At 41.3% G+C, this 144,179-nt stretch overlaps 4 protein-coding genes and 2 long non-coding RNA genes across 12 annotated transcripts in view; 4 read left to right on the top strand and 2 right to left on the bottom strand.

Annotated features, from left to right (window-relative positions):
* The window catches only part of FAF1 (Fas associated factor 1), a 176,387-nt gene extending 170,369 nt beyond the window's left edge, over window positions 1–6,018 (bottom strand). The window contains exons 1-2 of one of the 2 annotated variants that reach the window (XM_054072454.1): window positions 5,616–6,018; window positions 3,411–4,837 (exon numbers count right to left, since the gene is read on the bottom strand). In XM_054072454.1, coding sequence (XP_053928429.1) covers window positions 3,411–3,431 — 21 coding nt within the window. In that variant the 5' untranslated portion in view covers window positions 3,432–4,837; window positions 5,616–6,018. Of the gene's footprint in view, window positions 1–1,899; window positions 2,239–3,410; window positions 4,838–5,615 lie in introns of those variants that run through there. The other variant, XM_054072453.1, reaches the window with a different exon arrangement.
* Window positions 6,019–6,392: 374 nt separating this feature from the next.
* Window positions 6,393–12,828, top strand: CDKN2C (cyclin dependent kinase inhibitor 2C). The gene is made up of 3 exons (XM_054073757.1): window positions 6,393–6,902; window positions 7,292–7,432; window positions 10,955–12,828. The coding sequence occupies exons 2-3, from the start codon at window positions 7,304–7,306 to the stop codon at window positions 11,327–11,329; spliced, it is 504 nt and encodes a 167-aa protein (XP_053929732.1). The 5' UTR covers window positions 6,393–6,902; window positions 7,292–7,303; the 3' UTR covers window positions 11,330–12,828.
* Window positions 12,829–14,797: 1,969 nt separating this feature from the next.
* LOC128852912 (uncharacterized) lies at window positions 14,798–32,351 on the top strand. Of its 2 annotated transcripts, XR_008451030.1 has the most exons (4): window positions 14,798–14,936; window positions 15,336–15,391; window positions 30,866–30,964; window positions 32,288–32,351. It is a non-coding gene; the product is annotated as an uncharacterized LOC128852912 (long non-coding RNA). The 2 variants fall into 2 exon arrangements; XR_008451029.1 differs by lacking the exon at window positions 14,798–14,936 and having other exon boundaries at window positions 15,315–15,391.
* A 2,638-nt stretch (window positions 32,352–34,989) lies between these two features.
* Window positions 34,990–48,122, top strand: LOC128852952 (uncharacterized). The gene is made up of 3 exons (XR_008451119.1): window positions 34,990–35,510; window positions 38,048–38,148; window positions 41,162–48,122. It is a non-coding gene; the product is annotated as an uncharacterized LOC128852952 (long non-coding RNA).
* A 5,254-nt stretch (window positions 48,123–53,376) lies between these two features.
* RNF11 (ring finger protein 11) lies at window positions 53,377–86,132 on the top strand. The gene is made up of 3 exons (XM_054073311.1): window positions 53,377–53,779; window positions 84,169–84,338; window positions 84,912–86,132. The coding sequence occupies exons 1-3, from the start codon at window positions 53,657–53,659 to the stop codon at window positions 85,081–85,083; spliced, it is 465 nt and encodes a 154-aa protein (XP_053929286.1). The 5' UTR covers window positions 53,377–53,656; the 3' UTR covers window positions 85,084–86,132.
* Window positions 86,133–93,245: 7,113 nt separating this feature from the next.
* On the bottom strand, window positions 93,246–143,872 carry TTC39A (tetratricopeptide repeat domain 39A). 5 transcript variants are annotated; one of them, XM_054073306.1, is made up of 18 exons: window positions 135,385–135,545; window positions 133,216–133,320; window positions 124,128–124,259; window positions 123,481–123,557; window positions 122,939–123,006; window positions 120,039–120,103; window positions 117,465–117,564; window positions 116,307–116,372; window positions 109,932–110,040; window positions 109,231–109,298; window positions 109,041–109,100; window positions 108,124–108,285; window positions 106,400–106,491; window positions 105,252–105,372; window positions 102,878–102,989; window positions 99,565–99,679; window positions 98,784–98,900; window positions 93,246–95,744 (listed from the first exon to the last, which is right to left on the bottom strand). In XM_054073306.1, the coding sequence occupies exons 1-18, from the start codon at window positions 135,426–135,428 to the stop codon at window positions 95,624–95,626; spliced, it is 1,734 nt and encodes a 577-aa protein (XP_053929281.1). In that variant the 5' UTR covers window positions 135,429–135,545; the 3' UTR covers window positions 93,246–95,623. The 5 variants fall into 5 exon arrangements, with proteins under 5 accessions (XP_053929281.1, XP_053929282.1, XP_053929283.1 ...); XM_054073307.1 differs by lacking the exon at window positions 135,385–135,545 and adding an exon at window positions 133,960–134,165; XM_054073305.1 differs by lacking the exon at window positions 135,385–135,545 and adding an exon at window positions 143,772–143,872 and having other exon boundaries at window positions 93,247–95,744.
* Window positions 143,873–144,179: the final 307 nt, after the last annotated feature.

The following is a 144,179-nucleotide window of genomic DNA, read 5'->3' as shown; positions in this document are numbered from 1 at the left end:
TAATGACTGACATTGTCCTTTACCATTCTGAAGTTTTAAGAGCATAACAGCTGACAATTCAGAGTTTCAGAATCAGGTAGATGCTTGAGATCATTAAAAGTAAAGGAAGAGAAAAAAACAAAGTTTTCTGCTGAAATACAAAAGGAAAAAGCTTGGGTTTTTTAGATAAGCATTGTTATATGATAAAATATTTCCTGGATCCTAGGTTCACACACAAGATGTCATCCCTGATCTACAACTGCTTTCTGCGACTCCACCGCCCATCTGCAAGTTTGCAATCATACTTACTTGTCATCACAGTACCAAACACTGTGGCTATCCTCATACCTGTATTAACTCATTCCAAAACCCAAGCAGAAAAAGACTGCAGAACTGCAAAATAGCAGTGGATACTGATTGAAAGCTATTAAAAAAAATCTTACACTCACCGGCCACTAACTTAATGGTCCTCTGGGATTCCCGAATGTAAGCCTGTTTCAGCTAATAATGAGGGATTCCATAAGAGTCTGTCTCCACTAGTATGAGTGCAGAATTGCAGTCCGGTTTCCTTTTACACATTGTATTGTTACTGGAAGAATTCTTTTATGAAATACCAGCCTCAAAACTGAGACATGACTCCTTACACACACAAAAGCACAGCAAAATAAAGGATCATTATAGAAATATTTGTTGAGTGTTTTAATAAATATGGGTGTAAAGCACTCAGGTACAGAAAGGGCAAACACTTCCCCATTTTCAATTGGGAACTCTGCATGTTACATCACTAAGATATCATATACCTTTGGCAAAAGAGGAATTACATAATGCACACCAGAGCCACCCTACCTGTAATTCTGAAGAAACATTCTTGTTATACACACACAGTGAATGAAGGGATTACTTTTTTCAAACTAAACAAAATTGTTTCACTGCTAACAGCTGACAAATGGCCTTTTAAGAAGTTGAATGCTCAGACAGACTGTTTACAACTCCAAGAATATCCAGGAACCTATCCAGCTAAGAAAAACTGCTGCAAATGGACAAAGCTTAAAAAAAAAGAGTTGAAAATCAAATATTAAAACAATGTATTGGAATATAACTTGATACCCTTCCAAGCTGCTTTCGCCTCTCCCCACTATTTCAAATGTGGGTATCTTCCACTTGTTTGTTCACTTGTTCTTAGAAAAACAATATAAAAACAAGCAATACACTGAACAGATTAACAAGGCTCCTGAACACATCACTTTTATTTAAAGAAAAACTTTATTCTGAGAATAACACTTAAGACTGTCAAGTTAAATTATAACCCTTTTGAAGGGAGGAGGGAAGATAAACAACTTCTAGGGGCATATTCCTCCTTTCTACACCAACACGTTGTTTGGAACAGGGTGGGAAGAGTTTTACCGTCATAACAACAGTCATAGGCTGAGGCAACCATGAAGTTAGAGTTGATGTTACAATGGAAACACCTCTGTGCAGCATTAATCTGTAGAACCAGTGAGTGATTCATTACAAACACTGTGACAAATCATTAGGAGCGATGAGCTTTGTATCCTCCCTGGCATTCGCCTCTTCCAAGGGAGCTGGCTCACAGCTGTCCCAGGGCCTGGGCGGTTGTAGAGGGTTGAAACAAGCAAAGTGGATGAAAAAGCTTTTGTTTTTTTTTTTTGTAACTAAAAAAGCCGAAACTCTCCAAGTTAAAGAAGACATTTTGTTCACGCACCTTGAGAGAAGAGGGCACGCGTTCCCCATTTCTGACAAAAGAAAGAAAGGAAGAAAGAGCGAGCGGAGGCTTTGGGGAGCGGGCTTCACACCCACCGCCCTCGACCTTCCCACAAAGAAGAGGCAGCGCAGCAGCGAAGGGAGAGAGAAAAGCGGCGAGAGGCCAGGGCTGCGCGGCTGCGGCGGCTCGAAATTTACCTGGAAATCGGCCAGTATCATTTCTCGGTCCATGTTGGACGCCATGGCGGCCCCGGCCCGGCTCTGCCCCGCGCACCTGGACCCGCGGCTGCCGGCGAGGACGGGGCAGGGCGTTAGGAGCTCATGGAGGCGCCTCCCGCGGCGGCCCCGGGCGGCCCCACCCGGAGCTGAAGAGCAGGAGGAGGAGAAGGAGGAGGAGGCGCGGGGCCGGGAGCCGGGAGCGGGCCGGGAGCGGGCAGCGCTGCCTCAGCCGCTGGCCCGGGCAGGAGGAGGAGAGAGGGAGGAGGAGGAGGCAGCGCCGCTCCCTCCCTGCCTCCGCAGCGCCTGTCGCACACTTTGCCTGTCATTGAGGTCGCAAAGAGGCGCTTTGCGGCCGCCACGTGACCGCGCCTGTCAAGCGCTCGCCGGGGGGGGGATGGGGGGGGGGAGAGGAAGAGCCTTTCCGCCAGCGCGCGCCGCCCGCGAGCCCCGGCCCCGGCGCGAGAGGAGGGGGGGGAGCAGCCCTCGCGCTCGGCCTTTCCGGGAAGGGGGAGGACACGAGACCGAGCGCCTGTGGAGGGGGGACACGCACACACCGGTCACTGCCGGCTCCGCGGGGCTGCGGCCTAACGGGCCGGCGGGGCCCTCGCTGCACCGGGGAACGGGAGCCGCGATCCAGGGCGGGAGGAGGGGCGAATCGAGGATCGCCGGAGCGCTGGGGAGAAAACGGAGCCTCTGAATGGGGTGAAAGAAGGGGGAACCGGAGCCTCCGGCCGCGGCGAGTTGAGGGAAACCGGGGCGAGTTGGGAGGGAACCGGAGCAAAAGAAGAGGGAACAGGAGCCTCCGGCCCTGGTGAGATAGGGGAGAACCGGAGCCTCCGGCCGCGGCGAGGTAGGGGGAACCGTGGCGAGTTGGGGAAAAATCGAAGCCTCCGGCTGAGACGAATCAAGGGGAACCGGAGCGTCCGGGCGGGGCTTAATGGGGAGAAACCGGAGCCTCTGGCTGGGCCAAGATAAGGGGAACCGGAGCCTCCGGCCGGGGCGAACTGGGAGGAACCGGGGCGAGTTGGAGGGAGCAGCAGCCGCCATACGGCGGGAAGGAGGAGGGGACTCGAGGGCCACCGGAGCCGCGGGCCGGAGGGCGGCTCTGCCTCCTCATGCGGGATCGCGGTGACACCGGTGACAGACGGCGCCTCGGTCCCCAGCGCGGTTCGTGGCTGTTCTGCCAACCCGCCCGTGGCCGTGTGCTCGCCAGGTGACCCAAACCTCCCCAGAGCTGGGGGGGGGGGGAGCTCGAGAAAACGGGGATATTTTTTTCCCCTCTATCTCCGTGCTTCCCTCAGAAGGAGGCAAAGTGCTTTTCACAGGTTTCTGAGCCAACGGACCGTGATCTGCACACAGCGGCCCCCGCTCAAGCTTAGCACTCCAGCACTGTAAGGTGTGATTGCATTATATAGCGCAAATAAATCTTTTTTTTCAAAGTAATAAAAATTAGCTGTATTTCGTGGGTTTTAAGTCTGCCGTTCACCTACCCCCTTAGCATTGGCGTTCATCACAAACGCGCTCAGACACCAATTTCTCCATCAGTCCAACGTGTTTTCCTCTGCTCTTTGTGCGGGTGTCACAGCCGCCTAAGGTCACAGATACATCAAGCACCTTTCTTATTAGTTGATAAAGTTACGTGATGATATCTTTGAATCGAGGTATTTTGCCGATTTTAGGAAACGCAGCTCTTGATTTTTTTCCTCTGCCATTCATGAGGGCTTCTTTTCCCGTCCCCTGCGGCCGGACGGGCATCGGGGAGAGCAGCCGCGGGATCCGGACAGTTAAAACTGTGCCTTCAGGAGAGTGCGTGTTCCCAAGATGAATGTTCTGGGAGTCGTTTAAAGCCAGTTCGCAGTCGCTTCTGGGGAGCACGGACTCCGGGGCGGCTGCGGAGGGAGTCTGGAGGCGCTGGAGTCGTTCAGGGTCCCCAGGCGCGTTGAGGCCGTGCTGAAACGCCACTTAGGATGCGCAGTCAGAGCGTCAGAGAAGCTGGATATTCTATTTTATCGTGTTCCTCCCCTAGTTCATGTTGGCAGGGTTTCCAAGAGGTTTTTATTGCCCGCTGACGTTAGCTTAACAATTCGAGCTCCCCACCACCGACCGGAGGGGTGATAAAATAATTGCCCTCACACCTGCCCTTTCCCCCCCCCCGGTGTGATGTTACAGACAGTTCTGTACTAGGTACGAGACGTGGTGCAATGCCAGGGACAGCCTGTGCTGAATTACAAACAAATCCACCCACACGTTACTAGAGAGTAACTATAATAAAGGCTGAAAAGCGAGTTTTAGCAATTGGATTAAAGCCAATTAATTCCTGGCATGAACTGGAGCTATAGGTATGTTGTCAAGATTAGTTACACGGCGTTCACGTCTACTGCAGTCATATGTTAAATAATGATATCTCTGTTAGATCAGAACAGGAAGGATTCGATCCAGAACATGAAGAAAAGGTGAAGAGCTGCTCGTGCCTCGAGCCGTAGGAAGTTCGCGGTCGAGTCCCTGCGAAATCCTCTCTTCTTCTCCCAGCCCCGCATCCCGAGCTCCTCGAGGTGGCTTTTTCCCTCCGATGAGCCCCAGACACACTGGAAAGCCGGAGGGCCACCCGTGTGCTTTACCGTTTGCAGTGCCCGGCGATCATCTCTCCCTCCAGAAGGTGTTTGGCTGCTGATGTTGGAGCCGGTGGGGGCAACTTTTTCTGGTTTAGGAGTGTCTTCACCAGTCTCGAGAGGAAATGACAGGGATTAGCGAGGTACTTTCCGCAGGTTTCTGCCAGACCCGCACGGTGAGGGAGGTTTGACAGCATGTTCTGGCCAGGCAGCTTCACTTGCAGAAGGCCTGCAGCACCCAGCTACGCTGTCCTTAATTATTTTTGTTGTGTGGCGTGATTAACAGAAGATTAGGGCTTTACTCTGAACTGTAAAAGAAAAAAAAAATAGTGGAGACTGTTGTAAGACCTGCAGGTCTAGTTCTGCCCTAGGTCAGCAACAGGTAAAACGACCAACACCTGTGGATTTTTTGCAATGATTAGACAAACCGAGGCATTCATTTATCACCCGTCTGACTGAATATTCGAAATTTTGCCTATAATTCCTTCCTCATGCAGAAAAGCAACTCTATTTGAATACATGGATGCTATTTATATCCATATATTTCTAGAGTTAACTTTGAGGGAAATTATCATTCATATTTTTGTTTACTAAACGGTTAACACTTTTCCTTCTGGACGAGAATTATCATAATGAGGCCCTTAAAAACGCAGCCTTTTTCCCTTTAGCGGGATGCGAGGGGGCGTCCCGCTGGCAATTCCAGCCGATTCGCTTTCTCCTCTCCCTGAGTGGGTGCTTCATTACTTGTCACCTCTGTGTTTTCGCGGACAAGTGTGGGTGGGGGAATCGAATTGAACTGCGAAGCAAGCAGCCGCAGAAGGGGCCGGGGAGGCAGGTACCGGGGCCGCTCCTGCCCCCGTGGCTGCGGGCGCTCCCGGTGCCGCCGCTGCTGCCCGGGCGGTGGCCGCGGGGCCGGTTGCCCCCGCAGGGCAGGTTCCGTCCCCATCGCACCTCCCCGAGCCGCCTCATAGCGCGTGTTTACATTCAAATTCGCTTTCCTGTGGAGTCCACGCGGAACGCGGGGGAACAGCTCGGCTCTGCCGCCGATAGGCGTGCTTATCGGGGAGTCGTGACACCGCGTCTTACCTCACGGAGAGTTCGCCGTGCCCGAATCCAGACTCCCCGGGGTCCCGGCCCTTAGAGCGGCGTTCGGGCTCCGAGGAGGGCGATGACATCTCCGCGCTGGGCCACCGCCACCTCCTCCCCTCTGGAGGGAAAGCGAAGCCCTCTCGGCCCCTCGGTGGCGGGGCGCGTCCCCCCCTTCACAATGGCACTTTCGAATCAATCGAGCGCACCGAAAGCGCGGAAAGCGAGGAGCGCTGCCGCTCGCCTTCCACCGCTAAGACAACTTGACATTGACCCTCCAGCCTTGACCTTGTCCTTAGGGCTGCGTGGCTGCCACCGGCTCCGTGCCCGCAGCCCCGGGCAGGTGGAGCAGCCGCCAACGGGGGGGAAGCACCGGGCAGCCCCGCGGCTCCCCCGATCCCGCAGCTACAAAAAAACCCCTTTCCCATTTCCCCCCCTTGTTTCTCCCCCTAGGCCTCAGCAGCGCTCCTCCTACGAGCCGCGGTGGCTGTGCCGGGGCGGTGCGCGGTGCGGGGAGCGCCGGGGCCGCGGCGGGGCCGGGGCCGTTCGCCCGCACGGCGGGGCCGGGGCCGGGCGAGGGGCGGGTGTTCGCCGCTACAGGCCTTCCTGCGCTCGAACTCCGCCGCGCCTCCTTAAATCTCTGCCGTTAAAATGTGGGCGGGTGTTTCAACTCAAAAAGCGCTCAAATTTTTTTTCTTTTCAAAAAAAGCTGATGAGGTTAAAAAAAAAAAAAAAAAAAAAGGAGGTGGGGGGGAAGGAAAGGGAAAAAAAAAAAAAGAGAGAGAAACCGGCTTCGTGTCGGTAGGAAACAGAAGTAGCGATTGTTTGCGCTTAAAAAAGGGGGAGCGCAAAGTCGCGGGCGGAGGACCGGCAAGTGCAGCTCGGCTTGGCGGAGCCGCGGGAGGAGGCGAGCGGGGCTGTCACCCGGCAGCGGGGCAGCTCCTCGCCCGGGCGAGAGGCGCGGCTGCCGCCGAGGACAGAGCCCGAGGGACTCGGCAGCGCGTTCACCGCCCTCCCCGCCGCCCTCCTGGATGCTCCGGCCGGGATCGCTGCGCGGAGGCTGCGCGGGGCCGCGGGACGGAGGCTGCTGCGCGGAGCCCGAGCGCCGAGGGAGCCCGAGCGGGCGGGCAGCGGCAGCCCAGCCCGGCCCTCCGCCGCACCGACTGGAGGCGGCGGCGTGGGATGGAACGGGGCATCCCGAGCGGGACTTGGATGCACACTGCTACGGAAGACTGTTCCCCGGAGCTGCTGCGGCTGCTAAAGGCTCAGATCCCGACTGTGAACAGGGTGGGTTGTCTTCTTCTTCCCGAGATCTCAGGTCTGAGTGAGTCTCCGGTGTACGTGTATATATGTTACCGACATATATGATCTATTGCATAGCTGTTAACCTCTTCCTCCCGAAAGCGGCCAAAGTCTTTAATAGGAGTTACTCTATATGTGGAAGCAAAGAAATCTTCTTTCAAGCGGAGCTGCAGTTTTGCTGAAAAATCACGTGTGAGTTAGGGGCGGGCTCTTGGCAAGGAGGTTTTTTACGAGTATTTACTACAAGGTCTACTCCAGAAGATTAACCATCCCAATCCTTCTGTCAGTCTCCGATGCCATGCCTGGTTAAAAAAAAAAAAAATACAAACCAAAAAAACCAAAAAACCAAATCTCATCTTTTTTCCGATCGTCAGTCACCCTAAAGAATGGCCGAGCCTTCTGGGAACGAGCTGGCGACCGCGGCTGCCAAGGGGGACCTAGTGCAACTTACTAATTTGTTGCAAAAGAATGTAAACGTCAATGCACAAAATGGATTTGGGAGGACTGCGCTGCAGGTTGGTATCCAGAGAGGGAGAAAATATTTCATCACTGGTACCTACGTGACCCGGGTTTCCAAAAAAGACAACGTTTGAAACAGGCTGGTGGATGAAATTCGAGTGGTTTTTTCAAACTCGTTGGATGCCATATTTTATAACTTTGGTGGCTCCAAAATGACGTACTTGAAATAAAACTGGTCAAAACCGTGATTTCAGTCGGGGATCACCCTCAATGTCAAACGGGCTACGAGTTTGCTAATATTTTGTAACTTCGTGGGGAGGAGGCAAGGAATGAAAGAGCTGAGATGAAAAGAAATCAGCTTAGGTGAGCAGGATTTCATAGCAGGTCTGTAAACACAAATGTGCTGTTCTCTGAAGCTTTGGATTTATCTCTTTTTTTTTCTCCTTTTTTTTTTCTTTCCCCCTCCCCCCTGCAATATGCTTTTAAAGTGTGGCTTGTCTCGGTTCGGTGGTACTTTTCCTTTATACGCTGTTTGTGAGGAATGACCTTTCTCATTGGGAAGCTGCTCAGAACCCAGGACCTTCGATGTACATTCAGAGTTAGCCCTTCGAGTTAGGGTTCCAGCTCAATCGCTTCCCTTTTCATTCATAATTAAGGCTTAAAATTTTGCTTTTCTATCTTGGCTAGCAGGGCACCGGTTCCAGCTATTTCCTTTCTGATCGTGTAGGGTGCTACGTCCTAATTTTTAAGTGTCTGGCTGCGCAGGCAGGAGTTGGAACTCATCCAACTGCTAACTATTGGGGCTAATGAAAATTTTCCTTTTAATAATATCAGATAATGATGGCAAAAAGGCTAGAATACCTACCTTATAGAGAAAGAAGCGATTTCTAAATCTGGAGGGGAAAAAAATATGTGGTTATTTGTACTTAAGGTGTAAGGAATGAAATGTAGAAGTGGAGCTAGTGGGCTTTTTCATTTCACATATTAGAAAAATCGTTTGTTAACTCCTCTCTCTCCTTCCCCCAAAACCATGGTAATTATTTCTGAAATTGGGTTTTTCAGACAGCATATAGCTTGCGAATGTGCTCGAGATATTTACAGCTTTTTTGGCTTAACACCAAAATATTAGAGCTGGAAAATAAGCACCTCTTTCTAAAAAGCAGGAATGACCCTTTTTGTGACCGTTTTGCTGAAGCTGGAGATCTGTGAGCTCCTCTCTGTCCTGTTAGCACCTAAATAGGGCATCGCAGGGCAGGGCAGGCACTTGCAGCAACTTTTAAGAAAGTGAAAGGTTTTCAATTAAAAAGTTACACAAACTAACTTCTTTAAGAAAGCAGGAAACATTTAGCTCACTGGTTTGTCCTCGATACCAGGGCTGAAAACCGATTTGTCCTACAGTAATGTATTTTCTTTTCTAAGAGCAGCTGACTGTCCGTATCCTGAATTAAGGCATATTTTACACAATGACATAGCATCCAGCTGTATTAAACACGCATCTGTGTCCTAACAATGCTTCTTATCGCTGCCTAATCATAACTGAGTTAATGAACCACAACAAAAATCAAAACAGGAGAATCTGTCTGCTTATTTTCAATATGTATCATCCCGAAATGTGCTGTGGGTGCATGACCACGCTCGAAAGAGCTCTCTGTCAGTGCACTCTGCACAACCGAGATAAACTCTCCATAATCTCTCTCTCTAAGAGAGAGTACTCCTATATTAATACCAATTAATTTATATTTTTCTTCTGCATTTATGTTTAATTAAGCAGCTGCTCATCTTGTCTTGCTCTGTGCTTTTAATTTCTGATGAAGTGTACCTATGCAGGCCTCAAATATATGTCCTGTCCTTGTGCTCTTCGTCAGACTTATTAAATTAATGTTTTCTCCTTCTTTTCTGTCTCCCTCCAATTGAAACTTTGCAAAATAAAGGGCATTTGCTGTACAGTTGTAGCCCATGTCCCAACAGCATCACCTTTTATATGATTTTTCTCCTCCCTGCATCTTTAACCAAAGCCTTCAGTCCCCTAGCCTGAACACAGAAAAATCCCACTGAAACCAAATAGACATTTTGAATTCACAAATAATGTAACATGGGCCCTCTAAAAGGGACTATAATGTCCAGATTTTACTAAAGAAAGAGAGGTGATAATGCTCTTCTTTTCTTTCACATTGCTTCCATCTCCAGTAAGAAGTGAAAGAAGTGGCATAGACGTAGCTGGAAGCCTTGGAGCATAGAAAAATCTCTTTCCCTGTCTTATCTATCTGCACTTTTGCTCTTGTTTGTAGATATAATATACTGGGCTGCTTTACGGCCCAAACACTGCAGTAATTACATTTTTTTATAGCTTGCTTTACTTAAAAAGCCTAATATGGATTTTTCACCAGGGGAGTTTTTCAGCAAATCCCCTGTAGAAACTGTACATTTTGTAAATCTAATGCACTGTGATGCTTATTTAGGCTGATAATTTTTTTAAAACAATATTTTATTTTTGTTTAAAGTGTGTGTATGTTTTTAAGAAAATAAAAAAGGTGGGATTTTTTTTTTCAAATTTGACACTCACAATGAGACTAACTACAAGAACAGAAAAATGTTTGCTATAGGATGGAGATTATACATTATCATGTCCATTTTTTAAAAATCTTTGTGAAAACAAAAAAAGGAGGAATTATGGAGATATCGGTGTAAGCTGTTAAGTCTCAAATAAGAGAGATTTGTGTTCTAATTGTGATAGTTTTATGATGCAATCGAGAAAATTTAAGGAAGGCTTGGGTTTTTTTTTTCCCTGAGAGGAACAGTGAGAAAATTCAATTATTATTGTTGTTGTTGTGTTTAAAAAAGAAGTTTTTAACAACAGCATATAGCCACAGTTTATTTATCATGGAATTATGAAGCCATAATATGATATACTGGTTTTAGAAGAAAACTTCTGGAACTTTGAAACATTCCTCTTAACTTCTCCTTTTTGGGTGACATAATAAAACACAAATATTGGGGAGAAAAATTTCTTCCAGCGTTTATTTTTCTTAGCAGACAGAGCTATGGCACAGCCCAAATATTTGTTTTATGATAATGCACAGACAATGTAAACACCTGAAAGCTTACAGAAACACATCCTACATTTACTGTTGCTGTGGTAAAATATCTGTTCCTCAGAGACCCTAGATTTGATATTTAACGAGATTAAACAGTAATGCAAAGGTGTCTCAATACTTAGGTAAATAAAACCCAACCACGCTTAATTTTCGTGTGTCAAGATAACCCACGTTAAAAAAAAAAAAAAAAAAGAAGTCATTATATCCTCATTCTACACCGCCTGTTTCAGACATTAATCTCCCTGAGACAGAAAGCTATTACCACCGAAATGATAACATCTTTCCCCATTTCGCAAAGTTTAGTAAAAAGAAATACATAAAAATAGACATTCTGATGTCTCATTAGTGGGATAGTGGAGCTCTTCTGTCTGTTTTAAATGAGGATTGAGCTGAGACAAAGCCCAGAGATAAGAATTGAGAATCTAAACCCCGCGCTGAAGCAGACACCCCCCGCGGAATTCAACTCTTCTTTTTCTTTCACAGGTAATGAAACTCGGGAACCCCGAAATTGCCCGGAGGTTGCTAACTAACGGGGCAAACCCCAATCTGAAAGACAGTACTGGCTTCGCTGTAATTCATGATGCAGCCAGAGAGGGTTTTCTGGACACTTTGCAGACTCTGCTGGAGTTTAAAGCTGATGTTAACATTGAGGATAACGAGGGCAACATGCCCTTGCACTTGGCCGCCCGGGAGGGGCACGTGCGGGTGGTGGAATTCCTGCTGGAGTGCGCGGAGTGCAAGGTGGGCCACCAGAACAAGCAGGGGGCCACCGCCTACGACCTGGCCAAGCTCTACAAGAGAGCCGCCGTGGTGAAGCTCTTGGAGGACAGCAGCTTCTTCCCTGCAGTCATGAATTAAATCCAGCTCGGACATGCTTTCCTTTGGACATACAGGCTTTCAGCCTTCTTTTATTTTTTTTTTCTCCTTTTATTTTTTTTTTCCTAATAACATTCGTGGCAACCTTGCTTCTATTATTTTCTCTTTTTTTGGTTTTTTTTTTGAACAGTTTTTAGGTAATGGAAATGTTTTAAATCCACAATCCCTGCAATTTCTTACACCTGCCATTTACAAAGTGCTCACAGACTCTGCCGTGTATATATGTTGGTCGCTCATGCTTAGTTTTCCAGTATCAAGTTTTACAATATATTTTACATCATTCGTATTAAGTCATTAATACAAAAGCTACATATTCACATACTTAATGTTGCTGGACGTTCTTAAGAAAAAGAGATAGCTTTCTGTGATTTCTCCCACCTCTCAACGCATCCCTCCTACCTTCGGTCAGGCTTAAGTGTTTGCAGCTCTGCTTTGCATTAAAACAGCTCACAACTGTCAATTGAAACAGTCACCTACAACTCCTGCTCAGGCAGAGCTGTGAAGTCAAAGGCTGCTTGGCCTGAGGACAGAGGATGGCTCTTAGAGGCTTTGGGAAATAGCTGCATTTTGACACTAACAAGAGCTTATAGAACTAGGTCACTTGCTTTCTAAATGTAGATGACACTTTTCCCCTTTGTATATCTAAACTTTCACCAAGCTGATTTTGAGTTTAGTTGCCAGAAACTGTGTAAGTGGTGGTTTTTTTGTTCGCCAGAGGTTTTAAACAACTCAGTTCAGTAGTTCGTGTTTACTGTACACTGAACAAGACGTTTTTTCCAGTTTCAAAACAAGCAGCAGAGAACCACTGTCAGAGGCAAGAGGACACGAAGGCTGCAATACACCGGGTTTTCTTGGCACTTCATAAGCTGAGTGCAGTTTAGATGCTTTTTAGGAAATGTTTGCTTTCCACCAACTGTTCTGGTTTGCCTGGAAATAAACTATTTTAATGATAGATGCATCTCACAAATCAGGAATATCTGAATACAGTGACATTTAAGAAGCAGCACATTTGATATGAGGGAAGTTATGTTATTGCTTGCACTTAAAACACAATTTAACCATTGAAAGTTTTCCATGGCAGTACAGTTGAGAGTATTCATCAGACTCAAACTCATTTACCTCTCCAGCTACAACAGAGGCTAACGACACCCAGCAGAACATCGAAAAGAGTTTAGTAAGGAACTTTTAATATTTGTACAGGATGTAGTTGTTGATCCGATGGGCAGTTTAAAATTCTTTATTTTGAATAATCTAAATTTTAATTACGGAAAATAGAAGGTCTAAAATCAATGCAAAATGAATAGTACCTAGAATAGCACTTAAAAAGGAGGGGATGTGTGCATTAGCTTAGATTTTAACTCTTAAAAAAATATTTTCGCCCCACAAAACCAGTTACTACTGTTTTCAAGTAAAAAGTAATTTGCTGAAACTGTCTGTCACGTTTACTATATCATCTGTCACACTGCTGTGTTTTCTGATTAAAAACCTCTGTGAAATATGAAGCTTTGCACCCTTTTTTATTATTATTTTGTCCACAAGGGATCTAGAGGTCATTAATCCAAGCAGCACGGCACATAAGATGCGTAATTGGGGAAATAAACCACAAAATACCCGGTGTAAAGAGCACTAAAACCACGTGAAGTATTAAAACTGAGCAACGTAATCCGCAGGTCCCCGAGGTGCAGTGACCCAGACCACTCTATTGCCATCCGTCTCCCTTTCCTCGTGTGCTGGAGGATGCTCCAAGCTTTTTCCTTCTCCACAAGTACTGCCCTGCACTCTTCTTGCAAAGCAGAACTCCGCGCTATCACCGGGATTTCTCCCAGTCGCTGCTACAGCAGAGGAGAACACCGAAAGGTAATATACATCTTTCTCACTCATTTTTCACCTGTGCTACTAAAAAACACTCATCCCAGACCCGTTTCCAGCTCCATTAGCATTTCATTTACGCTAAGCCAAAGTTGAAGTATTGGCTTAAAGAAACAACTACTTTTCCGAGAAAACTGCCCCGCCTTGTCAGAAATAGCGGCTTTTATTGCCTGCCAGAAGTTCACGTCCAGTGTTACATGCCCGTAGCCTCACTGGGTGAGTCACAGGCGATAGTAAGTCTGGTTTAAAGGTAGGTTTTACTTGCTTTTACTGCTGCATTTTCCCTGTAAGCCATTCCTTTCACCAGCAACAATACTATAAACTCAAATCCCTAGTTAGATACTCTGAAAGCGAAAATTACTCCCTGTTGCCTCAGGAAGTTAATAGTTACTAAAAAAAAAGCCTTTGGGAAACCCAGGGAAGAAATCGGCTGGTGGGTTGTGCACCTTACAGGGTCTGCAGGTGACAAACAGCCTCCAGCTGCTGGGGTGATGCTGTGGGGCAGCCTCCCGGCACAAGGTTTGACATTTACTGAGCCAGGGAAAAATAATAGAAAGCCTTATCAACAGGGAACCTTTATACTGAAAAAGGATTCTAATATCGGATGCGGTTCCAGAAATTACTTTTGTGATTTCTTGTTAGCAGTGTGGCAACATAAAAAACTCCAGTTTCGCAGATTCACATATTTGTGAAAATGTCGACAATAATATTTACCCGTAGATAAAAAACTGCAGCGTGTGCCGTGGAACGGAATATTTTTTTTTTTTTGGTGAGCTTTTATTGAGACCTAAACCAACTGAAAATTAAATGTCTCAGACAGGAGCAGAGTTTGTCCTGCAGCAGCGCAGGAATAACACAACATCGAGATGAGATGTATAAATAGAAACAAACGCAGCAAGGACAGAAAAATGTGAAGAAATAGAGTATAAAGTGTAGCTGTACCAGGATTCAGCCTGACCAGGCTGCGGGAGAAAACAACTGTGGGGCAAGAGCCCTCTCCCCTATTTCAGTTTCACGGATAAGCATGGCTGTTACACTTGACCTTTGTTTCTAAATCATCCCCGGAACAACGGCGGGGGCTGTCGAATTCCTTTGGAAAAGGGGCAGATCCTAAAGGGATCCTGCAGGGAACCATCAGGGCTTCATGTGTGGCAGCAGCTCGGTGCGAGGGTGGGAGAGCCGGGGAGGGGGGCGCCGAGCTGGCCGTGCCCTCCCACGGGGGAGCGTCATTCAGGAGGGATTTGGAGGTGAATTCAGCCCAGTCGCCAGTGCAATAAATGAAATACATGTTTAAGTACACAAAAATACTTTCTTTCCAGTCGTCAGTGTGGGGAGAGGAGTGAAATCAACGCTTTATCCCACGGTGGGATAAGAAACGAGCTTCGTAGGAGATGCTTTTGCAAGGTTCACGTGAAGAAAGAGTTAAAAATAATAGAACCCCACCAGTTTTTAGCTTTGAAAAGAAGGAAAAGGGTCTCTTCCACAATCGCACCTGGCACCTCCCCGGGCAGCCAGAAGCAGCCACGCGTTATCACCCGCCTACTGAAGCCATGAAATCCCCTCGAAAAAAAGCGAGGAGAGCTGCTGCTTTATCTGCGAGGGCTGCGATCCCGTGCGTGGCGGGAGGGGGGAAAGGAGAAGAGAGGGAAGAGAAGAAGAAAGACCGATTTCTGCCCCCGGCACAGGCGCTCGAATGGCCGGCGGGCGGAGGCGCCCGGAGGTGCGGCCGGGCGGGGGGGCGCCGGGCTCCGAAACCGTTAGCTTTGGCTGCCGCGGCTCCTCTCCCCTTTCTCTTCCTGTCCAAATATTTTTAAATTTACGCGCCTTAAATAACAGTCTGCTTTTATATCTCGGGTTTCCTCCGCGGGCTCTGCCGCCGCTTGGCCCCGGCTCCCCCCGCCGCCCCGCGCATCCTCCGCCGGGCACCCCGTATCCTCCCGCCGCCTTTCTCCGCCGCTTGCACTGTGCCCCTTTTTTTTTTCTTTTTTTTTTCCTTCTTTTTTATTTTTTTTCCTCCTCCTCCTTTTTATTTTTTTTTTCCTTCTTCTTCTTTTTTTTTTTATCTTCTTCTTCTTTCTTTTTTTCCCACCCCCTTTCTCCCTCCCTTCCTCCCCCGCAGCCGGGACCGGCGGCTCCTCGGCGCATCCCCGGTGCCTCCGCAGCCCCTCAGCCGCAGTGAGTACGGAGCAGGGACCCGCATCTGCCGGGGGGGGGATGGTGGGGACACATCTCTGCGGCTGCTGCTCGGGGCTCCCCCCGGCCCGCATTTCAGAGATGCAGAAGCATCTTCTCCCAGTGCAGCCCACGCAGAAGATAAAAAAAGGCAGGTTTGCCTCCAGGTTTCCTTAAAAAAATGGGAAGCAAGGTGTATCACCCAGCCAGAGCTTCCCATGACCTTTTGCTACATTTGAAAATTGAAGACAAGCGAAGGGGGGGGGGAATAAACATCCACCCTTGTTGGTGTCTGTGTCACAGAGGCCAGGAAATGATCTTCGGATATAAACTCCAGGGCACAATTCTGACAGCCAGCTCCAGCTGTGCCAAGTCTTGCTCTGCACACCCAAATTACAGAGCACCACTCGAAAAAAAATTAACTTCTGCCATGGCACCGAGTGGGAAGATGGCTTCTTGCATTTTGAAGAAGTACAAATCGCAGGGACGTTTCAACAGTGCTAAAGGTTATGGCTTGTCAATTTGTACTTCTGCCCAGAATGTTTGAATTACCTTTCAGCACAGTATCGGTTATAATTAAGCAGAATTCATCTTAAGGAACTAAGAGGATGAGAACTCTCTATGCCGGATACTTCAGAATAACCTTGACCTTTCATTAGTGCTTATCCTAAAAGATAAGTCGTGCAGGGAAAGCAGGGAACTGGGCAAGGCACCTGCGAAAGCATAAATGAAATGTCTCTATTTTTAAACTAGTGCTAAAATGGCCTCTGAATCCTACAAAACAAGGGACACTGAGGGGCTAAAAGACAAAATATAGACCTCGCTGACGAAATTCAGTTGGACACACACAGGACCAGGAGTTAATTTCCTCAGCCCAAGATACAATTTCTGCCGTTAGTCCAATCAGCTCTGCAGCAACTCACACTGCCAAAAAGGGTAAATTCCCTCTGAAAGACACTGAATCAGCCAAAAGTATAATCAGCTTTTCAGGGAAGTACAAGACCACTGAACCATGTTTCCAGTTGCATTTCTTTGTTCCTCTGCAACTGCTTTCTGATATTTGTAGAAGTAATTAGGAGGGCCACTGGTGTTTATGAGTATTCTAAATAAAAATCTTCATTCTGTGTAGGAAGCATGAAACGTTCTGCTTCACAGTGCAGACACTGAAAGGTTAAAGCCACTTCACAGCTCCTGCTGAAAGTTTTCCTTCAGCAGATAGTGCCTATCAAGATGGTCTTTCTCTTCGCCTGTTACACCCTGAAAGCAGGAAACGGGGCAGCATTTATACGGCAACAAAGCCCTCTCCACTGCTCAATATTAAGATTATTATCAACACAATATTTTAATGAAAACTTTCATACAAGGAGCTAATGAACGTTCAAAGGAAAAGATATTCACACAGCACAAATCACAATAAAATGAGTATTCAAAAGCTTTTCAGAGTTCAACCCTAATGAGATACCAGACCTGTCCTGGGCACACACTGCATTTATATGCAGAGGATACTGCAGGCCGGAATAAGGGCTTCTGCAAAGGTTAATTGTAATTTTCTGCTGAGGGAGGTTCACATGTTTAGGCCTCTAAGTTACTAACATCTATTCTGATGGAAACAGGGACATTTGGATACATTTTGTCAAATCAAAAAGAGTGCTTTCTGCCTCAGCTCAGTTACCACCAAGGTGATGTACCCTATTTGAATGGCTGCCCTTCTACACCAGGCATGCCCGGGGGGAGTGTATTGATCGGTCACCAACTTGCTTGTATTTAATGATGCTGGGAAACAGGCAGAGGAGATTTTCAGTCCGTGCTTCTTAGGATACCATCAGGCCTGGAAACTGAGCTGTTAATTGGAAATGCTTTGCACAGAATGGATTTTTTTCAAGTTTTTTTGAAAGGAGAAGTATGCTCTGCTAGAAAAAGCAGCTTTGTATCTGGACATAGTATAGTCCTCGAGGCTGTGACTGAAAGTAGACAAGCAGAGATGTATTTAATCTCTTTAAGAGAATTTCATAGAGAACGTCTATGAAAGAGGATATATTGTTTCATAAGCACTGTAACTTTCAGTAATATCACATCCTTGTACCGACGTATATGCTCTGGATAGTGTGACGTCTGTGGATTTTTCAGATGTTATTTGTTTTAGCTCCTGTAAAATAAGGGCTGCAGACAAAAAGCTGTGCTACATGATGATATATTCACAGTGAACAACAATTTCCTTCCTGTACGAGCATTTTAATTTATAGAAACATATTGTTCTGTGTAAAGAAGGTAGTAGATAATTAACTGTATTCATTTAATCTAATTATAGGCCTCTGAGGCAAAAAGCTGACACTTTTCATTGTGGTATATTCAGAGAAGTTAATTGAAAAAACATTGCAGCCACAAGGCATAACATGCCCATCGTGTATTTGATACTAATGCTTTTCTCAAAAATGGGATGAATCTGATGCTCACTACAGATAAGGATTCCTGTTACTCACTCGAGTAAGGCAAAGTCTGAGAAGCTCGTTATGCAATGCTGCAGTGCTCTGCCATATCTCTGCAATTCCAGAGCTAACCACAGACAACTTAATTTGCCACATAGTGAGATGGTTTTGTAATGTACACAACTATCTATTACGAATTAGGAAAAGATTGAATGCATTTTTAGCTGGGACATAGGTCAGAATTTGAACAGAGTTATTCTTTGAGAAGCGATAGGTCAATGTATCAGCTCTTAGTTCTGTTTAATCTTTAGGAGGAATCAAGCAATAGCAGCAGCCTTACCCCAGGAGTGGTTATTGGGAGTGTAATTTGTGTTTTTAAGCTATTGGCATGACAAACAGATAAATAGCAAATGAACATTTGCAGCACCTAAGTATATAAATAAATGTATGGCAGACCATTTGCAGTGTCAGAGTAATTTTTCCTATCACCTGATACATACCAACAACTTAATCTTCTGAGAGCAGTGCTACTTTCATTCTCAAAAGGAAAGTAAAGCAGCTCAGCTCTGCAAAGCTTGCCTTCCAGCTGACAGAACATAACAAACCAAATGTGCTGCTCGTGGGGAACTATTTGCCATTTATGTTAAAGAAATTCCGGCTTGCAAGCTGAATCATCTTATCGGAGGCAAATATCAGTTTCTCCCGACTTTATCACTGGAAGAGTGTAACTCTGGTGTCTCTGCAGCTCTACCAGTTCCACCGGGCAGGACACTCCCCATTCCCCCTCCAGCTGCTGCACTCCCTGGGTTCTGCTCCAGTGGCCTCTGGCTTTGCTCTGCCCGTGGGCGCGCACAGACCACCCAGGGCACCCATCCCTCTCCACCTCTCTCTTCCCGTGTCTCCAGGTGTTGTTATTTCCAGGTAGTGGGAGAAAAAAAATGCGAAGGCAATGCTGCTCATCCTTGTGATGAAGTGTGGCTAATTTCTGTGGTGATGATGCAAACCCTGGAGATGCCAAACACTCCCAGTCTAAGGCCATGGAGCTGAGCATAGGGCCTTGCTTTGCTCTGCCAGTGAGAGGCATTGCTGGCAGCCCTACCTATAATTTTGTAATTACTTAAAATATTTTCAAATGTATTTTGCAGAAATATTTTTTAGAGTGGTTAAAACATCAGCATATTGCACTTCAGGCACTTCAAATGTTAATAAAGTCAGAGGAAGCCCGAAAAGTAAACAGATAGTGACATGCGGTCACCTTAACTCTGTCTCTCTGGCTCAAGAGATCCAGAATATTTGATGAAGCTGTCTGACAAGAAAAGAAGTGTGGCTATAGATGCTAGCCATACCCGATTTCTATTCTTACACCATTATAGATAAATCACAGTTTGCATTGATGCCTGACTCATAAAATCAGCCTATTCTTAGAGTTTGATCTGCACTTACACTCCTTCTCTCCCTTGATGCTCTTAACTAATCAGCCTTCTGCCTCTCTCCTGCCTTCTTTCTCCTCTGTGTTGTTTTCAGGCAACTCTCAGCTCTTGCTCTGCCACACTTTGTTTATCCATCCCTCCATTCCCTGGCTCCTGCCTTCTTGCACTCTTCACGCTCTGTTTTAACCTCCAAGTTTCCTTTCTTTCATTCACACACACACTCTTATTTTTTCTTAATTATTTCCCTCGGCATCTTATCTTTATCTCCCTTATGCCTATTAACCTCCTTGCCTAATATAACATATCCTTTCCCCACTGACTAGCAGAATCCCATTATGTATACATATATACTCTTTTTTTTGGTTTGTTTTCTTTTTCCCCCTAGTCACAAAGAACCGCTGCCACAACTGATTTCTGGTCCTCACTTTGCCTTAGGAGAAGTCCTAGTGCTGGTCAGTAGTGGTTGTCTCTCTGGCATCTACCACCTGCACCTCCTCCCTCTGCCTCTGGCTCTCTGCTTCCTCCCATGCTCTGCCGGTTACAGGCCTCCTCTCAAACTCTTTTTGTCTTCATGCCTCATCCTCCTTTTCTCACTGCAGCAGCAGCAAGAAGAAAGGGAGAAGATGCACTTGGGAGGGGTACACAGATCTCGTAGGGAGTAATCTCTTAGGAACGCAGGAGGAGAAATGGCAGAGAAGCACTGCCTGGTCCCCACTGCCTCAGGCAAAGAGTGTACTTGGTTCCTCTGCAAGAAACTCCACATGGTGTTTGCATGCCATGCAGCAGCCGGACACAGAACGGGCTCTATCTGTGTAGGCTGATCTTCAGAAAATTTAGCTGCCAAAAGCTGACAATTCTAAACCAATCACGTGCAAACAGAGATTTTATGGAGCCTTAGAACTTTGTGACATGTGGACGTGCATCTGTGAAACCACTAACGGTGCTGCTCGAAAGGTACATGGATGAAACTAGACCAGTGATGGTGTTCCATCTCAAATTCCTCCTGCAGAGAAATGGGGATACCAACACTTCTGAATGAAGCAACTGGATTATTATTTTTTAATATGGGCAAAGTATTTTTTTAACCTTGTCCTTGAAAATTACTACAGTGGTTTAGCAGGCAACTGCCAAAAATTAAACCTGGGGCAGATGCCTAGCTTGGAAAATACCAGCCCAAACAGTTACAAGCAACTGAAAACAAGATGTTTTTATGAAGCACCAGACAAGATTGAGCAGAGCAGCTCCATGACTTTGGCCTAAACGTGGAAGATTTTTAAGTGATCCGTAATGAATTTCTTAATAGCAACTTTGTTGGAATAAGCAGAATTGAGTCATATTTCACATTTTTGGGTGAAGACATTTCCTCCGAACGTAAAGTTTATGATCCAGAGTGCTCTGACTTGATGAGGGAGAGGGAGGTGTGTGCTGGGATGGAGTCTGGGAGCACTGGGACTGAGGGCTGGAAGTTTCTCTGGCAACAAAAACAGCTTGAAAGATCTATAGCAGTACAGAGATAAATGATCCAAAAGTATTCTATGAAGGTAAAACTTCATGGAGACAGCAGAGGGAAGGGAGGGAAAGGAATTGCTTCTGGTGGAAGAACATCAAAGCAACAAAAAGGGAAGTCTGAGGTTCTTAAATACCCTGGCTCTGATCTGCATGTGCTGATGGATTAAACCCAGGTAGTAAAGCAGCTACTTTCCTCCCTGCACCTTTGTTAGTGCAATTATTTACCATCACTGCCCGCAGGGAAAGCATTAACCTAACAGGGGGCCTAAAAGTGCCCCACATCTCCTGTATCTGACTGCTTGCCTTCATACACCAAACCGAAAACTAAGGCAGTTTGGGAGGTGCTATATGTGATGAAACCTCCCTTTATACAACGTATGTCCACCAGGCTGGACAGCTGAGGGACAGTATTACCTGCTTCCGTCACCTGACTTAAATTCTACCCTGCCTCCCTGCTTGGGATTTTGAGAGTATGTTCATGGCAATGTTTGCAGCAATTACCATTGAATGCTATTTCGCATTTAAAATTGTCATTTCATTTCTCTGCTATGGATGGAAGTTAAGAAGGTCATAGAAGTCCTTTCTAATTATACAATGCCTGCTAATTTGCAAGTACTTTATTAATGTACTTAATGTATTAATATTTTTCTTATCTATAAAACTGATGGTTTAAAATTCTTTTAGCAGACAGAATGGATTGGCTGTCACTTGACTGTATGTTTGCCTAAAATGTATGTTCTAGCTTGAAAAGAAATTAATTCAGGAAGTGCTGTGGCCTTTGCTTTGCAGGAAGTCACACAAGGTGAAAATAGTGGTCCCTCTGTCCATTTCATCTCTATTGGTCTCTGTCTAGGATTTTAACATCAGCATAACATAATCAGTGTAAATTTTCTAGAAGTTAAAATATCCTAAAATGTCTTGCATGACCTGTGTTTGAGGCAGTTTGGTTACATTTAAGCAAAATGCTTTATGTTAATGATTTTGGTTATGTAAGTTATGGTCAAAATGATGACACTGCACAGAGAACTATCAAATTAAAACTAATTAAAACAGTCTGTCTTCATAAACACAAAGCTGAAAATTCTTGCTAGGTGCTGTTGCTTGGCATACGAATTCTTTTGCTTTTCTTATAAGTGCATGTGATTAACATGTTTAGATTTCTTTACAGGTTTAATATTAAGCCTGAGTTGGCAGTGCCTAGTTCTGGGACCACTTCAACATTTACCTAACATACTTTACTCTTAATGGTGTTTTATGCTCAGCACCTTCTTCTATTTGATATAGTTTCACCTTTTATTTTAGCAGGAAAAATGAGGTTTAAGGATAGCAAAAAAATTGGCCTGACAACATGATCTAATGAACCACAAAACAGCTTTCGAAGAGAAAAAGTAGCAGGAAGTTCTTTCCTACCAGGTATTAAAAATAGACTGCACCAAGTCCTGGAATGCAACACAGCAGTTATGTAACAATTTTTCAGTGACTTGCATTAGGAAATATTCTCAGTAAATGTGTTCCCCTCCTAACAGCCAGTTTACTTCTCTGAAATCTGGAAGTTCTTCATATGGATGCTTTTAAGAAGTCTAAAATTATAACGTTCATTTGAATAACCTATCAATTAGCAAGCCACATAATAACACCATCTAATCGTACAATTGAAGTATTTGAATTTAATATACCATTTTCATAATGGTACAATATGAAATACAGGGGGGAATCCTGTTCTTTTTTCCCCACAAGTTAGACTTGATTTATTTCTGACAATGTAATAATTTGGGTACATATCTCAAATAATGAGAATACTGTCTGTCTTGAACCACTGAGAAGTCTTTCATATGTTTCAAAAAGATTTACTTTTTATTAAGTGCCTTTTATAAATGGTGGCATCTGTGTAGGGCTGCCTATAGCAAAAGTGTCATACAGAGAGGGCAATTTTACTTTCTTGCCTGCTCAAAACCTCATCTGCCTTTTCTAATTTGTCTATCAAAAGACACAAGCCCTACCACAGTCTTTAGGCTTCCATGCCTCTCCCCCCCACTTATCACTAACGTTATTGATTTCAATTTATGCTTCAAAGACAGCAGAATTCCCTAATGTGAAGGCTCACACATCTCTCTCACCATGTTAGCACCTAACTAACACACAGAGTCATTATTTCCCAGGTTGCCATGTGTCAAGATGTGCCCAGAAGCACAATTATGGACAGTTTTCATCACCCGCTCAAGTCAGTGATGAAAAGTGATAGGAAGCATTTTGGCAGGTGAAATTCTGCCCATATTTTCATTATTACTAATAAATTTTTCCCAGTTTATGTAATGGAGATTAAATACCAGGAGATCTTAAATGGTCAGATATGACCATAGTAAAGCAATATGAGTCTTTTATTTAAGTCCAGTAGAACACCACTCTTAGTGTTGGGTCTGGCTTTCCCAAGATGTCTTTAATATATCTTCAAAGCTAAAAATGCTTTTTGTGCAACAAATGAAACTCCACACTGTTCTTTTTGAGAATACAGAAAAACCTTGTCAAGCAACAATCAGGTAAAACATTTGTTTTAATTTCTCTTTCACTGTTTTGCATAATGACAGAATTTAAAAAATCTCTATTTGACATGTAAAAAACTGTACCACATTAAAAATACTTTATTTTGGAAAGATACATAAATAATAAAAGCAGGAGAACAAATTAGCCTCCTGTAGGGAACTTGTTTATTTGATAAAATATTAATAAACAACTTAATTGTCAATCTGAAAGAAAATGAAACAGGGCATACTGAATCCATGTCAAAAATCTGTATTAGAAGAACAAGCAGAGAAGTGAGCATCAGAATTGAGATAAAAGTAATTTTTAAGATCAAGGTGTCTTTAAGGCCATAAAATGAAAGAAAAACTGATTAAATCATCAACAAATTCATTTGCTTCTAGATGTTGTTATACAAATGTATTTCTGGGAACCCAGTGCCTAAAAAGTAATTTGTGAATAAGTCAATACTTATTTTTCCACACTGATATATATGCAAAGCTTGAGCTATTTATGAGGGAAGGAACACTCTTTCATGCATAGTATTCAGTAGTGCTCCGAATTACAGGAAAACTGTCATCATTCAGCCTGATTAGTTTACATGATATAAAGCAAATATCATTCTGTATTTTTTCTCATATTTCATGACTGTTTCCATATAAGCAAATTCAGACTTTATCCATTTTGAGGAAAGGTGTGTTTTAGAGCAAACAGAGAATTGCAGACCCTTGTTATAGATAACTCTTCAGTAAACTAGGCTTCACTCAGTCATTTGTGAATATCTCTGAGTTTGGTTTGCTACATTCACTTTTCATATGAGATTTGCTGTCACTGTGATATGCAAGATCAACAGTGCAAATGTAGTTGTAAATGAAAGCTGCTATTTTGGCTGAATTTAAAAGCTCAAGTCTTTTCTGTTCCTAAACAAGCATGGGAAACCTGATTTGCATATTCAGAGAAAAATCATTTCCTTCTTTTTCCCAGATTTGCTGTTATTTTGCTTGCTATTTTCCTTTTGTTGTCATACCTCTATTCTCTCCATTGGTGTTGCTGATGTATTTAAATTAACAAGTCCTGTTATTGTATTTTTAAATGGAGCAAGTTTGATATTACCTATGAAAACCAAACTAAAGCTCTGCCACACCACATTTTCATCCACTTTCCATAAAGACAGAGCTTATCTTGTAGAACATATATACACTATATTTTCACACTGGGGAGAAATTCTGAATTTTACAATGTCTGTTGACTATGTACAACAGAAGAACAGAGAACACCATCCGAGCTTAGGACAACTAACAGGATGTCTTTGGAATATTTTTATTTTGTTAGTCTTCTCTTTTGCTGGAGCCAGTATTCCCCTTGAGCTGAAGAGAAATGATGCTGAGACAACTTACTACTGCAAATTAATTGTACGGTCTGTTTTCTAAGCATTTAATTTGGCCACAGCAACCTCTTTAACTCAGGAGAGTTGTCAGAAAGGGACATAAAAGAGAGATCAAGTTCTTTAAAGGTGACCAGTAATTTTAAAGGGGAAAAGGGAAATGGCCGGCATTGTTGCTTTTGGCCAAGCCAAGCCTCTTCTAAACAGGGCAAGGAAAAATCAAGTCATTTAAGCTGCCCAAAATTCATGCTACTTGACATCTTTTGGGAATGTTCACAGAAGAGTAACTCTGGACTGGAGCAGAAGACAAAAGAAGTCAGGCTTCACATTGCGAATGCATCTGAAACATAAAGAAAAAAGCATAAAGAATAAAAATTTTGTACTTTTGAAAACAGATAAATCTGAGATTTCACATGCAAGTTTGGGACAGGAATTGGGATAGATGCACCTACTTAAACCTGAGCCATCTACTCGCACGGCAGCTGCCTCTACCTGCATGAGTACAGTTAAGTCCATTGCAAAAAGGCCAATACACGAAGTCCCTGTTGCTTCCAAGTCAGTGGGAGTGAACGTAACCTTTTACAGTGTGGCTTGTTTTCCCTTTTGTAGCTCTGGCATTCTAGGAAGTATTTATCTATGTATCTATGTGTACACCTTAACTGAGTCCACTCTTGGTACGTGGGCCTCTGGGATTAAGCAATCCTGAATCCTTAACCCATTGCCTCCAACTTGCCCAGCTTGCTGCCTTGGTTCTTGTCTCACGGCTGTTTGGACTTCAGCTTTTCAAAGTCCAGTTTGGTTCAGTCTGTCAACACAGAAATATAATAACCGGAACTTATATTTGGCATAAAATCTCTTTGGGACCAAAAGGTAGAATTTTATAGTTAAATATATCACATTTTTCTGAGAAGACTTAAAGGCAGTGGATAATGGAGACAGATTAGGATTTGGCATTTTATCACACTCTCAAGGAATCTCTCCCTGAATAAACTCTGTTTCACTGGGAATGTTTATTGTTCAGGAGGCAACACTTAAAATTTTCCTTGCCATGAAAGAATTCTGCAGAATTCTACAGAAGGAGGTGGAAATGACTTCCACCTGCCTGATTACTACTTATAATGCTGTTCCTTCTTCCAGGAAGCAGGCAGGTGTAAGTAAATACTTCTAATAGGGAAGTATGCTTTGTGAATAGGACCTAGATGTTTTAGTTATTAGGAGTAGAGGACTAATAGACATGAATATAAATTTGGAATGAATAAAATACTTATCTTGGTGTGTTTTGAAGATAACCAGTTCCCATTTTGTTAGCATGTCCTATTTTCAGAGAACCACCTTCCACAATTTTAGGTTCCAGAGAAATATGATTTCCAGGAGTTCAGGGATTCCTTACTAACATAATCCTAAAGAAATTATGTTTCATTCTGTGTCTAATCTCTTCCTTTCCTGTCTCCCCTTATCACTTTTGAGATGCCAGTCCCATCAATGACATTCACTTTGCAGGTTCAATGTTCCTGCCTGCTTGCTGGCCCTGCAGATGCTGTGGAGGAGGGAATCTCCTTGCAGGACGAGGCACAGACTTATCCTGAATGCTACTCAAAAATCCTAATCTGAATCCAGATATCCACTCACTTATTAAGAGCAAATACAGCAGACAACTAGTGCTGCACTTTCTCTGTTTGTCAAACCTGCTGCTAACAATAAAGAAGATGATGTCATTCCCTGGATGTGACAAAGGACTCATATTATATGCAGTAAAAACAATGAGTCAACAGTTTCTATGCCCTTGAGGTCAAAGCATTCAACAGTTTTGAAAGTAGACTGTTCTTTTTGTGCACAGAGCTTGTAGTTTTATATTTCTACAAAGTGTGTAAAATCAGGATATAATTTACCCCCCCTACTTTTTAGTTTCAAAGAGAAAGTTTCAAATTAAAGGTCGAATTGAAATATAACATAAACTAACTGATAAAAATGTCACCCAAATATGTTAACTATAATAAGAAAAACACTTTTTTTTTGGTCAAAAGAACATTATCTATGCTAAGTTATCATTTGTACTATCTGAGAGGCACTTTGCAATTCCCAGTAACAACTGTAAAAACTGGGGGTGTTAATGCAGCAGCTAAATAACATGAAATGTTTTAGAGATATTTTGTAATGGTCTGAAAGATAAGAAAGACCTTTAACATGGAAATGTGTTTCGAGAGACAATTGAAAGCAAGGAGTCTAACAACCGAAGTTTCCCATTTTTTCTGGAATACATGAGATATTGACTAAATCCTGGCCACCTTTAACCACAGCTGCATCTCGCTCAGGCCAGTGCAAGAAGTGCCTAGTACTGACACAGATCCTTTCTTCTGTAAATCTAAAATCACGATGGAAGATAATTATCCTCCTCATACAGTCTGGGAAACTGAAGCACAGAAAAGTGACAGCTCAAGGTCATTTAAAAGTTAGGAGAGTTTGGAAAAGAACCCAGATTTCTCAATCCCGGTCCAGCACTCTGCCCACTGGGCTTCACTGCCTCGCTGAGTGTCTGCTTGATACAGCTCCTTTTTGAAACGAGATAGAATTTAACTTTTTAAAGTTTTATTTTGTGGAGAAATAGACTTGTCTAATTAGATCGGGCCTCTGACACATGGTAAAGTGCAAGGGAATCCCAGGCCAGCTGCAGTTTCCCTTCCCGTTGTCCTTGCAGACCAAATCACAGACAGGAGAGCAAAATGGATTATACCTAGATGGGCTTCTGTTTAGGAAGAAATACAATTTTGTCTGCATCGATGCCAGCTGACAGTGTTTTGGATTAAAATGAGCCCTTGTGTGGAATAAGTAATATTCAACATCCTGACAATTAATTGGAATGAAACTTAGACTAAATCCCAAGGAATTTCTTCAGTTATGCTGACAAAGTATTAGACAAAGTTTTCCCAGTTTATGCTGACCACTTTATTGTGTCACCTAAAATAACTGCAAATGGGTTCACACAGAACTCGTACAGTGGATCCCAGGCCCAAGTGATTACTTTCCCAAAATAAGGAAGAGTGCACCTGGCAGGTTTGCTGGTCAGCATTCTGACAGCTTCATTAAAGAAGTAAATGCAAGAGGCATGGCTCAGCATCATCTTTAAACTCTGTGTCTTCTAGTGCTTAAGAAACTCTTATGTTTTAAATATGCAAATCAAATATTTAAGCCCTAAATTTATCTTAGATGTTCTAGAATTATGTCATACTGCTCAAACAAGATGAGGAAGCTTCTGAGTTATCCAGCAGCTCTGAGGCTCCGCAATGTTCCTTGCAAGCAACAGAACTCATAGGATTTTAATGCCCAGGACTTGTTAGAGAACTTCAATTGAAACATGGACATTTCCAGTAAAAATTCAGTGACAAGTTGCTCTTACAAACTCAAACAAAATCAGACAGATTTAAGACAAGGCAAAATTAAGAGACTAAAGTAATTTACAGAATTTCCTCTGGATATCTCGAGCTCATTACAAATCGTATGGCAGGCAGAGTCTGGTATTTTAATTTCCATTGTAATTGATCTTCCATAGTTATGATTAAGGAAGGAAACAATGATTTTGATGTTATGTAAAAGAGTGATGAAATGTGTCTCCCGTGGGAAATAGACAGACATTAGAATCTCTTTTTTGAAGTTGTGAGATATTTTTGCAGGCAGTATCTCTTACTGCTTAATGAAATCCAGCATCTGAAAGTACTGCAGAAAGCTTCACACACGCTGGAGCTGTGTTAGGTGTGCTGTTCAACCAAATATTTCCCGTGACCTACACAAATATGTTTAATTATATTAAAGGTAAAGTTATTATTGGTCTATTTAATAAGTAGACTTACAAAGGAAAAAATAAACATAGGGGCTCATATCTTAGTGTGTTCCTGACCTTTGCTTTTAAAGGCCTGATCCCAGCAACAAACTTAGAAAACTTGCATAACATTAAGTACTCAACTACTACTGAAGCTGCTCCTTTGTTAAACAGGATATTACAAGTTCAAACTCGGGACAAAGATCCCTATTCAGGAAAATACTGAAGATCATATTTAGAATTAAACATAACTTCATATTATCTTGTAAGTCAAAGCTGACCTAAGCAGGTGACACTTCCAAAAGAATAGTGTAATGAGCCCCTCCAAAAGCAAAGGTATATTAATATTAACTTAGAGGCATAACATTTTCAAAATTTTGCTAATATGAGATCTGACAAAACTAAAGTTCAGTTCAGTGTTAATTTGACTGTCAGCATAAAAATGTCAGACTAGTAGGATTTATAAGTTCATAAAAACAAATGTATTCTAAATGTGTTAAATACTATAGATAGAAAACAATAAAAAGCTTTCAATGAAATCATAATGCAAAATTAGGCTTTGGGTTATTTTGTATATGTGTTTATTACATCACTATTAGATCCATTAGTAGCTCCTTTATCATGTGTTGCAGTGTCCATTTAGAACCTTACTCATAACTATGATTTCAACAAACCGATTTACAGAGATATTATTGATCTGCATCAGTATTACAAGCTCCAGGCTTATGAACAGCAAAAGTCTCAAATAGCATTGGCTCTACTTCTGATTTTACCCCACAATACAATTGACATCATGCTGCAGGATGGATATAGATATAGCTGTGGCTCAGGGTTTATATTTTTGGATGTATGTGCGCTCACAGCACAGAAGGCCAAAGGTATCCTGGGCTGCATCAAAAGCAGTGTGGCCAGCAGGGCGAGGGAAGTGATTCTGCCGCTCTGTTCCTCTCTTGTGAGACCTCACCTGGAACACTGTGTCCAGGTCTGGAATCCTCAACATAAGAAGGATATGGAGCTGTTGGAACGGGTCCAGAGGAGGGCTACAAAGATGATCGGAGGGCTGGAGCACCTCCCATACGAGGACAGGCTGAGAGAGAGTTGGGCTTGTTCAGCCTGGAGAAGAGAAGGCTCAGAGGAGACCTTATAGCGACCTTCCAGTGCCTGAAGGGGCTACAGGAAAGCGGGAGAGGGACTATTCATAAAGACTTGTGGTGATAGGACGAGGGGGATTGAGTATGAACTGGAGAGGGGCAGATTTAGACTAGACATTAGGAAGAATCTCTTCACTGTGAGAGTGGTGAGACACTGGCATGGGTTGCCCACGGAAGCTGTGGCTGCCCCATCCCTGGAGGTGTTCAAGGCGAGGTTGGATGGGGTCTTGGGCAGCCTGATCCAGTGGGATGTCCCTGCCCGTGGCAGGGGTGTTGGAACTGGATGATCTTTAAGGTCCCTTCCAACCCTAATGATTCTATGATTCTATGTATTAATTCGATTCACAGTTTTGCTGTTAGTTTTCTCATGAATTAATACAGGAAAGATGTTTCATAATATTAAAGAAGTGCACTGTTTAGCCAGGAGGCCTTTTGAGAGAACTTCATAAGCTCTCTTCTACTCTGCAAAGTTAAATCTTTGTCTTATTTTCTTTTCTCTGGTAATTTTCTGTTGGGAGGAACCACAGGGAACCTTTATAACAATTTAAATCTATTTTCCCTTGTGAAACAAAGTACGAAATAGGCATAGCATGCATAATATGTTAACTATGTTTTGTCGGTTAGTGTCATCTGTAGAGAAGAAGCTGGCATACAAAACCTGGTGGGTATTTCCTCCATCTTCTGGACAGATCCATACCCCCTTCAACAGGGAAACCTGGGAGACTTCTGATTTGGTCAGTAATTTTCCTAAGTGCATAGATAGCTCTGAAGCCTACACTGTGAAGAGAAATGGTAAGAGAGTCTCTGGGAGTGGCCTCAGTGTACACCATCTCTGCTGCAGAGCCGAGGATGAACCCACATCCCAGAATCAGCAGTAGGAACAGATGCTTCTTGCAAGTCAAGGTTGGAGCCAATTTGTTCTTGAAATGCAAGATGCGTCTGGGGATGTTGGGTGGAGAACAGGCCTGTTGCTGAATCCCTGTCTTAGACAAACAGGCATGGAAGCACTTAAGGAAAAGGAGTATGGTGGGTAGGTTTTCTCTTAGCTGAAGAATTAGGGCAAGATTTTAAATAGGATTATCTTCTTGTAGAATATATAATCTGTCCTATCACTCCGATGGAATTATTACCCACTCAGAGCATCCTACACACTAGAATGGTATTACTCATTCTCCATGACAGAAACCTAGCACTGCGGTTTTGGTGATACACCGAACATTTATTTTGATCTTTCTTTTGTTTTCAGATGGAAATGTACTGTCTCCTGCTTGATCTTGGATTAGATTCCATACTGAAAAAAACATTTCAAGACTGATGAAGAATAAAAGTTTACATGGATTTATTTGTAAGTGCTGGTTATGGGCCTCCTGTAATGAACCAGGTTTTTTCCTTGAAGTCTTTCTAAGTAATAATTAGGCAATTATCTATTTTCTCTTGCAAATGCTATATTACGTATGAGTTTCTCAATGAGAATAAAATATTACTTTTTAAACGGGAGTGGATGTTATCACTTCAAATGTGCTTATATGTATTTCCTGTGCTTAGATATACCCTAGCAATAACAATACCACAATTACCAGAATGTATAATCTATAATGTAGTCCTGTGTGAATCAACACAGAGCCGAACGAGTTACACACATCCTGCAGGATACCACTGCCATTCTCAATTGTTTCCGGTTAACACTGTGCATCTGCAGTACGATTTCTGAGCCATATTCAGACTGACTCCTAACTTAGAATTCTGGAAGTTACAGATCCTAATATTTAATAGGATCCAAATACAGATTTAAGTATAGACATAGAGCTAAAGCCTGTTTTGTTTGTGCTTGCCTAAGTGGGAAAAAAAGAAAACCAGACTTAGAGGAAAATGAGTTTTAAAAATACTTATGGGATTTCCAGCAAGAATGCAGAATGATTGCACACATGGTAAGGGCAAATGTTCAAGATTTCAATTTGGTTGTTAAATTACAAAAATAACACATACCTGGGTTTTACATACCGTGAAGACTTAAATGTACGATCTCAGATGTTCTGCCATTCCCTTTAGAATAGAGCATCATTTCTTCTCTAGGTAAAATATCTGAAAAATACATGTTTTTCAAAGTAATTTTATAAAGTTGGAGAAAAAGCAAACTCCAAACTAAAACAGAAATATGTGATTTTAACTGCAACACACATTACAGCCATGCACTCAGAACAATTTTACAAGACTACTCTGACCGAATGGTACCGTCATGATTCTGTTAGTCCAAACTAACTGGACTGACTGACTCAGTCGACTAAATCTAGTTGACCTATTCAACTTTGTACTTTTGACTTTGTACTTTTAGTTCGCTCTCTGATTCTGACCTTTTAAAACAGATGTTAAAATCAATATAAGGTTTTAAAATACTGAAAACCACTTCAAAATATAATTAAAAATATAGTCCTTTAAAATAAAAAAAAGAGGTGGCAGTTGTCTTATGTGACAACCATTTAAATTGGACTTGATAAGCCTCTAGCTCTCATTCTGCTTTATAACTAGGGGACAGACCATCTTGCACGGAAATATATAATTTCCACTGAGTCTCTTACAAGCCATCAGAGTTTTAGTATGTTTTAAAATAACAATATAGTAATTTAGAGAAATATATTATGCAACTGTTACTTTCCTCTATCTGATACAGGTCTATAATACAAAAAAGAGAGTCCAGCAGGAAGTGACAATCAACGCAGTGCTTGCTTGAAAGGTATTTTAAATTATCCCTTCTTTTTGCTGCTTTTGGTACAAAATAATGTGATGAATAAATTACTCAAACTTATTCTACCCATTGTAGAAGCTCATAGACAGTATTTATTATGTTAGCATGCACACCTGCGTTGCAGAGGCCATTGAGGAGAGCAGGGCAGGGGTGCAAGAAGCAATCATGGCCACATGATCAAGGGTAGCTGAAGAACTGAACAAACACATGCCACAAGGAATGACCAGGCCCCTCTGCACTTCAGCTCTTCTTGGACATGGGAGTCTGCTACAAAACAGGGCAGCCATTCAGATCCATAGAAAGAACTTTATCCTTTAAGTTTTATCATCTTTTCTGTACTGGGTAGTTAATTCATGTACTCATTTTACATTCCCTGTTACTGCCTCTTCCTTTCTGTCTGTGGTGGCTGCCTTTTTAACCCTGAAGAATCTTAGTATCATAGAATAGATGATATTTGAGTTGGAAGGGACCTTAAAGATCATCTAGTTCCAACCCCCCTGCAATAGGCAGGGACACATCCCACAAGAAAAAAGACTAAATTTTACTTGTATATACTAATATGACAGGGTGATGGGGAGCCCGGCTATCCCTGCTGTAAAAGAAACCCTGAAAATAGTATGAGTGCGTGGTTCGCTAGGGTGAGCGCATGGAAGCTGACTTAGCTGAAGCTGACGATGAACTGTTCTGCTTGTCCAGCTCCAGGCTGACTCTTGCGTTACTGCTGAAGGAATCTAGACATACATCTCTTTGTGTTCGCCAGAAGACACATCCATGAGGCACGTTGTTTGCACTGGTAACCCTGCTAGGACATACACAGCTCTGCTGGTCTTATTCTCTACAGAGCCAGTTCACCATTCTTCATCGCCTTAACCTTGACTTGTCTCTTCATTTCTGTATGTGATTTTGGACTCCGAGGCGTGTAGCTGTTGCTCACACTCAGCAGCCACATCCAGCTCTGGGAGTAGTTTAAAAAAATAAAAGCTTGCAAACCTGCAAGTTCATTAGAAATGCAGATGATATTATGCTTAGAAAATTATTACTAATTACTTAATGATGCAGATTCTTTAGTCAGAAAAAGCAGGTAGAATTATTAAATTTGCCTTATTTATTGCTAACTTCTTAGCTGTGGCACCACCTTGTGGACATTACTACATAGAACGACTGGTGGCAACAAAACCAACTAAACAGAGCAGGCATTTTGGGAAAACAACTGTATTCACACATGATTCGCTAAAGCAAAGTAAAATAACTAAATTAAAAAACTAATTCCTAAAAAAAAATAATGCAATAGAATGTATAATGAATGATGTCATTCATGTACTCAGTTATCTTTGCAGTTTTTACCAACTCTTCTGAGCATCAGCCAAGAAGAGTGGTAGCCTTCAAAACTACTTTTGTTCTTTCTTGATTGATTAAGTCGCAGCATCTGAACTCCAGTTCTGTTGTTGCTGTGTGAACAGCCACGATTTGTGCAATTATCCCAAGCAACAAGGCTTGCAAAATCAGGACCATAATATGGAACACATGGAGAAAACCTTAGGTCCTACTCCATAAATGTAAACTCAGCAGTGAGGTTAGTGTCCAAGCTAAGCCACAAGAAAAATAATCTCTGACAGACATGAACTGGTGGATCTTATAAGTGCTTTCTGAAAAACAAAACAAAACTTTAAATTCCACTCTGTTGGCCATTACATTCCCAGAACAACCCTTCACAGTTGAGATAACAGGGTGTTCCTGTTACGAGTGCTCTTCTGCTATAAAAAAACCAGTAAGGCACAGAGGAGCCAGAATTTTAAACAGAAGACCTCCCAGTTCTGTGCAGCATATACCCATCCCACGTGTGCCATTCTGAGTAAGCTCGGGAAGCCTAAAATTAAACATCAAAATACATTTTCTATTTCTATCCCTTCCAAAAGCAACTGCATACTTGTTATTTACACTAGCATGAAGTGAAGGTGGAGGAGAAGACCAAGACTTGGACCAAGTTCCACCCCTCTTGGATTGTCAATGGACTATGTTGAACTCTGCCTGGGAATCTTGCATGTGTAAAACCTGCTGGGCAAGAACAGCTTCTGTGTCTCTGTCACAGTGTTGGGGCACAGGCCTATCATTCCATGTTTCTTCTTCAAATATGGGCCTCTGCAGCTCAGACATTTCAGGCCCTTTGGCCAATACTGACCCAGTCCCTCCCCAAACCCTCCTTTGTAGTATATGGAAGTTCACCCATTGAAGCATTTCTATTTCTAGTTTAAATTTGACAAATAGGTAACTATTAAAGCAAGGCATGGAAACTCTAAAGCCTTTAGCTGAGAAAACTTGTTTTAAATATCTTTCTTAGTTGATTTTTTTCTTTGTTAGACAATCTCTCACTTAAAATGAAGTTTGCACAATTTTCTTCTCACCTCTTCTGTATTTTTGTGCATTCGCAAACTTCCAACTAATCATTATAGTGATAGAATAACCAGTAAATCAAGTTTTTGCCTCTCAGCCTCAGAGGGTGCTCCATGACATTTCTAGCTGAAATGGAGCGTTACAGCAAACATCAGAGTTAGTTAAATTGAAGTAAATGAATTAATACAGGTACTTAACAAATTTTTATAGGGATGCTTGCCTGACATGTAACTCTTGGAAGAAGTGTTCCAGCATTCGAGACAACAAAACAGTCTGTGAAGAAACCAAGCACAGAACATCTCAGACCAGCTAAAACGATAAACTGAGCACTGCCAGCCAGCGAAGCAAACTCATCTCCAACGGGGGTTGCAGATCTTACCCAGGCACTGTACCATGCTGGGTTTTAGTGATATGTTGCTCATAGGGATTCCACAACCTACATCCTTCTCCGTCCTTACTGTTATGTATCTCTAGCGAAGGAGATAAACAGTCACTGCTGCCACAGACTGCTGGATAGTCTTGCAAGAAGAGGCATGAGGAGCAAGCATTGGCACGGCCTCTGAAGACTCTGTTAGCTGAAAATAATCTGAGCTACAGCTATTGTTATGACAATGAAATTCAGAGTCAAATTTATTCCTGGTTAAATAATAACCTCTTCTTATAAAACTGTTCATTGTTGGAGAAGTTACCAGCTGAAAAATGAAGACTGGAGTGGATTACAGGAATGGAGTTAAAATAGCTAAAGCAAGCCTCTGAGGTATTCCATTCCATAACAATGTCACCCTGAAACAGATTATCAGGAAAGAGCAGAATACACACCCACACAGATTTTTGGAAAGTCAGTTTATTAAAATGTCACGTAATGCAATAAAATATATTGTTCGGTATAAAGTCTGTACTAGAAAACAGTAGAAAACCATCGTTAGCTAACTTTGCTAAGCATACACAGAGATAGTTGGGCCAAAGTAAGTTCAGAATTAATGAAAGTTTGAGCAGAAAATAACAATGTATTTTTTAAAGAAAACACCTCCCTTAATGATAAAGAACTATGTGATGTCTTACCTGTTTGAGTTCTTGGGCCATCTGAAACAGATGAACATAGTGGATGCTGTTACATACAATAACGCTGTTTTCACATTAAGCTTTTTAACTTCCCTGTTTAAGTAGATATTTTGAACCAGTTATCCTTCATCCTGCAACCACTCTTTTTGGAACTGGTGTCTTTCCTTTACAAATAGCAGTATCAAACCTGTTTCATGAAAGAATATAGAGCAAAATGCACTTTTTCCTTTAGTAGCTCATAAAATTAAAATACCTTTTAAAACAGGTATTTTTAGAATTGTTTCTTAGAAACGCAAATTTAATTTATTTTGTTTGTTCTTCAATAAACAAGATTTTGTTTATTATTCTTAATCTCAAAAAATATTAAGCAGTTTATGTGGGTAAAATTGTTTTCATTAAGTATCTTCATACAGTAAACTTTACATTTCTCTTACTTTTTGTGCTCAGTAATTCCCTAGTATAAGTGCACCCTTTAGGAAAAAAAATGGGTCTTCTAAATTCTTAGTGATTATTACAGATTGACTATAAAAATTATTTCCAATTTAACCATTTGTTTCTGGAAAAATAAGGCATATTTTATTCATACTAAGTGCAGAGATTCTCCTTCTCCTTAATCAATGTAATTCGGTTTCCCGTCACAATCAATTGCACTAGTGTAGCCTTATCATTAATAAGGCTTTGGATGGATCTGGATGGAAATTTTCATCCAGAAAATTGCAGCAGCAGTTACTGTAAACCATGAGTGAGTAACACAGAGAAGACTATTCTTATATTGAACTCAGTTTGTAAAAACATCTTATTTCTCTTCTTTTTGAGGTGGTGAAAATTATTTGGTGTTCATCACATTCAGTTGGGTTGGTTTTAGAAAATAAGCTAACAAGCTGTGTGAGAAAAATAACCTTATATTTCCATAATGGTATTTTCTCCAGAGACTTGGAACTCCCTTGAATGTTTTAATTATTTCTTTTCCTGAAAGTCAATGAAGTAGCATGGCACTATATTAAAATAATTCTCTTTGGGTTTCTGCAAGAACTGATTTCTTGCTGAATTAGCGCATCAACTGCAAAACTAATTTCCACAGCATCATTGACCTTATGTCACTTTACGTATTACAGAAACAGCTTCAGAGGGCTACAACTGTTAAAAATTATTCAGTATAAATGCACTTATTAAACTGACACATGCAGGAGACAAGCCCCCAAAATTACGGTGCTAATCTATGTGGCTTAAAGTCAGATTTCTGAAGTTTTAGATGCTATACCCTCCAACAGAGAACTGCAGCGGGCATTGACAGAAAATAGTATGGAACGAACATAAATCTAGTCAGGACTAGAGAAAATCCTGTGAGAGACAGTGAGTGAGAAAGCAGCCAGCATTCCCGGGGTAAGACTATGGGGTTCACAGCTCTCGTGTTGGAGAACAGAGGGGGTTTCTACCACAGCAAAAAGCGGAGAAGGGCACCAAACCCAACACATGAAAGTTTCAGGAGGTCCTTCAACAAGTGAAGAATCTTGAGGTGACATTCAGAAAGTTTGCAGAAAGGGGTGGATAAACCCAGCTGCCTCTAGATCAGATGCAGAACCTATTTGATCCACAGAAAAACAAAGTGCCCAACTCTCTAGCTGTCAAAAGACAAGGTAATAGTATTAATTAATACTTTTTTTCAGTGAACCAAGGTTGCATAAGCCTCTATGCTTATTAGACATTAGATCTAATTTCCTGTATTACTGAGAAATGGGTGACTTGGAGCTATGACAGCCTTGAATAAACAGTAGAAGTAGGAACCACTGCTAGAGCTGTTAATTTAAAGTAACACTCTCCCCACCATAAAAACCATCCCATGCAGGGTCTATTGCGATCAGAAGAGATCTGCTGTAAAAGCATAAAGTCAGGGAAAAGTGGTGGCAGAAGATGGCAACTTATGACTAAATGTATTTGACCTTCATATGTTATTTATGTCTGAAGACTTAATTTTGTGGTTTCAGGATGGGTTCATCTTTAGCAAAATTTGATGTCTTCTAATAATTATCACAGGTGTTAATTATACATTTATGTCTTGGTCTCCTAGAACCAATGTGACTCCATATACTGGTAATAAAGAAACAGGCTCTTTATTGTTTCATTTTCTGGAGTGCAAAATAAAAGAAAATAAAAGGCTTTAGAATCTGTTTATTTCCTAATCCATTGTGCAACACTTCTCTTTTTTTTTTTTTTTTTTTTTTTTTTTTCCAGAGTGATTTCCCTTATTCTTAGAAGCAATTTCAAAAGGAGAATCTGGGAATTTTCAAGACTGCAAGTTATTTCCTTGGCATTTTCATGATGAAGAAACACAGGTAAATCTTTTATCACTAGTCATTATCTCTGCTGCTCCACATAAATTTTGTGTCTATTAAAATATGAAAGCCATTTTTTATTTAATTTTGTTCTTATTCTAAGGGTTACAAACTTCGTTACAAACTAAGTGCCATAGAAGATGCCATGTTATTATATATTTTGATTTTACCTTGCTGAAATTATGATATGTGCAACTCCTTGAGACATTGTATTGCCTATTACTGAAGTAATGTGTCAAAATACATTGCAATTTGTTAATATCACTAGGAAGGAAAGAAAGCAACAAACCAATAAATGAATTCTATATCATAAGCACCAAATATTAATTTCTAGAATAAAGTAAGAGAGTAATAAGATTTTCCACAGGAAGATTAAACTCAAATAGGTGTTCAGATAGAAAGAGGTTGTTACAATCTGTAGACCAGCTGAAATGAAAGATCATTATGGGTATTCAGCATCACTGACAACAAGATCCAAGTCATTTCTATATTTGTATTTTTAAGTCAAATATCACTCTGATGAGACATTCAAAATACTTTGCAGCTCTCATTACGCCTTTTCTGGGCCTCAGCCATCTGGATGGACTCCTAGGGTCACAGCCTTTGCTTTCTTTAGGATTCCTTCATAGTCAAGTTCCAGCTAAAACGCTGACGAGACATAAGCAAACTGCTTCAAATATTCCCAGCATCACTGAGGTTGGAAGGACCTCTGGAGCTCATCCAGTCCAACCCCCAGCTCAAAGCAGAATCAGCTAGAGGTTGCTGCCCCCGGGTTTTGAGTATCTTCAAGAATGCCAACTCCACAACCTCTTTGGTCAACCATATGACAGATGCTCCAGTCTCTCAATCTTCTTCATAGCCGTTTTCTGCATTGCTCCAGTATGTCCATGTCCTTCTTGTTGTGGGGAGCCCAGAACTGGGGACAATACTCCCAACGAAGTTTCGTAAGTGCTAAGTAAAGAATAATAATCATCTCTTCTGACCTCCTGGCAATGCTTTCCTCATGCAGCCAAGGATGGTGCTGGCCCTGTTTTTCAATTTATGTGCTAACAGAGACAACAGAATTTTAAGGACATGATTAGTTTTATCTTTCCAGGGCCTGCTATTTATCAGGGAAATACAAACCATATTATTCTGCCACTACATGGTTTATGCCAGTATCAAGGATTCTATCTACACCCTTGTTACATGCTTTCCCTAAATAACTGGCCCTCTAAAAACAGTTGTTTGGGATCACTATGTACTGCCTTCTAAAAACATCTGTGCATGGATTTCTGAAGGTAACGCTGAAAGCCTCTAGCAGTGCAAATGCAGGTATCTTTGTAGGAATGAAGGCATCTTGGAAAACTGCAGTTCTAAAGAACAAGAATTCTCAATTTCATCATGTTGTTATTGCTGAGATATAAGATAGCAGATTAACTACCATTATGGTTAGCTTGCAGATAACCTTTCATAGCAGCAACATCCAGCTCATAAACTTCCAGTTTCCAAAAGCAGTTGATACTCTTTCAGGAGCCAAAAATCCAGCTCTCTGTCATGTATTCCTGAGAACCTTCCACTTCCTCTGCAGCTGCCACAGTGCAACTGTGGACAATACAGTTATGTATTGAGAACACATAAATTTTCTGTGGAGAAAGGCCCACAGACTTTCCAGTGGGTCCTCAGGAAGCCTAAAGCAATGAGATGTTCTACCAGATTTGTTTGTCTTGGCAAGGAATAGAGCAACCTTGTTCTTGAAAAATCTGCATTTAGTTCCTCATCTATAAACAATCTTCATCAGTTCTTCCATCTGCGGTATATGTCTTTGTTTGGCAAGTGATTTGCAGTGTTTCTTATTAAACATGTCAAATTGTTTCTGTTCTGCCTGAGCTATGATGACTTAAAGGACCAAACTTTCATGTGGCCGAAGGAGTTTTTTCCCCTCTAAATCCAGTGTTACCCTTACTGCCCTGGTTGCTCCATGAGTTTTTTGCATTTCTTGTAGTCTGCGACTGTAGAAAATAGGAAGAATTAGGCAAAGCAAAACTCCTCTTGTTATTAGTGACATACCAGTACATGAGCCAATACATAGTCTAGCTAATGTCCTTTTACCTTCTGGAATAGTTTAAAGCAGCATGCAAAATATGCTTCCAAAAATATACAAAGTAATTTCCATCCTTTTTCCTACAAAGCTATGCCAAAAGCCCCAGGAAAGCCTTTCGACTCTTCAGCTAACATGCTCAAAAGAAAAATGAGACTGGCAAAAAAAAACCCAGTCTAATTAGGACAATGCTAGGATTCAGTTTAACATTATGAAAAGCAAACACCTTTCATACCACTCCCAGTTCTCACATATCCATGCTGAAGGGAGATTAAATTTCAGATGCTAGGAAGCAGAACAGCTCTTCCCAAGCAATACCAGATTGGCCCAGGTGGCCACAACCTGCACGATTTTTCATAGATTGCCTTTTAAAGTGCCTCGTAGCTGCCTCTCAGTCTCAGAGATGCTGAATATCTTTCTCAGCTTTTTCCAATGCAGACCAGATGTTGTACTGTGATAATTCTCTCACGAGCCTTTTCCATTTTGACTCTCCATCAGCTAGAGATCCAAAGAGACATTACTTGAAAAACAGGAATCACAAAAGAGCCAGGAACTTATAAATTAAAACATAAACATTAATTTGTTTTCCAAGATACAGATGTCTTTTGTCAGTTCAAGCCTTGATCTCTCCACAAGTTAAAGACAACAGTTGTTCCGTGGAGGCATGCACTGGAAATTAGCCAATGGGCATTAACTTTTGGTTCTGATTGAACTGGGGAAAATTTGGAACAGAAACACAGAATTAAAAGCTGTGATAGTAATTAATGGCTGATGCCGTTTAAAAATGTTCATGACATTAAAATATCAGAAAAAGTGTCTTACCATAAGGAACTGTAGAATCATTGAACCTCTCGGACAAGGCTCACAAGATTTCATGTTGTCTTTGGTGGTGGCAGGGGTCTTTCCTTCTCCTTACCTTGCTGATCTGTTTAGGTACATGGACCAGGATCTGTCTCCATGGAAGTGGATCATTTGGTGGTGGCTAACGTAAGCAACAGGGGGTTACAGCAATGCAGCACCACCAGAGCTCCAGAGAAAGGGACGGGGCTGGAAGAGGAAGGGACACAAGACAGAGGCAGTACAGGTGCAGAGTAGTGGAACAGGCTGATACCACAAACATGAAAATGTAAGTAACTAACTGCATAATTTAAATAACTGTTCTGGTAAGATACTACAGTAACATCAACATTGTTCTTTAATAGATTCTACAGCATTTTATCCTTGCAGAAGATAATTGCCAACATAGAACATTATCTGGTCGATAAAACATGAACTTTGGGGTGCAAGATTGGCTCAGAGTTTATGAAGAGGTAAAGCAAAAGCTTTCCTCCTTTTGCTTAAAAAGATGAATCCACTAAAAGCATAAGCCACTGAGCTGCAAAAACTTACACTGCTGAAAATCAAATATAAAATACTATGCTAAAATTACCTACCAAAGCTGGAATTCAAATGTCAGTATGGAGACACAGATTTAAGAGAACACTTTCATATATTATGAACACAAGTGCTCAGAGTTCAACTGCATGTATTGAATTTTGTTGCAACACGATGCATCAAGCACTGTTTTCAAATGGGGATTGAAAATCTATCTTCTTTAATGCTAAATCACTTGATATATCATTATTATTACATTACTTATCATTTTTATATCAATAAAAATTTAATATCCAAAGATTTGAAATAGTAGAAAGGTTAGAGACAGCCAAAGAAAACATTTGCAAAAATGTGCATAACAAAGAGATAAGGATGAAGACATGCTTTCTTTTTTAACATGACCTACATGTGCACTAATTTTTCATCTTTAAAAAGCAGCAGTTCACAAGTCACACCTCTTCATTCCCTTTCAAATCAATTTGATACACCTACACAACTCTTTTGCCGGTGAGTTACTGCACGTTTGCACTCAAACTTTGTGTTTCCAGCCCTGCTATATTTTCTTGATAAGATCTATTAGTACAAGAGATTCAAATTACTCTGCAACTTTTAGCAATTAACCCTCTGTTATGATACACTGCAATTGAGCATTTTAACATACATAAAAGCAGGGCAATGTACAACAGATGACTCTACAGTGTCTTGATATCATCAGTTTACTTCCTTCTCATATGGGCTTATACAAGCAACTGTAACTTCTAATAAAATCTACTCTAAAAAGTCTCTCTGAATGCTTGCCTGTGTCTCATGCTCCTCCAGAGACTTTTGCTATTATCAGCACCAGCTTTTTCTAAAGCCTTCTGTTCAGCATCAGAAAATAAACCGTCCCTTACACCACTGGTTGTCCCTTCTTTATACTACAATGTATTCACTCGGTGGAGCAAAGATTCTGAGCAATCATTATTCCCTCTCTGGACATGTCTGGAATAAATTCTTGCTTTCCAGCACTCTTTTATTACAAGCTTTACACACTTATGTTCTTTTCCTAGGTTACAACTTCATCACTACATTTCTCACCATACTAATACCTGTCCGTACTCCTCTTGTTGAATGGTTAATGCTTCCTTATTTAAGCGCAGGGAATTCTAAGTAGCTGTTGTCATAATCCAACTACCCCGAGGGGTTATACGTTGCTAAAGGTTCAGGCTGTCGAGGACAGATCTGGGCTAGAACAACATCCAGATTCCTCCCCAGCTGTCCTACTTCTGCCCAGCTGCTTAAAGCGGCTGTACATATTACGCCAAACCGATGTCTACAGAACAATGTTTAAGAAAAGGAAATACAAAAAAAAGTACACACTGAGCTCCAGTAGGTAAAGAATTAAACCAATCAAACACTGGGATTAGCATCTAAATAAGCACTAAAATTTGCTATTTGAGATCTAATAGCTCTCACTTTATATTCAAATATTTATGGATAAAAGACCTTATGAGGAACAATGATACTACAGATAATACTCATCATTACAATTAAGGCGACTGGCAGTGTCATACGGTCAGGTGTCCCTGCCCAGGCAGAGGTAATTGCTCTGGTCAGACGCTCAACTAGTTCTGTCCTAACATCAGCTTTTATAAGGCTTCTTTACCTCTACTTGATTGCTAACAGCTATGTTCCGAAAACAATTCCCCCAAAAGAATACCACAAACCACAGGCAAAGGGAAACCTTTCAGCGTTTTGCTGAGCAGAGCTCGCTTTGGCAAAATGCTTGTGGTTTTGTGTCAGCAATGTGTGCTGCAGCCCAGTGTCTGCTCTAGAGCTGCTGAGAGAGGGAAGGAGGGGGCATCGGTCACCACGGCTGTTCCCATTTCATACGCTCTTCCCTTGAGGGGTGAACTAGCATCTGCTGTTCCCTTTCTCCTGAGGAAGAAACACCTTCCACAGAAAGGAGCCATAAAGCTCCTTTCATGGCTTCATTTCCCACTAAAAAAGATTTTTATTTTTATTTCACAGGCTGGTTCGAGCAGAATTTGCACTCAGGTAAAAATTGTCATCATGTATATTGCCATGGTCTTAATTTTCCCTTCTTTAATGAGCAGATTGAGGCTAAAATTGAGAATATGCATTTTTCTCAAGGGCTTTGCCCTGGCTCAGGCAATTCCTCAAAGATGCCCTTCGCCAAAAATGTAGAATTCTGTTTCAGAAGAGGCTTTGGATTGCTATGATAAATAAATGGAGTCAGTCAGGCATTCCTAAGCATCCACAGGGACTTCTGTGAATTTTTTGATAATATGCTGGTAATGTGCATTTGTAGTTTTATCTGTTAATTTATTAAGAAAAGTGACTTTTTTAGATTTATTAATGTTACAAGTGAGTTGTGTTTATGAAATTTGCAGGCTATTGAAGGACGAAAATCTAAGTCTTTAGATCCAATACAAAGTAAACATTTATTTTAAACTGAACTGTAAAGTGGCAGATGTACACTCACTTTTACAGGTAATATTAAGTATTAAAACATGTTCTACCTGGTTGTCTTTAAAGTGAAGATTTAATCCAGACTCTTCTTGATAAGTACTAGGAAGTTCTTTCCTAGCTTTGTCATGTCCAGGTCACCAACTGTTGTCTCTTTTTTAATCATTGTGCATAGTTAGGCATCCAACTGCAGGAACTGCAACCTCTGTTCTTGCCCCAACGGGGGGGCTGGCATTCACATACCATGTTCCATTTTACTCGTATTCCATTCCAAGCAAGCCACTCCAATCAAACTTTCCCTGGCTACACTAACTTCCCAGAAAAAAAAAGTGGTTACATTGTCACTTAAAGATGTAGGATGTCTTTCCAAGAGTTGATTGGATTTAAGCACATACCCATCCGCCGCTTAAAATTCACACAGATCTAACTTGCAAATTCAGTGAAGAGTAGTTCTTTTCTACTATTGCCACTCAAAACTCATACTAGGACCATTCTAACACCTTAAAACAAAGATCATGTTCCCATAATTCATTATGTTTGCTTCTCAAAAGGTTATGTTACTCAAGATATTATTCTTTTTGTGTGGAGTATAACAGTCAAATGCCAGCCTAAGAAGTAAAAAATGGAGCTACAGATAGTTTAGCATGGAGACACTTCTGCCAAACGTTCCCTAGATGTCGCTACACTTTCTGGCTACATTAATATAGCCTTTATTACAACATGGAAAACTATCACTTAGTAACCCAATTTCTTCAGAGTGACAAAAGACATTCTAAATATATGTATATATTATTATTCTACATAGTAGAATATATACATTATGTTCTACTAATGTCATACTGAAACTTGAAAATAGTTATCATCACAGGCTTGTTTTCACACTCTTTCTGCCTTCCTAACACCCTTCATTCCAAGCATGTTGGCTCATTGAGACTGGAGTTGCTTGCCCTTTTCCATTACTTTGTGCTTAAACAAAGTAGTTCCTTAAGGGCATCCCCCAAAGTTTCCAGATTCAGTTTTCACACATAATTTGCTATTCTTTCTGTCTTGACAAGTTCTTCAAAGATCATCCTTCTGCTCTTATATGACTTTGCCACTCAAACACTCATTTATACTATACAAGTGTTACAGGAAACTGTTCTGGGAATTCAAGGTAGGATTCAGGATCTTTAGTGTTTAGTTGATTCAGACTTAAAGTAGTTCTGGGGACAACATCCTTGTTTCCATTCCGGTTTATCACTTCTCTGTAACTCACTGTTTCTTACCTGCGCAAAGAGTTTTCAAATAGCATAATGCCGATTTCTACACATGAATGTTTTCCATATTGTCCAGCAATATGAAGATTCTCCACTTTACTTCAAAGACAGTAACAAAATACCTCCAAGTTTTCCAAGTGTTTCAAATCTCATTTGTGCTGAAGTAGTCATTGATTGGTTGTCCACAAGATGGGGCTTCTACAACGGAGATCTGTGTATCCAAATTTAAGATTTTGATGCTAAAGCTATGAATGGCATCACAGCTGACAGGAACACTTTTCTTATGCTTTCAGTTTCTGGCACAGGAATAGCCCTCACAAAAGGAACCCTACTCCCCATTTCTCACATGAAAACAATATTACCTCGGGAAATCAAAACTGCAGAAAGCAACTTTACCTTATTCTTAGCTCTTGTGCTGGTATACAGCTTATGACTCGGAGGCAATAAACACCTTTACAATCATCATGTGTCTTGCAGACTCTGTAAGGTCATCTACTTCTACATGAGCTTTTGTGGAAAATGACGGAGTCCAGAACACCAAGTCGAGTGCATGTTTTTTTGAGACATTTCCTAAGTCAATATGTAGCCTAACATACAAATTTGTAAAGCTGTCTGTAGTTGGAATGTTTCTGTTAAGATGATAACACTTTCAAAAAAAGGAGAAAGCAGCTCCACACAATCTGTAATTTCTATAAACTTCATTGATAGGGGGAGAAGTATGCTGTTACAAAAACTAACTGTAGTCATGCACTTCAAAATAAATGAAACAAAAATTAATTTATTCTTAGACACAAAAATTCTGAAAGATTTTTTTCAAAAAAAATGGAATAGACTTCCAGTACCTTTTGCTGGCTCATTTCAGCTTGTGGGCAGTGTTTGTTCAATCAGTATGTGAGTAGTTCTGCTAAAAAAGGCCTCCCCATTTTTTGTCAGGTAAGTAAGCCTAAACAATCGAGACTTTCATGCCATACAGGAATCTCCACACAACCAAACCCAGTACAGACTATCTGGGACGGTACAACTACTTTCTCATATTTCTTTTCGTAGCACCAGAGAACTGAGGAAGACTTAATTTATAGTAATTCCTGTTTTCTGCATGATGTAGTTGTTTTCTAGAAGTTTTTACAGGAAGCACACTATTCCATCAGACAGCAGAAGTGTTTCTGCATGCAAACGCAAACACTGCTGCCTGCTCTCCGTCCAGGACGAGGTTGCAAACACATGGACTACTCAAAAAGTAAAACTGAATCTTGAGAAGAGGAAACACTTCTGGCCAGATGGTAAAGTTAATTTCCCAAAGACTAACTCGTCCCCAGTGCCAGACGCAGTCATTCACAATCATATAATGTTTTTTATACAAAATCTTCAGTGGTTCCTCCTCACATTCCTCCTGTTCAGTCTCCAGCAACCTGTCTTCTGCAATTCTGCTGGCTCAGGTGTCACAGACCAGAGTTTCAACAGGATGTACAAAATAGTACCTTTCAGAATAATTATCTGGAGAAGCATAAAATAAGAAAATCTGAGGAGCCAGGAAATACTCCAAGAAGGATAGAGAGTGACAGCGCGCTACAAACTGAAGTAAATTATGTTGTATTACCAAACAGAAAGCACAGTAAGTTTGATAAATGCCATTTTTGCGCATACTAAATAATATTCTCAATATTGAAGTTTTAGCAGGACTATTCTGTCCAGGTTTGGATGCCACATTTACTGAAAAAGTGGATCAAAGAAAGAGTTTGCAGGAAAGCAAAATGAGTGGGAGATTTACAAATCATGATACATAAGGAAAGACTGAAACAAAGCAGCATAACAGTCTTCAGGTATCTAAATCATTGCAACAATGCAGACAGGACCTGCAATAAAAAGTTTGACTTGTAGCAATCTTAGATATTGGGGAAAAAAATTCAAATGGTGATAGATTGGCACACAGAACCTACGGATGTCATTCAGTATCCAGAAACAGTTTCAATAGTTTTCTGTCAAGAAATTAAAAAGACATAGGTGATCCTGGACTGGGACAGAGTTCTATGTCAGATGGTCACACTCCATAGGCTCTCATGAATTATTCCATACATCATTTTATCACTTTCATTACAGATGACCTACAGCTACCCACAGGAAGAAAACAGAGATTTTGCTCTACAGGAAAAAGCAGAAATCAGAGAAGTAGGAAGACTTAGGAGACGGTACACAAGAGGTGTTTTAAGTTGTGCAGCAGAAAGCATATTCAACTCAACACAAATAGGAACAAGCATTTTTCCTAGACTTTAGAAAGAAGTTCTTCATGATGAGGGTGGTGAGGCGCTGGCACAGATTGCCCAGGGAATCTGTGGATGCCCCATCCTTGGAGGTGTTCAAGGCCAGGTTGGATGGGCCTTGGGCGGCCTGATCCAGTAGGAGGTGTCCCTGCCCATGGCAGGGTGCTGGAACTGGATGATCTTTAAGGTCCCTTCCAACCCAAACTATTCTACGATTCTATGATTTTGGATACTACCTTACTGTTGCAGTGAACCAAAAGCTTTGTGAGGCACAAAAAGTCTCCAAGATAAAAGTCACATTCAGATGAAACAATATCAAGTTGAACTTCATACTCCTCATTAGCTGAGGTGATTTTGCCTTCTGGACTTGCTACTCCAAATATGTACCTTTTCCCCACATCCTGGGCAGAATATCCCTGAATCCACAGGAGCAGTACCTGATGACCAATACACTGGCCACTGGCAAACTGTGGATAGAGCTCGCTCCTTGCAAACTCAGGAAGAATTTGCACACAGGAACAAGTGAAGAAGGACCAACACGTCCATTAAAACTTAATTTATATTAAGTTTATTAAAATTAAATTAAAATAAAATTTAAAAGATTCATTAACGAGAATTCAGTCTATTAATTATCCACTACTTTTTGAATGCCAGCCCAGGATTCAAGCATCCCAAAGGCTGTCAGGGGGACATGTCAGCAAGTCACACTCCTACTTAAACAGAACAGTTACCCTGCAATAACTGTGATTCCTTAATATTCTGTTGAGAACTACACCACCCACTCTATTCACCCAATCTTTTACCCACTGCCATGTTTTCTTACTGGCATTTTCTAAGGATGTAAGGAAGAGTGAGAAATAAAATAACACAGCAGTAATGTATCTAGTGTAAATCACCTGAGAGAAATTACATAAACCAGTCTGGAACCTTTTGAGGTTACCTGCATACAACCTACTGCAACTAAAACCACCCCTGAAACATTTGACCTAATCCACCTTTCAAAGCCAAAACTCCCAGGAAATGATTTCCAGTGCTAAACCACTGTTGCAGTTTGAAATAATTTCCTAATGTCTACCTTAAATCTCCTACTTCAAGTCCGTCACCTCTTGCCCTAGATCCACCGAACACGAAGAAATATGTATTCATTCTCTCTGCAGAGAAACTTTTTATGTTTTTGAAGACCATTATCACTTTTCCCAGCACTTTCCTTTTCTTTAGACTGAACAACCCAAATTCTTTCAGTCTCTCCTCTTAGATCATGTTTTCTAGGTCTCTGATCATTCTTGAAGCTGAGACTGTGGTGCACTGAGAAAAAGGAAAATTACTCCTACACAAAATTCACCATGAAGACGGGTGACAGGTTGGTTTTTTTTAAAGGTTACTTGTGTATGATGACTGTGCTTTGTGGTTAGGTTTTTGGTTTTTTTTTACTGCCACAATACATGTCCTTCTCCTTTGTGACACACAGCATAGGTGCCCGAGTGCATGGAGTAGGTAGGCATTACACTCCCTAGTTATAAAACATTTTGGATCTGGGGAAAACAGTTATTATGGAAGCCAATTTATTTATGCCAGTACTGGAAAACATATACTTACCAAGATGGTATCCTCAGGATAAATTGATATAAGTGGTGATACCAGGATAATTTAAGTAGAAGTTTAAATAATTTTTAGAAACATGAGCAAAATGCTGCATCACAAAGTGCGTTTCAGGGAAATACATTAGTTCCATAATTGCTTCTAGTGCTGCATTCACTCTCTCTTGGTAAACAATATATAATTGTAATATATACTGAGAAATGTCTATGGTTCAGCTAAAATCAACAAAACTAATCACTTGCATTTTAGAAGATGCTATGTTCTCTACAACCCGATAAATTAACTTGGTCATTCCCATAATCAGATTCATGTATATAATAGAAGAATGTAATTTACTTCCATTCTTCAGACGTATGCAAGGCCATTTGCTCCAGAAAAAAGGTTTTAAAATTGTTATGTGTCTTGTTCACCAACATTACCTGAGCAAACAGCACTATCTCTGAACCTTTGGGTACCATGCAATGGAAAGACTGCACTCAGAAGTTAACTGGGCTTCTGTATATGAATTGAGAAAACAATCTTATCCAGAGGAAAGATAAGACATAATAAGAGACAATAAGTGGTTGGAAAACAAGCCTGATGGAAAAAAAAGGAAGTGAAAAAACTTTTCCATGCTGAGGACATAAAAAGCCTTTCAAAAACCTTTGTTGAGCATGACACATTAAACATACCCAAAATGCTGTCCAACAATAACAAGACTACGGATCATGTAAAATGATGTCACCAAAAGGTCTTTTAGCTATAAATTAGGCAATTTATTATTTCAATTTTGCAGAGAAACTATTATCAAGACAGACTTTACATATCCTCAGTGGTTTTCAGATTTTTAAGTCAAAAAGAAAGGGATTTTTCTGTAAGATAGCTCATCATCTCTGGCTGGCTCATATAAGCCTTAAGAACACAGCACTATGTAACTTGTGTCCCCTCATATGAAAAATCCCCAAAAGAAAACATACACATTAAATTGCTTGCATCCCTTAAAAACATGTTTAATGAATTCCATTTTGTTTTTTCAAATACATTTCACTTAGAAGACGCTAGCTGCCAAAAAATGGTCATAACCAACCTATGTATTACATTGTCATATTGAGATTTACCAGAACATTAAACCTTTACAATGACAAAGTTCAGACTATGCCACTGCCATTCTGAAAACAGATTAAGGCAAATTGTTTAAATGTTTACAGGTAAGAAAAAGCTCAATGAACTTATGTTGCCAGTTCTGTGTTAATACTAGGCTGATACAAATTTTTGTATTTGCATTCATCTTTTCCACCCGTAGTATCCATCCCTAAACCACTACACGGCTCTTTATTCCATCTACAGGATCATTTTAAGGCTCTAGAAAATCCAGTCTGATAATTACTTGTTCCCCAAACTATGTGGGAGAAGCAAAAAACAGAACTGAAGCCATCATTTAAATTGTCCTATGGTTCTGCTAGAACAGAGAAAATCACATTGTCTCAGAAAAAAAGGGACCATAAAAAAACTATTTGTGTGCCTCCAAATCCATATGGAAAAATGATCTCCTACAGCTCTCAAACAACGGCCTGTTTTTGCTTTGTCTATACTCTATTTGGTCCATAGTCACCTCTACCATTCTGCACGTGCAAGGATCACCTCTGTGTCTATTTAAACAAAAGCAGATCCTTCTAAGCAGCCTCTGTACTTAGAAATATTACCTACAGAAAGTAGGTATAGCACAGCCTGTTAGGTCTGTTCAATTTTCTGTAATTGATACTAAGAAACAGTGAAAACAGCTCATGTTTTCTCTAGGAAAAAAAAGACTTCATCAAATGGTTATTGAGCAATAAGGACAACCAACCTCTACCTTGAAAAGCTCTTTAGGTGCTTTCTTATCCCCAAGCTGCAAAAAACGTGGTGGCAGAAGGTGTAGCCTCAAAGCCACATCACAGCAAATATGGGAATATTAAAATGCAACATTTGTGCATTCATAAACACAATAAATTTTTCATTCTGCATCTCCTGGACATCTGTATAAATTTTGAGCTGGTGGTGCAAAGCCATTATTAACCTGATGTAACAGGAGTGAATGGCCTAGAAAAACAAGTGGCTTAAATCATCCCTACTTCGAAGAACCCAGTAATGAGTGGTAATAGCTCTTCCTCTTTCAGAGTTCTCACAGGTGCAGAGTCTGTCATGTTGCAAAGCTGAATGTGAACTGTTGCTTCCTCTTTGGTCTTTGGGAGACCATCACAAAAAGCAGACATCTTCCAGCATTTGATAAGCCTCCATCTTTTAAACAGAGCATCCTGTACCTGCTAATGGGAAAGCTTCAAGTGGCCTCAGCAGTTACTGCTTTTGGAGATCTGACTCCAAGTAAACAAAGGCAACATCTATACTGTGGGACTCCAGAGTATGTCCTAGCTCTGACCAGACTGCATATCAGGTTGAGACCAGGGACCCTTGTTTGCCTGCTGGTTTCCGAAGAAAGGAAATCTTGGCATGCCATCCATTGGGAAGGCACCAAATGCTCCCACAGGAGTACTACTGCTCCACGTTGAACAGGATCTGGACTGCAAGGCACACTGCGGCACATGCCTGGCTGGAGCTCCACAGAGAGAGTAAACCACAAATTGACAGCGGAATAAGGGAATCTGTCTAGTTCCCAGTAATCTTGTTCCCGGTGCTGCCCTGTACAACTGAAAATACCAGTAACAGAGCTGGAGTCTCGCCACCAGGTTCTCACAGGAGACAGCGCTGACATTGCCTCAACCTTGAAATCACGACTGGGTGAGGCAGTGGTTTGCTGGATCCTCTCCAATGATTGCTTGCCTAATTCTCCTATTAAACTAAGTCAACATACTCATAAGCACCCAAATGACCAAGTCATCTACAGCAGTCATTATTATTTACAGCAGCCCATTGCAAAGCCTTACCATCACAAGCAATGCTTAAAATTTGTACACCATTTTTATTCTTGGTTCCTTAGAGAACCCTAAAAATCTGTTTGAACCATATTAATATAGATAATAACGTTTGTATTGCTACAGATTATACACCGGTTTGTTTATCCACTGATAAAACAAAATTCCTACACAGTAATAAAACGGAATCTTCGAGAAAGAACTCACTTGGATAATCAGCAAAAAGTCTGTTCCCAGATTGAGAACCACCAACGGACCTCTCAAATGTTTAAGTAAATGTTATAGAGCCAAACATGTTGCTGTGGACAATTGGTTTGTAGTTTGACCGAAGATGGACGCTCTCGTGCAAACCAAGACTGGCATGGATGAGCAGAGAAGCCCGTGATAAACACTGGCCACATTGCACTGTGGTACAAAGTGTACCTTCCAGCTGCACCAAATTTGTTTCACTTTAAAACATACTGAAACAACACCAAAAAAAGATTAAGTATTTTCCACAGACTGGATCTGAAAGGCAGGGAGGGATCCAGAGGGACTGTCCCAGATGACAAAGCTGGAAAGAACACTGGAGGTGTTCCAGGCCACACATTGGATGGGGCCTTGGGCACCCTGATCTAGTGGGATGTCCCTGCCCATGGCGGGGGGAGGGGGCTGGAACGGGATGGGCTTTAAGGTCCCTTCCAACCTGAACTATCCTATGATTCTATGATTTGAAGGATATTCCTGTAAGTGAACAAAAGCGTGTGTGGTTCCTCCATGTGGGTCATTCTAGCGCAGGGAGAGGGACATTCACTCTCTGGAAATCTCTGTTTATCTGCACGTCTGTCCAAGCGTGAATGAATGTTTTATTAAGAAATAAAAGGAGCTCCATAGATGGTTTATCTCAGCATCTACCAATCCCACAAAAAGCCCGAAGGCGACCTTCAGAAACACAAAAGTGGGAGAAAAATTCTTGTTCCTTGTTTTTTCTCCCCACTCGCGGCTCAGTGCCGGGCCCCACTACCACCAACCGCACCCGCTCCAGCTCCGACCCCCGCCATGCCCGGAACCCAAACAACAACAACAACGCGCGACGGGGGGCGGAGCGCACCGGCGCCCACCATTTTGCGTGCCCGGGGGGGCGGGGGCGGGGTAGATGGGGAGCAGCGCCTCCACCCCACTCTGAGAGGCACTAGCCGCGCGCTCGCAACCTCTTCCCCCACCCTCCCCTCGGCCCACTTCTCTTCGCCCCGCCTGGGGAGGGAGCTCGCCCCGCCGCGGGGCTGTCGGGGGCGTGGCCTGCGCAGGGGGCGTGGCCGCGGCAGAGCCCGGTGCGCGCGGCGCTGGTGACCAGGAAGCAGAAGCGCGCCGGGCAGCCGCGGGGCGGGCGCGCTCTCTGAGCCCCCCTGCCCCACGCCGGCCCCCCTCCCGCCCCGGCTCCAGGGGGTCGGGGCGGCCACGGAGCCGAGCGGGAGTCGGCCGGGCTGCCGCTAAGCCGCTTAGGGCCGGGGCTGGCATGATCGTCCCCGGCTGCGGCGGGGAGGCTGAGGAGCCGGCGGGGCGTCCCTGAGCGGGAGGGGGAGCCGCGCTCCCCAGGGCGGGAAGATGGGGAACTGCCTCAAGTCCCCCACCTCGGATGACATCTCGCTGCTCCACGAATCCCAATCGGACAGAGCCAGCTACGGGGACGGCGCCGAGCCGGATCAGGAGCCGCCGCCGCCATATCAGGTACGGCGGGGGGCGGGGAGCCGGGGTGGAACGGGACGGGGAGCGGGGTCCGGGGATGAAAGGGGCCAAAGAGCGGGGTCCTCTGGAACCGGAGCCCCGAGCGGGCTTCCCGAGACAAAAAGGGGCTGAGGAGCGGGGACACCGGGGAGCGGAGCCCTAACGGGGGCCCCGGGGACAGAAGGGGCCAAGGAGCTGGGGTCCACGGGAGCGGAGCCCCGAGCTCGGAGCCGAGGCACCGAGATAAAAGAGGCTAAGGAGTGGGCGTACCGGGGAGCGGAGCCCTAATGGGAGCCCCGGGTCTGAAGGGGCCAAGGAGCCGGTGCCCCGGGGAGTGGAGCCTCGAGCTCGGAGCGTGGGCACTAGGGACAGAAGGGGCCGAGGAGCGGGGTCCCCTGAGGCCGGAGGTCCGAGCCCTAGCGGGGTCCCCGGGATAAAAGGGGGCAAGAAGCGGGTGCCTTGGGGAGCGGAGGCCCGAACCCCGAGCGACCTCCTCGGAGGAAAAGGGGGCCAAGGTGTGGGTGCCCTGGGCTGAAAGGGGCCAAGGAGCGGGGGTCACCGAGGAGCGGAGCCCGGAGCCCCGGGCGGGGGCCCCGGGAACAGAAAGGTCCAAGAAGCGTGGAGGACCGGGGCCGCTCCCTTTCCGCTCCGGCGTCCCGGGGCGAGGGGACCCGCGTTATCCCCCGTAGTCGCTCGGCCCGGGCAGGAGTCCGGGGCAGGGCCGGTGCCCGGTCCTTTGTTGCCGTCCTGCGGTGACATCACCGTCTGGCGCGGGTGTCGCTGCCCGGGCCTTCCCCGCCCCAGCTGAGCAGCACCGCATCCCCGCTCGCTTCCCAGCTCGGCGGATCCGGTTTCCCTCTCTCGTGTGGGGCGCCAGCAGGGAAGCTTTTCTCATCGTTGGGACCTTTCTGCCTCCGAGAGGATCCGCTCTTGGTGACGAATCAATGAGGGGGGGGAGAAAAAGGCTGGGTGTTCTCTTTTATCACTTTCCTGACGGCGGAGGATAACGTGGCTGTCGAGTGGTGATGGCGTTAATAGGGAAGCCCTGCTCCTGGCCGCGTCTCCAGGGGTGGCGGTGGAAAGGGGAAGCTGAACTTGAGGTTGCACTTGTCTGCGCCTTGTGATGTCTGTTCCCAAATATAGAAATGTGTGTGGCCCTAAACGAGCCGTCTGCGGTGGTTCTGCACTAATTAATAACAATGCCTTTCAAGCGATATAACTGCATGCTTTATTCAGGTTTTAGAAGCGTTTTCCTGTAGGAGGTTTCAGGTAAATCTACAGAAATGGGAATCGGGACACAAATTCTGGAGGGTGACTTGAGAGCTCTTGGTTTTCTAGGATGGGGGTCATTCAGTAGTTGCAGACTTGAACATATAATTAACAAAATTGCAGGAAGTATTTAACCAGGTAGATGTGTAATCTACAAATGCTTTAAGAAGTTCAAGAATTACAGCCCTGATAGGAAGCCTTTTAAGTGTCGAAGAGCAGCCCCATTCGTAGCAGCCATTGCTGGTATGGTGGAGCAGCGCTGGTATGGCTTGGCAGTGTGTAGCTGTGTTCTTTGGGTGCAGAAGCTTAGCATTAGAATAAATTTCCTGATGTAGGGAATTTTTTTCCAACTTCTAAACTATGTCTGCTGAAGTCCAATAAATAGAAAGTGCTTGGTGGCAGATTAAGTTTTTTAAAGGTTGTTTTGTTCTAAATTAAGCCTGAATTGTCCATGTGGTTTAGAGACACATTGTATTTTTGTCAAGCCAACATACCAGATTTGACTGTTCATGCTGTTGCATTTACATCTATCATTCTAGGAAGGCCTGTGGAGGTGCTTTTTTCCACATTGAAAACAACCTGTTAATTCTTGCAAGAGTCTTGAATCAAGTATATGCATTGCGCAGGCTTTCTTGTACGGATTTTGATGTAGATAAGTAGTCTTCATCACTTTATGTTTTCTCGGTGAAGAACTTCTTAATCATAAGTGTGGATGGTTGACTGAGAAGACAGTAGACGGTAAAATAAATGCAGTTACATGAAGTCTGTTACTGAGTAGATGTATTCATAGCAAAACTTCCCTCGCTTGCAAAAAACTGTATAGTATTTGGTGATGTGCTCAGAGGTGCACGTGTGTCTTGGACATCACTGTCCATCCTGAAAGCCCCTCCACTGATCCTGGCAGTTCTCAAAGCTGCACCTTGAGGCTGCATTTTGTGTCTTGTATAGTCAGAATTCAAAGCTACTCTTTCCACGGATTTTGAACTACAGTAGTTTATGATTTAAAAAAAAGAACAAGCCTTACCAGTGATGTCATGCAGCATTTCATGCAGTTTGAGGTCAAAGCAATTTATGATTTTGAATTCTTTTGGATTTAGAAGATGCACAAGACAGATTCTGAAGGTGAAGATTTCTCTATGCTCAGTTATCGCTGTTGTACTAGTGATAGGTCTCACCTTGTCATGTAACTTTCGAGTGGCAGCTTGGATTTGGTGCTACAAATGGGAATGTAGGAGTTTTTTCTGTGTGTGATAATTGTTTCTATCACAGTATCTTAACCAGAATTAGAGGGTGTATGGGAATATATAGACCTGAGGAAGTAAAGCAAGGAGAAGGATAGCATGAGTTTGAAAACTAGTGTGTGGTAATTAGCAGTGGGTGCAGGAAGCTGGGAGATGAACAATTTAAATCTAACTCCTGAAATTTCAGCTGCAAAATGGACCTATTTTAGAAGAGAATAAAATTTGATATGTTTACTTCTCTTAGGTTTGCAGCAATGATGTGTCAGCTTCCTGAATAGATCTTGCAGAGTATGCAAGCTGGGGGAAAGAAGCTTGTTGGGTGAAGATACACCATTGTAGAAAGTGACTTCTGTGTCTCTTGTAACTAACGTCTATTATTTTGACATTTAAAATACTTCTTCGCATTGCAACAGGGTTGTGCCATGGGAATCTTGTTAAGCAGAAATTTTTATTTAGCATCTATTTCTAACTGCAAAGTGCACCCTCAATAATCATTTCAGTACTACATGTGAAGTATCTTTTGTCAATGTGTGCTATTGAACCAGCTGTGAGAAAGTCCAGCTTCCAAAAGTGAGATTGAAAATTGGATTGGCAGTATGGATGCATGGAGTAATGGGGAATATAACTTCCATTCAGAGGCTGTGCATATACTTGTCTCTGTTCTCTGTCTTTGTGGCAGTACGTGCTACAAGCTACAGCAGAAAGCCTTGGAGAGGGGGCATCTTTTCAGACAGGTGTCTGAGTTAATGAGACAGTGGTCCGTTAAAGCATCAGACATTTTCCAGTGCGTTAAGCTCAGCAGCCAGCATGGGAAATAATTAAAACAACCAAAAAAGGAATGTGTTTGTGTGACAGGGGAAAGGAAGTGATTTCAAGAGTGGACCAACACTTTCATAGACAGGCGCTAATTTTGGATGCCTCCATTTTAGAACCCAGAAATTACAACTGTTTTTCTAAGGGCTAAGCACATGCAACTGCATTTTTAAGCAGTGAATCTGTCATTAGGAAAGAGTTAGCTTTGGTTTTGTTTTTTCTCAAGTCCTCAAAACTGAGTATGCTTTCAAATTTGTTTTCCTTCTCTGTGTATGACTTCTTTGCCATCTGTTGGCAATATGCCTTCTGCTGTTTTTCCATACAAGATCACTGTTTTTTCCAGCTTCTCTTACTTCTGGTAGTTCTTCTCAAAGCCTTTATTTTGCAGAACAGATGTGCCTTCTTTCTTAATTCTTGTTTCCCATTTCTCTTCTTAAATAGTTCCTTAATAGCTGCAGGAAATAATTTGCAGGTTTATTAAATGTTGGAATTTTACACAGTGAAGTGCAGAATACATCTTTTCTCTGTAAGTTTCTAGACTGTGGGCAAAATATACTGCAGTCTTCTAAAGAGGAGTTATACCACTTGCTAAATTAGTAAGCTAAAAGCCTGAGAAATAAGCACAAATTCTTGGTATCGGTATTGAACTCATAGAAACATGTTTAATAGGTTGATGTGGCAGATAGACTAATGAAATATTTTTACCTGAAGAGATCCAAAGTGCACTCTGGTACTCGGTACTACCCTGTGTTGTTTTACAGGCCCAGATAAAATGTTTCAGTTGATCTAGTGTGGCTTGTTTTCTTTTTTGTTGTTTTTGTTTTTTTTAATTTATTTGGAGGGATTAATCCTTTTGACCTGGATACTCCTTTGATTAGGCTGTAGGCACAAAATGAGATGACAGATCACAAACATGAGCTTAACCAAGCATTGTGCTCATACAATCTTCCAAAAGCTGTTGGGCAGAGCAGCTTTGGAAAGCACAATTTAGAATATCTCATGGGTTCTCTTAAACTGAGCTAGGTGCAATAGCATCCTTGGGCCTCCTCTGTTAACTGAGCATCAGCTGTACGCATTGTACCCTCATCCCCATCCAGCTCTCTTGTTCTGCTGTGTTCCAGCTGTCCCCAGTTCAGTGAGGTGACACAACTGCTTCTGCTGACAGTGCCCTAGGTCCCTAGTAATTCACTCTCCAGCATCCCCTCTGCTTGAGCCCAGTGCTGTACGTGCAGCCCTGTTGCTTGTCCAAGCTGCTGAAGAAGTCGCTAGTTTGAACAGTCAGAACATTTCCTTGAAATAGTCTGTTGCATTTCTGTGTGAAATTTGCCCCTATTGTGGATGCATGTGTTGGATGTATTTTGCTTTTATTATGGCTCTCATCAAGACATAAGTAATATTACATTGGTGTTCTCATACTGTATTTTCAAAGGCATGGTAATTAATATCATTAAAATGCAAACCAGATTAGTTCTGATGTAGGAGTTGCACTCATTTGTAGAAACATCCATACAAAATTCTCTTGGGCTGCGGATGAGATGATTTTTCGTCTGTGATTGCGAGCATTGTGCAAAAAGGAAGACTACTGTAGTATAATGTGTTATAATTCAATGTGAGTGGTTATACCAACAGTTCTGGTTTTGCACCTGGTTTGTTGGAACAGTATAGCAAGATGCAATGGGACAACATTACTTGTGGAAAGCTGTTCGTGGAAAAAAGCAAATCAACTAGTAAGTTTAATGTAAGAAAAAGGAGTGTTTTTAAAAATTGCCTGTGCAGGTCTTGCCCTATTCTCTGCTTGTCCTCCGCATCTTGGTGATGATGTGAATGAATTACAGTTGCATTTGTGGATATGAACTGAAATACCGCTCCAGTCCGGTGGAAACTTCAAAAGGCTTCAAAAAAGAGTATCTGTTTGTGATGCTGGCTGGTCCCTTCTGGCAGGACTGCCCTTGGTGGGGATCAGCCTCAGTGAGAAGAGAAAGTGACGGAGGAGCTGAAGTGTTTGCTTCAAGGATAAGAAATGGTAGACTAAGCCAGCGATGTTGTGGTTTTACTTCTTTTCAACACTATAGTTGCTTAAGCTGTGAGTTGCATAACTCATCCTTAGATATGAACAAGTGCTCAGTAGTGTTCTGGAATAATATATCTGACTGTGAAAGACCAAGCACTAAGTGATAAAATCACTTCTGATAAACGGTTATCATACAAGTTAGATGGCTGTGTTCAGAAACCCTGTAAGCCCCCCATGCTTATGGTGCAGTTCTGGTAAATTATTAGGCTGTGCAAAGCACAGGGATATATATTTCATTTATCCAGACAGTAATGAAATATATATATATAAAAATATATATTGAATGCTATATTAATAGCAGTCAAGATTGTTTAGTTAGTGAACAATATGTTACGATATTTCTTACTGCTTTCATGTCTGAAGAACATAGATAACTTAAGTTCTGTAGAGAATTGTGTTACTGGTAATTGATGCTAGACAGAAAGTTTCCCAAGTGTGCTGAGTCTGACTTCCTTTCTAGATAACAGTTAGAACAAAACGTGCACCTGTATTTCCTGTTTTTAATGCATACTGGTTGCAGCACAGCCTGATAGGCTGGCTGGTTGGTGCCATCTTCCATTTTGCTAGTCAAAAAATCTTGGGGGCAGGGAGAGAAGAGGGGAAGGAATGCAGACCTGAAAATAAGGGATACTGGATGGCATCACAGAGCTAGGTAACTTTAATCTTGAAAATAATCATTCATAAACTGTTTTCAATGAATTTTTTGATGCATATTGGTGGAATACTGTAATTCTTTGCCTGCTTAAATAGATTTTTAACTCTAAATGGTTATAAATGTGTTAGACGTGGCTAGAGGAGATGGGAAGTATATGCTGATGCTTGAGTTCTCTCTGTTACCATCTTTCTATTGTGAAAATTAGAGTTGGTTTCTTGGCTCATTGTTGTTGATTTGGCAATCGGTAAAGATTTGGCCCTAGCCATTCTGGCTGGAAGATTTTCCAAAAGGAATTTTGAAAAGAAGATATGTTTATAATCACAGTTGATGGTGTAGTGCTTGCTGTTTTACATTGGAGTCTTGCGTTTGGTTCTGGAGTCCTTGACAGAGGAAGGACATGGATCTATGAGTCCAGAGAAGGCCACAAATATGATAGTTGGGCTTGTTTAGCCTGGAGAAGGAGAGGCTCCAGGGAGACCTTATAGCAGCCTTCCAGTGCTTAAAGGAGCCTACAGGAAAGCTGAGGAGGGGCTCTTTATCAGGGAGTGCAGGCATAGGAATGAGCGGTAGTGGTTTTAAGCTGAAAGAGGGAAGATTTAGATGAGATATTGGGAAGAAATCTTTTCCTGTCTGGGTGGTGCGACACTGGCGCAGGTTGCCCAGAGAAGCCTTGGAAGCCCCATCCGTAAAGACGTCCAAGGTTGAATGGGTCTGTGAGCAACCTGATCCAGTGAAAGGTGACCTTGCCAGTGTCGGGGAGGTGGAACTGGATGATCTTTAAGGTCTCTTCCAACCTAATCCATTCTATGATTCTGTGAAATACCTTAAGTTGGATCAAGATGCTGTACAAGGTCCATCCTTGTCTTCCCGCCGTATCCTTGTTCGTCACTTCAACAAGGGGAAGAAACTCTGTTTAATGAGCACGTCTGCAGCCCCTGGTAATGGTTGTAGCCAAACTGATTGCAGAATGTAAGATCAAGAAAGTGAAAATTACACCACTTACTTGAGATGGACGTGTATTTTCCAGTCTTTGTGCTTGTCTTTGTTACAGGACAGTGTAACGTCTGTGTGTCTTCCCATAGACACAGAGAAACGTGTGTATATTTTGAAGAGGTAATGGTCTGTGGGATAGACTGAAGCTAATCAGCCATGACTTGTCTATGAGCTAATGAAGCTGTTCCTAAGAGACCAAAGAATTACAAAATGAGCAGGTTTTTAGGGATGTCATGGCTGAGTTAGAACAAAACCTCTTCGGGGAAAAAGCTGAAAAGTCACAGTTCTTTGACTCTAAAAGCAAAGCAAGCTTCAGTCAATTTAGACTGCAAGAAAAACTTGCCCTTATATTGTGAAGGTCTCAAGTGAAGCTGTCTTGCTTCCTGGAGGTAGGACATGTTTTTTGTAGAGGATGCTGTCTTTCTTGTTCTGCCAGCCTCCTGGGGGACAGCCACAGCAGCGACTTGTCCCAGCAGAGCTAGAGTCACGTGTAGCTTCTTGGTGGATAAAAATGTACTATGGACTTCAACAACAACAAAAACGCAACCCCAAAGCTAATCAAAACAAAACCCACCAAAAAAATTACTCTAGTGGCCCTAGTATAAGTCATAGTCATTCTTAGTTCAGTCCTCTGTTTAGTTTGTAACTTTGAGCAAATCACTTAACTGGTCTGTGCTTTAGTTTCCTCACTGTAAAATGAGGACTAAAAGAGCAATAAACTTTATCTTTAGTGCAGGCATGCTTAGTAATTTAATTCATGTTTGTAAAGTCCATGATAATTTGATTTTAGTAAAATAATATTCGTCTGTTATAAAACAAAACTCTGCAGGAATTTATGACTGCTGTAGAGAGGGAGCTTTATCAGAAGATCTGTAGATAAATCTCCTAAGTCTGTTTTGGAATCTGATAGTTCAGCATTTATTTGGCAGCTCGTATTCCAGATGCTCAATTAGTAGGAAAGAAGGGGCCTTAGGTATAGTAGTAAGAAATCTTGCCTAATCAGGATGATGAATCTTTGTTATATTGGGAATTTGTGCATTCTTTCAGGCAAGCCAACCCAAACATGCAATACTTCCCTCCCCAAAACCTAGGACCACCATGTGTTAAGGAAGCTCTTAAGTTTCCCATGTGTACCACTGGTTCATTTTTGTGATGAACAGCTGTTGCTGACTGTACATCTGGACTTCAGTTTCTGAACCACAGAGAATAAACTAGTTTTATGTTTTGAAGAGATAATGATCTGTGGAATGGACTAAAGCAAATCAACTGTGACTTTCCTGTGAACTAATGAAACAATTTCCAAGAGACCAAACAGTTACAGAGAGCGGTTGTCTTATTTACCGGTCCTCCACAGGAATCTGCCAGCCTCTCTTTTTCTCATCAGTGAAGAAGAAAGTTGGAATGCTGATGGCATAAAAGCTGCTGGGCCATAATCCACATGCAGTGACATGGACAAACAGCAGATATGTGCAGCAACTGGAGGAGGAGATAAAAGAACCGTCTTTCCAACCACAGTTGTGTCAGCCAGATCACAACCAGCTAGTTTATTGCAACAGGCATTTCTGCTGATCCACCAGAATGCTTATGCATGCCCTCTGCTTCACGCACGTGCATGCACGCATACCATCGTATCAAAGGCTGGGCTGATTTTTGAGCGTTCTCATCCTGTCTCTGTTTTTAGCCACTGGTTTAGTTTAGGGATGATGTAGACCTGAGGTGCCTGCGGGAGGACTGAAACTGTGGGAGGAATGAGAGAAACTGTGACTCAGGAAATTCAGATCCTCCCTTAGCCCCAGCATGCAGTGATGAATGAGCAGGCTATTATCCCTGCAATACTGAAACCTGTTTAACCTTGATCATATTTTTTGGACACTAGAGAGACCTCTGTGTGCTCTTGTTTGCCTTTTCCCCATTCAGAGCCATTTGTATTTCTAGAGGCATAGTTCAGAAGCTGTCCTCGTATGTAGTTCAGTGAACTCCAAGGCACAATGCCCATGCAGGGACAACCTTGTTCTCAGTCGAAGACAAATCCCTGCTTGCTGACCAAGCACAGTTTTCCAGAGCTTGGGATTGTAGCTAGCCTATATGCAATTAGAGTTTGGACTGCAACGAGAGGCCCTAGAAGCATCAAGGAAACACCTGGTTTATGAGTAATAAAACTTAATGAAGCAGTGTGAATAGCCAATGGTAAGCTAAATATCATTCAATCAGTGCTATTTTGAGCAAAAGCAAAGAATCTGCTATCCTGCAGCCACAATTAAACCCATTATATTTACCAGATACTGCCAGTTTCTAGTTTTTGTCAAAACTGCTTTTGAAAAGAAAAAGGTGAGACTAGACTATAACCCAGAAATGCATCTACAACATAGCTATATAGACTCAGACACTGGTTCTGCAGAGACGGTAAGGTTTCTCTTTACTCCTCGCCACCATCGCTCTGTATGGCTCTCCCGATAATTTGTATACAGGCTTTAGCCAGAAGGAAATGGTGCGATGTTTATCTGACTTTATTTATTCCCGTAAGATGCATCTTGGTGGTGGTGGATACAAATCTCCTATGACTCAGTGTGTGAATGCTACAGAATTGGATGTGCTCTTGCCCCAGAGCTGCAGGAGACTTATCTAAGAGATCAAAGTGCATCGGATTCCATTATTTCAGTATCTGTGGGACAGTATAATGCATGACTGCACTGGGATGATGACTGTCTGACTTTTATTCATTGTTGTAATGAAACCCAGATACAGAGTTTGTTCTGTTCATGGAATGTTAATCACACCATTTTTATTAATACTGTTGTTGAAATCTGTAATTCAGATATTGTATAATTTTGCAGTATAGATTAAGACTAGTATTTATTTTGCTGGAATAAATTAGTTTTATTTAAAGTTCGGAAAGAGGAGTGGTTGCTGTCAGGTTTTGAGTAAACAGGTGCAAGCACTGCCTGACTAAAGATGTGCTAAACTGGTTTGGTCTATACTGTTGCTTAACAGAAAGCAGTTAACTCCTGTATGCAGTGCGAACTGTATGAAAGGCTCTAAATTCAGATTTAGTTAAAATAACTGAAAATAAGATTTTAACACCCATAGACTTTATTTAATGCTTTGTAATAGTACTTGCTTAATTGCCATTGCCAGTTTCTGATGCTTTGGGATTTCTCTTGGTGGTTTTCTGTTTAGGTATTATGATTTGTATTGAAGCTGCATCTGTTTATCTTCAGTTTAGTTTATGAAATATGACTAAGTCATTGCTCTAGTGTCTGCTTCACAGACTTCTGTAATGTTTTGTCTATACATTTGGAGACCTTGAGGCAGCTGTGGATTGTCCCATGGAGAGTGACTTCGTTGAAAGTGTATTGCCCTTCTTGGAAGGAAACAATGTTACTTTTAAGATTCAAGCAAAAATAATTAAGTTAAATTAACAATTCTCTTCTGGGTTAGTGCTTTTTCACCTCTTAGTTCCTGAGTCTCTGAGGCTCTGAGCTGTTTTTGCAGTGCTTGCAAGAGCTAATAAAATCCTATCTGTAGTCACTAAAGTAAGAACACAGGTCCACACCTACTTTACAGTTTTTAGGGATCTGCAGTTTGGAAGCTACACGAACACTGCCTAGGCAGTGTTACTCTAAGTTGTGTCCTGAGCCAAGAAGACTTCTCTGCCTGCTCCGAAGGAGGCAAACTTCTTTAGCTAATGGCATCTGCGCGATGCTGCAGCGGTTGTGATGGCCAGATCCCCTTGGGCAGCTGGAACGAGTTGGATAATGGCCTTTGGCCCAAACCTGAGCCAGGTGTTCAGTTGCTTTCCCACCCCACCCCACCCTTGACTGGCAGTGGTAGTGTGGTATGTAATCCATCCAAGTGGATTTGCAGGGTATCACGTCTGGAGCTCTACTAGGTTTTATATAATCCTTCCAGCCAGTCATCTGTAAGAACTGAAAGTGAGGTGCATGGAGAGATTTTACATCATGTCTGAATTTAGACAAAACTATCTGGAATTTCTGAGAACTGAAGTTGTGTTTATTTTGCTGTGTTGCTTAACTACTGAAAGTCAGTTTACCATAGGATGCTCATTCCTTTTGTGTATACATAATGGGTTTGTTGGTTTACAGTAGATGGAGCCAGGTATCCAGAGACGCAATGTTTAATGACTAATTAGTTTTGGTTTTAAAAGTTCCTTACAAAAGAAAAAATACTATCCACACAAAATTCTATGCTCCAAGTAGTCTTTGTTTTCCTCTATAAACTGTATTCTTTTTCAGTGAGTAACCTCTCATTTCCTACCTCGCAGAAGAAGCAAGATGACCTAGATCTAGAGCTTCCTGGAGAACACTTCACCCTATATATAGCTTCTCCTGAAGTGTCTTCGTGTAGCTGTCACCTACTCTGAGCTGCTAAACTGAGGAGAAAAGAGCTATAGCTTTAGGCTGAGGTAGGAAAGGAGGATGTTTTTACCCTTCCTCTTTATTCAGGATGTATTAACTACATCTTGCACACGTGCCACTCTCTGGATTCTGGTGTGGTGAAGGCCAGACTTCCAGACTCCCAACTACAACATGCAGAACTTTATGTCTCTGTATTTCCTCAATGTGCTGCGACTGAATAATGACCAATTACCTCCTGGCTAATGAGTGAATTGGATCACGCCTTTGTGTTGGCAGGAATGTAGTGGACTCTGGACATGATATCCTGGCGTCAATGTGTTCTTTGTTCTGGTCAGATCACGCAGATGAAGATTCCTCTAAGCAGCACTGCTGGTGTGGTGGTGTTTTTATTGTAAAGCAAAACCTGGGAAAATGGTAGTAACACCTATGTAACGGATGCTACTAAACAGGCAGTTGGTGTTGAGGGATCAGACAAATGTTTCTACCTCAGCGTTAAAGTCAAAAGACGAAGAGTGTTGTAGGCTGAGAGAAATTTGTCCATACTCTTGTCAGCGTAAGACATTTTTTCAAAAAATAAAGGAGTTTGCCTGAGTCAGTGCATCAGTAACTTGAGCTATTTGGGCTTCCGTAGCCTCTCTGGGGAGAGAAGGGTGCTTCCTGTGTCCCTGAAGAAAATGCCACTGTCTAATGACAGCACATACTCCTTTCCTGGGACCTTCACCGCACCAGGGATGACTGCTAGTGGAACCCATTGGTGCCCCTGTGTTGGGGTGTGGTGTTTACCTCTGGGACGTGGGAAAATAGCATCGGTGTTTGTTTAACTTGATTGGAGGCAGGATTCTGCTCCAGCACTTAGAAATAATGGCTTTGACAGATGCTGCTTGGAAGTCTTGGAGGCTATCTCTGTGTTCAGTGGACCACGAGCTGAAACTGGGCAAAAATGTGGTGTGCCTCATGATCTGTGTTGTGTGTATCCATGTTTCTGGTGCAGGGAGGTCTGCTAGCCATCTGTTGCTTCCAAAAGGATTGCTTTTCTTTTCCTTCCTGTTTTCCTCTTGCAGCCCTTGTGTTGCGCAGTCACTTGGTGTTGGCTTTGGTGCTTATCTGATCCCTCAGTGAGTCAGCTCATACCCTTCAAGTCTCTGAAATGAGTTCTCTTGTTCTTATTTTCCTTCTGTCAGATTAGTGAACCAGCCTGACTTCCTGGTGGAGATTGGATTTATCTGCACTGTTTGCTCTCTGTATACTGCGTTTTACTTTGTAACATCTCTGGAAAGGTCTAGAGATGTCAGGTACTAGATGTGTGCTGTCACCACCAAGTACTACAGGAGCTTTGGCTTCTACATGTTGCAATTAAGAATACACTACGACTTCACTGTGTGCCATAGCATGCACAGAATGAATATATGATATTGATTTGGGCAGTGAGTGTGTTTGAGAATGGTCTGTGCATGAAACGCACTACTCTAAAGGTGCAGTTTCTAACTTTAGTGGGGCAGTGGTTTCAGTTGGTGGGACAAGTCTGATGTAGACAAAGACTTAATTCTTTTTCTTAAATGTGATCATTCATTTTAAAAAAAAACACAAAACCCCAAACCAAACATAAGCACAAACCAACAAGAAAGCCTACAAAACGTAATGAAAGCATATAAATCTGTCTACCAGAACCACTGTTGAAGATGCCTGGATGCTTTTTTTCCTCTGTCTTCTTTTTTTTTTTAAGAAGCTTCATGAGTGTTACCTAACAGCTCATGAGTCTATTCGGTAAGTACAGGAACGGGTGAAGACTTCCACAGCCTATTCCTGTTGTGCAGCAGACTGTGATACCCCTTGGGACACAACTGACTACAGTAACATTATTCATCTGCATTGTGGGGTGCTGCTCTGCCTCTTTCCTCACACAAGCCTTCCAGTTATGAGTCTGTGGATGGCTTCCAAAGTCTGAACATAACTTGGCAAGCTTTGTCACTGCTGTTAGGAGTTGATTACCTTTGTGCGTATGTATGTGAGGACTGCCAGTGTATGTGGCTTTTAATAAAATAACTTCCCTGTGTCTAAAACAGTTAGAATTAAGGCATATAAGTATAGTAGAGCAGAAGTCAGGCTGGCCACCTAAATTTGCCTGTCCTGTGTTTTGTGACTCCTTACTGGAGTTTGGTGTGTCTCAGGAGAGGCTACTCATTTCCATTTAAAGTCAGTCTTACTCAAAGCAAATTGAGGGACAGAATGCTGTTTTAAGAGCTAAACTTGAGAAGCAAATCTTGCTACTTTTCCACCAGTCCACTTATACAGTGTTGCCCACTCTTGTTACTTCTGTGGTAATGCCATGCTCTCACATGGCTCAAACCCTCTTACTCCTTTCCTTTGTTTGTTTTTCTGAATTGAGAACCTGGAGCACTGAACACAAACAGTAAATACCATGTTTACAGCTTTTTTTGGTCTCACCAACTAAGTTGGGTCAGGCTTAATTTTTGGCTTGGAGACCTACAAAAAGCGCCCCGAAGCCACAGGAGATGAGGCTGTCAGGACAGCAAGGGACAACTGTCAATGTCAGGCACTGGTGTGCAAACAGCCCAGCAAATTGTCAGTGCTGTGGGGTGCTGCAAAGCTGTAGAAATAGTTTTCTGAATGAGACTGCTGACTGCCACTAATGTGTCCTTGGTTTATTTCATTAAATATACTAGCCAGATTTCAGATTGAATACAGTAATGCATTTCAGCTGGACAGAATAGAACTATTTTAATTAGGCCAATAGTTATTGCCCTTTGTCTCACAAAGACTTAACTTACTTCTGTCTGATGTGTTGCTTAGGATGCCTTTTTTTTTAAGTACTAGATGCAAAGTGGTTACTGTGTCGCAATAATAAAGTGCATGTGAGTCAACACAGAGGGCAATAATCCCACCCATGCTCATTCACTGGTGACCTTACCTTTTGCTTGCTACAGGCCAAGTCCTCACCAGTGATGCAGCTCCCTGATGCTATTTGAGCAACACAAGTGAGTTTGTAAAGCTATAGGTTTCTGAATGTGCTAAAACTTTCAGATAGCATATCGTCCAGCAGAATAAGCTTTCTAAAGTTTATCAGCCCTGCCTTTGGTCCTGCTTCTACCTGTAGATTATGCTCCAGGAAACAGAGTTTGGCCAAGAAGATTTGTGCTTCTGCCATAGGTGTTTTCCACCAGTGAGTCATCAGAACCCCAGCAGAGATCAAACCAAAGTTGCTAATGGAAAAGTATTTTGTCCAAAAACTTATTTTCTCACTTTTAAAGCTTTTGTTTTGTTAGTGTTCTAATCTTCCAGGTAGGCCCACTCATGACAGTGTCTGCAGGCATTTATAACAGCTTCCACAAAATGAGGCTGAGATTTAATGAGTGTTATCTTCTGTATTTTATTTCAATTAGCTTTGAGTTAAATATGTAGTTGTTACACTGCATCGTGGATTATATTAATTTGGATCACAGCCTTGTTTGGTACAGTGTTGGAAATTGCATATTAACAAGTATGTGATGGGCTGTTTCCTGGTGTCTGTGTGGAAGGGGATTTATCGATAGTTATGCACATGCTCAGTGAAATTATTTTCTGCAAACAACATATGATTTTTACAAGATGCCGGTCAAGCTTTACCCCTGCTGCTTCTACAGGGAGCATTTTTTTATCAGCTGAGAACTTAAGGCTCAAGAAGCTATTTCATAGTTCTAGATTATTTATGGCAAACTTGCACCTGTTATTCTTGTACCAAACAGATCCTTAGTTGTTTTTCTGATGTTTACTCTCCTGATTTATTTAGAGATCAGTCCTATATCCCTTTCAGCCTTTGTTTTTCTAGGCTAAGGCTTCTATTTTTATTTTGTTTGTTAGTGAATACAATATTCAAGCAACTTGGTTTTCCTGATAAAATATATCTTGCCCCTAGTCAGTGAAGCTAAAAGAAAAAAAAAAAAGAAATATTAAAGCAGGGCATATTTTAAGTGGTTGAGGGATCATTGACTTCTCAGCATCTTGCAGTGAATGTTGTAGTGGTGACTGATAGTGGAAGTCATAGACAATATTTACTTAAAATCAGGAGAACATGCTGCCCAGAAGCCCAAGGGGCAAGTGCATTTTCACACGCTGCTGGCCATTCTCCTCTCTCATTAGAGCAAACCATTCCATAACATGCTAAAGACCTCACCAGCAACACTATGTTATATGAAGTGATACAAAAAAATCAGGACCAGGCCTGCAAATTCTGTACAAACCTTCAGTGGGACAAAGAAACTTTCTTTAACCCGATCTGTCAGTCTGCAATTGCTCTATATGGCTTACAGCAGATTTCATTTGACAAGCATTGGACTAATTTTTACCAAAGTTCATGGAGAAAGCTGTGCACAACCCTTTTCTGCCCCCAAGGAAGCATCTAGAGCTGCCTCTCTCCCAAAACAATTGGTTTATTTCTGCTTCTGCTGTCTGCTGCAAAACAACAAATGAAAGAACAAAATTGTTTGCTGCAGCGATTCCTTCTTATGTCTTTACTGCAGTGGAGATCCGCCTATAGGAAAGGAGGTATCCCAAACAAAGACAGGCATTCAGACTCATCTTTTAACCTTGCCTGTTTGGCTTGGAGATTACTCAGCAGTTCTTTTGGTGTCCCCAGGGAAGAGCCTTCCCTGACTTCACTTAACTGCAGTGGTGCGTAAGAGGTAGGGTTTAGTCGTAGGTCCTCGGACTTGGAGAAGCAGCACTAAATGCTGTCTGCTTCCCAGGCTACTCTACTACACCCACTGCATTTGAGGGGGGCCCTTTCAGGGACTGCACAGTGAGCTAAAAAGTCTAGAAAGATAACTAAAAATATTTCTGCAGTGATTGAGTGATGATATTTCTGCCTACGGAGTTAAAATCCTAACAAGAAGCTTCCCATCTTTTCCCTCTTCCATTACACCCTAATTACCCCCAACGTAACAAGGCACATTCTAGACTAAATGGCATAAATGAGACCTAGAAAACTCCCAGGGTTTTCTTGATAGCTGTTTTTCTGTATCTGTCTGTATTTTTTTTCTTTTGACACAATAACATACTGAATACCTCCGGATTGACTGCATCAAAGCTCTGTGTTACTTCATTACGGTGTTTTACGATGGCTGCAGTTTGTGTGTATACACATACAGACAAAACTGGTAAAACTTATTTGGTGGTTGTGTGGGTTGTAGCAGGACATGGTTATTACATCCTAAACATGAATGCAGGAGAATTTGATAAGTAGAAATATTTCTTTGTAAAGCTTGAAAGAGTGTCAGTATCATGATGATGACATTGGGCTTTAATTTCTGACTCTGAGGGATGTAATAAGTAGCACATACCTCACCTAGAGTAGAGTTAATGCTTTGGTGCAGGGCCTGAGCGGTTTCCTTGTGCCCGTGTGTCTAGATTGGTGTATTTGAAAGTCATAGGTAACGTTCCTGGGAAATCAGTGCTTTAAAATGTGCACAGTTTACTTTGTATTTCCATGTGATCTTCACAACTCCAGCCCTAAAACTGCATCCTATCTACCGCTGTATTTGGTGTTCAGGGCTTCTGGGGTACTTTGCACAACATGAAAGATCCCTTATTGTGTATAGATGAGCTAAGGCTGGGGATCTCCAGGCTTCACAGCTGCTCTCATATGGGTCTGTCAGAGTGAAATGGCCCTTTGTCTTTCAACCAGTCAGTCCATATTAGGAAAAACAACCTCTCTGTTTTCATGTCCCTCCTCTCAAACAGTTTTCTGTTTTTCTGATGTTTTGTAGCACCCTGAGCCTTATTTCAGGCAAGTACTTAAGTAGGTGCTCAAGTGCCAGGTCCCTGGTGCTGTGGGGATACTAGTGGGGATGTTTGTAGATTTTGCTATCTGATACTTAGAGTCAGCAGGATGAATCCAGTTTGGAAACCTCAATTTTTCCATCAGAAAGCCAGTTTCAATGTAAACAAAGCTCTTGCCACCTTCTGTGAGAGCAGGTGTAGGCAAGGGAATTGCCTGATGGAATCCATCGGGGCTGAACAAGGTGAGACAGGAGCTGCAGAGGCTGGGACGGACTCTGCGCTCTCTGTCTCCTTTCGTTGCCCTTGCAGAATCTTGGACCTCCTTTAGTTCCCCCCTTCAAGCCACCTACTCTGAAAGCACCAGTGCTCCAGTGCTGAGATGAACAGAAGTATTTTTTGTTTTCAGACCAGTACAGACAGGATCCAAAGAAGCATATTTAAAAAAAAAAAAAACCAGAAAAACCCAATCCAACAAGCATAGACTGAAAAGGCTGATTAGCCAGGTGGTTGCTTATACAGTTAGTGATGCATGTCATACCTTATTCATCTGTGATGAGCTCTTTATGAGGGAGTGCAGTGACAGGATCATGGGTAATGCTTTTAAGCTGAAAGAGGGCAGATTTAGATTAGTTATTGGGAAGAAATTTTTTTTACTGTGGGGGTGGTGAGGCACTGGCCTAGGTTGCCTAGAGAAGTCATGGAAGCCCCATCCCTGAAGGTGTTCAAAGCCAGGTTGGATTAGGCTTTGAGCAGCCTGGTCTGATGGAACCTGATCTAGAAACCTGATCAAGGAGAAGGAAACCCCTGTGGCAGGGGTTTGGGACTAGGTGATCTTTAAGGTCCCTTCCAACCCAAACCATTCTATGATCTGAGAGTCTGTTTGAGGCTTATCCTGCTTGCACCAGCACTGGGTGTGTGTTTCCTACATAGCGGTAAAATGAATGTGTGTCTTCTGGTGGCAGATTAAAGAAATGACCAGACGCTCATTGAATTATCTCTATGTATTTAAAATTTTATAATAAGTAGGAAAAATGCATTCTGGAAATATTTCACTTGTATAACCAACTCCTGAGAGAGCTATTTATGATTTTTCTACCTGTTCTTGGCACAGACCTTTTTTCTGTTAGAAGAGGTTTGACAGTTTCATGAGATCACACTTGGATTTGTGCCCTGTGAGCTAAAAAAATGCAGAGTCACTGTTTGCGAGGACAAGACTTAGCTGGAAAAAATAGCAACATTGCCCTTGTGTTCACTGCTAATACTGTACTGAAAAGTGGAGCTTCGTCAAAACTTAGTGTGCTTTAATATTCATACCATTGTTCTTTGCTTTTACATAGAGTACTGCTTTAAAGAAAAAAAACCCAAAACCAAACCAACAAATTTAGTAATAATTGTTAATGCCTGAGATATTCCTTTAAGATTAATAAATGACTGCTCAGGTGAGCCAATAGGCTGAATCGGTGCCTCTGGCTGTTTACTGCTGCTGCTCATTAACTCAGAGCTGAAATAATTAATCTTACTATCAAATGACGCTAAACAAATTGCTAATCGGATTTTGTGTGTGTTCATTTTCACTGAAGTGGGAGATGACAGTGAGTGTGTGCCTGGAACTGTGTCCACACGATGCAGCACCCCTGGTTGCGCTGAAACTTCTTGTGCACAGCCCAGCAGTTCAGGGTGCTGAACATCAGCACTGCCACTGATTAAGCCTTGCTTCCAGCTTCAGCTTCAAAACGTGAAAGAAATCACAGAAATCCCCCCATTGCTTGCCTGGGATCTGGTAGAAGGGAGGAGCCGTTGACTGAGTGGCTGGTGGGAACACCCTTGCCAAGCCAGCACTCCTGGGACAGCTGCACCCAGAGGCTTGTATTGCGTTTGTGGTGGCGGGTGTATGTGAGCCTTCATCTGTCTGTGGCTTTTTAGCCCACTGATGCAGAAACATGCTTAAAACTAGCTGTGGTTAAGCTGTTGCACAATGTAGCATTGATGATCTCCTTTAACTGGCTGCAGGAAGCCTCCTGTTTGCCTCTGCACAGTCCAGGCTCCGGCTACACTTGCCTAAGCTGAAGCTTCAGCTCACGTATGTGGATCTTGGGGGCATCCACTCTGTTAGAAATTCGGACACTGATAAGAAAATAAAAAGGCTTGTGGGTCTGAGTGTACCTTCAAACGGCCAAGGTGTGGCAGCTGCCTCCTTGAGCAAGCATTCATAATTGAGGATGGCTTTATTGAAAAGGCAATTAAAATATTGCAGATTGAGTACAAAGTTATGATCAAGTGAAGTATATTGCAGATTCCTGATTTTTTTGAAACAAACCCTGCTGTTGTGGCCTGCTTGACTGAGGCAGTCTCTCTGCTTCAGATTTTCTTGCTCTGTGGTTGCGCAGACCCAGCTCATCACCAGCCCCATCTGCTTCTGCAACGCGACGTGGACTGTTAACACTCTTCTCCCCCAAGTAATTTATCCATAGCAGAGCAGTCTGTTTTCTCTACTTTCTCTATGGTTTGACAGAGGTTTGCACTGTGTGATAGTCCTGCTCTGCAGATTCTGTTTGCTGCGAGGACTGATGGAAAATTCTTCATCAGGTTTGTGCTTGGCTTACCTTACTGGGGGAGTTCATTGCTAGCCCACCTTCCTGGGCTAGCATAGCTTGCCTGGGCTGCTCTGGCTCATCTGTCATTATTCACCTGCTCTCTGTTCAAGAGGAAGGTCCCTGTCAAGGTCTGCAGAAGCCCTTTCCTGTGTTGCCTTTTCTGTGTATTTTGGTTGGGTAACAGACTGTGTCTCTATAAAAAGAACTACTATGTCCTCTTTCAAACCTCTTTTTTGGTGCTTGCTTATAGCTGGGTGGCTGCAGAAAAGTATTGTGTCGTGTGTAGGATAGTACATCGGGATAGATGATCTGAGATAGCTGCTGTTGATCTGCCTGTTCGTATTCTTTTTTTTTTGTCTCTTATCTCAGGCATAATTGACACCTCCCAGATGACTGTATGTGCAGGTGATGTTCTTGTTCCAGCTGGGGCTGTTGTGTCTATTTAAGTCCTGTTTTGGGAGCTTTGTGTATGAGGACTTGAATTTGATAGGATAGTTTTGGATGTGTGTTCAAACTTGCTTTAGGCAAGGCTGTTAAATTGCATTCCCAATAGCCCTCTTTGCCCAAGAAGGGTGGTGCTGTGTTGTTGAATGATAACGCCAAGATAACACCATAGGCTAAGCCTATTGGTCACTTGATTTCACTGATCCTTTGATATCCTACTTGCTCTGTAGTTCCAAAATAAATTCCTAGTTCTGCATAGTATTTCCATGCTGTGTGTGCTTACATTATTAGTTCACACTAGGACATTTAAATATACATACACACATCTATTTACAAGCAGAAGTACAGCCTGTAGTTCTCCAGCAGTTCCTCCCCTAATGGACTGCTTATGTCTTCAGCTTACGTGCATTTCTGTGTTTATTCCATGCTGGCCCTTTGTCCCCAGCCTGTCCTTTCGTTTAATTAGGGCTGATTTCTGTAATTTTGCTACATTGTTCAAGAAGTGTACTGGAAAGGTCTGTTTTTTTATTAAATTGCCTTCAAGCTGACCTAAGTCTTGCCAAAAGATACATTTTAGCACTCTTGCTATTTTTTAAGTATTTGGAGTCAAGATTTCACAATTGGCTGAAGTCCTGACAGGGGCACTCCTCCGTTTTCTTCTTGGCTGCCATTTCCCAGCTTTTTTGGTGGCTATAGTGATCGCAGAGTCAATGGTAGTGGCTTGTTTGCTTTTCATGAGGTGAAGAGTCAGTCAGATCAGTGTCCTTGCAGCCAGTGACTAGAGAGAGCCTGGGTATGGGAAGCAGCAGGACCTGTGTTTCAGAGGCAGCACTGTTCTCTCCCAGCTGGAGTCAGCTGCACTCTAATCCCCAAATCCCCTGAAATAGCACAGGGAGGTAAGCAGGGGCTGTGTGTGCTTAGCTCAGCTGTGCTGAGTCTGCGGGCTTAGTAGGCAGTTCAGGGCGTATCGCATGCCATTACTTTTAGTGCCTGCCTGAAGTCACCTGTGTGCCTATTCTCTTCATCGCATGCCTGCTTTTCCACTAATCCATATCAAGCCCTCCATGTAAGGGATTTGCACAACTTGTCTGAATGTTGCAATGCTTTGGGGGTTATAGGATGGTAGGTTTGGGCTAAGTTCATGTCTTGGAGGCAGGAGTGCATGGGAGCTTAAGCATTTTTTGTCTGCTGTACCCTAAAGTGAGTCAAAGGCTCTGAGTGAGTGGTTTGGGTGAATCTGCGTGGGGCAGTGTCTGGGACAAAACACGTGTCAGATCACAGGGCAAGCCTGGCAGGTTATAAGTGAGCTTGTCCACTCCACTGTGTATGGGACCCGGCATAGCTAGAGCCCAGACAGGCTGCAGACTTTACTTATCCAGGATAACCAATACTAGCATTTTTAGCTGTTATCCCTTTGATTTATACTATAAACAAGTTGCACTGATTGATGTTTACCCTTTGCAGGAAGTATATGTGTGTGCAGAGGAGAATGATTCTCCTTCTACGTGGACTGTTAGCATGCTGTCAGCCTTTCCATTGTAGGTCCAGAGAGCTTTCCCTGTCTCTCGTGCTTGAATGCGGCCTTCGAAAAACATCTTAACTGGATTCATTTGTTTGGGATGCGTTTTTTCTTTTTTCTTCCTGCTAGCCAGCAGTTCTGTGGCAGTAGGTGAACGGTAGGCTCACTCTGTACTTTTCAGCAGAGAAGATTGAAAGGACTATTTGTTTTCAGCTTCTTCCACTACAGGACCATTTTCTTCTTCCCAAAGCATCAGGTTCTTATTTGTTAAATCTGCCTGTCATTTCTTCAGCAACCATTTTGTTTGAACCATAAGTGCTGTGTTCATCGTAGCCATAGCACTATAATAACTGTCTGTGCTTGCCAGGCATAAGAAGGGGTTTTTGTGAAAATAATCACTTGGTGTAAGTAGGAGAGAACACGTACCAGTAATGCAGATGTGGTTTGCTTATGGTGTAGGATGATCCGCATACATGTGCTATTCCTCTACCACCAGCTGCAGAAATGACTACTCGCCCTTCTGCCAGATTTCTTCCTTATGCAGCTGATTTTTGTAGTCCTTGGGGTGTGTGTATCTCAGGAGGCTGCATTTTGTCCCTGAGTGTCCTTAATTTAATATTTAGGGGCACCTGCTCTTTCCCAGCTTTGCTCACGGCAGCAAACTGACAGAAAAGCATGAATTTTTGTAAATTGTTTATGGATCTTTTCCTTCTTGATATAAAAATGCCCTATTAAAATAAACATGCTAGGAGCTGTAATAAGAGGGCTTTGTTATCTCTCAGAGGTTGTGGCCTGATGCCGTAAGAGGAGCTGTCAGTGAGGCTCTCTGGTGAGGTGGAGTCAGTTCTCTGGTGAGCAATTCAGTGGTCTGGGATGTATTGGTGTATGTGTTATCCACTTCCCTGAAGCAATTCACACCCTGATGTTTGATGGGATCATTGGAGAGAGGAACAAGGATAGCTAAAACTGACACGAACCTGGTGAACAAGAAGTCAGGACTGTACCCAAGGACATGACCCTTGAGCCAGAGAAACCTGCTCTGCAGCCTGGAAATGTAAAATCTGTCTGGTTGTGTCAGGAGATTGTGCTTCGAGGGATTAATTAATGCTTTTTAATTACTGCTTTCCCCCTACAACTCCTTGCTAATCTTTTGTATTCAGGTTTACACTGATGATTAATCAAATTTCAGAGCAGGGGACTCTACAGAGCAGCAGGTGACTTTCATCTGCCAGGTAAGGCTGGGTTTGCACTGGCCAAGCTGAGAAGGGCACCGTCAGCTATTTGTCTTGGCAGTAGGCAGCCGTTTTTGGTTTTGTGTGACAGGACAGGTAAGAAGCTTGAAAAGAGTTGCTCTCTCTAATAGCCCCTGTCACTGTCTGTAAGAGCAGCAGGCAGGATGTGTGTAGTTCGTACCTCCTGTCTCAGGTGATGTTTTAAGAGCCAGCAGCCACAATTTACTTCAATGTTCCTTATCTTTTCCAACTCTTCAGATACATTTATTTTTCAGTAATTTCAATGGAATAGTTGTGAAAAATGCAAAGGACAACTTTGCAGTTTTAGTGCTAGCTTAAACAAGGCTATGCTGTCACAGCAGAACCATCATTGCTTTCTCTAAAAACTACCTCCCTTTGAAATGATACATGGCACAAGCCAAGTGTTGCTTCTCAGTTGGTATTAGCAAATGGACAGACTCTGTGCAGGTTCTGCAAGTTCCTCTTCTCTGTTGTAGACTGTTTCTTTAGTCTGTTGCTACTGTTGTTTTGGAACAGGATGCCCAGGGAAGTGGTGGAACCAGCATCCCTGGAAGTGTTCAAAAAGCATTCGTGTAGATGTTACACTTCACTGTACCTACTAAACCATGTCCTAGTGTTGGACTGATAGCTGAACTTGATGATCTTGCAGATAATTTCCAGCTTTAATGATTCTATTCTGTGATTAACTACTGACCTTATCTACAATGCCCACTTCCTACAATGCTAGAATTCTTGTTTTCCTTTTAGAGCACCCTGTGTGAAGCTCTCATGAACCTGAACAGATCCCATGTGCAAGGGGGCTTTGCTGGGTTTTGGAGCCTTGTTCTCCTACTCGCCATGGGCCAGTAAGATGTTAGTGGACCCATTTATTTAAATGATAAAACTTTAAAGGAAAAACTGAGATGTGAAACTTCTTGTCTTGTGGGTTTTTTTTTAATCCTTCAGTGCCATCAAACTTACGAAGGAGTATATCCATAGAGGAAAGTAAAAAATATAAAATGGTTTTGTTTAAAATGGTCACAAACAGTAAAAATAAGCTCTCCAGGAAGCCATGGTAGCAGGACAACCCCTTAGTAAATGTTAAAAATGAAATATACATTTATTTACCTTAAAGTTCCAGATAAATCAAGTACACATTCAAAATTTAAATTGTGTGATTAGCTTCCATAAGGAAGAATGTGGGAATCCTGAGAAATACAAGGACTTGGAATCATGTTTTAAAGGTCAGCATATATTTAGTAGAGCAATGCAATGGATCTGTCTTGAGACAGATTATTATTTGTTGGGAGAGAACTACTTGTATCTTAATACTTCTCACGTAAACAAAGGAAATCAGTCTTTGTTTGCCATGCTTGAAAATTTGGTGAAGGATTAGTTACAGTTTTGCTTAATACAGTGTTAATTTAATGTTTTCTGTCTTTTCTGACTATACTTCTGTTAAGTGAACAGGGTCTGCTAGGCAAACCCATGTCTTAGATTCCAGCTTGTGCCAGAATGGCTCCTTTTGTGCTCGTGTGTGCGTGTCTCTGATCTTATTATCTATCCCAGGTGTCTCCTTCAAGTGGGAGAGGTGAGACGTGTGGATTTTTCTTTGAAAAGAACCTTTTAGCCTAAGTGTTCAGTTAGCACAGTTATTTATATTGACTGGCTACCTGGAAGCAGGAATATAAAGGATTGGGGTAACGATTTCATTACATGGTGTTTTACAGCAACTGGTGTTTAGCTTTATAAATGAACTGTTCTCTTCTGTATGGCAGAAAAAGGGTTTTATAGTTGGCAGACTGCTTGTAATATTCTAAGGGTTATTAAAGTAAGCTGTAGTTGTCATCTAATGCACATTATAATGGCGAGTGGTTTTACAGTAATATGTCTTAAGGGAGGATATTATTTCAGTGTGTGTATTCACATACAGATGGAGCCTGAGTTGTTTCACCTGGATAAGAATGGAATTCTCAGAAAAGGCCCCATGTCCATCATCTCAGCGAGTTTCTTATGAGTAATAAAGTATCGAGAAGAGAAAATTTTGTAAAATTCAGTGGGGATTTTGCAAAGAAAAAACAAAACACCAAGATTTTTTTCTTTTCCTCTCACCTCCTGACTTAACATCTATGAACTGAAGTTGTTCTTGTCTCGATTAGTTATTCAGGCTTCCTGCTAAGCATCTCAACTTAGAGGTGAGAAAACTGGCAAACAGCACGGCTGAAAGATTTGTACAGTGATGATGAGCGTTCTAATAGGCAGTGGTGCTGTAAGGCCGTTAGAGCTGCAGGAAGGCTGAGCCGCTTTCCAGACCAGCGTGTGAGGGCTGGGGAGCAGTACAGTGACTGTGGCCCCGATGCAGCTGTGCATGAACCAGTGCAGCTGCTTTCAGACATGTTTCAAGAAAGACATTTGCATATTGAAGGGATTTCAGAAAAGAGCTGTGGGAACGTCTGGGGAAATTCAAATTGAACTGTTCTATTTGCATTAATTAATGAGGCAGCAACCACAAGGAGTGTAAGCGCTATACTTGCTGGTGTTTAAAAAAAATGTGAAAGAGACTGAGGATAAACATAGCTAGGAAGAAGTTTGCCTCTTTAGTTGGAGAGAATTAACAGATATGCTGTTGATTTGGTGTTAAAATGCAAATAAATAGCCCAGGGTGAGACACGCTGAGTGCTTTAGATTAGATGAGGAAGAAAATTTAGAGATGAAAACTGAGCAAAATGGTCAATAGGAAGCTGGTAGCTGTAGAGAGGATCTTGGGGACAACAGTGAAGCTTTAACTGCTGAAACTATTAGATGTGATGAATTAGTGATCTCACCTTTGACCTTCCTGAAAGGATAATTTGTGCATGTTGGTGCAACTATTAAAAACAACCAACAAACAAAAGCCCTGATAGCATACTGATGATATGTGGCGTAGAGGGATCTTAAAATAATCTTTATCCAGGGATTAAGAGTTTCTGATCTACCACTGACCTGTTTTCCGTGTATTTCAAATTCATTGCACTTGCAAAAACAAGATGAAAATGCTGTAAAGCAAGAGAAAAGCAGATTTACAGCAGCATAAATGACCATGGTAAGTTGCATTGATGAGAAAACTTCAAACTAAAAATTGTGCTTGATGAAACTCTTTTTTTTCTAGTACCCGAAGCGTGCTTGGGAATCTGCATGCAGAAACTGTCTGGGCCTTTTAAGCCATGTGTGAAAATGTTTATTTTTGTTAGAAGTGAAAAATGCAGACCTCCAGATGCCCTCCCATGACTTCCCTCCCACCCCCTCCCTCAAAGGAGGAGGAGCAAGAGTGAGATGGAGACACAAACCCTGCTGTAGTCCTTGAGTCTAAATTAATGCTGTTATTTAAGGGCTGAATAAACATTAGGAAGGAATGATTTCTGGACACAGAAAGCCAGGAAAGCTTGTGCTGACAGCACCTCCTTTGTGAACAAGAAAAAAGTTGTGTATCTCCAGGACTGTGGCTATCTGAGATGTTTAGTCACTACTAAATTCATGTGTGTATGTGGGGAAATTGATTAAAGCAAATTAAGTGCCAAAAAGTGATTTTTATTTCATTGCCTGACACCAATATGTGGTTTTGATTATTTGTTTTGGCCTTTTCTAGGTTTTTTTTTTTGCATGGAAGAATAGAGTTAACATGAAATTTCATCTTAGTTTGAAGTGCCTGATGTCTTTATCAAATGATAAATAACACAGATTTTGGCTAGAAGTTCAGTGTTTTGTAATTTCGTCTGCAAAAACATTTTCCATGGTAGATGAGGGAAAATGGAGACACCAGAGCAATAAATTAATGCTTGTCTTTGGAGTAAGATAATAATTACTTGGATAATACAATCTTTCATATACGTATTTACCTATTTATATATTTTTATAGATATTATTATATATGTTTATATTTTTATATATATTTATCTGTTTATATATGTTTATCTGCTTATATATATAATTGTGTTTATATATATTTATCTGTTTGAGGGAGAGGACTGGTTTGAAAAGGTCATTGTTGGTGTACCCTATAATTTGACTTTGCAATGTCTGTGGCAGTTATTCTTCCATTTAACTAGTATGTTTGTGTCCAGTGGGCTGCCAGCTCTCTTTAGTCAGGCTTTTAATAGTAATCAGGAGGTGAGATTAAAGTACCAGCAGGCAGGGTGTTAGGGAACTGCGCTGTATCACGGGTACTGAGCTATTGCCCGTCTTTATTTACAGGAGTACCATTTCTGAATTTCTCACAACAGCTTGGCAGCCTCACCAAGCCTGGTTTTTTTTTTTATATTCACAAGTATGAAAACATCATGGTGAAAGACAGCATGATTTTTCACCCAGAGTTGCTTATCCGACAAGAGATTCTTGTCCAGTATGTGAAATTGTAGAAGCCCACAGCTGGCAACTATAAATTCCTGCCTTAATCGGTTATGTCAGACATGCAGACATGTAGTGCAGGGTGGTGGCTCGGCAGGGAGGGAACTGGAGATGGGGCGCCAAAAGGAGTGTTTCCATGCAGTGGTCAGGAAAGCATTTGTCTTTGGCGTGGGAAGGGGCCCTGGGGTCCATCACATTCTGGTTCTTCAGGTCTCTGCAGGGAAGATGACACCTACAGGAGAAGGGGCGCTGCCGTAATGCAGAAATGGATTCCCCAGGTACATAACCCCTCAGTGGTTGCTCACAGTGTGCGTCTGTAAGGGACTCTGGCAAGGGAAAGTGGGGTCGTTCTTGTTTGGCCTATTACAGGCTTAAAAGCTGTGTTCATTTACAATCCAAAACTTAACTGAAGCAATCATTGGCTGGATAGCATTACTGATTCCTCATTTCAGAGTTGTCCAAACATGATAGTTTTAACTCACAACAGATTACTTAACTGTAGTTTCTTTCCTTTTGCTGTATAACTTCTGCCAAGATGATCAATTTGCTGCTTTTCTGCTGTAGGCATTCACCATCAGTTGTCACTGGTACTTTCAGACAGTTTGAGAGTTTCTTAGGTCTTTTTTTCCTTCTGCTCTTTTTGCCGTTCCTTGTATTTCTGCAATAGCACTTGCAGCTGTGGTTTTGCGAAGGGGAGTTTTACTAAATACAGCAGCCTCTCCTCCTCCTGCCCTTATTAGCACCAGCCTATGCTCTGTGTGTATTAGTTACACTGCTCTTCTTTTTTTCTAAGATGGGAAGGAGGGTGCATTTCTCTCTAAATGCTAAGTGTTCTGTATGTCTTTATGACAAAGAAAGGAGCTATTCTTCTGCTGTTTATTTAGTAATCTGTCTAAAGACATATAGCAAAACCTTGGGGGGAAAAATGTTATTGATAGCTTGTGGTGTTAAAGTTCTTGAAATACAATACCGGGACCAGGCTCTGTCTTTAGCGGACGTGTCCAGTGCAGAGGGTATGCAGCATTTGGGAGGGGGAAAAATGCTTTATTTTGCTGGCACAAAGGTTGCAGAGCCACTTCATCAATATTGTTATATCTGACATGTCATCCCTAGCTTCATCTGGTGCTTTTTCCCTATCCAAATGACTATTAGGGAACACTTCAGATAATTTAAACCATTAAAAGGCAGGTGATCTAGAAGTGATCTGTGATTCTGTGTAATACACTTTAGAGTAGTCAGGAAATTCATCGCACGTATAGAACTATGGGCATTTTGTCTTTTGAACCTTCCTATAATTCCTCTGAGCTCTGCTAGGAAATCAGAAGGGGTAGCTCCTAAGATACCTAAATTAAGAGAAGACTGAATTTACTCTGCAGCTGAATTGCAAGTGGTAGGCACTGTGTTAAAAGAAGAGTTGTCAGGCAGACTTGTATTTTTGATTAGCATTTCTCTTAAGCAAGGACTTGTGTTGCTGGGTACCCTCAGCACCAGCTGGCAAGAGGCTGCAGGCCTCTCTGGCTGCTTTCTCCTGGCCTTCCAGGAGTCCTGTCTGTCTTTCTGCTTGCTGTGCTTCCTAGCAGTGAAAGAATATCAGGTTTTATAAGTACAGTATTACATGTGTTACCCCCCCCATATGGACTTTGCCAAGTGCGGGTGTCAGTTGAACACTGAACACTGTGTTAAACGTTGCCAGAACAAAAGGCAAAGAGAGAAGAGGAGAAGAGAAGGCAGCTGTGTCCCTGCTGCTGGAAATACCTGCAGATGCCCACAGCAGTCCATTCTCCGTAGGGACACACACACTTCAGAAGGTGGTTGCTCTGTCACAGGCAGTGAAAGCCTGTGTCTTCCCCATTATCAGTGATGAGTGAGCAGCAGTCTGGCGATGGGAACTTTGTTGGAGTTGCTGTGTGCTGCATCAGCACTTCCTGCGGTGCAGCCGCTCACACTCCTGCACTCTGCTTGTCTTGCAGCAGTGTCCTCTGAAACATCAATTTTTGCATTTTTCAAACAGATGACTTGATGTTATTGTGTCTCTGGTGCACCAGGGTTATTGTCAGAACGCATCTATAAGTTGAAGGTTTTTTTCTGCTGTTGAAGGACCACCATTAAAAAAGACTCGTAGCAAGGAACTGTCTCCCTACAAACAGTAGAGTTATAGTTATGGGACATTAGTGTCCCAATAATGCTCTTCAAAATCAGCATTTATGTCCTAATAAGTGCTTCTAAAGCAAGTAAAGTAAGTACCATGTTAATGTAAATGGTAGTGAAAATACCTGCTCTAAAGTGCCCCGATGTTCAGAAGCTTCTGAGAACGTGGCGGAGGAAGGGCTGTACAATACCTACACGTTTCCCCTTTTCTGTTTGGAAATACATACTTTAAGCATACAACGGTTGAAGTTCAGCTTGGAAGAACTTGTAAAATCATATCAATGGATGCAAAGAAATGTAAAACTTGGATGATTTGTTTAGGCTATCTGCTTAGCTGTTGTCCAGGTGATATTTTTAAACACACAGGAATTAAATCTACAGTTCTGGATTTTGGGCCAGAGAAGTTCACGTATGTTTTAGTTATTGCAGAACCAACAAAACCTCCCTGTCTAAAGCTCTTAAGCAAAGGCACTGCCTTCATCTTTGCAAATAACTCTTCCTAGTGTAAAAAAAAATCTACTTCTTATTGCAAGTACTGCGGGCTCTTCCTCGGACACTGTGTTGTTCAATTCAGTATCTAAGCAGTTCACCAGGTGCCGTCACGTGGAGTTTGTTGCACATGTTTCACGTATGAACAATCCTTGGGCATAAAAGACTTTTGTAGAGAACAACCATGAACAGCTCCTTGCTCAAGACAGTGGCCTCAATTCTTTATCCCATCCTCAGTGTAGTTATAGCCACAATATTGCAAAGTAGGGGCGGGAGATCACACAAACATTTGTAGGACTAAGAGGAAAAGTTGAGTAGATTGCCTGTTCTGTGCTGCAAAATGACAGGAAAGCTTCTCTGGTTTTTCTAACTGAAATATTTTGGTTTTAGGAGCAGGTCCCTGTTCCTGTTTACCACCCAACTCCTAGCCAGACTAGGCTAGCAACACAGCTGACAGAAGAGGAACAAATCAGAATAGCGCAGAGGATAGGCCTTATTCAGCATCTACCTAAAGGAGTCTATGATCCTGGAAGAGACGGCTCCGAGAAGAAGATCAGAGAGTAAGTCACAGAAACCCACTTGGACAACTGTAGTGGTTGCACTGGTTGCTCTGGAAAACTTGATTCTGTCCTGGTTTTTGCCTTGTTTTCAGGGACTGTAATTTAATGTAGCTTTCTGAAAAAAATGACCACACAGAAGGCTCTTTCCTTCATCCCTCCTTGTTTTCCCCTCACTGGTGAAACTGCCTTCCTGACCCATGTAATTCATTCCCTTATAGGTTTTTTTTTTACGTTTTAGCCTCTTAGTGGGGAAATAATTTATTTCCTCACTTTTATGGCTCTCTCTTACCATTTCTAATTTTGTGCACTCTGCTGAGCTGCCTCTGCCATGCTTCCAAAAGCCTTCCTGCCCTCCCTAACGTTGTAACCATGGGCACAGACTACAAATTAAACACTAAAAAAAATCTGGTGCTTGACAGAGCCAGCACGGACAGAGCTAAGAACACCTCACAGTATCTTCAAGAACTAAAAGTCTGTGGCTCAAACATATCCAGGAGTAGACATCGCACTGCTTTTAATTTCTAGTGTGGTAACACCAGCTTAAGTATTTTTTATTTGTTTTTTTTCCTCCAGATGTGTCATTTGTATGATGGACTTTGTTTATGGGGACCCTATCCGATTTCTGCCGTGCATGCACATTTACCACCTGGACTGTATAGATGACTGGTTGATGAGATCCTTTACTTGTCCATCCTGCATGGAACCAGTGGATGCAGCACTGCTTTCATCATACGAGACTAACTGAGCCAGGGTTTCTCCACTGAACCTTCGAGGAGACCATCCACTTTAATGGGTTTGATCCTTTTGTCATTCAGCCCAAAGAGCCAAGAATTAGGAATTAAGATCATGCACAAAGTATACATTTCCTAATAAATAAATAAACAAATAAAAATATTCCTGAATGGCTGCAAACATTGGGGAAAACATAGTATTTTAGAGACTATAGAAAACGTAGGTTGTTATTTTTAATGTAAAGCCTTGACCCACCATTGTCTTTTAATGTTTGTTCTTACACCCATATATAGGAATTGTGTAAAGTGTTAACAGCAACTGTAAATGTTTAAACTGCGTGTATCCAATTTTATTAGCAGCAAGATAAGAGTATTTTTTTTCCTAAATAAAGTAACCAGTTTTATTCTGATTCTTTTCACAAGTCCTGGCATTTGGGTCAAGGCTTTATTGAAATCTACATTTTATAACACTGGCACAAAGAAATAGTTTTAAGCTTGTTTGCACAGTTCTTTTTCTTTTTTTTTTTTTCCATTGGAGATGGAATTCATTGCCTTAGGTCTTTTTAATAGTGTATTGTTATTGTTGGGCTGGCTCTATGCTTGAAAACCAGTTTATTTATAACCTGTTAAAAGTGCTATATTTTGTTTGCAGTTAGGAATATGCAGACTTCAAAGTGATCTCCTAGCTTGTAAGCAAACTGAGATGCATTATCCCTTTTCTACAAGTCACGTGGAGTATGAAGATAGGAAACAAATCCTACACTGAAATTATGATTTCATGTTTTTTTATAACTTGCTTCAGTTTTGATGAAACAACAGCCTTTAAACTTTGTCACCTTTAACTTGATCGGGTTAAAAGTGGGCCAAATGGACCATAAATAGCTAAACTACCAATATGGAAAATAACAAAAAATTGGAACTAATGTAGTGTTAGCATTGATCACGTATTCTAATTTTCCCTCCCTAGAAATGGTTGTCTTGGATCATAGTAAATGGATACTGCATCTCTCAGTCTTGTAGTTCTTAGGTTATCAGAAGTTAAGAATAAACATACTGTATCTCAGTCTCCTGTATTAAATGTATCTGTTAAGCCCTGCTGGCTGACACTTCAGTCCACCCAACAGGTAGAAAATCGGATAGGAGAAAAATATATTTTGTTCTGCACATAAATGCAAAGTTAATATAAACACAGTTATAGTGGCAGTTGAGGGGGAGCAGGCTACTGCTGCAGCCAGAGCGACACAACTAGCTGATTCCTGTAGCAAACAGCATGTGCTTGCTGAGAGATGGTCTAGCAAAGCGTGGAGCTGTAAAGACCTCTTATCCACTTAGCAGGTTTGTTTTCTTCCCCTGCCCCCCTTACTGTACCTTCGTGCCCTCCTGTGAATTGTCCATCGAACGCATCGCTGATAACATTGAGAAATCCTGGTCTTGCCAAAATGAGATGCAGTCTCTACTTAACCACAACAAATCAGGAAATGTTCTTGATCGTTTGTCATAACTAGTTCTGAGTACTTGATACAACAAAAGCTGTTTGGAGAACCCCCTACTTTGAAGACTTAGTGTATTTACGGGATGGAAGAACTGTGCATATTAAAGGGTTGGTCAGCAAAATGCAGAATTAACATGTTGATATATTTATTATTCCTGCAGCTGACAGCAACCTTGGAGAACTCCAAATAGGAGTTGAAGGAATGGAAAGCAGTGTACAGTTTTAGATTCACTCAAATTGCTACACGTTTATCTGGACACAATTTGTTGCTGAATTCATACATACCTAATTACATGGATCAAAATCTGGGAAGAGAGACCTGAAGTTGTGCAATATCATTGTTCCTTTTCATCATTCCACGTGTGTTCCTTCGTGTCCTCTTTTTGTCTGTTTATTTGGGGGGTTTGGTTTCTTTTTTTTTTTGGTAAAACAATGTCCACATTAAGTATTCATTTCTTTTCTTTATCTTGTTGAAACTGGCAAATGAACAATTTGAAAAAACAGTGCTGTCATGTTGGTATTAGTCTTTATTTATTACAAGGCTTGATAAGAAAGACTTGAAAGAAATATGAAGTGACCAGTTACTGAGCTGAATGCTTTTCTAGTGACTCTGTATAGCTGAACTTTTAACAGGGTTAAAGGAAAAAATGATTTTTATTAAAATATTTGTTAAACAGCAAAAAGGTGTGAAGGGCTCAAACTAGAGCTGATTACACAAAAACATTCCAAAAAGTTCAAATTTTAGCTTAAAGAAAAAAGTGTAAATATAACAAATAAATCAAACGATTTTTCAAGTTTTTAGGTGCAATGCTGGTCTGGGTGATTTCTGAGTCAAAAAAGTAACTGATGTGAATTTAACGCAACTAGCCGAAATTCAGGTTACACACTATAGTTGGGAAACCAGATCTTTATCTCCGTTCCACCATCTGTAAGATGAAGATAATAATACCTCCTATCTCAGAGGAGTCTAATAAATCACTTACACTTCAGACATATTAGGCAGTCCATTCACAGCACAGCTGCTGCAGCTCATGGAGCGGAAAGAGCTGGCTCTTACTCATCTGGACCTGTTCGACCATAGCCCTTCCTAGGCCAGGACTGCATGTTTCCAGGGGGACAGGCCCATAGTAAAATGTCTGCAAAGCAATCTGAAGAAAATTTACTCTCACAGCTCTTGTGTGTAAGCAACCAAGTTTTCAGGTGTGTCAACGGTCACAAAAAAATTCTGGTTTAATGTATTTGGTAGAGACTGTGCAGTATGATGAGAACGTTCAGTGCAACTACACTGTTTGTACTTCAGAACTGTAACTGGCAAAACATCCCTGGCACAGACCCAGAAACAGCTGAGCGGCTCCTCAGGCTCAATCCGCTGCAATTGCAGGGAATAAGGCAAGAGATACTGAGTGTTAAAGTCCACAAGGCCCTCATCATCTCCAGACACCACAGCCTCTCCTAGCAACCTGCTCTGCCACGTAAAGACAAAGAGCTGCCACGGAAATGCTACAAAAACAGAGCAGGTAGGGACCAAGGGCTTTGCCAGCATCCAGGAGGCTTGTGCAGCAGGGAAAGGGCTAGATTATGGGGGCAGATTAGAGTAGGAAATGGATTTTGTCTCATACAACAGAAAAAGAATCCCACAAATCTGAGGCAAGACCAATGCGATGACAAGTAATGGATACCCAGTTTTATAAAGACCTTTATGCTTAAAAATTCTTGCATGCTACTGAAATTACCACTTTAATCATTTTACATCCAGGACTGATGATCCTTATTACTTGTTGCCAGTTCATTATGTAAATCTGGGGGAGAATCATAAAATTCATACATAAAAGTGAAAGCCCAGATGCTGTCTTTGTGAGGAGCTAGCGCTGTAGAAGGGCTTTAACCACACAAGGTTTTTAATGCTCCTGCTGTCTCGCAGCTTCCCAGGACTGAAAGCAATTGGGTGTTTGGATCACAGTGGTAGAAACGTACATTTCTGGGCTAAGGGATTATGAAATACCTGAAGTTGCCACAGTTTCAAGACTTCGACATTTCCTGTCCTTGTGCAATCGTGGTAAAGATGAAAATTCTTCTGAGTCAGACTGGCAGTGAAACAAATAACAAAATGGCTGAAACCAAACACACAAGGCTTCTCAGCAGTTAAATCCTGGATTAAAATGGACTTAGAAACAAAGTGGATGCTGGATGATTACAAATATGGTTTATTACAGACACCGTGTTTTTATTAAAAACATACACACTGGTTGATAACCTATAAAAAACATGAATAAAATCTGTTCAGAAGGACCCCTCATGATTTAATACCCAGAATAAAAACTAGCTGAATGGATTAATTTTTCCTTTCATATATCATTTAACTTTGAAGAACATAATTTACGCTAACCATCCTTTGCAGATTATCTTGCGTTTAAACCTGTTCTAGGATAAGAGGTAGGGGCTCTGGAACTTGTGGTATGAAATGCAAAGTTAGTGTCTTTTTATCGAAAGATCAGTCCAAACACTGCAAAATCATCCTTTTGATTTCAGCAGAAAAAATACCTGTATTTGTATGCTAACAAATTACAATATGTATGTAATTATATACATATTACAGTATGTTAACGTGTTATTACAATACTCACCCTGCACAGACACTTTGTTAAGGAAAAGCTGTAGAGAGGGATCTGATGAAAGTGAATTTGTGAAAATGCCTGTACCTGCTTCTAGCAGCACAAAGGCAAGAGCGGACCAACCATACTACAAAAAAAACCCCAAACTTCTGTCCTCTTAGTTAGAAGAGAATTAAAAATAAATTCAGAACCCTATTCTTTACATCACCAACCCCTACAAAATATTTGTCTTTACTTTAAACGTGGCATTTCAACAACAACTCTGTGCATGAGAGTGTTCAGTTTGCTGCATGTATTACACTCGGGCTGTCCACCCCAAGCATTTTCCATGGACACACAGGCCCCAGGTTTGCTCCCTAGCAGCACTTTTGCCAGGTTTCTCACTGCAGAAAGACAGACAAACTTCTGCCTTTTTAGCACCTTGTCCTACCGTGTCTAATCAAGAATTAGATTAGACTTTAGATCCTGCCTGTCCAATCAAGAGTTCACACTGGGTAGCAGATTGAGGGAGACAGACAATCAATCCCAAAATGTTTTCTGAGCAGGATGGAGCCATCCCAGGCGCTGAGCCATCCCACTGAGGCACAGCTCCGCTATTCCGAAGTAAAAACTCTGATACCCTTGAACTCTCCAGCCTAAAACTGCCTTTAGGTGAGGGCGCCTCACTGAAGGGCTCCTGCCCATTTGTTTGGGGGTTTCTCCTTGTAGAACCCTGTGTACCTCACACTCTGGTTTTAGGATCTCATAGCAAAACATTAGTAAAGACCCTTAACCTCCCTGCATTTTCCTCAGCCATCATCGGAAAAGGTATCAAAGCTTTTTTTTACAAAAATATCTTTTGTATTTCTTTTTGAAATGCTGGATTTATTAATTCAAACTGTTCTGATCACTTTTCAAAAAGCTTTGGCTACAGAGCCTGTTCCTGGTGTGTGTGAGCATACACACACAGACTCCTTGTATATATATATTTGTGTGTGCTTCAACAGACACGTAGCAAAGGCACTAACGCATGAGATTCCTCTTGTTCCTTAGAAATACCAAGAATTACTTGCGTCAGTGATGAGCCCAGCCTGACAGAACAGAAACCTGACCCAGGACCCAGGTATCCACAAGCCGTAGCAATGAAAGCCAGATTTTTCACAATGAGGATAATCAACCATCAGAATAATCTTCCCAGGGAAGTGGCAGATTCCTCAACACTGGACACCTTTAAGATGCAGCTGGACAGGGTGCGGGGACATCTTGTCTAGACCATGCTTTTGCCAAGAAAAATCAGACTAGATGATCCTCGAGGACCCTTCCAACCTGGCATTCTATGATTCTACGATCCAAATCCCAAAACTGTAACACCTTGACGGTTGCTTCTAAAATTTTACATCTGCCCAATGGAGTCTGTGTCACCCTGGCAGTGATGAGGGCACTACTGGGAACTGCACCCCTAGGAGATAACATGGCCTTACCTCTAGAATGACGTCTTACACCTAGAATGATTTACTGCCCTCTGCTAACCACTGGAGATGAAGTTCCTATTCTGCATCACGTGGATAGCAGGAGCACAGGCAGTCTTCAGGCTGCCACCTTCACCTTCTCATGCCACCGCCCTCACCAAAACATCAAGAAAATCACATTCGTAAATGAAACACCAGCTAGAACCACACCTGTGACACCATCAACACCAAGCATGGCCCCTGTGGCTCAAGCATCAGACAAACATCCCGTACAGCTTCAGTGCTAAGGAAGTAGCTCTTTACCTCCATACCCTGTGTGCTGCAGGATTAAAGGAACAGTGAGAGATGAAAACCGTCCTGAATATTCCAGATTCTGTCTCTTTCTCACCGCATTGCTAGCTTGCTTTCCAGCCTCAGAGCTGAAACTGTTGTTACTGTTGTTACAGTACTTGACTCACCGAAGAAAAACATTTTTTTAATGTTCTTTTGCTATTTTTTAATTGAAGCAGCCCATAAAGGGGGGGGGAACATGACTGCTCTGTCCTATACTCTTTCTGTAAAGTATTCAAGGAGAGATAAGGCAAGTAGAATTCAATGCAATGCATAATTCTAAATAAACATTTTTCCTGTGTTCAGCCAGTAATGCAAGTAAGTAGGTCCACACATTTGAAAAAAAACCCCAGGAAATAATGGAACATGGCTCAGTCCTACAAAAGCATTGCTGAATTTGGAGCAAACACCATGCAGAATTACCATAGTGCTATGCAGGTATTTGCCATGCTGCTGTTGATAAATCTTGGGAGTCAGGGATTGACTGGGCATGTTTTAAAGAATGTATTTGTATTTATGTTTTTTTAAACACCGGAAGCAAACCTAGATAATGCCTTTAAAAAATACTTTATGATTACAAATCATTCAATTAAAGTAATTGCCAACACAGGCTTTGCACGTGATCTATCATGAAAAGGTATTTGGAGAACATAATGAGAAAAGGAACAAATTAATTTCTAGTTTCTTCAGGTTTTCCAATCTCGTTCATCAGTGATGTTTCCAACCATTAACCATTTTCCTGTACAACAGTAAACAAAGTGACTCACCTCTTCATCTTCTCCTCTTCCTCCCAGAGGGGGAACCGCGCAGAACACATTGCTTTGGTCATTTCACATACATTCGCTTTGATGCTGTGTTTTTATGCTTGAGAAGGCAAAGATATTAATCTTGCAGGTGGAACTGGAGGCTGAGTGTGTTGTATTTAAACTCTTGGGAGTGCCTTTTGCAATCTGGGACTGACCTCCAGGAAAGCTTTCACACAGACGAGCATTACTTGATGCTTCTGTTGGGCCAGAGGCACACAAGCTGTTAAAGCTATCATCCCATGATCTTTTAGAAGTCCTGGACTCAGGCCATAGATCCACTGAAATACTAAGGCACTCAATAGAGAATTTAATGCCAAAATCAACATGAAATGAGACAAAATGTGTGATACGATCCTGTTCGATGCTGCTACATTTTGTAAAAGGCAAAGTTTCTGAAGAAAAGTTTTGAATGCTGTTATCACTGCAGTATAAACAGCCTGAGGCCAGGCACTGTCAGAACGGGACAGTCTTTAAGCTAGCATCCATGACAGAATGTGTGAATTGTAGATCATGATGGATTTATCAGTACTAAATCAAAGCATGTGCCTATGCTACTGGTTTAGTTGAGCAATCATAACTGGGTGTTGCCAAATAATAGTAGTTACATCACGTTTGTTACTTCATCAAAATCTCTTCTGATCATCAAGAAAACCTGTAATGAGGTTCAGCTTCTGCTCTCCATTCTTCACCCACCAGGTTACATCACGTAGTGTTATTTATAGGAGATAAGTACTGAGGTAGTTACACCTCGTTAGACCGCAGTACAAGTTGCTGGCTTTTCAGCCTGTATTTTCCCTTCAGTTTAGTGAGAGACCATATGCACATGGGTTCCACAGATCGGATCTAATAAGAAAAGTGATGCTCATTTTACTGCTTTTCCCTCCCTGAAAAGGACAGCACAGTGATCGCACATGAGGCACCACAGCAATTGCTGCAGCAGCCAGGAAACGGGGTAGAAATTAATATTCCTCCTCAGCTACTGGCAGGAAACCACTTATGAGTGCTACTAAAAAAATTACATAGAAAAGGAAATACAGTTTGTAAATTTTATGATAAAGGTCCTACCAAGTGCAGAAAACTATCTTCTGCCATAGGAGTTACTAGTTTCCTTTTGATTAATACCGGGCTTTGCTGAGGACTAAGAGCTGATGCCAGCAGTTGTCAGCTAACGCCTCGTACACACAGTGGGATTCTCTAGCATTAGTCAGACAGTTCAGTGTTTGAAAGCAGAAAGAAGTGCTCCTTCTGCAAGTGAGGTGTTTGCTATATCCATCAGAAGCACTAGTTATGTTTCCTGAATCCTAGGCCATGCTGAAAAGCCTAGATTTGTGATTCCACTAGAGTATCTGCTATTTTCTGGTAGGTGAATACACTGAACACTGAAGCTTTTTGAGAACTCACACCAGTTGTGCCTTCCCTGACTCACTGCACCCAGAACTCCACAGCGATGAAGCACAGAACTTCCAGCCCATACTGACACCACTATACAGAAAAGCATCAAAATGAAGTACATTGTTGAACAAAGAATAACAGTGGGCAATTAAAAATGTAACACATTGAAAATATACAGTGATGATGTGCCAGACCATCCATTCATCCTTTAGCAAGCAAGGTGTTCTTTTCCTTTAGTGAGTTCAGAATATTACAGTCCATAAATCTTTGTTCTTGCATCAGAAAGGTGAATATTTCCTGTTGGTTAGGAGCCGAAAAGTCAGACTGAGAGCACAGACTATTAGCTCATGGCTCACTACAAAGTCCTCAGTTGACGGTGTAGATCAGGTCCATGATATGAATGGTGTTAGTGCTCGACCAAAGACGACTATGAAAATCTTAGGGTTTTAATTGCTGCAAAGAATCGAGAAGAATTCAAGAATACTGTGTTGCACAGTATGTCCTTTGTGCAATGTGTCCGAGATCAGGCAAAACTCAGTTGTGGGTGAAATTTCAAAGAGCATTCCAGTGGCCTTGAGAGATGACTCTACAGTCAGAAGGATGGTTCACTTGCTGCAAAGTGCAATTAATGCTAATTTTCATGGTATTGCTTACCCAAAAGATGCTAAGACTGCTAAAATATTTGAAAAGGACACAAGTGGAAGAAGAGGCGTTACATGCATGAAATAGAACAAGAATCTTTTTTATTCTATACAAAGAATGACTGAATTTTTACACTTAAGTTTTGACGTGCAATACGTAAATAGCGTAACTGTTTATACTGAATTTTATCTGAATTGAGAAATTTATCTCAACTGATTTTATTCAAGGAAGTCACTTAAAAAATGCATTCTTCACCTGTAATTTTAACTTGTATAAAGGTTGTCTATTTTCAAGACAATGCAAGTTCTCCATGTTGAGGAACAGGAGGTTCTGTCTCCTTGCGTATTAATTTGCAATTATAAAACAATGTCATTTTCTTAGAGGAGGTAAAAGCAGAGCTATAAGCTGTCAATTTTCTCTTCTGCTCGGAACACTCACGTTAGAAAGAATATTCACTGTGAGGTACATAGACATGAATCTTCCTGACAAACATCTCCATTGGAGAGAAAGGGCTGTCAAGACGACCTCCCATCTCCACATAGAATGGGCCATGGGGAAAAAGCTCTTTGAAAAGAGAGGTAGAAGTGTGCCCCGAAACCCCACAGCCCTACAAACATGGAGCTAGCCTGGAGAACAGTAAATACAAGTCAAATACATGTTATGTCTGACTCCACCAGTTTTGCAGGAAAGCAGCAATTCTATTGCAGACAGCGCTGCAAAGCAGACCTAGCTTATGGCTCTATTCTCAAAGCCCCTCACACAGAAATCCCCCCCAAAAGATCAATAAAGACCAAAAAGATAAAAGGCTCTCCTTTGCACAAAGCAGAGCACTGTGCCAAGGGAGCCTGCTCCTACCCCACCTGCCTAACGCAGGAAAACGCTGCCATTCCATCTCTTTAAACACGGACATCTCAAGTTAGGCAAACCTAAGAACAATCATTTTAAGAAGAAGACTGTCACAGTAACTCCTGGATGGCTGTCCAGCCAGTGCAATATTGCTGATTCTTAGGTGACCTTCAAGGACTTGTGCTTCAAATTTGAACTTCAGATCACATTTGTTCTGCTGAAAAAAACTCTATTTTCTAAAGACCTCCCACTTTTAAACTTGTCAAAGAAGTGATGCAATTTTATACTGTCATTACTTCCCCCTCCAAATCCTCAGTAAATCCGAGTTTGCTGCCACAAGCAGCGAACTTCACATGAAAACCAAATTAAAGAAAAACTCAAAGTTGCATAAGGGAGACTATTTTTTTCACCAGCAAGTTTCTTACAGAAGCAAAAATGTGACTAGAGCAGCTCTCCACGCACAATTAGCAATGCCCAGGATTCACAGCTCCTCCCTGATGCGTTTCTTGTGCACCAAGATTTTCTCACACAATTTCAACTAAGCAGGTACCAGGAAAAAGGAACGCTTCCTTCTCAGCTGCTAGCAGTATGAATTCAAACAAACGTTTATAGCTAACTGAGATTAAATCCATGATTCTTTAGAGTTTTGTTGTTTGGGGTTTTTTTCAGTTGCTCCCCTTTATGTTGTAGCTTGCTTAGTAAACGTTGCAAATACAAGAAAAAGGCACAAATGATTAAAAAATGAATTATGCAGCCTTAAGTATTCAAGAAGCCACTGTTGGAAAAACAGTATTTTTCAGGGTTAGGGTTGGTCTGAGAGGTTTTTTTGCCATGTTATTACACTAGATTAATGTTTTATGCGTCACCTTTAAAATTTTAAACTATTTGGTTTCCCACTGACTTGAAAGAGAAGGAAAATCATACTGAAGTGTCAGTAATTTTCTGCACCAAAGTTTGCAACAAACAGGACATCAAAGAAGAAAAAGTTATGACACTGTCGAGGCTCCAGAGTGCATTCCATTTTCTGGGGCGGATTTGGCTTGGTGCAGGGCAGCTTGAATTCTGAAATGTGTTCTTGTTTCCATGGAATAATTCTTGTAGTTTTGTCTAAAACAAAAGCAGATCCACTCTGATGAATACACATTTTTAAGATTTTCAAGTTATCTTTATCTTATTGCTCTTAGCAAAACAACTGTAGACAGCAAAAAAGTCTTTCTTCACAAGATCCTTTGTTGCCTACTCTAAAATACAAGGCATGTTTTCCTAGCCAAATAATGCAGCTCTTTGTTCTTTACTTGTAGTTCCACTGTCTGGCAATTATCAGAAAAATATAGCTTAATGCAATATTGAATTGAGTCCACTCAATCAAAACATTGAGTCCATATTAAATGCCTATAACATTTAAATGCCTATAACAGTTTACACTCAGAAATTAGTTCCCCCCCCCAAAGTATCACTGACAAATTTGAATACAAATATGTTCAAGCTTTTTAAAAATAATTTTAATAAGATAAGACTCATCTGAATACAGCAGACACATTTCACAGAAGAAGAGAAGAAGGGGGAAAAAAGAGAAAAAGAAAGAGAGAAGCTGTCCTAAACCAGAAGAGGGAAACACCCTCATATCTGTCCTGGGGTTTCCAATGATGTGTCCTGTGTGTAGGAAATAAGGCCAGGCAATTTGCTGCCTCAGAAGCCTGAAAAAAAGCAAGTGGACACACACAAAAGACTCCATATGAGCTTTCGAGGAGCAATTCACCAGCCCAGGAAAAGCCTGTCAGGAATTCCCCACAAACATCTATCAGCTGACTCAACAGTGTCATCTGCCTATAGTCCCCAGTGGCTACATCATGCTGTAGAGACTTACAGAAACATTAAAAGAATCTGTATTTTCATGGAAAAGCTTATGTAAGAAAAAAGAAAATTTGCCCCTAGGGCCGCATCGAAAGAGCAGATCCTACTTAAAAGGAACTAACATGTCAGCTCCTGCAGGATGGATCCAGAATCTAGAGACCAAAGAGGATTAAACCATGCTAATTTTCTTTTAGAAGGTATTTGTCATCTTTACAGAAAAATAACATTAAGTATTAAAGACTCTGTACACCTTAAAAGCATTTCAGTTCAAAATTCGTAATTCAAATCAAGCACAGAAGCATGGTGTGTATCCTACGGCAGCGGCAATCTCTTTGTGAAAACAAGGAATTCCACACCCAGCCTACACCAGCTTATAATTTTAAGTATGCAATACCAAAGAGGCTGACAGAGAAAAGGAGGTGACTGGGTTCTGCTGTGTGCTGATCTGAAATTCTCTGGAGTTTTTATTTTAAATTAAGTAGACTTTGTTATGCAGATGCTGTATTTCTCATCAGGAGAGCGATATTCTTGCTTACAGTCATACGAATAGAAACATTTCCATGCATGACCAAGACAAAACTGTTTATCACCTCATTCCACTCCCCCTCCCAGAGCTGAAACATGCAAGCCAGCAGCAGTATGTGGATTTAGGTCAAGCAAAGCAAGCGTCATGCACAAGCCAAGCGCTCGCCTGCACTCCTGCCAACTGCAAACATAATTCTGCAGTCCTGAAACCCATCACAGACAACACCTCCTCCCTCTAGTGGCTACCAAGACACTCAGCATTTTCAGCTGGAAGCTCATAAACCCTGTGCACTTTAATGTAGTGTGACAGCTACAATTGGCAACCTAAGAACTGTTTTTTATGCCTGAAACAAGGTGGGGGGTTGTGGTGCAGGTCTTTTTTTTTGCGTATCATTACAGTTTCCCTGAGTTCTTTGAGCACAGCAAGTCTGTTTATTAGCTTTCCACACACCGCGTTACAACAACGTTTTATGAGTTGCTGTCTGCTGGTGCTCTTCTTTAAGCCAAACGCTTTCTCTCAAGGGGCTGTGACCTGAGTCACACAGAGCAATCAGGGGAAAGGTGTGATGGCTGAGCAGCAAGTGACAGAAGCACCAGATGGAATGAGCAGCTCTGAATCATTAATTTCTAAATCTCTTCTTTAGAGAGATTTCAACAAAGGAAATGAGGCCAGGAGGAGAGGCGTGCTTTGAGGAATGTGAAACCAATTGAAACACTTTCCATTGCGTTTTGCTAATGCAATTTTAGCTCTTCTTAATATCTTCCAGGAGCCTACAGAGAACCAGGCTCACCAGCAGAGGAGATTAAGAATTGCATATTTTAATATTTGTGTTGACAGGCTTTTGGCACAATCCTCAGCAGGCTGATTCACCACTCTGTCTCGCATAGTGGACTGACTTGGACAAATGCTCAACACAAAAACTCTATCCGATGCCTTTAACACCTGGGGCAGACATCAGTTTTGTAGCTGCTTTCACCTGTGGCAGTAACTGGCACGAGACTCTGCACTCTTTCCAAGAGGCAGACAACTGGATTCATTCAGGATCTGGGCAGAGAGGTGAACTACGCTGTGGCAGAATGCTTGAAGAGGGTAAGGGTTGTTTGGGCTGGATTCCCCTCCTCCCTGGCCCCAAGGAACTTTGCTCAGAAGAGAAGTAAAGGCTCAGATAGAGGGAAAACCAGTATTTTGTTAATTTTGTAATAAAGAATAAACACGATCAAGTCCAATTATTCCTAATAAACCTACTTTGCTAGAAAAGTCAATCACACAAAACAGCAAAAGCAGGTGTTTCAGTTGCCTTTCAGATCCATATGAAACAACACAAAGATATTAAATGCAACCTGAAACATTATGTAAAATGTATTTCATCAAGGAAAGAAAACAGCACTGCTAGCCATCAATTTGAGTAATGTTATTTTAGCCATAGCACAGAGCTTTGATTTAATTTAATGCATCTTTTATGAATAAGTAAATAGACTACAAAGATTATTATTATGGATTATTTCTTATGGAAACCTTTACATTAATATTGACATCTTTAAATTCTTTTTTGCCCTTACCAGAAGGGTGGGTAAGTCACAAGGCAGAACAATCAGATAACCTTTACCACTAGAAAGGTCCAAACCAAAACCAGAGCAGGTGTGCTTCCTCTGAATAAATGTAACCATGAGTTTCCATGGTATTACTGAAATGTTTCTGCTTCCTGCTAACCAGTAAAACACCACACTGACCCATCAGACATTAGCACATGCTTTTCACTTGCTTACTTTGCTCTTTCCAGTAGCTTTACTGCTTCTTCTCTTCTGTTCTGGTCTAGATACAGTATCGCCAGTTCCAGCAAGGCATTTGGTATTAGGTAATGGTCATACTTTATCTTCTTCTCACTGCATTGGAAAAGAGATCTTGAAATGACATATTGTTTCTTTCATTTAACATCTCCAAACACAAATAAACAGCAGATTAGCTAATATCAGAAGGAACAATCTAGCTCTATTATGCTTGCCATGTTGTCTATCCAAAGCTACGTGCAAAATTTGCATGTTATTTCTCAGGTTTGCAAAATACTGACTTTATTATCAGGGAATTATTAGAAAAGATGACAATATTATCAGCTTTATCCATGTGAATTGACAAAATGAGATGCCATTCACTGCACCATGTATAGAAATTCGAAGTATAATCATGCTGCCATCTGTCTCTGCAGACTGCATTTGACTTTCTGGGTACAGTTTAGCTTCTTCATGACTGCTAAGAGGAAGGCAGGGAAAAAGGGAAACGCTATCTCAAAAATTTTATACACATACAGTCTCCAAAAAACGAAAAAAATCTCAGTAGAAAGTACAGATTTGCAATTATTCTTCCATACATGGCTAACAACACTGGCAATTAAAATTGCAGTTCCTTGTTATCAAAGTAACTGAAATAAATACTAAAGGTACTGCAGCCTCCTCCCTTCTACTCACATCATGGCTGCATCTCCTCTTATTTGAAATGAATAGTCACTGAGAAATTCGAGAGCTCTCCTATATGTCAAGTAGGAAAACTTACTTTAAAAAGATGTAACTGAAATGGTCTTCAGCTTCTGAGATCTTGCCCAAATACTTGAGGCATAAACCCTTTAACAGTTTTATCACACACTGGTCATCTGCTAGTAATTCTGTAGCTGCAAGATTAAATAAACAGCACATTTCAGAAAACTCTAGAGCAGCAGAGACTTTGCCACCTGTAGGAAAACTTTCACATGGGTAGATGTGAGCACAATCCATTTACTGGAACATAGGACAGAGGAACTTAATTTAATTCATTTAATGCAGAAACAAACATGCATCAACCTTTTCATAAACTGATCAAACTTCGTCTAAAAATTGTTTGGCTGTTCTTTCCCTCCCTATTCCCACTGAAAGGCTAATCCACAATCTTATTGTTCTGCTACCTAAAGTGCCCACTATGGAAATACTGAGGTCCAATTTACTGTGTCTTAACCTTATGCCTTGATTGCCCTTTAGGATGCATAGCTCTTCTCCTTCCTTGACTTCTAGTCGCATGATCTATTCATAGGCAAGTGTTCTATCAGTTCTTCATCTCTTTGACTAAAGAAAACTATGCCAGACTGCTACCTGCACCGCACATCCCCTCATCTTCTTATCATACCTTCTTTTCACCGCTTTTGAGTTTATAATTCTGACTGAGTGCCTGAAGTCTTACCAGCCTTACTAGTTCAAAGTCATTACTAACAACCACCTTTCTGCACCAGAATATTTTTGCATGATACATTTAAAAAAAAAAAAAATCTGACTTTTTCATAGCCACTCCATATAGGCAGCTTAGTCTTAAACTTTAGAAGCAAAATCTTCAGCTCGCTTGCTCATTTCCAATAATTCATGAAATACTAGCTAATAAGGGCTTCTGCAGAATGCACAATGCTGTGAGTCTTGTGCCATTGTCTGTTTCCACTACTCAAATCCTTACCTGGTTCTTCCTCTATCACTCCAGCTGATAAAACACCAACACATATTGCATGAAACAGCTGCTCCTCTTTGGACTACGCAGTTGGACGCCTTGATCCTACAACTGGAGTCACTTCTACTGCTATTTCCCACAGAGGCACCTACATACACACGTCACCAAAGCTAGGGAAGATGCCCAAAGACTAGGCAGCAAACCAAATTAGAAGGAACAGGGAAGAGGGCAAAAGTTGACATGTTAAGAATATGCACAGTGAGATGACTCAGGGCCACAGAAGAGGTATTTTGTAAGGATAACAAAAAGCAGATCAATTGTCTCTTCTGGACACGTGTCCCAAGAACATGCTCACATGTATGTATTTTCTCTACTTATAACACAACCTACAAACTGCCCTGGGTTGTGTAAGCAAATATTTAGGGACCTATTCTAGAGACAAATGAGCATATCAGATTTGCATTTCTAGATATTAATTCCACTAACAGTCTTCCTTTTACATCTTCTATGGGATAAAGCTTCTAGCAGCACATTCTCAGATTCATAATTTTACAGCGTTAAGATTCTTGCATTATGAATGTAACAGTGAGACAGAGTAAATACAATAGTTTAGCTTCCAACACTGTCAGGAAAGGTCAAGAAAAGCATGACACCTGAAACCAGCAAGTCACTACTTGGAACAGATAACACTTCATATTATTGCCATATATATCCTACTTTTTGATTACACGGCCTCGTTGTTTTTTATAAACATGAATCAGCTTCTACAAATCCCTGCAAAAAGCCAGCCTTAGCCACAATTTATAATCTACAAAAAAAGAGAATAGAGAAATAATTTACTTATTCAAAATAATGTAGCAATATGGGTGACAAAGAAATTGAAAGGGTCAAAAGCCTTCTAAGATGTCACCTTCATTGGAAATATTTTTCTGTCCTCTTTCACAATTAGTTAAAACAGAGAAAGCTTTACCCAGTCTTTCAGACAACTCTTTCTAATCTTGTGTAACAGAATGTGCAAAGGAAGACCAAGGTCCCAGAAAAGGCTGCAATGCAGTGATTTAGTCCATATTCCTTTGTCAACAGGGGCTCGATCCTTTTGCAGGAAGGTAGCATATAATAATAAAATGTTTAGTAAAGGGAAATTTTGTGAGAAAAGCTGTGCAGAGTGGTTGTACTCCCATAGGAGGTGGGAAAGATCAGCAAGAAGTAAACATCAATTGAACTTTCTCATGGCTGGCTAATTAATAGACTGAGAAAATGCACAGAAGACGCGACAGCAGAGCCTGTTCCAGTTCAACGCTGCCCCCTACCCTATGCTCATTCATAGTGCCAAGGAAGCCCATCCCTGGTGTCCCAGCTTTCTATAGAATCATAGAATCACTAGGTTGGGAGGGACCCACTGGGTCATCGAGTCCAACCATTCCTAACACTCCCTAAACCATGCCCCTCAGCACCTTGTCCACCCGTCCCTTAAACACCTCCAGGGAAGGTGAATCAACCACCTCCCTGGGCAGCCTATTCCAGTGTCCAATGACTCTTTCCGTGAAAAATTTTTTTCCTGATGTCCAGCCTGAACCTCCCCTGGCAGAGCTTGAGGCCATTCCCCCTTGTCCTGTCCCCTGTCACTTGGGAGAAGAGCCCAGCTCCCTCCTCTCCACAACCTCCTTTCAGGTAGTTGTAGAGAGCAATAAGGTCTCCCCTCAGCCTCCTCTTCTCCAGGCTAAACAACCCCAGCTCTCTCAGCCGCTCCTCATAAGACTTGTTCTCCAGCCCCCTCACCAGCTTCGTTGCTCTTCTCTGGACACACTCCAGAGCCTCAACATCCTTCTCGTGGTGAGGGGCCCAGAACTGAACACAGTACTCAAAGTCCGGTCTCACCAGTGCCGAGTACAGAGGGAGAATAGCCTCCCTGGACCTGCTGGTCACGCTGTTTCTGATACAAGGCAAGATGTATAGGACATGGTTCACACACCAATATCATTCAGCCCAAGGACACATCATAAATTGACAGCACTTTTAAAACAGAAGACTGACTTGTCTCTTTCTATTTATCCTTCAAAACTGAAATACAGTATCTGAGGATAACAAAGCTTCATGAACCAAGTGATCAAGCCAAGGCATATGCTGATTTTCATCTAGCAAAATAAACAGTCCTTTAAAACACATCATAAACTATTCCCAGTACACATCTGTGGGTGTAAAATAACTTGCAACTATTGTAAAGTATTGCTATACTAAAAAAGGAAAATTATTCCTATCTGCATAAACAGCTTATGGTTTCATTATCTCTGTTTCTCCTACGATCAGATTAACTTGAGTAATGAGTGTCTCTCTTTATTCACAGATAATATCTTTAGCTATTGCACTGTAAAATACCTGCTTAAGCCATATCACTGATTACCTGGACTTCTTGCCAATGCTTCTTCTGCTTCAATTAAAGTCTCTAACATGCCTTCTGTTAAGTTGGGACATTTTCCAATTACAGCATAGCCATTCCAGATATACATCATTTCCTAGGGTCAGTGAGAAATGACAGGATCATTAATTACGGTACTGGATGAATGCAGTTATCAAATACTTCAGTTTATAATCTATAAAATTAGAGTTCCTTAAATAAAAAGTCAATTTGTCAAAACGTATTTTCATTGCAACTGAAAACTTGTCACATGTGTTTTCAGAACAAATTAGCCCTGGAAGACAACTGAAGAGCCATCTACTACACACAATGCAAGGAGGATTGCTTGAACAGAATGCAAACACAATCTCACTTACAGATGAAGGCAAGTATCAATAAAACAGACAGACTGAAAACATTCATGGCACATGGCGAACTGTCCCTTTGATTAAGGTTTCCTCTTGTTTTTCAGTTCTGTCTTAGCCAGGACAGTAATAACTATAAATAATTACAATGTATTGCTTCCATAGAGAAAATATGAAATCTCAGGACAACAAACAAAAAACTCTAACCTTTAAGCCAAGCTTCAAACAAATAAACAGAATTTTAGAGCCAAACTGTAAACCCCTTAAATTCCTCAGGTTTAATCGGTGTTCCTACAGAAAGTAACTTCTTTCTTATTCAACTGTTCTTTGAATAAATTCTATTTAAAAATATTGGTTTAATTCCTATTTGTTATTATGGTTCTCAGAGTACATCACCAGACCAAACGCATTCATTGTGACCAGCAATCACAAAATTAAAGATGGAAATATTGCATAGACTTATGGCTGGTCCTCATGATAAGTTATTTATTCTATTTATTTATACAAGCTAGTCTGTACTTAATAATTTAAAGCTTTTTGATAAATATCTGTACAGAATAACTGAGTTCTGGAACTACAGCACAAAAAGCTGTCAGGCTAGAATAGATGAAAAGGTATGTAATTTCCTCAGTCACTGTTGCTTTCACCATCTGGTCTCTATTTGGAAAATTCATGCTGAACTTACTGTACCTAGTGCAGATTCGCGAACACAGTTTTGACATGGAAGTACACAAACTACATTTACTCTAGGCTAAATCTCTGAGCTAAGACTTGCTTGAGGACTTGCTCCTCTCAGCAAGTCCCTTCACAGTGAAAAGAAAAATCCTAGAGATGCGATGCTGCATCCAGTTCCACCTCCTCAGCGTTCTTTTAACCATTCAGCTGCGGCATCTGCCGCCTCGGAAATGCAACTGCAGCAGAAACAAAGGACGCAGTGCCCGGCCGCTCCAAGGACAGCTCTTAGAACAGAAACCTGTTCTCCTAAAATCCCATTAGAACAGCCCAGCCAAACCCCAGCTGTGTACGTTTCTTACTCTCTACAATCTCTGAAATCTGAAAGGCAAATCAAAGTAACCTAATTATTTCTCTCATTTCAGTCTTATGACTTAATGGAAAGCAGTCCCTAGTGAATACCCACGCTGTGCTGTAACAACTATATTTCTTCAAGAAGCAGTGTCATATTATACCCAGCTGGTGGACTAAGAAATGACTACTGACTGGTGTCTCCAAGAGGCTCTCCTTGTTCAGGCATTTTCTTAAAGAGCATTTACTAATTATTCATCTGTTTCTCAAACACAACAGCTCAACGTGACTGCACCTAGCAAACCTGTGGAGTCAAAATCCTTTTATTCTTTTACATGTTCTTTGCAGACAGATAACCTGGAAGTGCACGTGAGCAAGGCAGTGGGTGCCGTAAGCAGCTGTTCTCACCTGCCCACAGAGAACTGGCCAGAGGTATGGCCTAGGGAGAAAGTCAAGTCTGCCATAGTTTTCTGGAGGGGCAAACGATTTGGCTGTTTCATCCCGGCACCCATGAGTTGCTCCCAAGAGCATCAAACTGCGAATCACAGACATCCAGGGACACATTAAATAGATGCTTACATGCAGTCCCCTTGCACTGTTTCCTTGATTTCTCCCCCCTCAATTGTACCTTGAAGTCTCCTTTTAGCAGTCTCAGTAAATGACACATGAGAGAAGAGACCGAGGGCAAAGTGCCTCAAAAGGGAATCAAAAGAAAGCTGTTAGGAGCATGCTAGTCTATAGCTGGAATAATGAGTTACACATGCAACACGTTTACGTGTCACAAACAACTGGCTTAGTTCCCTGTGGTTGGTGCATGCCCCAGTTTTACAGCATTCCTTGCATTCATTTGGCTTTGCTTTGGGAACATTCCAGTCTCCTGCAGAGGTTCTACCTTAGAAACATGGAAAGATACTATTCTAATTATCTCAGGTTTATTTCCAGAAATCAAAAAAAATTGCAATAAGGGGGTATTGTGTCTATTTTTAACTTACCAAAGGTGGAACAGGCAAAGGAATGGGGTTTGAAGAAAGATAACGTCGAGCTTTCCGAATTGCAAACTTTTCTGTAGGCAGTGATTTCCCTGCAATTTTCAGTTTCAAACTGGGAACAATTCTGAAAGTTTAAAGGAAAATGTAAGGATTTTTTTAATCTGTGAACCTCCTGAGGAAAAAAAAAAAACCATTCAAACTTAAAGGAAAAAATCAAAGAGAACTTAAAAAAGCTGTTACACACTGAGCCATTGCTACCTTCAGGGAAGCTAAGCAATACATATTCACAAAAGCTGCCTTTTATGCAGGGCACGTATGTCTCTAGGCTTCCTCTTTAATCAAGCAGGAGGAAGAGGGACTCTTCCCCACCCAAAGAATAAATTAGATGATGCACCTAACTCAAAAAAGGCCCATCTCTATTAACAGATCGAGAAAGAGGCAAGCTAGCTTCTGCCAGTGCTCCTCCCATTCTCTCAAAGACCAAACCCATTCACTTTGTAACATCCAGTGAAATCTCCGTATAGTGACAGTACATAAAATATTGAAAAATCTGAAAAGTATCAATATATTCTAAACACATAAAACAGGGATATTTAGATTTTACAGAAAACTGTAAAATCAAAAAGTAACGAATTCTCTTTGCCCCAGCAACGCTTAAACATTTTTGAGTTTAAACGTTCCAATCAGGTTAACTCACTGTGTTAATAATGCACATATTCACTTGCACATAAAACTATTTCATATTCCTCTCAGACTCAAAACACAAGAACCAAGTTTGATTGATGTCTCCACTAAGAGGCACACATCTTGCAGCATAATCCACTGAAGGCTTTCATATCTTACATGCCATTTTGATTAAAGGAAACAACTGAAAAAGAATGTGAGTATTACATGCAACAGGATCAACCACTGTATGGCTGACAGACCTAATACTTTATTCCTGAAGTATTTCCAGGCCAGGAGAAATCTGATGTCTGAACTCAGGATCCACTTTAGTCTAAAGGAATGTTTCATTCTGCAATTTCTTACCAGCCAAAAGCTATTTGCACAGATCTGCAGAACCGCACAATGAATAATTTTACCTCTCTTCCCCCAACACTGTGATGTGAAAAGGTAGGAAATTATTGTAACTGGAGGTTAGCAAACTTTACCTAAATAATTCAACTTCGCTGTCTCCAAAAGGACTGCAGTCATCTGGTCCAAACATACTGAGATAAGCAGCTTTCATGTAAATGTAAGTAGCCTGCAAATGCAATCAAAATATCTATACAGAAAAATGAATTTACAGCATCACCATTACTGCTATAAAGCACAACATGGAAACAAAAATGAAGTTGCTGTTTTTGCTCGCAAACACACATAATCTTAGAAAGTTTTAAGCAGGAGATAACTATTTTAGAAAGTGGAATGTAGAAATTGTTTTTACCGTGTATGTCTTTGTTTGCTTAGAATCAGATTATACTTTATGTCCAAGTTCGAAGAACAAATGTCACGCTTGTGTAAAGTGAACTTTTATTTTATTATTTATTTATCTTCGGAATACATGCTAGAAAACTTACAAAAGGTCATGCTCTGAGAAAAAATACTATTCCATAGTTGTCAGGGTTTAGCTATACGTCCAATGACAATTTGGTAGCATATCTAAAATACTAGGCTCTAGAAAACAGTTTTTGAAGGGTTTGAAAAGTACTGATTTCACAGGGATTCCTGCGCAATCATGCATCCAGCAACCAAGGAAAGCAAAGCAGCAGAGGACATTACAACTCTTGTAACAGCAGTGAATAATAGTTGGTGAATTCTTGAGTAGTGCCTTAAGGAGTTTTCTGGAATATTTTAAGCTGTGATTATTTATTTACGCTGGAATCTAACCATACATACACATGACCATCTTTCATTTAGCTCATGTAGTTCGCTATTATCATGTTGCACTGTAGATGAAACATTAACAGGAAGCATCTTCTCTGCCTCTCTAAGGCCCCAGCAATACAGTATAAAAATCTACATGTGGTTTAAAAGGATACAAGTTAATATTAATCCCACAGCATTTCAGGATATTAAAGCTTTTAGCCAGGTGGTGCACCCCTGGCTGTGGGAGTTCGAGGAAGCTGTTCAGACTAACGTGCCTGGCTGAACACCCTGGAATCCCCAGAGGCACAGGCTTTCCCTACTGCAGCTTTCGCCTGAGTGAGAGCACTGGAGAGCTGCTCTCACCTGGCTGCTGGGATCTTACGTTGGTTTTGGTTCCACTTGGCCAGTACGTACCATGTGTAGTAAAAAAACATAGGATACCTCCACCCCCAGTTTGATCACATTAAGAAGGAAAAAAGCAACAAACCTCCAATCAACCACACACACAGCCCAACCAGACTTAATCCCTTCTGAAAGATTTCCCCAGGGCTTGGAGGAAGATGGAGAAAAGAAAGCTACCAGGGTTTTGGATGGAAGAGATTCTCCCTTTCAGATACACAGGGCAAAGCACCTCTTCTAATTACATTTATTATCACGGCTAGCCTCACGTGTCACCAAAAAAGCTTACATCCATAATATAATGAAAGAACTTGGACCATTAATTGCAATGTGTTGATGACACAGCCAGTCAAAACACAGCAGAACAGCTTTAACAAGCTGTTCTTTATCTACAAGTCAAGCCCCAAAGATTCCTGTTTGCCCACAATCTGTTCAGATTTGAATGTTTGCAATTCCCATTGTTCTATAAGAGCCAGAGCAGACCAAGTTTTGTTTTACAACCTTCATCTTCAAAGCCACTAAAGCTTCAAAGCTACAGAAGCTTCAAAGCTACATAAAGCCAACTCGATCTGACTGAAGGTTAATAGATACAACAAGGACTTCTGCCCTGCTGTTCCACTTAACTTACCTTTGACCAAGTATTTTCTTTGCTTAGCAGGTCTGCATAGAAGAAAGCCATCTTCCACTGGCGCTTGTACGTGAAGCACCACATGAGCTCCCAGTAACACATGTGATGAAACTGCTTCCAGTATTGCTGAGCCTCGCAACATTCTTCATATCTATTGACTGCCTGAACACAGAGATTCCAAACACTGCCTTAATCATGTGCAAATGCACATGCACCAGTGCTGTAACAGACACTGGGGCTCCACGATCTGCCTCCATGGTCCCAGTAAATTTCAATTTATTAACAGCCCAGCATTCCCCAAAATCACATCTGTTTGTTTCACAGAAGATCCTTGGCATTGCAGTCATACTGGTGTTAAGCAAGTTTACCCCTGCCACAGAGCTCCCCACTCCTGGAAGTTACATTAAGTCCTGAACACAGGCAAAATGAATGTTTGTGTCTAGGGAAATTAGGAAACTAAAGTCAGAGGACAGATGCTCAGCTGGCATTTATTGTTGCAGCTCCAAAGATTTTGAGGGAGGTGCCACACTGCACACCAGCTGATACTCTGTCTCAGAGTATTTTGGACACCATTCCTCACCTCCCTCATTCTTTCAAGTCTTGTACGACTCTCCACCGAGACTGAAGGGACAGGATTACCACTGGGTGTTATTAAAAACACAGCTTGCTTCAGGATAGGAAAAACAATGACAGAACTGTGTCATTAATCCTGGCACACTAGAATACCACTAGAAATTTAGAAGGGCAGCAAAAAAGCTGGTCAAACAAGCTACTCAAAATAGTTTTCAAAACTCCAGTTAGTAATTTATTAAATATAAATCACATACAGGAAGCATTAGCCAAAAAAGAAACATTGTTCCTGGGGTTCCACTAAAGCTTTTGAGACTTACTTTCCCCAGAGCAAAAGGATTACTTACCGCATCAATATTACCCTTTAGTGTTTCTATCCTGCCTGCAAAAAACAGGAATATGGCTCCCTGTAATAAATAATAATAAAAATACAAGTATACTATAACAGTTTTCAAGCTGACCATTCAGTCTAGGTCTTTGTTATTTGACAAGAAAACAATAAACAATCACACCAAATTAAATTGTGATTTATTTTACCTTTGGATAGCGAGTCAAGTAAGGCTTAAGCAGTCTTTCTGCCTCCTCAACATTTCCTTTTCCTGTCCCTAGAATGGATAAAAATGCAAATGATAAAAATAGTAAGAAAAAAAACCCAGGAATGCAAGGTACCGACTAGCCATCCTCATCTGGCCAACATGTATGTTCTTCTCTCTGATAAGTAAGGCATAAATACAGGTTGGTGTTGCACTAAGCCAGCAAGCAGGAAGACCTGAACAACCATCATGCTTGTTGACTGGAAAACTCACTTATGCACAAACATATTTTGTAGATTGTCTCAGCAAGAGATAAGAGGGAAGCATGCCCCAGCGGGAAGCCATGACCTCCCAAAACAGTCAGGGACGACATATAAACATGAACAAAATATTCAGGAAGTCATGACTAACAGCCATTAATTTAACTTCCCAACTAATGAATCTGACTACTGAAGACTGATTTAAATCTCATAATTTCTTTCACTGTCTCCACTGTCTCCCTTATGTGTTAAGCAAACCTCCATCTTGAAGATTAAGACACTCTCTTCAGTTATGTTCATTATTGTAAAATTATCCACAAATGAGTTATACTTAATCTAGCCATGAACAAACAATTCACCAACAAATAGGTGATGGAATTATCTTTTTCCCCTCAGTGTCCCACAAGAACTAATCAAATCCAAGAGTTATTATAAACAATCTTACCTAACACAAAGGTCATGAAAGTATGATAGCAAAGCAACAGCATGGTACACAGCACCGACCTAAAGCTGTATGATGATGCTCCTTCTTGAAGCTGCAGCAGACCATGCTCCTGTACAAACAGAGGTGAGCAGGACAAAGTATTGGACAAGAACCAAAGCTGCGTTTTGCTAATCTGTTAACTTTCGCACTGTCCCCTACAGATTGCTCACTCACCAAATTCCCCAAATGCACTGACATACGTTGCTTAAACAGCCAGCAGAGATAAAAATACACATATGAAGTTATGGAATGTTTTTTCATGGAGTTACTGCTTAGCCTGGAAAACATACGATGACAGGGCAGCAATTTGGGATGTGTTACATGGTTAACACAAGAGAATGCGAGACAACTTATCACCATCATCCCAGTGCTGCTGAACAGCATTCCAGAAACAAAAAACACAGAGTTTTGAAATGCAAGGCATTGTGCAGTGTATCGATGTTTGCTGTTAGTCACTGCATAAGCAAGCTAAAGATAAAATAAAAAAAATCTGTAGCTAAGCAGGGCAAAAGACGACAGGGCAAAAGGATGCTTTTAAACATGCTAAGAACAAAAGGAGCTTTGCGATGATGTTGGCCCACTGCAATAAGTGGAAAAACATGACGGAAAGAAGAATATTTCTGTTCTCTTTGGGAAAAACTAAAGCAATCAAGTATAATGCTGTACCCGGATTCAGTGACAACATGATGGATAACCAGCTTTAAGGATTCAAGCTCCTGAGGCAACAGCATTTAGCAGCCCATTCTAGGTCTGGTTCCATGATAACAACAGCAAGAACATAAATATGCAAATGTATAAAACATGAGATCTGCCTACTAGTAAATACACATACTAAGGCATCCACCACGTGCTGGGGACAATTCTGTTTAAAAGTTACACTATGACTGCAACGGAAAGTTACTGGAACATGATGTATGTGACTATAAGGACATCCTCTCAAACCAGCTACACTATAAATAGGGACCCTGGGGGATGTCTATTGGAGACACTGCGGAAGGTATCAGAGACAGCACTCACAGCACAACCTCAACACAGATTTTCACCTTTTGTTTGTCCTTGCCAAAACAGTGTTACGTTATCTCACCTTTACCACTTACTTTGTAAACCCTGAGGCCCGTAATAATATTCTATTTTCATCATACATATAGTTTTTCACTTAATGAGTGTGGTTAAGCTTGTTCACGTAAATAGTTATTTGTGTTTTTTAAAAAAACCTCTATTTATTACATTAATTACTGTTACAGGGAAAGGTACCATTAGCACACATATTTGCAGGTTGGTTAGTTCAACATCTAGCCTGGACAAAATAATGAAAATACTCAATTGCATGTCACTTCAGAACAAATCAAAAGATAGTAAAATCACTACTGAAAATCAGTGACTTAAAGGAAATCAAGCAATCAGCAAAACAAAGCCAACTTCATTTTCTGAGAGCTAAAGTTTGATTGATACAGATAAGCAACATAAGTGATATACTCAGCTTCTTTGAAATTGTCCAGATGAAATCCACAAATATTTTGATTTTAAAAAATATAGCACTGTAACGAGGTAGAAGTAAGACAAAACATTCTGTGGAACGAATTTTGGCAGAAAAAAATTTCCAAAGTAGATTTCCAAAGCATACTTTCTTTTTAAGTGAAAAATCTTCAGGCTGGATATTTCACTGAGCCTCCACTGACTTCAGTACTAGTTTGATATCTTCCACATAATATAAAAATACATATAAAAAGAATGCCAATCACATTTGTGAATAACACTAAGAATGATACAGAAACAAATTTTATTAGTCATATAGAATAACTTAATCATTTGTCAAGTTGATGTTCTATGCTTTTTAGTCTCAAAAATGGATTTTAATACAGCCAAATACAAAGTTATCATCTGAATAATGAATGCAACTCATAGCCACCCAACATGGAACTGCATCCTGGAAAGCAGGATTAAGAACATTGCCCATTCATCAGAAGAGGGCTGCGAATCTGGCATACTTGAGCCTAAAGTCTGAAACCGAGTAGTTGCACTGGCATGGGAAGCTCGCCGTGCAAGTTAGTTCACTCTGTGGTATGTCTGCAATCCTATTTTGTCCAGTACAGGTATTAAAGAATGCTTACCCTTCCCTCTGCTACTTGAATACTCCAAACTTTCTATATTAAATTAAGAATATAATGAGCAGACCCAGTCTGAAAAAAAACATCTAGAAGTAGTTGTTATCAGTATTACAATGTCTGTTTGTGGAAAAGGCTGCAACAAAGCTGCTTCTCCTCAAAAAAGTCTGTTGGAAACAGCTTTGGTTATGATGAGATTCCCAGGAAAGGAGGAGGATGCGCACATTGCTGGGAAACATGTTTTAGATACCACACTTGGTCAGCCTCTCTCAGCTCCCTCTGCAGCTGGCAGAGACAACAGTACTCCTCCGAGGAACAATTCGACACAGCAGCCTAGGTCAGGCACTGTGAATCATCTTTCCAAGCACCTATTCTTTCTCCACAGGCAGCCTACGGAGATTAGCCAACAAACCTAATCAGGCGTCATGAGTTGGGCAACACCACCACATAATCCTTACTGGGGATCAAACTGAGGATCTCGGAACCAAATCACAAGCAGCAACTACTTGAGCCTAAGGAGAAACTCTGTAAACAAACTGAACTCACTGGTGCCAGTCCTTAAGTCAGCATACTATATTTGATTGTTATGACACACCTTCCAACCATAAATAACCCATAAATATCTCCCACACCTATGCCACAGGTGATATGAGTAATACAAGAACACCAGGAATGAGCTTCCACACAAAGTCTATTACAGGGTTTACTGCTGCAATATAAAACAGATGTCAGGGCAAAAAGTGTTCATAATTTCTCCAAAATACATGACATTAACACATCTAGGTTTTGTTTTCACACAAAATGTTACTCTGAAGGGTATAAGACATAATGCAGAGCAGGGAGCAATGACACTTCTTGGAGACAAATGTGATGCAATGCGATAACCCTCACCTTTGTGTACAAGCTGCTCATAACATCCCATGACCTCTTAACTTCCAAAACTGTCATTATGTTATACTACATCAGTATCTCATTGATTTGATCCTTGTCCCAAGACATTCAACGCTGTCATTCAGGACTGCCGCCATGAGCAGTGGGGATTCCCACAGCGAATGAAGGACGAACAAGGACAATGCTTAAAAACACTACCAGACAACATTAAGATTGGTTCCTCTGTGTTTCAGCTGTCACTGACTAAAATCCATCTACTCTCCTGAAGTGAAAACTCTTGAATTATATATTCAAATCATTCTTCTAATTAGGGATCTTGACAATGAAAGCAAAGCAAGGTCATTGTTCACATCCCATGACCTGATCACATTACTGCAGGCTTAGCAAGGAGGATGGATACTACTAACAGCATTTACAAAGAACTGACTTGTTAAACTGGTAGACAGGGCATTTGAATGTATTCCATGAAATAATTTTAGATTAACCTTCATTTAAAATTTGCAGAAGAGGCCAAAATGCAATTCAAAAAGACACTTAGTGTGAAACTGGAATTCACTTTATTGCTAATTGACACATCAAAAATATTCTTCAGCTCAGCTGCTTTGAGAAAAATGTCCTCCCACATCAAAAAGTATCATTTGAAAGAAACTGGTTCTCTCTGAAAGTTTCCCTGCCTTTCCCTGCCATCATGCTGTCATCCGCCCTCCTGACAAATTGCACTTAACGTATGACACGTTCATGTCAAAATTTTCTACAGTTTAGCAGCACATTATTTGTAATTGGCTATAAAGTAAGAACAATAGTAAATATTAGCACAAGACCTGGCAGAGGAGTCAGTAAGAAGGGTTCAGTGCTTATACAGGAGAGTGCAAGGACTCTTCGGACGTCACATCAGAAGTTGGTTACCATTAAACACAAGACAGGACATATGCTACACCTAACACCCAGCGAGTGAGGAAGGAATGCCTTCCCAGCACAGCATACCTGATGGCTTCTAAAACCTCTGCCCACAAAAAAAATTCTCACGAAATTGGGCAAAACTACATTGAACCTCAATGATCAAATGCAGGGCGTATGCCCTCGAACACAAATGAACCCGTATTGTGACTAATGATACAGGGGTAAGGAACTGGAACTTGAAGAAGGGCACAACTTGCACATATTCGACCAAAAGGGAAGAAACACAGCCTCAGGTTAGTTTTATACTTTCTTGATTTTATCCCACCTACTATTTTGAGACTCCAGACTCCTGTTAAACTGATCATGTTATCTGTAGTGCCCGCAAATGGCTTAGGAAGTAATGGAGCTTTGGGCATGTTCTCATTTACTATCAGACATGACATATCTGAAAGACAAGAAGAGTCCCTAGGGGCATATCTGCTAGCTTCAAGGCAGATTAGTATTGTGGAAGATATCACAATGCAATTTTATATCCAATTTTAATAAGCACATGACCCATACCAAAAGCAAGCACTGCACTGCAGCTCTCAGGTAAACTGTAAACAGCTCAAGGCACTAACCATGGTCTTTTGCACACTCATGCTCACCCTGAGCATCTAATGGAAAACACTGCAAGATCAAACACAGATGTATTCAAAACCCCTCTTTTCTGGATGGGGTGCAGGACATGACACACAGCTTTTCCTCTCCCTGTCATGGTTTCTTTCACGTTCTAGATTCTTGTCTGTAATGCAGGGGAGAGCTTCCTCTTGCAAGGTTTGGAAAATCAGGGGAAAGGGTTGTAAATGCAACTGCAATTTTGCTTTTGGCTTTAGGCATCTGACTCACTTATGTGAAGTGCACAAAGACTTTTTTAGGATGTTAAAAAAAATGACTATCAATGAACTTTGATCAACATGTTTAAAATATTCCTTTTTTACAGCATGCAGACAGCAGGTTTTTGCTTAAATTAATGGTAATCTAGGTCACGCTTCAGTGAGTTATTAAAAAACTGGAACTGAAGCTGACTCATCAACACAAATATCAGCCCACTCATAGCCATACAAGAAATCCCAGGGCCAAAAGAAAACAACAAATATTCAATTAGGGACAATTTTCATCTGCAGTAATGACTGTTCAGCAAAGTATTCTCAGAACTCCGCTGGTACATGACTTGCTCTTACATTTCTAGGAGAATATTTTGCTTTAGATGCTCTTTGTTTTCGTAACTGACAGGTAGAACTACCTGATTTTTGCCTGTACTGCTTGTGAAAAATCTCCTGGTCAGCTCCTGGAAATTCCCAAGTTCTAATCCATGCTCTGCCAAAAGCTCCTTGCTTTTAAACTAGACATTTTATTTTCATATCCAAGATCCTTCCTGTAAACTAATAAAATGCTGACGATGCTCATCCACCCATCACCTAAGGTTGGAGCTCTGATTAAGGAAATATGTTTTGTAAATAGAAAGCGTTACAAAAGAGTGAAGTTTTAACTTGCTTATACAGCTTTTGTTGCATTTGCAGGACATCAAACATTTACCTTACCTAGCATTTATTAAATAAATGCTTTTGGTTACACAGACTGTATTTTCTTAATCCCAGAACCCAACTTTGAGTGACTCTCATATTCTGACGGTAGAATGAGAAACAAGGGCAGGTACAAGGTATCAAGGTCAAGATATTCCTATCAATTTAGTATTCTATTTTGAAAGAAAAACTAAAATAGCACTTTCTGTGCCTCTGCCCTGCAGAATAACTGAGGTTCATATGAGTTTACTGGTGTTTTTTTACTAAACTTCTGTCCTTAAACTGCACACACAAACAACAGGTCAGACTACTTACTCTCTTGGCAAAAAAGCACTTACTCTTTCAGACAAAGAGAATTTTAGGTGACACACTCAAGTTATCAGTTGCTATTAAAAACACAGAGAAAAAAAAAGTCAGATATTAAATTGAATTTTTTTCCCCAGCTGGATGTCATGCAGGAACCTGTCAGAGACATTCAGATACCATAATGACAGGAACTATTCAGCAAGCTATTAGAGGCTAAGAATACGCTTTTGGCTATGGATTTCTAAGCACAAGCATACATCAAAAGACCAGTAACTAAAAAACTAAATATGTCAACATCATTGTATTAGCCATTGTCTTTGTCAAGTTTCACAACTGTATCACCATGGAACAATGGTATAGCAATCTTTGAAGTGTAATAGCTCAGACAAAAATATAAAGGAAAACTGAGCTGCATGAAAGCATCAGTCCAACAGTGCAGATGTGCCACCAATCAGAGTGTTTCAGAGGGTTACAGCTAATGTGAGGAAGAAGACAGAAACTCCTGCCTCCATTGTTTTAATTTAAGAGTGAGGGCAATGTAGCAATAATAACATTTAGTTCACATTTACCTTGTTTCCAGAAAATCCAACAAACTCCAATAATCTCAGAATCCGTGCAGGAAACATGGACAACGTCTACAGAAAAAAATGCAACAGTTATCCAGTAATAGTCCTTCTGCCTGTCAGCTACCAGCTGCATACTATAAACTTTTCCAAACACAAGAAATAACAACTAAAATTACTAAACCCATCTTTCTATGTCTGACAGTTTCCTGGGTAAATGTATATACCTCCTATATTTTACATACAATTTAGACAGAAATATTTACTTGATACAGACACCCTGTGCCTCCAGGATTCCCTGCACAGAAATACATTTACACAGCTCATGCTTAGTAGCTCTAGTACTTCTTGGAAATTTCATAACTACTGGGTGCATACCTCACAGGATGCATTTGTTCTTTGTACAGTAAACCTACATTTGGGCATGTGCCAGACACAAAAAGTAATACAAGCAAGGGGAAGCACCAGGCACTTTCTGCAGCCCATTATCTGAACAACCACATTCATGATTCCTGGGTCAATGCCTCTCTGACAGAGGAGGAACCATCCTGTACCACCTGACCAGCTGCTTTCTGAGCAGAACACAAGCAACAACAGCCAACAGTGGCCTGAGCAACACCCCAGACTCCATGCACCTTGCCTCACCAACTGCCCTGACACAAAAAGCCTGGTTGCTTCCCAAGTGTCAGTTAAACAGCAGATGGAAGTCAACAAGCACAGGCAACTGCTGCTTCTGCACAAGGCTTCTCCTACCCCTTGCCCAGTGAGCCCCTTCTCATTGAGAATATAATACCTTCCCCTCCAAGGACTTCTGAAGTGTTGGTCACTTGGCTAATGAAGACCATTACTGGATGCTGGGCACTGGCACTTGGCTATATTCTCAAAGAACACACCCTTAGCCCACATCACACAAGACGATTTCTCAGCTGATTATCTCCCCATCAGGACGTGCAAGTGGGTCTGCACACACAAAGCAGCGTTGCCCACATTGTGGGCAACAGTCCATTTCTAAAGTGTATTTCCATCTGCAAGCATCGCTGCACAAACCTAATTTTAACTCTATAATTACTAACACTAATGTCAATGGAACTTCTCAGGTCTTTAAGTTAAGGGCATTTTCAGGGGGTTATAGGACTTCAGCTCAAGAGAACTGTTGGTACATACCAGATTAAATGCTCCAACTCCAAGTTTTACACCTCCCTCAAAATGAAGATGGTTCTCTCCTTTGACATAATGTGGAGACTGTATGAGACTGTCCAGCTCTCTGAAAATTACACAATTCCTTTATATTGTCATTAAATAAAACTATGAATTAGAAAGTAACCAATTACCTTGAACTACATAGTAGTTCAAAAAAGGTCAATTTGTCACCTCACCCAGGTGAACAATATCAACAACATTTTGTTCGGATTTTCAACAAATAAATTCTGCCACATTACCATCGACTCAAAAATATGGAGTACTGAGGATAAATTCCTGTCAAATAGTCACTGCCAATTTACAATCACATCTATGCCTGAAAATGTTTCAAGAATGGCTGTTGGGAGCAACACCAACCTTTACTACTGCAAAAAGATGATGGGACAGTGCAGGAGAGTTAAATTTAAATTAGCAATTTTGTTTGCAGTTTGACTAATCTCTGTAATAGGTATCCCCTTTCTATGCATGTTCATTCAAAAGGACATTTTGTTAAATACAGGAAAAGACACTTGTAAGAAATATTTTTAAATGGGTATTTATATCAGAAACTGCTTTTCACTTATTTTCCTAACTTTCATAGCTCTCAACTCTGTAGCGCACCTTTATTTCCCTGTGCAATCAGCTGGATTTGAACTCTTTTTGTCTGTAAGCTTTATGTGTTTTTTTACACTATTATTTTAGTTTATTTTGTTAATTACTAAGAGAAGAAAAACACTGTTTTAATGGCAGCCACATATTTGTGTGCAGGCTGTCACATTTTTACTCGCCGGTTGCTGCCAACAGATATAGGACAGTTTGTTGTCGTTGCCCTCTTTTCAACGGACATGCATTTAGAGTCATCTTCAACCCACACAAGTACAGACATTCTCATCTCTCTCCCTTTCAGTACATTTCTGGACAATCTGCACTGGATACTGTTTTGTGACTGCTAGACACGTGACATTCTGTGGCTGTTCTGAGTCCAAATTTAAAGTTCTAAAATAAAACAAAGTATGATGTATATTTAGCTTTCAGTTTTCAAAATTATTCGTACAAATCTGTACTAGTGTGAAAGTTTCCTGATACTTCTTATTCACTGTCAATAAACAAATGTTTTATGCTGAATTATTGTTTGATTTCCTTCCATCTTTTTTTACAGTGGATGGTAACCTTTCCTCCCAGAAACAGAGTTTTAAAAACTGTGTCTTTGCAACATTTACTCCTCCAGTCTCTTCAGGGTTACTGTTGTTGTGGATTATCAGGCAGTCTTGCTGATGATGGGGAAAGAAAAGATGGCCTTTTATATCAAAATCTGTGTTGTAAAAAACATTGATCGACCAAAGCAAATAAAATTTCTTTTCCATATTTCATTGTTTTCTCTGTAACCTTTTGTACTATACTCTCACCAGAAATGCAAACAATTCTTTCTTCCAACAGCAAGGTTACCATGAAAAAATCATTACTGCCAATCTCGCACACAAACTTTCCCTTTGTTAGAATACATGTCTCAGTAATATGCACATTGTTATTAGCATTATTTTGAAGACCACCTAAGATCTACTAGATTTATAGCATTTTGTTCTTATAGATACTAGACTGGATCTTAATTTACTGAGGCGTAACTAAGTTTGCTTCCCATGGTGTGCATTTTAATGTAATTTTTAGAATTTACCACTGAGCTTTGACATCTTTTGCATATGATGAAAGTAGCTCTCCATAACTCCCTGGACAAAAAAAAAAATCTGCTTAAGCAGCTATTTTTGGCCTACAGACACCAAATAATGGGCATATTTTGAGATCAGATGAGCAACCTCACTTCTCATTTTCAACAGCGTGCACCTTCTCTTCAGAGCGAAGAATTGCCATACTTAACCAGACTGAAAGACCAGCAAACCAAATATTTCACAGAGACAGTGGCATATGCTTAGAAAAGCATTCTCTTGGAATTGACTGTTCAGGGACTTCACGGTGCAGAGAGACTGCATATATTTACTCTGCTAACTAGCCTCTATACACCTATTTCCTGTAAATTGGTTTAATCTTTGTTTGAAGCCATTTATACCTTTAATTGCAAGCTCTTCAGTTTATTGCCTCTTAATTTTGTTTTTCATGCATTCACTATACAATTTCATGCATTTACTATGGAACTACTTGTGTTTCAGCTATTGGTCTTGAATGTTGCAGCCAGAACTATGAAGAAAAGCCTCTTCATATTCCTAAGGACAGCAAGACTCCCAAATTGTGCTATGCAGACACAATGAGCACTACATCATTTAGAATAGGTTTTTTTTGACATAATTTCAAGAACATAGTATTTGAAGTAGGCAAACCTTGGGAGTTAGCAAGGTTTAGGACCCCTTATTTTTACAAACCATATAGGCCGTAATATCAATGTCCTTTGTTATGCAAAGGAGGAATGTGTGGGAGCTGAGAAAGGCTATAGACATGAAACCCCACAATAATGGCTGCAATACATACAACAGTAATAAATTTGAATTGGATAATTTGCCCAGCAGTGCTTTTTATTGAAAAAGTACTCTTAATCACATCATCACTTACCTGTATGTTTGGTAACTGTTTCGGACTTTGATGCCTCCTTTTATGAAGCTAACCATATTCTCATCCTGTTAGAAAGGAAACACATTAGGAATATGAATTTATGAGATTATAAAGAGCTTTTGTATTCTTGAGATAAACACGTGCCTTGGACATAACCTTCATGACATGGACAATCTAAGTCTCTGAAAAACAATGCATGGATTTAGGACTTCCTTTTTATATTTAATTATTTTTACTGTGCTCAGACACAAACTTTATTTTAAGGCCCTCTGTGAACAGTTTAGCCTCTATAACCTTTGGACCATCTGAATTTGTATTAATGAACATAAGGACTGAGCTACTGAATGGCACCTAAGGTACAAGCATTTATGGCTGTTTCAAAAAATAGCTTTCTCTCGTTTGTCCTCAGCACAGTTAAGATCTGAACGTTTCCTGGCTCAGCACCAGATACAAATAACTGCCTGTGCCCAGGAGTCTACAGAATATTGTTTCACATCCTAAAAAAGGAAATGCGCTAAGTAAAGTTTTACAGGATATGCTCTTTCTTTTCTGAAAACTCAAGTATCTCCAAGATCCATAGTAGTATGGTAACACGTTACATTATAAGCTATATTGAACTCGGAACTTACAACAAAGTATGTCTGGGGGACCATTAGTTCGCAGTTGTCTCTCAAGTCTCCTAACCTTCCGGTGGCAGTTTCTTGCCTTTCTCATCATATATAGCCTTTCATTCTGTTTTGGTTTGATACCTGCTATTTCTTTGGGATGGAAAGGCTGCATGTGTTTTAGCAGATGATTTTTCTGTGATGGTATTTTAAGAAGCAGTATGAAACATTGTGGAGAAAACAGCACATATTAGAGGAACATCTAGTTGTTCTACTCTAATTTTTAAAGAAACAGGCCCCAACTGTGCTCATCAACAGGCAAACAAAGAAGCAGAACCTGTCTCGAAGAGCTTTCCACCCTCTGCAATTCAGGAAGACAACTCAATCCAACTGAAGTTACAATACAACTTCTTCCAGACTTTGCTTTCTCTGAACTAGTACAGGAAGCCTAATGACCCGAACTGAAGGGCAAGGGCTTACTCCTGCAGCACCACCTGTCCTCTTTCCTGTCATCCTTAAGCAACACTATCAAGAGTGATAATTGAGGACAGAAACTACGCACCATATGTGAACATGTAATTCCTGATGACATATCCCCAGACTTGAGTCCTAATCACCTGCAAACAAAACTGCCACAAAGAAATGTAACTCTGTTTCTATTTGTTCTGCAGGAAAAGGCAGTTTTAATTGGTGCCAGGAGAGCGAGGTTGAGCATACCTAACCCTATGTAGAAGGTTCAGTTATATATTCCTCTGAATGGAAAATGGAAAGGGGAAAAAAGATCGTTTTACAAAGGCTAAACTCAAAATACTCATGATACCAACAACAGAGATAACCAATGTCCGGCCCCTGAAAAATCCCAAGACTAATTTTTATGTTTTTTTAACTGGATTTGGTCCTTTATATGAAGCATTAAAACTAACCCACTTCAATAGCTGTTGGAACCAAGTGCCTTTGTTTAATTTTTAAACCTAGTTCACGTTCATGAAAAATTAAACACAATATAAAAGGAAGCAAACAAACAGGCATTCTTCATACAGGAGAGGATAAGACATTATTTTCTTACTCTTAAATTTCTCATGCATCTGTAAACAGTTTTAAAAACAGATACCTGCAAAAATGGTTAAAACCAAGAGATGCTGCATTAAAAACTACTTTCTTACTGACACAATGGAGATGTTTTGAAAAGCCTCACTTTCATAGCTTCAGATATCACCAAAATGTCTCCAGTCCTAGAGACTACTCATCCTATAGTATCACGAATATGGAAACAGGACCATTTAAAAATCCAGCATCTTATCACAAAGTCACCAGCATTAGCACTCTAAAAACCTCCAGAAGAAGCTACTCTGAGTGCTGGTTTTGCTATGAAGTAATAGTTTCTGGCAGAGGAGCATGGCACATCACTGAAAACGTTTACACGATTCATAAACTACCATAAGCAACACAAATCAGAGCCCATCTGGCAACTCCCAAACACTATAAAATCAGCACCTGCATTTAATTCTCTACCAGCATCTTTGAGCCAAGAAGCAGAACCACTTTTTGAATGTGACTTTTATTATCCCCTCTGCATAGATGAAGATGCCCACTATCACACAGCAAGTCCAGCCAAATCAAGAAGAAAAAATCAGTTATCCCAACTATGATTAACAATTAAAAGTGCAAATTTAAATTGCTGAAACCCAGCAAGGCTGATCCATCAGCACTGTTGATTCATCAAAAAAATCAAGCTTCATTATCACAGACAGACAAAATTCAAAGAAGAGGCAGAGCTCCCCTTCTTTTAAAGACAGGCAGCACTGTTAACAAACAGCATGTGTGGAGCTTAATAGCTAAGCAGACGGTAATAGCTGTTCAAGAAAATACAAGTGAGAAAGTCTTGGGAAAGCAAACACCAGCCTGACTGAAACAAAAACCTGCTTGCATTCCAGCACAGCTTCAATGTCTATCTCCTTTTTTTTTTTTCTTTGTAAGCTGATATTCCAACACAGAGTATTTGAAAACCAGTGCTTACTGTGCTTACATTTCACACATCCAAAAGGGACTGAAGTAGGGCATCATAGGAGACTCACCACTATCAAGATAAGCACTTCTAGGTAATCATGAGGGATAACAAAACATTCTACTGTTTCATCAGCAGACAGTCCAGATAACATCCAGATTCAACCCAGATGAAAGAGTTTTATATCATTAGGTCAAACTAGGGTCTTTCACCATTACATTAATTTTAAGAAAAGAAATTTGTATGATGTGTACATTTTTTTCCCTGAAGAGCTACACAGGGATCCATACCTGGAGGAATGTAAGTGCTGCTCTCTGGAGTAAACATTCAGCATAGCAAATTTCTGCATGGATTTCCTCTAGTGTCACACAGAGAGAAAAAACAAATCAATCAGACAAAAAGTAATTAAAAAACACTTGGTCCATTAATTAGGACTATGATCACAAAGCTCAAACCAACAAAAATATTTTCCAGATTCCATGTAGTGTTTCAGTTCTACACTACTGAAACAACTCCAAACAGTAATGACACACAGCTATAGAAACTTTGCAGGAATTCTCTATTGCTTTTCTTGGATCTCTAATCTTTCTAGGTATTTCTTTACCCAGTAATTTTTGCAAATGCTGAGTAAGTAACCAACACAAAACGTTGATTTTGGAGGTGGTGACATGGCAATTGCCAAAACATTGATCCAGCAATTTTGGAATTGTCAAATCAGAGATTTTATCAGTGAACTCATAATCTGCAAGATTATTATGTGAAGAATTCTACACAATTCAAATTGTAGCAAAAACTCAAAAAGACAAAACCATGCATTTACAGATAATGTTACCTTCAGTAAAGTGCTCAAGGCTCTGTCTATGCACAAGGTTGTTGATGGAATCAGCTACTGTTGATTTCTTCCTAAATCTGCAGAAAAGTCAGTTTGGTCATTCTGAACATGAAGCACCCACAAAAGAACAATACCTTTTAGCTGGCCACCCATACAGTCACTAACATACCTCTAGCGCTCACCAACCCTCTGTCAGCTTACCATATATACAAACTTTAGCACATTCTATACAGAATTCAGTCAACGTGGTCCTTCTGGGATCCATCCTTTATTCTTCATGTAACAGCTAGCTACAGAACAACCATCACCAAATGGGAAGGTTATGCAGTGTCTGTAAATGGTAAATATCTCCCAGACACTGCAGAACCAGGGCTACAGATAAGACAGAAATCTAATTGACAAGAAAAATCAGACATTGTGGTAAACCAAAGCTTTCAAAACTAGACTGCTGAAAATCCTCAGTTATGTCGTCTGATCTCACAACTGACCCTCCTTTGAGCAGGAGGCTGGACTAGATGACCTCCTGATGTCCCTTCCAATCTCAGTTTTCATAGGAACTCTAGGAAACTACATGACCTTTCTTAACATCTATGTCTTTCAAAACTTTCTCATGAAGAGACTTACTGACTGAGTTGCTCCACACTTACTTTTGACAGGTGGCTTGAGCTTCCTTCATTGTATTTCCTGCATTCAGTATGTCCTGAGGATCAAATGTCATCATAGCTTGCATTTCCAATATGGTGGCATAAGTCAGTGCATGATACATACTATCTTTAGTTCTGCAAGAAAACACAAGATGCAAAGCACAGCTCATTTGACTATATATTTTTAATGCTTTTTAAAAAACAAATACTAATCCAGTTCCAGAAATTCCTCAGTCTGATGGGAATCAGGTCTAAACAAACTAGAAATCAAACACAAAGGATATGCAAAATAATCCAGAAATATTAATACATTTAGATTTGTACAAGAAACTGTGCCTACAGCTCCAGCTTCAATAACTATGCTGAGATGTTCCAATTCTGAGCCAAGGATAGCTATTACACACACATAACAAAGCACAGGAGTTAACTGCATGTCTAACCATCCAGGTGACATAGAATAAAGTTGTTTTTTTTTTAAATGCAGTATCTAATAAATACTACAACACATTACACAAATCCAGCTATTCTTCTTCTATTTTGGGAGTTACTCAGGAAAACTCAAGGAGACAAGTAATACAACGCTATAACCACAGCAAAAATAGATTTTTTCTCAACCAGATCTTCCCACCGGAAACATTCCAGTCTACACCAAACATTACAGCTTTTTCCTCCCCTCCTTTTCTGCCAACTTTCCATCCCAATTTGTTCAGCTTAAATATTCTTCAGTGGGATTTCAGATGGTGCCTCTTTTGCAGAAAGCCAAAAATTTTGGCATTAGTGCAAGGAAAACAATTAACTCCTCCCTGCAGCCACTGCCAGCACCTTTCCTCTGGTGGAAGAAGAGTTTATATAGTGCATGTATTTACAGCATTCAGCCGTACCCATGCATGTTATAATCCTTTGCAAATCAATCAAAATATCTTCAGGTCTAGAGGTCCAACAAAGTTGACTTAGGAAATATGCTGAAGGGAAAGCTCTGATGAATTCCTGCCACAGAAACTGTCTGTGGACCTTGCTAGCCCACCCCTGACAAACACCACCACTTAGACAAATCCTGCTAAAGAGCAAGAATTGCTATTTCTACTGTTCACACTTTTAAAATTAGGCAGATAATTTTATATTGCAGGCAGTATGAAAAAAATACTTGCAGGCAGACAAGGATATCCCTCCAACAAAATCTCCACCCGCAGTATGCCTGTTCTCAATAGGTATACGTCAGGTGTTGTTTCTCAAAATGAGCCACTTCAGTTCCTTTTTCTTTCAAGGAGAAAGCAGCGTGCCAGCAACGTGCCCTTGCTGCAAATAGGGCTAATGGTATCCTGAGCTGCATCAGCAGTGTTGCTGCCAGCAGGTTGAGGGAGGTGATGTTTCCCCTCTGCACGGCACTAGTGAGGTCACACCTGGAGTCACACCTGTGTGCACTTCAGGGCTCCTCAGTACAAGAGAGACACGTGCATACTTGAGAAAGTCCAACAAAGGGCCATGATGAGGACGAAAGGAATGAATTGTTTCTCCTATGAGCAAAGGGTGAGAGAGCTGGGGCTGTTCTGTCTGGAGAAGAGAAGGCTCAGAGGGATTGTATCGTGTGTAGAGACACTTGAAGGAAGGGTGCCAAGAGGATGGAGTCAGGCTCTTTTAAGTGGTGCTCAGTGACAGAACCATAGGCAATGGGCACAAACTGAAACATGGGAGGCTCTGCCTGAACATTGGGGAACACTTTTTTACTCTGAGGGTGACCGAGCACTGGCACAGGTTTCTCAGACAACTTGTGGAGTCTCCAGCTGGAAATGGCCCTGGGTAACCAGCTCTAGGTGGCCCAGCTTGAGCAGGTGACCTCCAGAGGTCTCTTTCAACCTCAACCACTCTGATTCAGTGGTTTAGTTTTAAGTGGAAAAGCCAAACTTTAAAGACACCTCAATCCACTTAATTTCTCCCCTGGGAACACACCTCCCCAGGGATTTTGATACCTGGATTGAACTGAAAGATAATGTCAAGGATAACTTAAGACACTCCTACATGAAACAGGGATCTAATAAGTCACCATGGTGACCTTGACACCTTTAAATTTCCTAGCAATTTATAAGCTATTATGCATAAATTATTTTGCTTGATGGAGTAAAGTATCTTTAAGTATCCTCAGGAGTCCCTGATGTTTGGTTAGTGCTTTCCAGAGCCAAACTACAACCTTGTGTGCACCTAACGTAACCCCTCTCATTGACATTATGCAATAAAATAACCAAAGAAAAATCCAGGTGACGATACAATCCTGACTTTCTTTGTATATCTATTTTTTGAGATCTAGTGATTAAAATAATACCTAGTACTGACACAGATTGCATTAGACAGATACAAAAGTACTTCCTTTGCCAACCTTCACAATGACAATGAAGGGCTACTTTTTTCCAATACACTCAGCACAGAGGAGGGTGGCGGTACTGAAGAAATTTGCAGAGTACGTCTTCAAATCTCATTGCAGTCTGTGTTTTGTGGCTGTGCTTAACTCCTAGCTGACTTCACCATGGCCACAGGTTACCTAACAAGCTGCTCTAAGTAACCTCTAAACCAATTTCGTGTTAAAAACTTCTTGGAAAATCACCTACTGCCATAAATACTATGAGCCCCAGACTATGCTAACACCCATCTCATCCCTAAGAGGAGTAAGAAGAACAGAGATAATGGAGAAATCAGTTTAAAATGCAGTGGAGTCACGACAGCTCTGTCTTCGCCTCCTGTATCACGATTCTTTGACTAGACTGATACTGCAAAGTAGAAAAAAAAATGAACATACTATAAAACACCAGCCTGATGAACTGTACTCATTAATTTGATTACTCATCAGCCTCAGTGGCCACAAAGAAACACACTTTGTCTCACATTTGTTGAAACAAAACCCTTCTAAAGGTTCAAATTCAAAGCACTAAGACAGATTCCTTCCAAAATTTTAGACATCTGCTTTCAAAATCAAAACAGAAAATTATTAAATTCACTGTGGTAAAAGGAAAATTGATACATATACATGGCAAAGAGGGATTTCTCTCTATGATAATCTGCTTCCAAATAACTCCTGCCCTAATCAATGGTCACATCTATTTCGCTTCTAATATCTTAAAGGAGATAATAATTACTGTTTATCATTAGTAAACTGGTATTTATCCACACTAAAATTTACTCTTCTTTTTCAGGGTCTGGGAGGCGGGCGGAAATGCAACCAACTGTAACAGCTTTCTATGCCATTTATACAAACCGTACAATTAAAGTTGTCAGTTACGCCCTGGCATATTGCCAGAAGTTTTAAGGCCTGCATTTTATATGGATGGATACAGAATGAAACTTGATAGGGTTTTTTTTTCCCCCTCCTTCTTTTGGTTCCTCAGCATCACTTTCCTTGGGACATTGTTGGAGTTAACAAGCCTTTATGACATAAATACAACTAACATTCTGATTAATGACTTATCCCAGTAGTTGGTATCACATGGCTGAATAAGAGGATTATAAGTAATATCTTTAGGCACTTGTGGAGTTATGCCACATGCCTGTTCTCCAACCACGGTGCAATCACCTTGTAGCACTGTGCTTTCTTGAGGGCGAACACTTTTATTCCTGCTTCAAAACAAGCACCTAAGCTCCCCCCCTTCAGCTGAAGTATGAAAATCAAAAAGTTCGGCTTGTTTTGGCCTCAGAATTAACCCAGGGTCTACTATTTTTTTTGTCAAAAACACTGTGCCCAAAATCTTTTTGTGGCTCCTTTTACAGCAATCCAGCAGGCAGGACATGCACCACAAGGCTCTAGAAAAGCCAGGCTTAAGTCCATGCCCTGATTTAGAATTAAGATCACAGAATAGTTAGGGTTGGAAAGGACCTTAAAGATCATCCAGTTCGAACCCCCCTGCCATGGGCAGGGACATCCCACTAGATAAGACTGCCCAAAGCCCCATCCAACCTGGCCTTGAACATCTCCAGGGATGGGGCAGCCACAACTTCCCTGGGCAACCTGTGCCAGTGCCTCAGCACTCTCACAGTGAAGAAATTCTTCCTAATGTCTAGTCTAAATCTGTCCCTCTCCAGTTTATACCCATTGCCTCTAACCCTATTTGTTACTCGCTTGTAACAAGTGAAACAAACCCAGCAGCACAGAGCGAGGAAGTCCCTCCACAGACCAGCAAACACTCCATGCATTCAGGTGTACCTGAGTGACAGAGCCTAAAACCAAAACTGTATCAGGAGAACGCGGTCCTGCAGGGCCCCAAGGCTTTCCTCATTTTTGTTCAGAAGCTCCACCCACTGCCGAGACAACCCACCTGCCTGGGCTTCCATAGAAAGTCTGCTTTGATGAATCAACATTTTCCAATAAAAATCTGTTTCCTAGGAAAACTCCTCACTAGCATTAAGCTTACAACCAGAAAAGACTGTTCTAACCAACCACCAGCCCGACTCTCTAGTTACGACAAGACACCAGAACAGTCTGAGCCAAAACGCTGCAGTTCAACAAGAGTACATCTGAACCTTTTAGATCTAAACCATTCTCCAAAATTCGTTATCTAGTAAACTCTTAGAGCTAGGAGGAGAAACCAACAGTTAAGTCAGGTTTTGGCAGCAATGTATTTATTTACAAAGATTACAAAAGATGTGTTCTTCCAGACTTCAGGCATAGATTAAAAAAACTAGAAATAATGACCTTTATGTTCTTGACATTCTTTACAACACATAGCTAAGTTGAGCACCTTCATCCAACCACCGTCTTCGCTCTACCTCTATTTGCTTCCCCCTTACTCCTTCACTGCTCTCAGTTTGACAATCTCGCCTTCTTTATTACATCAGTTCTCAGAGAAAGCTCCTCCACTCCACTGAACAACCTCACGTTTGCTTTTGTTCTACAAGGGCAGGAACATCTCACCACATGATGAAGACAAAAGGCTTCCATTCCTTAGTAACCTCCTTAAACTTTTTAACCATCAGAATAAACAAGATTAACATTTAATACTGTAAATGGCAGTCTACAATAAAAATTCCAGTGATAGTAAATAGGTACCACAGAACTGCACTCTTCCAGTAAGAGTTTCACAATCACTAGCAGAGCAGTAACACAATCTCTTCACACCTACCTGAGATACTCCCACATCAAAGGACTGAAATTACCTTTAAAACATGGCCATTCTAGAATTAACATTCCACTGAACAACATCAAGTGCTCTTCAGAGACTATTTTCAGAATAAAGTCAACTGTCTGGAAGTAAACACTCTCATACTGTTCATACAATATCACAAGCAGCAAAACAGATGGGTTACAGCTCATCCAACGATCCAGATTACTCTGTGTCATGAATTTATCTTCATTATTTACCATTCTCCCAAGTGGTTTTACATCAGCAAACTATTATGCCATGCTTTTTTTCAGGATAATTATTAAAATATTAAAAATTTGTCTTGGGCAAGGGAAAGGGACATCTCAGCATAATCAACTCTTTAATTTACGATTATCTGCTTGCAATTACATGAGGGCTAAAATCTAGTCAGCTCTTAATCTATGGATCTCGGGGTTGAGGAGGGAGATGAGGTTTTGTTTTCCCATTCCAGTGGACTGGACAGTTTCAGTGTTACTCATTGTTATAGTTAACAGGTTATATTTTGAAAATTACTGCTGTGTTTGGTGACTGAATTTAGGGAATTTCTTAAGAGTTCTTAGACTTCATGTAAATACTCCATATAAAAGACTAACTTGAACTTATTTCAGAAACTGTAAGATAATTGGAGCCTGCTATTGTACAGTGACTACTAATGACAATAAAGAAAAGTTACTCTAAAAACTAAAAGGCAGCTGAGGAAACAAGAAAAGGTATGTAATATGGGGCAAAAAGGCCAGATTAAATTTTTTTTATGAAACAAGATCATCTCTTCTTTATGATGGATTTGTTTTTCTAACGAGCAAAAATGAGCTTTACCTCAACACAAGTCTAGACACTCTCCTCAAATATTTATTTTTAAGCTGCTAGGAAAGACATCCCAGTTTTCACTCTCATACATTGCCAAATCTGCTCACAGTTACACATGGTGCAAATCAGTTGAAAATACACTTATTGTGGAAGCCAAATGTGAGTAATTTAGTGAATCTGCAGCAATGTAATACAGAGCAGAGTATGTCCTCGAGACTCAGTGGTAAAGCAGCGAAATCTATTATATGGTCATAGAATCATAGAATAGTTAGGGTTGGAAAGGACCTTAAAGATCATCCAGTTCCAATCCCCCTGCCATGGGCAGGGACACCTTCCACTAGATAAGACTGCCCAAGGCCCCATCCAACCTGGCCTTGAACATCTCCAGGGATGCGGTAGCCACAACTTCCCTGGGCAACCTGTGCCAGTGCCTCAGCACTCTCACAGTGAAGAAATTCATCCTAATGTCTAGCCTAAATCTGCCCCTCTCCAGTTTGTACTCGTTCCTCCTCTTCCTATCACCACAAGCCTTTATGAATAGTCCCTCCTTAGCTTTCCTGTAGCCCCTTCAGGCACTGGAAGGTCTCTATAAAATCTCCGCGGAGCCTGCTCTTCTTCAGGCTGAACAAGCCCAACTCTCAGCCTGTGCTTGTATGGAAGGTGCTCCAGCCCTCCGATCATCTTTGTAGCTCTCCTCTGGACCCATTCCAACAGCTCCATATCCTTCTTATGTTAAGGATTCCAGAACTGGACACAGTATTCCAGATGAGGTCTCACAAGAGGGGCAGAATCACTTCCCTCGCCCTGCTGGCCATGCTTCTATTGATGCAGCCCAGGACACGTTTTGCCTTCTGTGCTGCAAGCACACATTGCCGGCTCACGTCGAGCTTCTTATCGACCCGCACCCCCAAGTCCTTCTCTGCAGGGCTGCTCTCAAGCACATCATCCCCCATCATGTACCGAAAACAGGGATTGCCCTGACCCAGGTGCAGGACCTTTCACCTGGCCTTGTTAAACCTTATGAGGTTCTCACAGGTCCACATCTCCAGTCTCTCCAGGTCCCCCTGGATGACATCCCGTTCTTCCGGTGTGGCAACTACACCACTCAGCTTGGTATCGTCTGCAAACCCGCTAAGGGTGCACTCAATCTCACTGTCTGTATCACAGATGAAGATATTAAACAGCACTGGTCCCAGTACGGACCCCTAGAGGACACCACTCGTCACAGATCTCCATCTGGACTTTGAGCCGTTGACCACTGCTCTTTGAATAAGACCATCCAGCCAGTTTCTTATCCACCGTACTGTCCACCCATCAAATCCATCTCTCTCCAATTTACAGAGAAGGATGTTGTGGGGGACCGTGTCAAAGGCTTCACAGAAGTCTAGATAGACCACATCTATTGGTTTACCTGTGTCCACCGCTGCAGTTACTCCATCATAGAGAGCCACTAAGTTGGTCAGACAGGATTTGCCCCTGGATGATATTCTTTACAGGCACATAAAAACTGAAAAGTATTTCTTTAAACAAAGACAGTATGTTTATGGACCGTGAAAACCAATTTCAAATCTCAGCACACTGAAAGGCAACAGTGAGGAACTGATGACTCCTAAAGAAAATATTCGGTGTCACCATACCCACTCTACAGCTTTTGTCATCTCCTAAAGAGATGGAGCGTGTCCTTAATGGATATCATCTGTGGGGAAATTCAGCATCCTGTTTCTGCATTACACCCGCAAAGATCCTGCTAAAGTCTGCTAAGCCTGTACTGTCCTCACTGCCAAAACCAACAGGAATACAGGCCCTCTCATAACAACAGGATAAAAAGAAAAATCAGTTTCAAAATGGTTTTGGAGTGTGGAATAAAGCCACGTACAAAACCAGAGCATCAGCTCGTGAAATATGTTCTGCAGGGCCCAACTAAAGCTGAATGAAAACCTATCCAACGAAAGAAAGATGGATTTACAAAAAAACCTCTAACCCCATAGCCTTGCTAGCTTTTGCAGTGTTTTGGAAACTCTCTTCAATAAAATTTCTCCCTATTTTAGGCCAAGCACTGAGTAAGCCATTCCAGATGGGCACAGGGGCTTTACTGTCAGAATTTAATGAAAACGCAGTTATTCTTCTTACCATTTTTATGACATCTTCTGATGACATAAACACATAATAACACTGCTGTGAATAAACCCTGTGTCATTAATACATCCGATTCTACAATTTATCATCAATATCTTTAGCAGAGTGCACTTTCATGTAAGCTACAGATTCTGGCAACAAAAACTGAGGCTGATGTCTCAGCAAAGCAGACATGTAGTCTTTACTTTAGTTACCCCTTATGCATATCAAAGACACCTTACTGCATTACCTACAAATTTTACTCGTTCCACATTTCAGTGGCCTGAAAGGCGGCATAATGTAATTTGCCGACGGCTCAAAAATAAATGGAGAAAACTGGAGGGAAAAATGTGAATTAACCACAGATTTCAACAAGCCAAAAGCGCAGGGAACTTCAGGACAGGGTATGGAAACTCACAGACATTGTAAAGACACAACAGTTTCTAGAAGGTATTTTATGATCTCACTGCTTACAGCTGGGTCACTCATTACATGCTGGGCCACAATGTTATTAGGAAACAGAGGGCACGACCACAACACTGAAATGCAAAATAAGCTGTGAGAAAGTTTCTGCAAGTGTTTATTAGAAAACAAAAAAAGAATTCATACCTAAAGTAATGTGTCTCAAATCTGGCAATTCACGGTCAGTTGCTCCTTTAGACACAAACCCCCAAATTCTCAAATTCTCATAGTACGTAGAAAGATATGGGAAAGGAGGAGGAAAAAATAAATTCAAAGAAGATGGTTTTTATTCTTCAAGAAGGAAGAATCTCACATAGGGTATTACAGCTAAGGGGTTACTTCTCTGGACAATTCTGTACTTTTCATAGTTGCCTTTGATCAATCCTGTTATTTACTCATCCAAGTGTAAAGCACTTATTGTCTTCCCCAAAACTTAGCACATTAACTTACCGCCCCCTCTTGAAATAAACCATGCAGTCCTATCAACTAATAATGGAGAACCAGCTGTCTTAATCAATTCTCCTGAGAGACGGTGAAGCAAAGAAAAATAAACAGAGGAAAACTAGTAAAAGTAACCAACTTACTTTGCTTGTAAAGAAGCCAAAGCATCTGAGAACTTGTTGTTAAGAAACAAATCCAGAGCTGCCATGCACTCATGCAACGCCACGTTGAGGTCTGATGTAGGTGACCTGTCAGAGAAGAAAATAAACTTAGCACATCAGTCCTCCTTCTCCGGTGCACTGCTGCCACATTCAAACCCCTCTTCTTTAGTTCCAGACTTATTCTCACGTATAACTGGCTATTCCATTTCTAGTGACAGCACAAAATTAAAGTGACTTCTATTAAATCTGTGGTTTGGCTTTTTTTTAACTATGATCTTACCCTGTGACACGCGGAAAGCAATTTAAGCTTTGTACTTTTCAAAAATAAGATAAACTGTATGTACTGTAAATAAGAACCTCGACATGCAGAAGTTACTGTTTGGGAGCACAGCAGTTTGATGAGCTCAGATATCAAGAACACAGAATCACTTGGTGACAACCCACATCTGACTGTGTGTAAGGCTGACAGAGACTACAGGTGGGTGATGTCAAGATCATGCTGTCACTTTAAGGATAAAACAGTGACTACTGCTGGAACATCTGTGTTAGTTCAGTTCATGTTCAATTTGGTTCCTGACCATCAGGCCACCACAGGCTTGCAGGCAGGTTAAAATTTCACATTGTGCATGCTCCTGGGAACACTGCTGTCCCTAAGAAGGGCTACTGCACTCAAACAAAAAAATACTGCTGCCGCATCTCCAAGTCAGAAGGTTCTCAGTGGCTTACTCTGGCTGTACTTTTCTCCTTTACAACATTCAGATGTCAGCCTGACCCATCACAAGGTTTCTCAGCTGGTCTTTGAGTTACTGGCAGCAGGATAATACAGACCAGCTGAACAAGTTTGGCCCAACTTCATCATCACCAGAACTGCCAGACAAAAAAAATCCACAGAAGAAACAATAAGGCGTTGGACTAACAAAGTTAAGGTCACCTGGCCAACGTTAGGACAGTTGAAACATCTGAATCTAATGATCAAAGAGCTGCATTGCACAAATATGTTATATACAAGTCTGCACAAAAAAGTTCCCTCAACAAAATACAAACATATCCTCATTGTGTTCCTGGCTCTGAAAAGCTCTAACTGATGGGATCTGTCTTGTGACTTAGAAACTATGCTACTTCTTTAAAAATATGGCACACTACAGCCTGTTGAAAGGAAAAGCAGAAAGAAAAGCCCTGGTATCAGCTTAAGGAAAAGGAAGGGGAGCACAGAACAAACAGATAGCATCAGTAATAACCACTGACTGCAGCAGTGTTTGCTTTCGTTTTTAAGAATAATGACTGCAAAGAAAAAGGTGCGTAACTATACATATGAAAAACAGGATTATAAATCTGAGAGAAACATTATGTGACATTGTTCATAGTGTCTGTTTTCATCACACTGCAAATCCTTCTGCACAAGGAGACTCTTCAAGTGCTTTGCAAACATTGATTAGCCAAGTCTTGGCAGACGTCTCCTACAATATGCAGTATCAGGTCTGCCTAACTATTCTGAGCCTTACTTACTCTAACAATTAAAACTTTGCCAGTTGTTGTTTACATGTATTACAATTCTTATCATCCTTCAAAAATCTTTGTCCCTGAACCAAACAGCATATTTAACACTACATAAAACATGTTTTCTTCTGTTTTACAATTCTTTGACTACTAACATTTTACCTGTTTTTTTTTCTTTTTTTCTTGTCATGCAGGAAAACTACCCCATTCAATACAAACAAACCTTTTCAAAATATTCCTTTGTAACAGAAAAATCTAACAAAGAAAAAAACACTACTGAAGCTCAAAGCACAAATAAGCTATATTACTTAATTAACTTTTTCTGGAATAAAAACTATTAACACAATGCCATCTCCAACAGCAGCAAAAATACAAGTTGCACAGTTCCTTCATGCCCCAAGGAAACCTGACATTTGCTGTAATGCCCAAGTAAAGGGCTTAAGACCTGAACACAATATCCACCTTACATAAATGCTACAAAACATCATTTATTGCGTTAACAATAAGGAAGAAATACTTCAAGCTATAGAGTGCTCAGCATTTCAGCAAACTGATTAGTCATGCTTCAGTGGGCTGCAGATTCTCTCCTGCTCTCAATAACAAGATCAGAATTGCCTCTAAGCTAAATGGAAAATGCTGTGCACTGCTACTTACCTTTCTGCTAAATCCCTTGTGCTTTCTGACATAGTCACTTGCATGGTCACTCGGCATCAAGGCACCAACATCCAGCAGCACCAGCAGCAGCACTGGGTGCTACGTAACCAGCTCGGAGCGACAGTCACACTGCAAGTGCAGGATAGGGCAGCTCTGCCTGCCTGCGATACCATCCTCTCTGATTGGTCATTACAGATGATACCATGAGAGTTATGAGCATCGCTAGTTCACTTACGACATACTATAAATGAGCAATTTGGGTGCCGGTTCACGACACGTGAAGTTCATACATCACTGGATACTACTAATGTAGAAGGCGTTGGCAGTTGCCAGCATCTTTGATCTACAGACCTGTCTGAAACTAGTGCTATCTTTCATTCAGTACAAGCTTGGCAGAAGTCAAATATCCCTGTAATTACAGATCTGAAACAACAAAAATTACAGCACACTGCAGCAGACCATGTCAAAAACCTGTGAACCAGGACAGAGAGTCAAATGAGGCCGGCTGACAGGCAGGAGAAATGAGCATTAATTGCTGCAAGTGTGAGAAACAGGTGAGAGAGACAAGAAAGTACTTCTCCCCAGCAAGGATTCTCCACAAAACAGGCTTCAATCCACCAGGCAAACTGCTTCTTCTCATCGGTTCTTACCCCTTTGGGCAGCAGTAAGACTTGACACAGTCTTTGTAAACTACTGTCTTTAAGGTCACAACACTTAATGGTGTGGGTTAGCATAAACAACTTAATCAGTAGAGGGGGCTCATGTGGCCAGTTTAGCCCAAAATGGTGAACGCTCCCAAACTGCTTTCCTGGCATGTCAGCAGCACTGGTCCTGTGTATAAGAGGAGTTACAAGCAGCAAAAGCAGTCAACCCGCTCATTAATGATAGCTGGACTGTAGAAGTTGATCAGCCATGATCTACTTAGATAAATTAATTTCTTCAAGAGCGTCTAATGTTAAAAACTATACATATCTTTTCTCCTATGCATGGTCTTATTTGTTAGATTACATAATGCAGCACCCAGCATGAATACAGCAGCTGCTGAAGGAAGAGCCCAAAATGCTTAACAAGCAAAGGATAATTTCAGGAAGATACTCTGCAGACTTTAACATACCTGATTAGATCTCTTGCTGGTTTTATGACATCCTGTGCAGGAAAAACCTACGCTGCATTTGGTATAAAAATTATTGTAAAAGATCCACAGGCTGCCCCATTAATGACTTCATTACATATCCACAAGAGCACCACGTACCTGGGCCACAGCAGGAGATAAAAGGTATTACTGGGTCTTTCTCCCCAACTTGGGAATAACTGCCGCTTACAATTTAAAATTAACCAGGGTGCTTCCATAGCAGGATCGCGAGCCACTCTGAAAAGATTACTCAACATTTTCACTAGCTGTTTATACAATTTCTATTCAATACCGTATTTCTCCAAATGGTCTTTAAAGTTCTGTATGGTGAAGGCTCTGGCTGTTTCTGCCAAGTTCTTCAAGTCTTGAATTGGCTGGTTTTTATTTGAATACCACTTCTCTGGAAGCAATATACATTCAGACAACCTTTAGCATCCAACCCCTCTATCCCCACATGTATCAATGTTTTCTTTTAACTAAAGAAAACAAATCTGAAAAAATAAGATCTGAAATACTTCCAGATTTAAGCCATCTTCTCCTCTGTTTTAGAAGCTTCTTTCCTTTTTTGCTTTCTGGCAGCAGGTCTTGCAAAGGACAGGAATATGGTTCTCACTGTGATTTTATTATTTATGAAATCAAGGTTCTCTGCCCTGGGAATCATGACTGGCAGTGCTTTACAAATTGTAATTACAGTCTACTCTGTGACTTAAGGCAAGACCTGATCTCCTTACTCCACTACATCCTCATGGTCTAAGTGCAATTACTGGGGACATCCTAGGCAATGCCCCTTAAACATCAAATCCTTTTTATGCCAACAGCAATATCAGACAAAATGAATACACAGACCTAAGCAAAACTGATTTCTGAACACTAATGAAAAGTAAAGCATTTTCAAAAGTAAAGAATCATGTTTCCATGATCAAAAAGAGGGGGAGGAAAGGCTTTTTTGAGGATAGGCATTACAGTATTTTTGCATTTTTTATTTCAGCGTGCATGATGTTGACTGGTTTCTCACTAAAAGTTTGTATTGCATATGCTTTACCATTTGTAATTGGGTTTTATGGATTTCCTCAATAAAAAGGATCTTGCACCTGTATTCTGCAAAATGCTGACTTACCAACTCATTCAACTTCAGTAATTATTAGAACTTTGCAAAAAAGCTAAGTCTGGAGTTTGTGCCTTTATAGCAACACTTTCAACAGTAATTCAAGAGCTCCCTCAGCATTGTGAAACACTGAAAGCAAGTTAAATCAGTCATAATTGAGTACACGGATACATTTCTCTGCCAAATCTACTTTATCTGCATAAGTCAGCTGAGGTAGTGTGCACTGGGAACTTCATTTGGAGGAAGAGAATAAAATACAAAGAATCAACCACAACTGAGCTAAACCAGTACTTGATGAGAAACCACCACAGAGAAGACCAATTGCTGGTGACTCAGTACTCAATCTTCTTCTCCCTGTCATCAGGAGGCTCCTGGAGTGAGGAGCAATGGAAGCCCGCTCTGTTTTCCCAAATACAGGCTAGTCCCAAAGATGTAAAGCAAGTGAGATGCAAGATCAGAGAAAAGCATCTAGTGGAAAGACTATATTTCCATCCCAAAGAAACTTCACAGCAAAATCTCCGTGATCATACTAGGGATCTTCTATCTCAAGGGCTTGAACCACATCAGCATGACTGGGCTCAGTAATGACTGATGCTACTTTCATCTTACAACATCAGCAGAGCTACTCTAATGAACACCAGCCTGGGTTTTGGCTTGATTGCTGCAATAATTCCATCTATACTGCACAGCTGGCTTCTGCTCCTTGCAGCCCCACTGACACATTCCTTCTGCAACACAACAGAAACCATTTAGCACCCAGTTACTACATGGAAGGCAAGGAGAACACAGTGGTTTTTAATGAAGGGTTACAATTTCAGCTCAAAAGTTTCGCATTAAGTAATTTGGATTTTATTTTATGTTTAGCAAAACACTACACAGTGTTTTGGCCTCCTTCACTCCCTTCATATCAAGGACTTTCTACATAACACACAGTTTTGATTTTTGCATGAAAATGCTCATCGTGCTATTAAGAAGCAGCACAAACACTCACAGCACTGGCGGAAAGGACTGACTTGCACCAATGCATATTTTTGCAGCTCTTTTAAGCTACATGCATCCATAATGAATATACCTGGCAGCACACCTTACTGCTATGACTCAGAGAGCCAAGGATGTAAAGAGAAACAATAATTAGCACTACATTCTCTCTGTCTTTACAAAGAGATGTAGAGAGGGTCGCTTCAAGCTACGTAGTCAGAAAAGAGCAATAAATTGTTAAACAACTTCTTTCTAGAGTATGAAGCAGAACTGTAAAGAGATTAGTCTCACATGCTCAAAGCAGCTTCATTTTTTCTGAAGAGGAAGGAGTAGTAAAACCATTTGCTCCCTACAAAAGCTGCGCCACTCAGGCCACCCAAGCTTCATCAGCGCTAACACTTCAACCATTCACAGAAGTGAGGAGCATCCCAAAGCACAATTCCAAGCTCTGCTTGGAATCAAAAACCACTTTCCAACATACAAACACCTGACCAACATATGTGGCAGGTACCATCACTGACACCAAGATGTCCTTCTCACCGCACGCTTTCAAAAATACCACCACTGAACACAGAAATTCTTGCCATTACACCAGTTTCTCACCTCATAATGCTGGATAATCACAGAGACACTACAAGACACCAGCAGACACCTGGAGTAACTTCCTCAGCCTTTTCAAGTTTGTCAGGTCATTTCTAAATCAATGACTACCACTTTTCTAAATAGATGACTGCTTTGAGCAACACTGGGTTACAAATGTTCTGAGCCTCAGACTGAAAAAATACATTCAAAGAAAAAAAAAAAAAGAAGCACCTTACTTGGGAAGAATTTTTTTCCCACTTCTGCAAATATTTCCAAAACCACACGTGATCAGCAATAATCTCAGATGAACAGCACTCCCATTACCATGAAAAAGAGAACCAGTAAGCAGTTCTCACAATAATTTATTACTATTCAGTTTTCAGGCAATACAGAAACTTGTTCATAATTCAAAAGTAAGTAAGTTAATGCAAGAACATTAATTCTACTGTATCCTTTCCCATTCTATTTGCCAAGCTAGTAATACCTCAGCATTTAACTTTTTGTGTTCTCAAACACCGCTCTGGCCCATGACCGATTCCTCAGTGCTGCCGAAACACCATTACTTCTAACAACAAACAAACTGGAAAGGTTTCGATATCCGAGTTCTCCAAATATCCTGTATAGAAACACAACAGTGATGCAAGGGTGGAATTCAGGAGATCTTTGTCAGTATTTCAAGTTGTACACAGAGTATGACATGATTTATTTTTGAGATTAACTCAGCTCTGAAACCACTAAGTTGCTGATGCCTCAGCAATGTCAAAAGGTCTCTTAAAAAGATACTCCAGCTTTCAGCGAGTGTTTCAGTGAAAGCTCACAAAAGAAAGGGATGTGGCAAAGCAGTCAAGTAAGCAGAACAAAGTCCAGGGCATCAGCAGACTTGTGTTCTGCTCTGGTCCCACTGCTGTTTAACTGGCACCAAGCAGGATCTAGGTTGCACTATGATCACAGTTCTCATCCTGTATTTGAACAGCAAACAACACAATAAAGTCATTATGATAGGTTTGTTCAGACAAATAGAAAGTGTTGTTGCTGTTTTTACAGTTCCCTTTCCGAATATACTGCCATGACTACTCACAGAGGGCTACATGCCCCACTGTGGGTGATTATTCCCAGCGAGTAGAATTAACTGCATCAGAGAGAATAAAAAAAAAATATTTTTATACACACGCTACAGTCTGTAAACTGATGAATTATCAACCCAAGCATCCTGGAACTGCTAGAACCTACTGGAATGTACACAGAAAAATCAGCTCACACAGGGTCAAAATTAAAAGAAAACAAATTTTCATATTAAAACGACTGAGCAATCAACAAGAGCTGCACCAGGCAGTTGTGTTGCAGTGGTGTTGAGCACATTTAGGTACCCAGTAAACTAACAAGAAAGCGATTAAGCAAAATGCAAGCTCACATTTGCCACATCCATGGTAAGAAACCAGACAGACTCTGACAAATTTGTTTTTGTAAGGACTGCAAGATCAAGATAGAGGTCTGTATTATTTCTGAAATAAGATTCAGTGGAAATTTAAGGAGGGATATTATGCAATTTCCCCTTTTGGTTGGATTCTCCATTACCTAGCAACAGTAAAGACTGACTGGTAGATTAAAGTAGTTTTCTACGCACCTTCGGTGTTCTGTAAAGTCTGGTTTCTACTTTCTTATGCAGATTTACATTTCCCTTCTTTCAGACATTCAGTGTGGTGATGAATGTGGAAGCGATGAAAGACACATTTTGGCTGAAAAGGCATTTTCCCACAGTACTTAATCTGAGCTGAAATGTTTCTTGGTTTGTGTTTTATTTATTTTGGGTTTTTAATTAAATCTATGCAAAGTATTTTCAAAATAAATTACTCTGCAATATGTTTTACTGCAACTTAAAGAAAAAATAATCATGCTTTTGTTTCAATTCCATTGCTGAACAGTACTTTAGGCTCTCATAAAAAAAAAAATCTATAGAAATGGCACAAAAGACTTTAACAAACAGAGAACTGTTGATTTGCCTTTAATCATTATTTTACAAGAATTTTCAGATTATGTTTCCCTGAGAGCTTCCAACAACCTGACTGTAAATTTTAGGAGTCATCTGCAAAGCCTTCTTTCACGCTACCTTGGCAAATAACAATGCCACTTTCTCTCCAATTACATAAAAATTCAAGCCTAGCACTTCAATACGCCTTATAACTCTTGAACCTGCCTAATATTGAAACAATAGTCAAAACCAGAAAAAAAGTACTAGTAGCAAGTTTTCTTGGCACTCAGTATTTCTAAAGACATTTAGAAGAGTTATTCTTAGGCACAATGGCTTCAAGCAGCCGACAGTTATTCTCTCCATTTCAGAGTGCAAAAACAATTAAATAAGCTACCTGAGGATAAAAGCAAAAACAAACTAAACCAAAACCAAAACAAAACAAAAAACCCAACCAAGGCTGATTTTGAAGTCAGAATTAGAGCAATCTGTGATCTTTCTGGCATTTTTTTCCCTTCTTTCTGACAGGAGACACTGGTGAAAATTGAAAACCTTCATGTAGATACAGTGAGACAATTTCATCAGCTCGGGATAATAATTTTAGTTAAAGCCAATGAGAAAGAAAGATAAAATCACATGTAAATTCAGTATCACATTCTATTTGATTTGCATTCAAGACTCAAGCCATGAAGCTGAGTACATCTGAATGACCACCCTAGCATTCTGTCTCCCTTCTGACAGTTGTTTTCTCCAAAAAGATGACTCAAAGTTTTATTATCAAAATGAAGACAAAAGCTGAAAGTCTGCAAAATAGGTCATTTTCCACCACCACTCCTCAAAAAAAACCACCTAGCATTTAGTTTTTAGTTCCTACCAGTCCATTAGGCAATCATGTCCTCCACCTATAAACTAAAAATGAAAATCTATTCCCAAAAAACATCTGAAACTTAAGAAAGCACAAGCTCAGCCCTGAAAAAAACACTGCCTAGGAGCTTCATTGGGGGTCCAAAGGAGCACTTTGAGTAAAATATGAACTACAATATGAAAAAAGTCATATTTTCCCCAAAAGTAGTAAAAATCTGGAGAGATACATATACGCTTTCAACATTTTGTACTACAGCAACTGAAATATCTAAAGCACTTTACATCTCAGTACAATGTCAGACTGCAATGAAGACAGCTGGTTCCAGTAGATGGAGCTGCAGAAAGGCGATGACGACTCCGCACCAAGCTCTTCCGCAGCTTCAGTAACACAGTCTGACTTGTGGGACAACCTGCCCAACCCAGGAAAATTCAGCAAACTCCTTCCTGCTTCTGATTCTGCAAACATTACTCTCTACATTCAAAATTTTCTGAAGCGCAACGTGGTCATAATTGTAATCTCTCAGCCTTTGCTACTACTGTTGTCAATGCAAACACAAGACGGGGAAGGCGTTGCGAGATGTCATTTAAAAATCATTATTGCAAACATACGGCCCCTTCCCCACCCTGGAGAGTCAAATGAAAATTAACAATAAAAAAAGTTGGCCTATTAAAGAGTTATCAAGAGAGAGCAGGGCAACAAAACTGTACCAGGCTATTAGAAACACCAGAATGTGTCATTTTAGATTATTAGCAGGGCTAATTGACTGTGGGTTTTAATCCTGTGGGACTTTGTTGCTTTAAGCGCCGGTAGACACCCCCCGTCCACTCTCTAACAACCCCCACGTTCACACAGATGCCATCAAAAATGAGCACTATCGTGGAGCTTATCCAACCTAAAATCCAGGGGATGTTTTCCACCATGGTTTCTGCAGGAGAGGAAAAGTCTTGGGTTGTTTGCTGTTTTCAGCTTTAAGGTACAGGGAAAGCACCGAAGCAAAGAAGGAGCAAAACGCCACTTCCAACACTCCATTAAGAACCACGAATGGACGTTCACCACCCTTCTAAGCAGAGAAGGGGTTTGCTGACCTCACGAAGCGCCCTCCTCAAAGTTTCTACTCCTGCAGAGGTTATAAAGCAGATCATTTCAAACAAGGTGTGCCAAGCAAGGAATCCACGATCAGGCCTTTAATGCAGCCACGTCTAAAACCCACCGCGCCGTCACCAGCGGGGAGGAATGTTATTTGCACACTGATTCAGCTGTTGAAGAAACAGCTCCCTCAGAGGCTCCCAAAGGGAGTCGGTGTGTTCCAAGTGCACACGTGGACAGGACAGGAGTTCTCCACCTGCAGCTCCTCGATGGGGCTGAGCAAGAAGGCATCGAGTTACCGAGTCCTTCTCGCCGACGTTCCGCTCCCCTTTTCCCTCAGCGAAAGGGATGGAGTCCTCCCCAGCCCCGGCACCGCTCTGCCGCTCAAAGTTAATTTGCCCGTCGCTACCGAAGGGCCGCGGCACCGGGGGGTCATCAGGGGCAGCGAATGCCTTCCTCTAACAAAAAAGAAAGCCCCGAGAGTGCGAAGAACCCCTCCCGCGGCCTCCGGGGGCTCCGTCCGGACCGGTGAGGGGACGGACAGACGGGCAGAGCCGCTGGCTCGGAGCGCGGCTCGGTTCCCGCCGGCCGCAGCTCCTCCCGCAGCCCCCGGGCACGGGCTGCACCCGCCGAGCCCCCCCCGGCCGAGCCCCCGCCCCAGCCCGGGCCCTACCCGCCGCTGCCGCCCGCCCGGGCGTCCATGGAGGCGTCCCCAGAGGCGTCCCGGCAACCGCGCGGAGAGAGGGCTGCGGAGCGGAGCCCTCGGCGCATGATCGGGCAGCGCCGGGCGGGGCCGCCGGCAGGTGAGCGGCTGCGGCAGCGCCCGCCCCGCCGCGGGGATGCGGGATGCTCCATCGGGGTGGGGACGAGGGACACGGGATGGGAAGGATGGATGCGGGATGCAGGCGGCCCCGGTGCCTCCCTCGGGATGGGAACGTGGGATGCGGGGTGGTCCAGGCTGCCTCCCTCGGGATGGGAACGAAGGATGCGGGATGAAGGGCGGCCCCAGCTGCCTCCCTCGGGATGGGAACGAAGGATGCGGGATGCAGGGCGGCCCCAACTGCCTCCCTCGGGATGGGGA

The sequence above is a fragment of the Cuculus canorus genome, chromosome 8, assembly GCF_017976375.1.
Source record: "Cuculus canorus isolate bCucCan1 chromosome 8, bCucCan1.pri, whole genome shotgun sequence".
NCBI lineage: Eukaryota > Metazoa > Chordata > Aves > Cuculiformes > Cuculidae > Cuculus > Cuculus canorus.
Note: the sequence above shows the minus strand (reverse complement) of the source record. Positions and strands in the feature narration are given on the sequence as shown.

Coding starts and splice junctions, on each gene's coding strand:
- CDKN2C (XM_054073757.1), top strand. CDS start 7,304: ATGGCCGAGCCTTCTGGGAACGAGCTGGCGACCGCGGCTGCCAAGGGG. Junction 7,433..10,954: donor TTGGGAGGACTGCGCTGCAG/GTTGGTATCCAG, acceptor TTTCTTTCACAG/GTAATGAAACTCGGGAACCC.
- RNF11 (XM_054073311.1), top strand. CDS start 53,657: ATGGGGAACTGCCTCAAGTCCCCCACCTCGGATGACATCTCGCTGCTC. Junction 53,780..84,168: donor AGCCGCCGCCGCCATATCAG/GTACGGCGGGGG, acceptor TTTTGGTTTTAG/GAGCAGGTCCCTGTTCCTGT. Junction 84,339..84,911: donor TCCGAGAAGAAGATCAGAGA/GTAAGTCACAGA, acceptor TTTTTCCTCCAG/ATGTGTCATTTGTATGATGG.
- TTC39A (XM_054073305.1), bottom strand. CDS start 143,869: ATGCGCCGAGGGCTCCGCTCCGCAGCCCTCTCTCCGCGCGGTTGCCGG. Junction 109,299..109,931: donor TTTCATGACCTTTGTGTTAG/GTAAGATTGTTT, acceptor TATCCATTCTAG/GGACAGGAAAAGGAAATGTT. Junction 98,901..99,564: donor TTCAGTTACATCTTTTTAAA/GTAAGTTTTCCT, acceptor TTTCCAATGCAG/TGAGAAGAAGATAAAGTATG.